The 144,179-nt window shown below is 43.3% G+C and overlaps 2 protein-coding genes across 5 annotated transcripts in view; one reads left to right on the top strand and one right to left on the bottom strand.

Moving 5' to 3' along the window:
• The first annotated feature begins 33,581 nt into the window (after window positions 1-33,581).
• On the top strand, window positions 33,582-115,811 carry CCAR1 (cell division cycle and apoptosis regulator 1). 4 transcript variants are annotated; one of them, XM_077454290.1, is made up of 26 exons: window positions 33,582-33,722; window positions 41,240-41,351; window positions 57,594-57,769; window positions 63,141-63,182; window positions 63,746-63,778; window positions 63,894-64,087; window positions 64,935-65,049; window positions 65,127-65,325; window positions 66,557-66,607; window positions 66,734-66,863; window positions 68,828-68,989; window positions 72,728-72,953; window positions 74,872-74,985; window positions 78,381-78,547; window positions 79,188-79,398; window positions 80,072-80,155; window positions 85,725-85,823; window positions 86,093-86,284; window positions 99,899-100,129; window positions 100,528-100,636; window positions 101,906-102,000; window positions 104,350-104,496; window positions 106,229-106,349; window positions 107,550-107,735; window positions 113,363-113,568; window positions 115,188-115,811. In XM_077454290.1, the coding sequence occupies exons 2-26, from the start codon at window positions 41,276-41,278 to the stop codon at window positions 115,239-115,241; spliced, it is 3,420 nt and encodes a 1,139-aa protein (XP_077310416.1). In that variant the 5' UTR covers window positions 33,582-33,722; window positions 41,240-41,275; the 3' UTR covers window positions 115,242-115,811. The 4 variants fall into 4 exon arrangements, with proteins under 4 accessions (XP_077310416.1, XP_077310415.1, XP_077310413.1 ...); XM_077454289.1 differs by having other exon boundaries at window positions 85,722-85,823; XM_077454287.1 differs by having other exon boundaries at window positions 85,638-85,823.
• Window positions 115,812-143,984: 28,173 nt separating this feature from the next.
• STOX1 (storkhead box 1) overlaps window positions 143,985-144,179 on the bottom strand; it is a 92,548-nt gene continuing 92,353 nt past the window's right edge. The window contains exon 4 of the mRNA XM_077454286.1: window positions 143,985-144,179. This exon is cut by the window's right edge and continues 10 nt beyond it. Coding sequence (XP_077310412.1) covers window positions 144,033-144,179 — 147 coding nt within the window. The 3' untranslated portion in view covers window positions 143,985-144,032.

Genomic DNA, 144,179 nt, shown 5'->3' with positions numbered 1-144,179 from the left:
TTGGTGTTATACTGTACTAATGGATGCCAATCAGTGCCAAACAATAATGCATGCCAATCAGTGATGCCCATTGTGGGCACTGATTGGCATCCATTATGGGCACTGATTGGCATCCATTGTGCTGACAATTGGCATCCCTGGTGGTCTAGGGAGGATTACCTTTTCCCTGGTGGTCTGGTGGCGTCCCTGGTGGTCCAGTGTGGGCATCCTCGGGGGGGCTGTGCTGATAATCGATCAGCACAGACCCCCCCCCCTGTCAGAGGAGCAGCCGATCAGCTCTCCTCTACTCGTGTCTGACAGACGCGAGTGAGGAAAAGCTGATCACCGGCTCTTCCCATTTACACTGTGATCAGCCGTGATTGGACACGGCTGATCACGTGGTAAAGAGTCTCCGTCGGAGACTCTTTACCGAGATCGTAGTTGCCGGGTGTCAGACTGACACCCCGCAACAACGATCGCCGCGGCTCATAATCCTGAGGACGTCATATGACGTCCGGTCAGGATTATCAAACCACTTTGCCGCCGTCTTTTTGTAATAGGGCGGGCGGCAAGTGGTTAAATAAATAGGTAAAACTTCTTTTTTTTTTTTGGATAAACTATAGAGGGATTAGAACACCTGTCCGATGTTATTGCTGTCTGTGCCCCGTTGGGGAGATTGACCCTCTCTATTTGTCCTATTTACGATAATTTTTTTTTTAAAGGTTAACTTTTTTATTGTTTTTATGAACATAACAAATAACACTTATACAGTTGTACAATCATAACGAGTGTTGTTACAATCAAAGTGCAATATATTGGTCAGGTATACAGGTAGGTCTTGAGAAATAGCATATAGGAGGTCTCTTACATCACAATTTACTCTTGTCAGGGGTCAATCCCTGTTAGTTTATAAACCATATTATCTTTAATTTTTCATTGTATTCTAAGGGATAGGTGGTATGGTGCTCTCTGATTCAACCCATGAGTTCCATATTTTGGAAAACTTTTTTGGGCATCCTCTATCCTCGTATGTCAGCTTACATAGTGGTATTGCTTGGTTGATAATGGTAAGCCAGAACTTTATAGTTGGAGTAGACTGAGATTTCCAGTGCATTGTTATTGTTTTTTTAGCATAGAACATCACTATGCGTATGAAGGATTGAACTTTTTTGGATAAAGTTTCATCGTCAGTATGTCCCAATAAACATCTAAGAGGATTACATATGTTTGATATCCGAGCTATAGAACTGATGAAGGCTGTAACTTCCGACCAGAACTTCCTTATTGGAGCACATTGCCATATTAGGTGGAAGAATGTGCCATTGGCCATCGAGTGCATAAAGGAGTAGATAATCTCTTCAATCTATATAGTACATTTGGTGTGAAATATGCTCTATACAACAACTTAGTCTGAATTACCTTGTCCCTTGATGAGATGACTGAGGGTACCTGCAAAGGAAGAATCTCCCCCCAGATCTCCTCCGTCAGCTCTGGTATGTCTAAGCGCCACCTGTGCTCAATGGCGGCAAGCCTTGTAGTCGTGGAGTGGAGTAAATTCTTATAGTAAGTCGACACCAGTGTGGTATGAGAAGGGTCATTCAGTAGGTTTTCAAGAGGGGAGGATCGTAATTCTACGTTTCTCAGCCCGAATTGTGCCGCTGCAGTGTGCCTTATCTGTAAATATTGAAAGTATGCTTGCGTGGGAGTCCATAGTGACTCTGGAATTCCTCGAAAGAGTGGAATGTATTGCCTGAAAATAAGCGTGATATTGTTTTCACCCCTTTCTTGGACCAGTATCCCCCGTCAGTTCTCTGATAAAACTCTGGTAAGCAGGAGTTTCCCCATAGTGGGGCGTTGGGAGAGTATATAGCTTGGGTGTTGTGTGGTATTAGTTTAGAAGTTCTAAAGATCCATAAGGTCATGGCTAGAACATTTACCCCGTCCCTTCCTCTAAGTGACATGCAGTGTACTAGGTCCTGGAGTGATTCATATGAGGTGAGGATGGCCACCTCTAGTGCAGCAGCAGCATTGTTAGTTTCAGGATAAAACCACCAATGGGCATGGGTCCGTTGCGATGCAATGTAGTACGTTTGGAGACAGGGGAGGGCCAGTCCTCCCTCCAAAATTGGTAATTGTAGAGTTTGCTTAGCAATCCTCACCACACCGCCCCTCCAGATGAAATTAGTGGTTATGCAATCTATCTCATAAAATTTTACTTTGGTTATGTATATTGGTGAGTTGCTAAGGATGTATAAAAAACGTGGGAGGTAGATCATTTTGAATATATTTATTCTTCCTAGCAGTGTGAGGGGGAGATTGTTACATACTTTTAGAGCAGTTTTTTAATCTGGTAATAAGTGGGTCTAAGTTCAGCTTGGCATAAGCTGAGACAGGATGTTTTATCAGAACCCCAAGGTATCGGAAAGTGTGAACTACTTGCAGTGGGCACTCTGGGGGTAGTGTGATTGGCGCTCCTTGGTCAATCTGAAACAGAAGGGATTTATCCCAATTGACCTGGAACCCTGAGAAATGGCCAAACCGCTGGATAATCTCCAGCAGGGTTGGGAGTGATTACTGGGGGCCTCTAAATCTGTTTACGATTATCATCACATCAAAAGTGAAAATAAAAAAATATATATAAATTTTGGGCTGACACCAGAACAGTAATAGGAGGAAAATCTGTCAATGGTGACACTAGTTCTAGTGATCCTGGTGACAACCTGTGATTCCCTAACTTTGGAGGGACTTTATCTCACTTCCCGTTTCGGCTATGGGGCAGGAAGTGAATCTACCCAATGGGACAAAAACTGGCAGGAGTTATAACCCTCTCCAACTATATCCAAAATGAAAGAAAAAAAGTTTTGCCTTTAGGTGAAAAAAGTAAAAAATTAAAAGGTACACCCAAACACTTAAAAAACAAACAAAAAAAAACACAAAAAATGTTTAGCCCCATGTGCATAGACATATGTATGTAAATGCACATGTTGAGGTGCATACACGTGAAGACTTTGATATTGCTGCACAAATCGTAATGAGAGCAATAATTATATGATCAATATTCATGAATGACTCTAAGCCAATGACCTATGAAGGCTTTAAAGCATTGCCCATGAAAAAGTTTGGGTACTGAAGTCTCTCACTATTTCACGGGCAGGGGCAAGTTTAAGGCTTTACCTATTGGGTATATTTTTATTCAGAGCAACCTAATCTTTTATATTTTAGTGTATTTTCATTGAAAAGCAATACCATAAACACATATCACCTCTTCACCACCTGTCAAATGCCTCTGAAAAGCAATCTACCGACGAACACTTTTTAGATTGGTGACAAGCAACGCCGTTATTGTAATGCCCTCTACACACAGTCGGAAATTCAGACGGAAAAGGTCTGATCGGATTATATTGTCAGAAAATCCGATCGTGTATGGGCTCTATCTGACTTTTTCCGTCAGAAATTCTGAGGGAAAAAATTTGAGAGGAGGATCTTTTTTTCCGACAAAAAAATCTGATCTGACTTTTTCCGATCGTTTGTAGAAAATTCCGATCGGACAAAGTGCCACGCATGCTCAGATCAAATTACGACACCAAAGCTATTGGCTAGTAGCCTCAACGTAGTCCCGTCATAACGAACGAATGTCATCACGTTCCGAACAATTGGATTTTCCGACAACTTTGTCCGACCGTGTGTATGCAACACCAGTTTAGGACAAAATCCGTCGGAAAAAATCCGCCGGATTTTGTGGTCGGAATGTCCGACTGTGTGTACAAGGCATAAGCCTTTGTTCACACCGATGCCACTTGTCAAGCAATTTGACATATCGCACTCTATTGTCGGCAATGGAACTGTTCAAATCGGTGCGATGCCAACTTTGTGATGCCGCAGCGATTTGAGAAAGAAGTTCCTGCACGATTTTTGGTGATTTCAACTACAAATTGCATAGAAATCTGTGCATGAACTCACACAGATGTCAGCCAAGTGGCACCTGAAGCTGCACTGACATGCGGCTTTGAAATTCGGTGATTTCAAGTGAAGGCATGCGATTTCAAAGTCAGATTTGGTGTGAACGGGGGCTAAACCTCTCTGAGCTTAGCTTCAGATAATCTCCAATACTGCACTTTCGGTGAGCACACATCTAGGTGAGTTGTAAACACCGTCCCAAGTCGTGTACTGTGGTTCCATCTGCTGGCCCTTACTTCACTATTGTGTCCTATAGTGATATAGGGGAGTTGGATAGAACCACAGTGCATGGTGTGGGATCTGGCATCTGGCACTTTCAGAATTGTTGGATGTAGAAGATTCTTCAACCATTGTAACTCTGCAACAGAGCGAAAATCGACAGTGCGGCAGCTGAACAGGTAAGTGTTAGGTGTTTTCTTTACAGGGTTCAATATTTAAACACTTTTTTTAATATTTCACTTTAAACAGGGAGATTAAAGCGGCCAAGTCAAATGAACAGCCCCCTCTAGTGGTTATTCTACAAATCTCTAGTACCATCAATATAAAGAAGTGTTTCTCAACCTTTTTTTTTTCAGTCAAGGCACCCTTTAAAATTCTGCCCCCCATTCTAAAATGTAAAAAAAATTAACTAATAGTTTTACAAAACTCAGCAGCATCTACACATAGGACAGCCTATGTTAGAGGCGATTTATTCTTTCAAAGCAAACACACCCTTACACACTGGTACTGACTAGTATTCCTATTTTCTTTCCCCCCTCCCCCGTAGTTTCTCTCCCTCACTAATGTGACCCCAGAGCTGACAGAGAGGGACACAGGAGAAGCAGCAGAGGATGCTGTGCAGGCTCCCAGCATCCTCCTTATCGGCCATTTACACCATTGGTTATTACGATGCCAGCGGCTAGAAGGTTGTAATGGTGTACAATGAAAACCTGTGGCTTTGTGTATTTAAAAGGCAGGCTTCATCCACCCTCTGGTTTGTATACAATTTTTGGACAACTTTTAGGCATTTTGCCAAGGTACTCCTGAAGAAATCTGAAGGCACCCCAGGGTGACTGGGCACCCTGATTGAAAAAGCTGATATAGAGAAGCAAGTGTTTAAAACATGAAAGTTATATAATAAATACATATAAATACTCTGCCAATATTCCTCAATATGTCCTCATTGAGAAGATACTATACTTTACCTTTAAAGCAGAACTAGAGGTAATTAATTAAAACTATGAGCAGGCAGCTGTTTATTGCAGAAGAGACATGCAATGTCTGCAGCCCACTCACAGTCTTCTAGGGATTGTACACTGAGCTGCGCATGCAACTGCATGCACTGTGCGGGAATAACGGACTCCTGTGCAATGCCATCATACCGCCACTGGTCAATTTAGAGGCTGAAAACCCAGCACCTGGGGAGAAGATGACAGTGTCCATCGAGGGATTTAACTGTCGCATCACGGAATTTAAAAGGTATTTCTTTCAGTTTAGTTCTGCCTTAAGCCTAACCTTACCCCTTATGCCCTGTACAGACGGTCAGACATTCCGACCACAAAATCCGTCAGATTTTTTCTGACGGATTTTGCCCGAAACTTGTGCTGCATACACACACGGTCACATAAAGTTGTCAGAAAATCTGATCGTTCCGAATGAGGTGACGTCAAACACGTATGTCGGGACTATAAACGGGCCAGTATGCCAGTATGCCATTTTGTCCATCAATTCTGATGGACAAAATGCGTGGCATTTTGTCCATCAGAATTGTCTACACATGATCGGAATTTATGCGATCGGATTTTGTTATCGGAAAATTTTAGATCCTGCCCTCAAACTTTGTGCGTCGGAAAATCCGACGGAAAAAGTCCAATGGAATCCACAGACAATCAGATTTTCCAACAATATGATCCGATCGCACATTTTCTGTCGGAAAATCCGAGTGTGTGTACAAGGCATTATACCCCTTCACACTGAGGTGGTGCCTCCCTTTTTATTTCAGTGTGACTTTTCACACTGGGACAGACGTTAGGAAAAGTGCTGCAAGCTGCATCTGGGGGCAATTTGGGAGCACTGCATACGTTTAACCACTTCAATACCGGGCACTTAAACACCTTCCTGCCCAGACCAATTTTGAGCTTTCAGCGCTGTCGCACTTTGAATGACAATTGCGCCGTCATGCTACACTGTACCCAAATGAAATTTTTATCATTTTTTTCCCACAAATAGAGCTTTCTTTTGGTGGTATTTGATCACCTCTACGGTTTTTATTTTTTGCGCTACAAATAAAAAAATACCGAAAATTTTGAAAAAAAAAATGTTTTTTTGGGTTTCAGTTTCAAAACTTTGTAAATAAGTACGTTTTCTCCTTCACTGATGGGCACTGATGGGGCTACACTGATGGGCACTGATAAGGCGGCACTGATGGGCACCAATGTGGCACCAATGAAGTGGCACTGATAGGCGGCACTGATGGGCGACACGGATGGGCGACACGGATGGGCGACACGGACGGACACTGATAGGTGGCACAAATTGGCACTGATAGTTGGCACGGATTGGCATGGATGGGCGGCACAGATGGGCATGGATAGGCGGCACAGATGGGCATGGATAGGCGGCACAGATGGGCATGGGTGGGCACTGATAGGCGGCACAGGTGGGCACTGATAGGCGGCACAGGTGGGCACTGATAGGCGGCACAGATGGGCACTCATAGGCGGCACAGGTGGGTACTCATAGGCGGCATTGGTGTTATACTATAGTAATGGATGCCAATCAGTGCCAAACAATAATGCATGCCAATCAGTGATGCCCATTGTGGGCACTGATTGGCATCCATTATGGGCACTGATTGGCACCCATTGTGCTGACTGGCATCCCTGGTGGTCTAGGGAGGATTACCTTTTCCCTGGTGGTCTGGTGGCGTCCCTGGTGGTCCAGTGTGGGCATCCTCGGGGGGGCTGTGCTGATAATCGATCAGCACAGACCCCCCCTGTCAGAGGAGCAGCCGATCGGCGAGTGACAGACGCGAGTGAGGGAAAGCCGATCACCGGCTCTTCCCATTTACACTGTGATCAGCCGTGATTGGACACGGCTGATCACGTGGTAAAGAGTCTCCGTCGGAGACTCTTTACCGAGATCGTAGTTGCCGGGTGTCAGACTGACACCCCGCAACAACGATCGCCGCGATGCGCGGCCCCGGGGGGCTCATAATCCTCATATGACGTCCGGTCAGGATTATGCAACCACTTTGCAGCCGTCAATTGCCTATAGGGCGGGCGGCAAGTGGTTAAATTAATGGCTAGGGCTTCCAAAGTGCCTGAAAAGGTTTTCAGAAGCACCGCAAGACGGGCACTTTTAACACCTTCTTTGACCACTAGCTGGGGTTAAAGGTGCCCCACTAGTGCCACTTAAACAGCAGTAGTGTACTGCTCATTATAGGGGCTTTACTTCCAATGCACGGTAGCCCCAGTGTGAAAGGGGTCTAAAAGGCTAAGTGTAGCCAAAATATAAAACAAAAACCCCACAAAAATCAATGTCCTTTGTGCTGATGCCTCTTTTGTTGGGTGAAATCTTCTGTCCATGCCCTGCCCCTGTTGCCATAATCTTCAAATGTGACAGGGGTTAATAAAAGTAAGGGGCTGTCACATGCTCTCATCACGAGTGACTGGTTATGCCAGACTTTTCCGACCAGCTCTGCCTATCATAAAAGCCATACTACAGCATCTATGAATGAAAAGGGAGCTATGAATGAAGGACGGGCAGAGGAATTCGCCAACTTTTTCTAAAGGTGGCTGGCACTGCTGGCTAAACAAAAAGTTGATTATTCAAATGACTTTTGTGAAAGGATCTGAGCTGAAAATTGTCCACCGAACAACACCTGCAGCCATTCAGTGCTAGGGAATGCCTGACCATGTGTGGGGATGGAGGAATCTGTCATATTTTTTGTTCAGCCCACAGACAAGGAAACTATTTATTTATGGCCAGATTTACACTATATTTACACCTCTGTGTTTTAGAGGCAGGCAATCCCACTTACTGAACCTTTTATTTTCAGATAAATTCAACTAATGATGCAAAATGCAATGAAATTGTAACATTTGTAAACCAGGTCTGAGACACATTGCACCCCATTAAAAAGAATACAATGCTAGTAAAGCAGAACCCTGCGCATGAGATGTATTGTGGCGTCTGTAGCAATGTACACACCATAATACCAACTGAATGCAATGGATGTTCACCCAACCTAGCCAACTGTCACTGCCCTCTAGAAGCAAAAGGCTCAGTGTTATTGTTATTTGCCTTTCTCTTGCTTCTGACAAACTACAAGTCCCAGCATACCATATTTGCATTGCTTCTGTCTCTGGCAAAAATGCAAATCCTGGCACACACTGTTTTCTTTTGGGACTTATAGAGAAATTACATATGCAAATATAGAATGCTGGAATTTGTATGTTTTCAAAGAGAAGAGAAGTGCAAGTAGATGTATCACTCCCTATACAGTGGTGTGAAAAAGTGTTTGCCCCCTTCCTCATTTCCTGTTCCTTTGCATGTTTGTCACACTTAAGTGTTTCGGAACATCAAACCAATTTAAACAATAGTCAAGGACAACACAAGTAAACACAAAATGCAATTTGTAAATGAAGGTGTTTATTATTAAAGGTGAAAAAAAATCCAAACCTTCATGGCACTGTGTGAAAAAGTGATTGCCCCCCTTGTTAAAACATACTATAACTGTGGTTGTCCACACCTGAGTTCAATTTCTATAGCCACACCCAGGCCTGATTATTGCCACACCTGTTCACAATCAAGGCATCACTTAAATAGGAGCTGCTTGACACAGTAAGGTCCACCAGAAGATCCTTAAAAGCTACACATCATGCCGAGACCCAAAGAAATTCAGGAACAATTGAGAAAGAAAGTAATTGAGATCTATCAGTCTGGAAAGGGTTATAAAGCCATTTCCAAAGCTTTGAGAATCCAGCGAACCACAGTGAGAGCCATTATCCACAAATGGCGAAGACATGGAACAGTGGTGAACCTTCCCAGGAGTGGCCGGCCGCCCAAAATTACCCCAAGAGCGCAGCGACGACTCATCCAAGAGGTCACAAAAGACCCCACAACAACGTCCAAGGAACTGCAGGCCTCACTTGCCTCAGTTAAGGTCAGCGTTCATGCCTCCACCATCAGGAAAAGACTGGGCAAAAATGGCCTGCATGGCAGAGTTCCAAGGAAAAAAACACTGCTGAGCAAAAAGAACATCAAAGTTTGTCTCAATTTCTCCACAACACATCTTGATGATCCCCAAGACTTTTGGGACAACATTCAGTGGACCGATGAGACAAAAGTGGAACTCTTTGGAAGGTGTGTGTCCAAGTATATCTGGCGTAGAAGGAACACTGCATTTCATAAAAAGAACATTATACCAACAGTAAAATATGGTGGTGGTAGTGTGATGGTCTGGGGCTGTTTTGCTGCTTCAGGACCTGGAAGACTTGCCGTGATAAAAGGAACTATGAATTCTGCTGTCTACCAAGAGATCCTGAAGGAGAATGTCCGACCATCTGTTCGTGTACTCAAGCTGAAACGAACTTGGGTTCTGCAGCAGGACAATGATCCTAAACACACCAGCAAGTCCACCACCGAATGGCTGAAGAAAAACAAAATGAAGACTTTGGAGTGGCCTAGCCAAAGTCCTGACCTGAATCCTATTGAGATGTTGTGGTATGACCTTAAAAAGGCCGTTCATGCTCGAAAACCCTCTAATGTAACTGAATTAGGACAATTCTGCAAAGATGAGTGGGCCAAAATTCCTCCAGGACGCTGTAAAAGCCTCATTGCACGTTATCGCAAACGCTTGGTTGCAGTTGTTGCTGCTAAGAGTGGCCCAACCAGTTATTAGGTTTAGGGGGCAATCACTTTTTCACACAGGGCCATGATGGTTTGGATTTTTTTTCACCTTTAATAATAAACACCTTCATTTACAAATTGCATTTTGTGTTTACTTGTGTTGTCCTTGACTATTGTTTAAATTGGTTTGATGTTCCGAAACACTTAAGTGTGACAAACATGCAAAGGAACAGGAAATGAGGAAGGGGGCAAACACTTTTTCACACCACTGTAGTAAATCGATATTCTTGATGTTGGGATTGATGTGAGAAAGTGGTGGGAAGGGTGGGTACATCATTAGGTGGGCACCTTCCTTCTTTAGCATTTTGTTGATAAGCCCACTACATCTGCAGAGGGCTCAACATGCATACCTGTCTCCCCAAATATACCTCCCTCAATTTCATACCAGTGGCGGTTGGTGAAGTTTTAGGATGGGGGCACCCGTCCCCACCCTTCCTTTTTGACACCTTCCACTTCTCATAAGCCCCGCCCCCTATAGAACCCACCCACTCTGTCCCCTGTATTCCACTTGCTTCCACCCATAGTGTCAGTATACAGCTCAGCATCACAGGACAGAGTGTACAGCCCCAAAAATCAGTCATTACAGATGGGGTATATAGATCAGCATTACAGATATGGTATATAGATCAGCATTTCATATAGGGTATATAAATCAGCATTACAGATACGGTATATAGATCAGCATCACAGATAGGGTATAAAGATCAGCAGAATTTGCGACACACAGACTGACATACTGACAGCACCTACTCCCCCCCTGCTCGCGGGTCTCGCAGCACACTTATAGCAAAAAAATCCACCCCCCGGGAGCAGGTGGCCCAGCACTTACCGGGCTGTAGTGTCCTCTCTGCCTGTGTCTCCTGCAGGCAGCAGCGGAGTCCACTCCTCCAGCTTCCTCCGTCCTGTCCCCTCTTCCACCAAAGCGATGGGCATCCAATATGATCGCCTGGCCCTTTGCCAGTCGGAAAACAGGTCTCAATGACCTGCCTCCTGATTGCCGGGGAGACATTATGGAGTGAAAATAGCAAAAATGTATTCGCTGTGGTCACACAATTGGGTGGGAGCAGGGCGCACTCTCTGCACCCCGAGCTCACCCTTTTTTAAAGCCTATTAGAGCCTCTGGCTCTAATCAGGTGCTTAAAAAAAACACCCCCCTCCCACCCCCCGCCACAGGAGTCCATGCGTCCGGAGTCCTGAAAGGGGCCAGGCGCATGGATAAGGAGGCGGCGGCAGGGCTAGGTGGGGAGACGCCCATGTGCCCACAATGCATGGGCCGCCACTGTTCCATACCCTCCTGTCTCATCTTGCAGTCCTTTACTACTATAGAACGAGGGTGTTTCCCTATGCACTGGAAGCCACCGGTATAAAATATAACCTTTACAAAAGACTTTTTACAAAATGTATATTGAAATATTGATTACTGTGTGCATGCTTTTTCATTTTAAGGGGGGGTTGTCCCAGACTTCAGACAAAATTTAATGATATGATATTGGTGGTCCAAAAGAAAAAAGTCTACACTGTACCACAAAGTGCAGCTAATAAATCACTTTATGTAGGTTGGCGAAAAAATTTGGGATGACTCCACATCCATATGGAGGACCCTGTATTTCAAAGCCATCCCATGTGGGAATAACTTGCACTCCCCCCCCCCCCCCCCCCACAAACACACATACTTTTTTTTTTTTTTTCTTCACTTATGTTGGGGGCTCCTTTATGGGGGAGCCAAACATATAGGGTTTTTTTTTTTTGGAATATTATTTTAGGGCTACACATGGTTCCATGGAGGAAAAAGGGTATCTGATAGAAACTGCTAGAAAGGGTGTGCCACATCCCAATGAAATATAGAAAAAGAGGACCCCCCTGTGGGTGGGACTTTAAAAGCAGGTACATTGAGCATCCAAAAAGATTATAATCTAATCTTTTTGGATGCTCAATGTACCTGCTTAGAGATTATGATGTAAATAGTGCCATGCATGTACTATTCTATAATTATGTAGTACTAAATGTTAGAGTTTGTTGGCTGACTACTTTGCATTAAAATTTCATAGACACTGTACTCCCTGTGAAAATCCCTGATGAAGGAGACAACTCATCTCTGAAACGTTGTTGGGTTCAGGAAGCTGTATCGTCTCTTTTTTCTATTTTCAGTACATTATATTGCATCCTTGGTCATGTGTTATATATTTTTTTTTTCACATGTACAATAAATTCTATTTTTCTATAGTTTTGATGTAGTAGTGCCTTTAAAGTCCCACCCATAGGGGGTTCCTCTTTTTCTATGGTTCCATGGAGAGGGGGTTTTGATGACTCCTATATATAAAGTGGACCTTTGAAGTAGTCCAGTTGCTATGGGAGCACAGTGAATAGGGAGGTTAATATTGTGTACCTCTAGCCATTGAGCCCTTTTCATCTGTTACCAGATACCTTCATTGCCAAGTTGTTTTTTGTAGAATTTTTACATTATGCCATACATACATCAGGGCAAATGAAGATTTGTCACCGTTTGAATCAATTAGGTATGAATGCACCTATGGCATGGCTTTGGAGTACAGGGACAGTGATTTTGTGGTACTGTAGTGGGAAAAGATTTCTCTATGATATTGACCACCAATATCCTATCATACAATATCATCACACAGTTATCAATGCACATTTTAGAAAAAGTCCTTAAAATGGAGCCCCACCCAAAAGGGGAAGCTCCACTTGTCTGCCTCCTCCACCCCTCTTCTGTGAAATTTGGCACCTTTTGAGAGGGGGGGGGGGGGGGTGGAGCGGGTACCTGGTTATGACAGTATGCTGTGGGTAACTGAGCTGGAATTTCTGCCCTCTCCTACTTCCCCCTCAACCGGCCCATTCACAAAGTGCAGCGTGCTTTATGCATGCGCAGTAGGTAACCAGCTGTGAAGCCATTTCACTGCCAGTTTCCCTTAGTCGAGAGGGCGACACCAGCACCTGATAGCCAATTGAAAGGGTTTGCTGGATTCCTAGACAGGTAATTGCCCTTACATTAAAAGTCAGCTACAGCTGCTGACTTATTTTTCCTTAAGGAGCCTAGAGCTCCACTTCGTCTACGTACTCGTCGTAGAGTTTGTGCTGTGCAGGGGCTTCGTGTTGGGGTTGTTACTTTGACACAAGCCCGGTCCATGAACAGGGAGGGGAGGCGTTTGTGGACCAAGAATTGGTTGCGCCAGTGTGACCAGCTCTCGCACATGCCTTTGCTCCGTGAGATCCGGGAGAATAATCCTGATGATTTCAGGAATTATCTCCGGATGACGGAGAGCCAGTTTTTCACCGTCTGCTGGCTTTGCTGACCCCTTATATCAGCAGGCAGGATACCTGCATGCGGCAAGCCATCACTCCGGAGCAGAGGCTCATCGCCACGTTGCGCTACTTGGCGACAGGGAGAAGTCTTCAGGACCTCAAGTTCTCCACAGGCATTTCCTTTTTTTTTTTTCGTTCAATATTTTTATTAAGATTTACATAAGAAATACATAACAATCTGTAGGCTTATACATGGGAAACAGTCAAAACCTGAATAATAAATAATGAGCATATAAGTCACTGTATGTTCAACAGGAATTATATCTGAAAATAAGACTTATAATAATATAGATTCACTTAAATAGCCAACATTAGAACCAGAAAAAATTGTGTATTTAATGGAACATGCCTCCAGACCACCCATCCACCCCTGATGGGCACACACTGTGGATGGGTAGGGGCAAAGCGGTATAAATCAGGAATATTTACACCAAAATCATTTTTTTTTTTTTTTTTATTTACATAATCTTTATTTATTTTCATATAAAAAAATTTTTTTTCCATTAACAAATACAATTAAGTACACAATTTTTTTATTTTTATTTTTTTCCCCAAATTAGCAGTTCCCTTCCCCTCCCCCCTCCACCCCCCCCTTCAGATACATACCAGGGAAAGACAAAGGGTCCCTCGTGCACATACTGTGAACGTGATACTCTCATTACCTCTATCTACTTAACACCTATACCAAATGCTCTCTCTCTTCTTCCTCTCTCCTGTCCCCATTCATTCCAAGTCCTTATATTGGGTATCCCAGCCTATCTAGCCATGGTTTCCACATTCTTTTAAATTCCCTGAGATTCCCGCTTCTTACGTATACTACCTTTTCCTTCCATACCGTCTCAGTAATTAGTTGCCTCCAATCTGCTACCGACGGGGGATTTTCTGCCTGCCACCTCTGCGCTATCAGTTTCCTTGCCTGGAACATACATCTCATTACAGCTTTATTTATACAAGCTAGTCCTCTTAACCCCTCGTTCAGGCCCAACACACACGTTCTGGGATTCCCTTGAATCGACACTCCAAATGTTTCATTCAGATCGGCAATAACTTCTGACCAATAGCGAAACAGTTTAGGGCACCTCCAGAACATGTGTGTCATATCCCCCGTCGCCTGACATCTCGGGCATCCATCATCCTCCCTTCGCCCAAACCTATATAGCCTCTTCGGCGTATAATAGGCTCTGTGTAATAGCATCAGATGTGACACCCTCTGGGCTGGTGAAACAGATATCCAATGTCCCCCCTCAAGTATCCTCATCCACTGCTCATCTGAGAATGTTCCTACTTCCTCCTCCCATTTTCTTCTACTTTTAAGTTTCTCTGGATGTTCTATACTCCCTTCGCATATATGTGCATAGATATCTGCTATAAACCCTCTCGCTCTATCTTCAGAGTTTAATCTATTATAAATGGGGGATTTGCTCCACACTGGTGTATCAAATTGTTTCGATAATGCATGTCTAATTTGTAAATATTTATAAAACGACTGTTTTGGTAAATCAAATTCTGTTTTTAATGTATTAAATGTTTTTATTGTATTTCCTTCATACAGCTGGGCCAGCCTATCAATTCCCCTACTTTCCCACTCTTTGTACCTTCCTATCATTCCCATTTCCTGTAAATTCAGGTTGTTCCATAGTGGGGTTTCTTTAGTCATTCCTTCCAGACCCTTTATCGCTTTTACTGCCTTCCATACTTTTAGAGCAAGTTTTATTGTAGATGTTCTATGGGGGAATGAGTTCGCCTCCAGAGCCTCTACTATAGTTTTATGAGGTGTCCCAGTAATCATTAATTCCCTGTTTGTACTTCCGCTACTCTCATTGCTCATCCCCAAATGTTGCAATTGTGCAGCTAAGAAATAACTTCTTGGGTGGGGTACGGCCATTCCTCCTTTCCTTGACGGTAATTGCAGAATTTGTAAGCCTATTCTTGAGGTACCTCCTCTCCATATGAGTTCTCGAAATAATGTTTCCATTTTTTTAAACCACTTTATATCTATCCATATCGGCGAGTTATGCAACAGATACAGTAACTGTGGCATCCATAGCATTTTGATGAGATTACATCTCCCTGCAACTGATAGTGGGAGTTTCTTCCAGATTTCTATTTTATTTTTAAATTTAACTAATAAAGGGGCAACGTTATCACTTGTATACCTTTTTACATCTCTTTGTATGTATATTCCTAAATATTTTATTTTCTCCACCACTTCTAACTGTGGGATTGCCAATATATTTTGACTCTCCAATGTATCTACCGGCATCAGAGCTTATTTTTCCCAGTTTATTATTAATCCCGAGAAACTGCTAAACTCCCCAAGGACTTTTATCCCCTGCCTGGTGGACTTCTCTGAGTCCCCCAGGTAGAGGAGTATATCATCGGCATATAGCGCGATCTTTTCTTCCCTCGACCTTCTTTGGAAGCCTTCTATATCAACGTTAGATCTTATTGCAATGGCTAATGGTTCCATAGCGAGGGCAAAGATCAGGGGTGACACAGGGCACCCCTGTCTTGTCCCTCTTTCTAATAATATCTTATCTGAGTACTCGTTGTTAACCCTAATTCTAGCACTAGGGCCATTATACAGAGTTTTTATCCACTCAATAAATGAAGAGCCAAAGCCAAATTCTTTCAGAACCCGCCAGATGTATCTCCATTCTAGACTGTCAAAGGCTTTGACTACATCCAAAGCCATAATTGCTCTTTTACCCACGTTTACCGTTGGAATCTGTAAGTTAAGATACAGTCTTCTAATATTCATGCTCGTTGATCTACCGGGGATAAATCCTGTTTGGTCAGGGTGTATCAATCTAGAGATAATTTTATTCAGTCTGGCCGCCAGCACCTTGGCTAATATTTTTGCGTCCGTGCACAAAAGTGAGATAGGTCGATAGGATTTAGTTTCCATCGGATCTCTCCCCTCCTTGTGCAGAACAATTATCGTTGTTTCCGTCATCGAGGTGGGCAATCTCCCTTCCTCCTTTGCCCTATTTAATACTCCAAGAAGCTCCGGGAGCAATACTCTCCCATAATATTTGTAGGTTTCCAATGGGAGACCATCTGGACCTGGGGACTTCTGGTTAGCCATTGCTGTCACTGCAGCTTGGATTTCTTCTAATGTTAATGGCGCTTCCATTATCTCTCTCTCCTCTTCGGTAAGGCATGGAACTCTAATGTTTCCAAAAAAAGTATCCATTTCCTCGTCTCCCACCCTCCCCTGGGATCTGTACAGTTTTACATAGTATGATCTAAAAGTATCTAGAATCACTGAACTCTGAGTTGAAATTTCTCCCATCTCTGTCCTGATCGCGGTGACGGTGGATGGCGAGGAATTGGTCTTCACTAAGTGTGCCAGCATCTTCCCGACTCTTTCCCCTTCCCCAAACGCCACTTGTTTCTGGAACAATCTTTTATTCTCGACTTTCCTGATGAGCACTGCTTTGTATTTTTGCTGTGTATCTAACCATATCTTTTGTGTCTCTGGGGTGGGATTTATTATATATTCTCTTTCTGCCCCTGCTAACTCCCTTTTAACTGTGTTTTCCCATTCTCTAGATGATTTCTTAATTTTCGCTACCTGTTGGATAAGGATACCCCTGAGGTAGGCCTTTAGTGCGTCCCATATCACTCCTCTCGCAGCGGTATCCTTATTCGTCTCTATAAACTCTTCTAGCTGGGATAGTACCTTATTTGAATCGCCAATTATCTCAAGCCATGCTGGGTTCAGCTTCCATACTTTCAAAGGTCTTATCCCCCCTAGATGCAGCGACACCGTCACCAATGAGTGATCTGACACCCCTCTGGGTTGGTATGCTATATCTCTTACCACTTGGTTGGCTTCTTCATTCCCCAAGATTAGATCTATTCTTGAGAGTGAGGAGTAGGAGCTTGAGAAACACGAGTATTGTAACAGGTCCGGGTTCCGGACTCTCCATAGATCAAACAGTCCCCCTTCTTGCATAAACCTGGATAACCGACTCTCCCCCTCCCTCTGCAGATAAGTCCCTGGTGGAAATCTATCCTGATTTTTATTAATGACCTCGTTAAAATCTCCCACTACTACCACTGGAATCCCAGGTTTATCTACTATAAATTCCATTAGATTATATAAAACGTCCAGTTTAAACGGGGGTGGAATGTAGATATTTGCAAGGACATACTCCCGATTTTCAATTACACAATACAAAAACACATACCTCCCTTCTTTATCGATGCTGGCCTGCCGACAGTTAAACGCTACTTCTTTTCTTACCAACACAGCCACACCTCTTGAATAAGAGGTGTGAACTGAGTGAAACTGAGCTTGAAATTTCCTACTGTAGTTCTCCAGCTTGGAGTCCACAGTTAGGTGCGTCTCCTGTAGGCAGATCAGCCCGATATCACATTTTTCCAGGGCCTCAAACACTGCTGCTTTTTTAACTGGTGTACCCAACCCTCGTACATTCCAGGAGCCAATATTTATAACTCTAGCCTGCATACCTTCCTAGAAGAAAAAGAACGGGAAAAAGGAGATATCTCAATGTTATGGTTAATCTCCTAGGGACAATCTCTACATCCCATCTAGAAAGCTGGGACATATGAGGGAACAAAAAGAGAGAGAGAAGCTTACTCGAGGTAAAATACCTATCATCTTTTTTTTTTTTTTTTTTTTTGCAAATCTGTTTATTGGAATTTCAGACAGTGAACAAGTAACCAAAAGCAAAACAAGACAGACAAAAACAAAAACAAAAACACATACATTGGTCACGATTAGTGTTACAGGCGTGGCGTGTAGAGAGTTGCAATATAAGACAGTGCATTACATAAAAAAACATGTCGGAGAATTCAAGGCATCTCACCGGCCACAAAGAGCCGACTCCATGTGCAGTAGGATAACTCAGGACTAAACCATGCTACTCAGATATACAACATTTCCACTAGTGCATATTCCTATTCATTTACAAACGAAAATGCGTTAAGTAGGCTATGGGTCTGAGGCCGTGGAGGCATCCGCCAGCCAGCTGGACCAGACCTTGTCATATTTTTGCGGGCAACCTCTATTAACATAGCAGTCCTTGTAGAGAGGCAGGCTGTCGTTCACCAATTTTTTCCACAGGGAGAGAGGGGGAGGAGTGGGCTTACGCCAGCTGAGCGCAATGGCCTTGCGGGCATAGAAGAGAAGTAGCCCAGCTAGGGTGCGCCGCGCCACAGTGGGAATTAGCTGATCTAGCAGGCCCAGTATGCAAGTTTCTATAGAGAGTGGGAGCGATATGGAGGTGACCTGTGTAATGACCCCTAGTATCTCCTTCCAATAGTCAACAATGGCTGGGCAGGTCCAAAAAATATGAATGAAGTCCCCCGGTATTGTCCCACAACGCCAACATCCCGGCGGGGAGGCGGGGTTCATTTTGTGCAGTCTGTAGGGGGTGAAATATGCTCGGTGGGCCATCTTAAACTGTATCAGCCGATCTCTCAGGGAGACCAGGGATCTGAAGGGGAAGTCCCACATGTCATCCCAATCATCGTTATCAAAGGTGGGAATGTCTCGCATCCACTTATCTCTAAGTTTCCCCAAAGTAGGGAGGGAGGTCATTATCAAATGGGAGTAAAGTGTTGAGGTGGGCTTAGTGTCACAACTGGACTTGAGGAGGCCCTCCAATGCGGATTGGACAACCTGGGGGGGAGAGCTGGAGAACTGGCACCTGAAGGCATGGGAGAGTTGTAGATACCTAAAAAAATAACTCTGCGGGACGTTGAATTCAGAAATCAACTTGGGGAGTGGAGCCAGCGATTGGTCAGAAATCACCTGGTCTACTGTTCTAATATTGAATTTAGTCCAAGCATGGGGTTCAGGCAGTTTGTAAAACTGCTCCAGGGTGGGGTTACGCCACAAGGGGGCAGCTGGAGAAAGTGCATTGGTAGGGTATTTTTCGATTTTAAGTCCTACCCCCCATGCACGCAACGTGGTGCGCATGGAGGGGGTCAGCGGGTACGGGGCCTTCGGGCCACGATAGAGTAAAAATTTCAATGCCTCCAGCGACCCCAACACCGCCGCTTCAACCAAGGTGGCAGGGTTTGTCTTATCAGGAGTGAGCCACCAAGCTGCTGTAACCAGCTGGGTGGCTAGAAAATATTTGTACAGGTCAGGGCACGCCAGTCCTCCCTGGGAGGACGGACGCGTAATTGTTGACCATCCATACCTGGGGGACTGGTTTCCCCAGATGAAGGAGGCAAACAGACTATGCAGACGGGAGAAAAAGGATTTGGGAATCCAATGTGGAGATTGGCGAAGTAGGTAGATAAATTTCGGTAGGATTTTCATTTTTATCAGGTTTATCCGCCCTAGCAATGATAGGGGTAGTGACTCCCATGCCTTCAGACGCAGCCGTGTCTCATGAACCACTGGGGATAGATTTAGGGGTACGAAGTCCGAAGCCTGTCTCGAGACCACAACCCCAAGGTACCTGAAGGTCTCCACCCACTGTAGGGGTAAATCAGGGGGGGCAGTGTCGCGAGCCGCTGGGTCTATGGGGAACAGAAGCGACTTCGACCAGTTAACCCTAAGGCCCGTGATCGTGGAGAATGAATCAAGAATTTGTAATGCCCCTCTGAGTGAGGAGTCCGCATCGTTAAGGAAGAGAAGGAGGTCGTCCGCATACAGGGCGACCCTCTCCTCCAGCCAGCCAACACGCAGGCCCCTGACATGCAGGGAGGTACGTAAGGCCTCCGCCAGGGGCTCCATTGCAATGGCGAATAGGGCCGGAGAAAGAGGGCAGCCCTGTCTCGTGCCCCTGGACAAAGGGAAGGACCGCGAAATACTCCCCCCCAACTTAATGGCCGACGTGGGGTGTCTATAGAGCGTCTGAAGCCACTTAATAAATACCAAGGGGAACCCCATTCTGCGGAGGACCTCCCACAGAAAAGGCCACTCTACAGTGTCGAAGGCCTTCTCTATGTCTAGGGAGGCCACCACCCTGGAACCCTCAGTAAGGTGCTGAGCATGGATGTTAGTAAACAGGCGTCGTAAGTTGATGTCAGTGGCTCTATTAGCCATAAAACCAGTCTGGTCCGTCTCTATCACAGACGGCAGTAGGGGCTGTAGTCTCGTAGTGAGCAATTTGGTAAGAATTTTGAAGTCCGCATTTAGGAGGGCGATAGGCCTATATGAGGCACATAACGTGGGGTCCTTAGGGGGCTTGTGGATTAGTATAATGTGTGCATGGCTCATGGAGGTGGGAAGGGTGCCCTCCGCCAGACAGTGAGTATAGAGCTGGGCCAGCTGGGGGGCAAGTAGGTCCCCGTGGGTTTTGTAGAACTCCATAGGGAGGCCATCTGGACCCGGGGATTTCCCTGCGGGAAAGGAGCAAATGGCCCTCCGTACCTCCTCCGGGGTAATGGGCCTTACCAAATTTTCTCTCTCTGTGTCCGAGAGCCAGCCGAGTGCCAGGGGGTCCAGCCAAGGCGCCAGGTCCTGTGGCCTAAGATCCGAGGGCAGTACGGAGGTATAAAGGGAACTATAGTATTGCCTAAAAGTGTCTAATATGTCTGGAAGAGAGGAGACCGATTCACCTGAGGGGGACACCACACTAGGTATCACCGTCAGGGGCAGGTCATGTTGAGCTAACATTGCCAGGAGACGACCGTTCCGGTCCCCCTGTTCAAAAAACCTCTGCTTGTTGCGGTAAAGATCCAGTCTGGCAAGTTCTGTGAGGTGGAGGTGTAGTTCTCGTTTCGTCGCACTAAGGGCCTCGAAACTAGAGTCAGTGGGGTCAGCTGCATAGGCCTCAGCCTGGGTATCTACCTTGCTCTGTAATTCAGTCGTGGTGGTGGCTTGTTCTCTACGGATCCCAGCTATGGAGGAGATATAATGACCTCTACTGAAGGCCTTGAATGCGTCCCAAGTAACCTCTGGGGAGGAGGACCCTGCATTAATTTGCCAGTATTCGGTAAGGTGGGGCGGGATAGTGTTTACCAAATCGGCATGGGAGAGCCAGTGGGTTCCCAGGCGCCAAAGGGCCGAGGTTCGGGAAGTGGGGGAACGGACATTAAGGAGGAGAGGGCAGTGGTCCGACAGCCCGCTGGGCAGGTATGTGGCGTCTAACACGTCCGAAAGCATGGCTGGATTGGCAAAAGCTAAGTCGATGCGTGAGGACGTCTTATAGGTGGTGGAAAAGCATGAGTAGGCCCTAGTCGAGGGGTGTTTCCACCTCCAGGCCTCCGTCACTCCCATGGCTTGTGCCCAAAAATACCTATCATCTTTATGTGACCTATTACATATTATATTTCCAATCCATCTTAAGCTTCCCTTCTGTGAAAAAAAAATAAACTTTTCATGTATTCCAGACATTATTTTCAATTTCTCCTCTATTACTGTGCGGATTTCATCCTTTTCCTGTGCATTATTTCCCCTTTTATTCCTTATTCCTACCCCCCACCCCCCCCCCTATACCCTTCTAGGTTACCCCTAGGGGCTTTTTCTGTGACCAAAACATCCCTACCCATGCCTTCATACTCCCCCCTCCTTCCTTCCCACTCACATACCTTCTCCCCGTTCTCCCTCCCCTCCTCCCTAACCACCCTCCCCTTAAGCCCAATCTGTGTCTCATTTTTAACCCTTCTCACTCTCATTCACATATTCCACTATGCTGTGTGTGTCCCACCGCCCACCGATACATGAATATGTACATTGTGCCCTTATTTCGAGTGCATTGTACCCACTATGTCTCCCTGTCCGAATTTCAGTAAAATAGATCTAGGCTGGCCCCCACGATTCGGGATTCTAGTCGGGACTCTGTGCGCCCGTTCTATTGGCGAACTGTTGGGAGAAAGTCTCTCTTCCAAAGGTCTCCACAAGCCATCTTTCCAGAAATATAATTGGATCAGAGCCTTCACATTTTTCCGGGAGTCCTACCAGTCTCACATTGTCCCTCCGGAGTCTGTTCTCCATTTCGTCCAATTTCCCTGCGAATTTCCCCATCTGTATTTTTAGATCTTTGACCTCTTGATTCAATGGGTATACCTCATCTTCAATCTGAGATATTCTCCCCTCCGCTGCTGTTATTCTATCTGCCGTGTTTTGGAGTTCTTGCCGCATCAAGGCTAACTCCTCCTTAATGCCTCTTGTTTGATCACATAGCTCTACCAGAGATTGTTTACACACGTTGACCGCCCCCAACACCTCCTTTAATGTAGGTTCTCCATCTCCCTCGGTCAAAGTGACCTGCATTAGTACTGTATCGGATCTCCCCAAAGCACCTGTCGTTTGTTTACCTACGTTCTTTCCTCCTGCCAGCACTGATTGCCCTTGGCTCTTTCTGTCTGTTGCAGTTTTTACTTGTGCTCCCTTATTTGGGGTATGATCTGGGGTATGCGCGTATTTTTCTAGTTTTGCTGCTGCTGAAGTCCCTGTTGCCATAACCTGGGAGCCTTTTTCCTTATCTTTATCCTTAGCTGACCTTAAGGATTGTACTCCAACATTCTCTTGAGCTGCGGGCTCCTCTCCTCTCCTCCTTGCTGCCATGATTTAAATCAACGGATAACCCAAGGGGGTACCTCTCTTCTCCTCCAAGAGAGGGGGGAGGGGAGGTAGTTCCCGGGACGTATTTTCCAGTACAATGGGGGGTTTGCTAAAGGTATATAACCTCAAATAGCTCCAGGTGTTTCCACTAACCAGCCAAATTCTTCCTCTCTTAGCGATAATACAGCAGAGGCAAATACGTCAGATTACCAACAATTAATCAGATATTGCCCATTTATTAGCTGGTTAATATAGTTCACACAGTACAAGTTTCACTCCTCTGCACCTTCTGTTTTCCCCTTAGAGCTTAGAGATCTGTAAGCAGTCTTATACCACTAGATGCAGCAAAGCGTCTCTCAGGTATTCTCCACATTGTTAAATGTATAAGATAAAATACATACTTTAAGTTCCGGGCGGTATTGCAGGTGTCCTCTAGGGGTCTCACTTCACTGCTGTTCCACTGTTGACCCAGAGTATTCGTTGCCTGGTCTGGCGTTCTGAGTCTGAGTTCGCTGTGTTTGTCGGCCTCTCTCCTCTCTTCCTGGTCTCTCGCCTGCGTCCTGGACCAAGCTCTCGCGAGACCACGGCGCCCCTCGATCCCAGCTCCCCACGGACCCGCAGGCAATCCTCCCACCTTGTGCTGCTACAGCCTCCGGACCGGCCGCGCACCTCCCCCGCACCAAGACAACGGGGGACCTCCACGGACCGGGCGCACCAGGTGCTTTAGGGGTTGTAATATTTCCTATGGCAGCAATTCGGCTGGGGGAGCGTGTGCTTACATGCGTCCTTCTCCTTCCTCTTTTCCCGCGGGCATCGCTACACAGGATACGGCCATTCGATCAGAAGCTCAGCCGTCGGTGCAGCGGTGAGAGCACACACCTCTCTCACTCCTCACATGCCGCCGCCACCATCACCATCCGGTCACGCCCCCCTTAACTCCACTTTAACATCTAATTAACACCTCTTGTCACTCCTCTCCACAGGCATTTCCCCCAGGCTCTGGGGATCATTATTCCAGAGACCTGTTCTGCCATCATTCAGGTCTTGCAGAAGGACTATATGAAGGTAAGTTTTCTCCTTTAACATCAAATTCTATGTATTTCATGATTGCTAATGTCTTGCATTTCTTTCCTCATTCCCTAATTACCATCATTGCAATATGCTCTAATTCATATGCTCTGCCCCTTTGTACTCAGGCATATTTGCCTCACTAACTTCCCCACCATGCTCTTCTTGGCCCATAAAACTATAGTCTAGTCACTTATCAATGTCTTTTGTCAGCTCCATAGTATTGCTTTCCCCTAAACACCCCCTAAAATGTCTACAAATGTTATGTGTGTGCTTCAATTCATGCAGAGTGACTTTTTTTTATTTTTTTGATTGTGCCAAACTCATTAGGAACCCCCCTCCCCCCATCTGCTAGCTCAGCTGATAGCAATCCTCTATCTGATGACTTGACCAAACCCAATACACACTATACCTACCTTTTTGATGCTCACATTTATGGATGAATTCACCTAAGCATGTAGTGCAAGGACCTGCCTCAATACTTTCAAATGCTATTTTTACTTTGTTTTTTCACTTATTAATTATCTTGATATGTAATAGCAGAATGTCAAAATGTACTTCCATTTTGATTTCTTTTTGGTATTATGACACTTATTACCTGTCCGGTGGGCTGCCAATAGTGTAACTAAGGAGGGGCTTCCCAAAGTATCACACATTATTTAGGCATTCAGCTCTCAATCAAGTGGAGAGTGTTACCTGTCCAAAACATCCCCCCTCATTTTTTAGCAAGGGCCCATCAGATGGGAGGGATGGGGGGGGGGGTGATGACTCTGATAAGGGGACCTTATACTTTAGGCTTTAAATACTCAGTTCCCAAAATGTTAGACTAATTTAGACCAAAAATGTTGGTGTCTAATCTGCTTGCAATGTTGATTTGTCAAATTACAAATTTTTTGTCTAGTTTCACTCCACAGTGTCCTTCAACACCACAGGAATGGCAGACTATGGCCTCCCACTTTGCTAGCTGTTGGGACTTTCCCAATTGTGGAGGAGCAATAGATGGGAAGCACGTCCGCATCGTCCCACCACCCAACTCGGGGTCGTACTATTATAATTATAAGGGGTTTCATAGTATCGTGATGTTGGCGGTGGTGTCTGCAACCTATGAGTTTTTGTATGTGGACGTGGGGCAAAATGGACGGATGTCGGATGGTGGAGTCTTCGCACAGACGGAGTTCTACTGGCGTCTCCAGAGTGGCAGTCTGGGCTTGCCACCCCCAGAGGAGAATCAGGAAGGACTCCCGTTCGTCTTCGTCGTGGATTAGGCATTTGCCCTGGGGAACCATCTGATGCGGCCTTTCCCGATGAGGACCCTCACCCCAGACCAGAGGATTTTTAATTTCCGCCTGTCCAGAGCCCGAAGAGTGGTGAAGAACACTTTTGGTATACTGGCCAGCCGGTTCTGCCTTTTTCTAATGCCTATTCACATGGCGGAATACAAACTCAATCATATAGTGCTGGCGTGCTGTGTTCTGCACATTTTTCTTAAAAAAGTTTCTGTGAACTATGCGGTCTCAGTTGGCCAACAAGAAGCAGACTTGCTGGAAAATGATGCTAACCTCACGGGCCTTGAACCTGCTCATCCTGGCTTGCCCCCCCAAAGCGCCCGTGAGGTTAGAACCCAATACATGGACTACTTTGTGGGTATAGGGGCCATTGATATGCCAGACAATGTCTGAGAGGCATTTTAAAAATAATTTTTTCTTTGAAACTCCTTCATTTACTGCTTGGCTTGCTTTTAGGTGTCTCCTAGGTAAATTTTGTTTTTTTCTTGTTGTGCCTTTTTCACCAACAGTGCAAAGCCAATTTCTGAGCGAGATGAGGGGACAGTCTCTTCTTCAGATAAGCTTATTATGTTGTGTGTCTGCTACACACACCTTGTTTTTGGTAATTAATGTATGTAGTGCATTACTGACCAAAATCGTGCTCATTTTCAGCACCATGGCAGGAAAATGGCATGATTGTCCAAATTGACACATCACTGTGTGTGTTTTTTACTAAAGGCACATCCACTATGCACTACAAGTGCACTGCAAAAGTACACCTGAAACTGCACTTGGAGTGCAAAGTGGAGTTTCCTTTAGTAAATAACACCCATTCTCACCGCAAACTAAAATTTGACTACAAATACATTTTTGGCGCAATGAAAAAGGAAGCCACACATTGTTCATAATTTAACTTTTTAATCCAAGCACATTCACATGTGCTTTTAGAACTGTTTTTTACAACAAACCAAGAAATTGTGTGTATCAAAAACAGACTTTCTGCTAATTTTTGTTTACTTGGTGTTTTGGTGTAAACAGGCATGTATCAAAGCGTAAAATACAGAACATAGGAACTTACGAAGTTCAACTTTGAAAAGTGAAGACAATATCAGACATGAGTATGTACAAACTGGGCTGATATTGCTAACATGTGCTATCTCCCATCATGGGGGATCAATGTACATGCTTTGGGGCTGCAACCCCTTCATCTCAGCCACTTTCCACAAAACGCGTACATTGATCCCCTAAAAGTTAAGTTTTAAAATAGCAAAACTAAAACCCTAGCTAGTTTTTGGGGTTTCACACTCTCCCCAAAACATCAATGATGTTCTTCATTTTATTTTTAACATCATTGATGTTTTGCTGTATATTTTCCAAATCCCGATTGCACCCCATTATCTCCCCAATCAAGATCTGGGCACTTACACTGGTAAAACGAGAATCTTCTTCCACATCACCTACAAAACAAAGCAAAAAAACACACTATGTAATAAAAATATGGTGACATACATTGATGAGCTTACCGGAAGCTGTGTTCTCCGACACTCACCTGTTGTGGTGACAATTTGCCCAACCTCAACGATCTCTCCTTCCTCCTCCTCCTCCTCCACCTGCTCCTCTGTTTCTGGTTTTGGTATTTGGCCTTCTTTGGGAGGGGTGTGGTCCCTGGTGTCCTCATACTTGCCGAGTCTTCTCTCCCCTATGAGAATGTAAAAAAAGAATAATTAGCACACAGAGGGCAGAAATAGGAATATTAAACATTGCTTGGAAGTGTTGTACAATTGTGTTTTTTGGCCGAGTTCCAAGGTGAGAACATTATTGTGGACACTTTGTGAAGCTGGAATACTTACCTGCAGAACGATGTTTCTTACGAACGAATGAAACCATGAACTTGAAAGTGGCCATTTTAAAATGCACAACATGAAATCAAAGCACATGGAGCAGTATGCAAGCAAGAATAATCATATGAACACACGACAAATACTTACTTTTTTTAAGAACACGCTTGATCCTTATGTACTGCTGGTGCTCCCTCAGTTTCAGGTCTGACCAGCGTTTTCTCAGTTGATCCTTGGATCGGCGTACCCCAAAATTCTTATGAAGACTCTTCACAACTTTATTCATGATCTTGGCCTTTCTGATATTTGGGTTTGGGTAAGGTCCATACTTCCCATCATAGTCGGTCCTGTTCAATATGTCCACCATCTCCAACATCTCTCCAAAACACATATTTGAGGCCTTAAATCTTCTCTTCCTGGATCGGGACATTTCAGGCTCCGGGCTTTCCTCACCCTCCTCCTCGTTAGTGGAACTGTGATTGCGCACCTGTGTTCTCTCCGCCATGTGCTCTCCCCACTGCGCCGAAAGCGAAGGGGTGGGGAATAGTCTAGAAAGAACGTCAGGGGCGGGCGGAGTTTCACGCACGCGTACTGTATATAAAACGCAACACGCGTGTGTCGTACGTACGATCTGGGAACAGAGTGAGGCGCGGACACGACCATGGTGCATCACTAGACTAGACTGCTTCTATCTAGGCCGATGTTGGGACAATATTAGGAGGGTTTTTCATGGCATTGTTAGTATTTTAGGGTTTGTCTTGTGTTGTGTCTTGCAGACAAGATGGATCCATTCGGAAACCCCAATTTTATGGGGCTATTCCTCCAACTATACAAGGAGATGCCCTGCCTGTGGCAAATCAACAACCAGTTTTAGCACGACAGAAGAAAGAGGAAGGCAGCGCTGGAGAAACTTCTTTCTTTGGTGCGGATCATGGTCCCCACGGCAGACATGGCCTATATGAATAGAAAAATTGGGGCCATGAAGATTACATATCTCAGGGAGAGAAAGAAGTTTTGCTTCTTCAGGACCTGGAAGACTTGCCGTGATAAAAGGAACTATGAATTCTGCTGTCTACCAAGAGATCCTGAAGGAGAATGTCCGACCATCTGTTCGTGTACTCAAGCTGAAACGAACTTGGGTTCTGCAGCAGGACAATGATCCTAAACACACCAGCAAGTCCACCACCGAATGGCTGAAGAAAAACAAAATGAAGACTTTGGAGTGGCCTAGCCAAAGTCCTGACCTGAATCCTATTGAGATGTTGTGGTATGACCTTAAAAAGGCCGTTCATGCTCGAAAACCCTCTAATGTAACTGAATTAGGACAATTCTGCAAAGATGAGTGGGCCAAAATTCCTCCAGGACGCTGTAAAAGCCTCATTGCATTTAATGGTTAAAAAAGAGTCAGGAAATACGTTCGGGAGAAGTGTGTGTGACTATGAGCATCTAAAGAAGTTCCTTCTTGCAGCATTGTAAAGAACAAGAGAATGCGCTTCATGAAAGAAATTTTAACATTGTAGCATGGGGAATGTGCTATATCGATTACGAGCAGTAGCTTTACCTGAACGAGCGCTTCCGTGACGGAATTTAAATGTGAGCATGTGTGGCACCTTGTCCGTCGGAGTAGGCTACACATGATTGGAGTATGTCCGATCGGAGCAGTTTGTCTGAAAATATTTCCGTCAAGTTGGAAAATTTGGTCCGACGGATATTCCGACAGAAACAGTCCGATACATACCACACACAGTCGGAATATCCGACAAAACGCTCCGATCGGACACATTCCGACGGAATCTCCGACCATGTGTACAAGGGCTTCCACTCCTCCATGATGACATCACAGAGCTGGTGGATGTTAGAGACATTGCGCTCCCCGCCTTCCGCTTGAGGATGCCTCACAGATGCTCAATAGGGTTTAGGTCTGGAGATATGCTTGGCCAGTCCATCACCTTTACTCTCAGTGTCTTTAGCCAGGCAGTGGTCTTGGAGGTGTTTTTGGGGTCGTTATCATGTTGGAATATTGCCCTGCGGCCCAGTCTCTGAAGGGAGGGGATCATGCTCTGATTCAGTAGGTCACAGTACATGTTAACGTTCATGGTTCCCTCAATGAACTGTAGCTCCCCAGTGCCAGCAGCACTCATGCAGCCCCAGACCATGACACTCCCACCACCATGCTTGACTGTAGACAAGACACACTTGTCTTTGTACTCCTCCCCTGGTTGCCGCCACACATGTTTGACACCATCTGAACCAAATATGTTTATCTTGATCTCATCAGACCAGAGGACCTGGTTCTAGTAATCCATGCCCTTAGTCTCTTAGTCTGCTTGTCTTCAACAAACTGTTTTCGGGCCTTCTCATACATCATCTTTAGAAGAGGCTTCCTTTTGGGATGACAGCCATGCAGACCAATTTGATGCAGTGTGCAGCATATGGTCTGAGCACTGACAGGCTGACCCCCCACCCCTTCAACCTCTGCAGTAATGCTGACAGCACTCATATGTCTATTTTCCAAAGACAACCTCTGGATATGATGCTGAGCACGTGCATTCAACTTCTTTGGTCGACTATGGCGCGGCCTGTTCTGAGTGGAACCTGTCCTGTTAAACCGCTGTATGGTCTTGGCCACCTTGCTGCAGCTCCATTTCAGGGCCTTGGCAACCTTCTTATAGCCTAGGCCATTTTTATGTAGAGCAACATTTCTGTTTTTTAGATCCTCAGAGAGTTCTTTGTCACCAAATTTAACACACCTGCTCCCCATTCATACCTGATACCTTGTAAAACTAACGAGTCACATGGGGAGGGAAAATGGCTAATTATAATCTGCAATTATTTCGACACTTCCTGGAGACAGGCCAGACTGGAAGGTAGATGGTTATGATGGCACACTATATGTGCAGGCAAGTCTGGGACAGCAGGGCTGGACAAAAGCATAGTCAAGAACGATCATACACAGAGAGCAAGTATGTGGAAGCAAGCCCGGGATCTGAGCCAGGAGAGAAGCAGAAGACAGGTCCAAGAAGCAAGCCGAGTTGGTAACAGGAAATCCAAAAATACTAAGCACATCTGAAGACCAATCAGCGATATTTTCATGTATCTGCCAACCTTATAAAGGCCATATGGCGCAAGGAACTGTAGTGTATAGCATGCGTCAATGCGTACATGTGTGCCCCAGCAGCATGTGTACAAGCGCATCCTGGAGGCTTTCCAATATGTCTGTGTGCTTTTTTGCACAAGTATGACCATCTTGTACTTTGGAAATTGTGCTAGGTCTTCGTGCAGCCCTCCTCTAGGAAGTACCCTGACAACAGGTGTACAGGGTTGTTATAAGTGTTTGTTATGTCATAAGATGAGACACAGATCTTGAGGAATGTAGAATTCCGCTTTACTTGCATAGGAAAACAGCCTACAAGTGTGAGAACAGCATTACAGGAGAGAGCAGAGAAAAAAAAGCCTTTCTTCCTGTGCTGAATATACAAGCATAAATAAACACACAGATGCTAGTATATAACTACAGCACCATCTATAGTTAGGAGTGCATAGTACATGATGTTGTACTTCCAACAGTAGGTATAACCTGAGGATAGCTCAGGGCTCCCATTTTGGAGACAGCGGGTCTCAGTCAGGGATCAGGCATGCCACAGCACAGGAGTCAGGTGGGCTCCTATCAAGAGATGCGAGTGTGGACCTGTACAGCACGGAGCTTGTGGATCAGAGAACCAAGGAAGCAGTAAGGGAAACGCAGAGCCTGGGTTCTCTGAGACGGGTGTCTCAAGGCAAAAGCCTATACAGCCAAGTTGGCATTTTGTGTTTGCTGGAATATGAAAGGAGTCCACAGAGAGCAGTAGTGCTGCTGACTATTTTTCAGCTATTTGCTTTGTGAAGTTAAAACCCCTGCAAAGGAAACTATTTTGTATGGAACGTGAAAGAGGTTGTCACCCAAAAAAAACGTGCTGCCCCAACGGGGCATAGATTTTATATAGACTGTTTTCCTAACCATTTCCTATGGACGTGTATATTTAGTTCACATGCTGCCATTACCTTTTGTGGTAATGCACTTTTTTCTTATGTTCTTTTCCCCTTATGTTATGACACAATTCCTTTTGTATGTAATGCTCCACCCTTCTTCCTGTGATTGTACTTCCTGTGTCATGGATGCAGCTAACAGGCCACATGTATTCTGCATAGTAAGCTACAGACAATATCATCTTTTGACCGCATAAATACTATAACCTATTCATATGTTTGTATCCTGTCATCTGCTGTAACCTGATGTTCAGAATAAAAGCACCGTGGGGATGGAATCAGTATTTGGTGAGTTCAAACTATCTGATGAGGATTGTCCTCAGTGATTATATCTTATATGGGCCAGGCATAGAGGTCTCACAAGGGTCAAATCGCTTCACAACAATCGGAGTCAGAATAGATAATGTTCCCTTATAGCAGGTTAAACCGCATAGTGCTTGTGCTATCTAATCTGTCCCTTTCTATACTGTAAAAAACTATGCCCGTGACAGGTCAAACATGTCAGTGAAAAATGGCAGTAACGGTTTGGCTCTGCGAGTTCCGGAGCCATCCGAGCCAAGACCATCAGAGTGTGTGTTCTGAGTGGCGCTGGAGCAAGACACCATTCACTGGGATCTGCATCAGGAGGCTCCATTGAAAAAGGAAGGCTGTCCACCTTCTCTCCTCACACTTCACTGATAGACAAGCTCAGACCCATGCACCCAGTCATAGTGCTCAGCAAGTCGGTGGCCTGGCTCAGCGAGCAGATCCAGCTGGCCGAGAGACCCAAGGACGGGGGCTACAAGCCGCACTACCTAGAAAGGTACCTTTCTAGGTAGTACAGTGGTGCAGTGGCAGCACAGTGGTGTAGTGGTCAGCACTTTCACCTAGCAGCAATAGGGTTGCTGGTTCAAATCCCGATCACGACACTATCTGCCTGGAGTTTGAATGTTCTCCCTGTGCCTGCGTGGGTTTCCTCCGGGTACTCCGGTTTCCTCCCACACACCAAAGACATGCTGGTAGCTTAATTAGACCCTGTCCAAAAAAATTGCCCATAATATGTGTATGTGTATGTCAATGTTGTATGTGTTGTAAATGTGTCGGGACCCTACAGGTTAAAGGACCGCATAAAAGCTGTGGCAAGAAAGCGCCCTGAGGCAATTCAGTTTGCATAGGTAGCGCTATACAAGTCATTCATTCATTCACCTACCTACTGGATTGCACTGACCGACAGAGGGACAGGCTGCAGGATTACAGGGACCAAAGACAGGCGGGATGGTCTGCAACATGACAGGGACGCAGGAGGGACAGTCTGCAGTAGTACAGGGATCCCAAACAGGAAGAATAATCTATACTGGAACCCCAAAGAGTAGGGATAGTCTGCACTATGACAGGCACACAGGAGGGATAGTTTGCAATGGGACAGGGACACCAAAGAGGAGGGATAGTTTGCACAGGGACCAAGATACAGGAGGGATATTCTGTATCAGGACTCCAAAGAGGAGGGAAAGTCTGCATGGGGACCAGGATACAGGAGGGTCTGTGTCGGGACTCTAAAGAGGGATAGTCTGCACAGGGACCAGGATATGGTAGGGATAGTCTGTGCCAGGACTCCAAAGACAGGGAACGGTCTGCACAAGTACAGGGACCAAAAAGAGGAGGAATAATCTGCACAGGGACCAGGATATGGGAGGGATAGTCTGTGCCATGATAGGGCCCATGAGGGTCAATGCAACTTGGCAAAGCCAGCAGCATTGGGGGATTTCTATGCATTAAGATAAAAAAACATTCTGCGTTTAGCAGCCCCACTTATACTTAGCTCAGCTCCCTCTTGTTTCAGAGATGTCCATGAGAGCCTTGCCTCTCCGGGGACTCACACTCCTGGCTTTTGGCAGTTGTAATGAAACTGTCAATCAGTTTCATTACAACTGCCAAATCACTGAGCCAATCAGGAGACGGAGGGGGTGAGGCCGAGCCGCGAGTGTGAATGGAAAAACAGATCTGTGAGTCAGGAGCATGTCTGCTTGGGTGCCCCCAGAGCAGGCTGCTGAATGTGGGGGCGCCTGGCAGAAGGAAGCAGCCAGGAGCGCCAGTGGGGGACCCGAGAAGAGGAGGATCCGGGCTGTTCTGTGCAAAACCAACTTCACAGAGCAAGTAAGTATAACATGTTTATTATAAAGACAACAAAACAAGGCTTTAATATCACTTTAAAACTGTAATTTTTGGAAATGCCAGTAAAGATTTGGCTGTGCCAGTAAATTTTGGATGTTGGGTCAGTAAATTTCAATTAGGTTGGTAACACTGACTCTGTGAGCTTCTCCCTGTGTGCTTTGTCACATAGAGCCAGTGTCATTACATGGAGAACACCCAGCATCACCTAGAGATCCAGTGATGTCATCAAGCCGTATAAAGAAAACATGTCATCAGAAAATTTTTATTAACAATATATTAGCGAGGACAGAAAAGGGAACCAGGGAAGGCAAAATAAACAGAGTGCACAGTCCTGGCTCTAGGCTGGGGGGCGGGGCAGGGGTGTGTCACATGACCTCCCCCTTGACCGCTCAAAGGTCGGGAGCCGAGGTGTCATACCCTGTACATGGGGGGTATTACCTCCATCCCTCCTATACCGCACCTATCCTAATACCACGTACGTTCACCAACAATGGCGACAGCCTTTTCATTACAACTTCGCGACCATTTCACCACAACGTCCATACGTCACTCGGCGCGCCGTACGTCTGTCACCACATGCGCTCTTGTGTACGGAAAAGGCTGAGCCAATCACAGAGAAGACAAGACGTCCTCTGCGTTGAGCGGCTGGGATTTCGGCGCATGCGCAGTGGGGTGACCTCGGCAGACCGGCCAGAACATGGATTCGGTGACAGAAAGCGGCGGGGCCGGGTGAGTGGGTGACAGTGCAGGGGCGAGGTCAGTGCTCGGCTCTGGGACCTGCATAATGAGCGGAGCCGGGGCGGTGATTGTGTACATGGGTGACAGTGCAAGAGCCGTGACATTGTGGTTGTGTCAGTATTTGTGTGACATACTATCATCTGATGTGTACTACGCTATACACACACCGATATGTGACAGCTCAGACATGGGGCACAGCTGTGCTGGGAGACCTCTGTATTCTCATCTTATATCCCCTATGTGATCACATCATCCCCTGTGTCGTCCTCCATTATTGATGACATCACGCCCCATCTTCATACATCATTCCCTCTTCTTCTGTTATTGATGACATCACTCCCCATCTTCTTACAACATTCACTCTTCTCTTATTGATGACATCATGCCCCATCTTCATACATCATTCGCTCTTCTTCTCTTATTGATGACATCACGCCCCATCTTCATACATCATTCCCTCTTCTTCTGTTATTGATGACATCACTCCCCATCTTCTTACAACATTCGCTCTTCTCTTATTGATGACATCATGCCCCATCTTCTTACAACATTCGCTCTTCTTCACTTATTGATGACATCACGCCCCATCTTCATACATCATTCGCTCTTCTTCTCTTATTGATGACATCACGCCCCATCTTCATACATCATTCGCTCTTCTTCTCTTATTGATGACATCACGCCCCATCTTCATACATCATTCCCTGTCTTATTTATTACATCGCCCCATCTTCATACATCATTCGCTCTTCTCTTATTGATGATGTCACACCCCTTCTTCATACATCATTCCCCATCTTTTCTTATTTATGACATCACGCCCCATCTTCATACATCATTCCCTCCTCTTCTCCTTTTATTGATGACATCACGCTCCATCTTCATTCATCATTCCCTCGTCTTCTCTTATTGATGACCTTAGGGATGACATCCTTCTCGGTCTTCGTACATCATTCCCTCTGTCTTCTCCCCTTAGGGATGACATCTTGCACACTTACTTTGCAGGACCAGTTCTTCCCTGCATTGTTCTCTCATTCTTGTTGTAACTGTAAACTGATCCATTATTTCTTAAACAAGAGAACTTCCTGCTTGTGGGAACAATGACCATTATGAAAACCATAGCAAACCCAAAGCATGTTCTGTATAGCAGTCCATCAGATTCCAGTTTTGTTTGCATTCGAAGCATAAAGCCTAAGCCTGGTTGTTTGTATGTCGGCTCCAGCGTTTTTGCATTAGGGTTGTCTGTCTACTACATTCCCCTCGTCTCGTAGGGTTGTCTGTCTACTACATTCCCATCATCTCCTTTGGTTGGTGTAATTTGTAGTAGGGAGCCATGTCGGCAGTCAGTTTCTATCAGAGAAGGATACTGAACAGAAACATGATATTGATTTGTAACTTTCACATTAGGTAACTTTGTTTTTCATGTTGCAAAATGTAACTTTTATAAAACACATTGACTGACTTACTTCTTTCAAAAAGCAGCAGTGCTTTTTCCCCTGCTTTGATGATTATCATCACTGGCCCAATCCAAACCTTGTGTTTAGTGTTTACATGTAGCCTGTCTGAATGACCAAGGGCAAGAGAGGCTTAGAACCCTTTTACAGCACTGGGTGAGCATTGCTCAGTATTACATGTGACCACTGTTGGGGTGATTTATTGTTGCAGCACGTTGTACTGTTTACTATTTTTTTCTTCTAATGTCACAAAATGACATTTCATTAGACTCCGTACAATACACAGCACATTAAAATGCAGCCTGTCCACCGAAGTGCATTAATATGAAATAAATCAATTGGGTGGAAAGCAGATTGCTGTGTGTGTGTGTGTGTGTGTGTGTGTGTGTATGTATAATATATAATTATTTTATATTCAACAAAGTGTCATAAAAATAAGGCATGAGAGTAGCTGTAGTGTACAGATCTCTAGAACAGAACTGGAAAGAAGAGAGGCATCAGAGATGATGGGGGAGGGGGGAACCAAAGGTATTAAACCAGATTTAAAAAGGCAGGGTGAACACAAGTTAAAAAATGCATGGAAATCAATGCAGCTTTTTATTCATTATTACTTTGTGAAAGCAGAACTAAACCATCACCCCGAAAGAAAAATTGTGGGGCCCCAGGAGCAGTATACCATAATATGTTAGTAAGCACAGTATATTATAGCACACTTACCTTGCATATGGTCCTCTCTAGAACTGTGATGTCATTGCTTCCTTCTGTTGCTAGGTGCTTCCCTCTTCTCCTGGTGTTCTTCTAGAAATGTTGAGTTCTCCATCTCTTGATTGGCTGGGATGGCATAAATACCATACATGCACATGACAGTTACTTCACTACAGCACAGTGTCGAGACTGTACATTGAGCTGCGCATGCGGGGCTCAGTGTGCACAAATGCTGACAGCCGAGAAGCAGTTATGACAAAAGATGCATACTGAGTCTCTTCTGTCATAAAAACCTTTCCTGTTGGCAGTTTTTAAAAATTGGCTTTGCTATTTTTTTAAATGTATTTTTCATTCTGGACCGAAACCAACAATTCTGGATGCACTTAACCGAAACCAAAATGGACAGTTAAGAAGTTGTGTTTTTTATATACATAGTTGTATTCGTTTTTTTTTTTTCATTAATAGTATTTGAAGCGCGTCTGCATTTTAAAAAAAAGTGCAAGAAAATGCATTCCTTTAAGTTCTTTCTATGTCTTCGCACTGGTTCATTGTGCTTCCATTGCAGTGGAAACGCAGCAAAAAATGCACCCATTTTGCATTTTTGATGCAGTTTTTGAGTCACATGACTTATAAAAAAAAAATTACAACAAAATCACATGCTTTTTTCAGGGGCCATTATTGGCACTTTTTTTTTTATTTATTTACATTTTTTTTCTATTGGCAAAACACCAATAACCCTATTTTCAGCAGCCGGTCAGTATTTTAAATTCAAGTAGTGTACGTGCCTAAATTTTGCAGAGCTTAGGTAGGTAAAGGGAGAAGCAGAAAAATGAGCCAATCATTTGTGCTGCAGTGCTTATGTGCAACATGCTGATAGGAGGACAGAGCAGAGCGGCAGAGAGATCATTGTTGCAGCTTTCTCTTGTTGCTGCCCGGTCACAAGGACAAGATCTGTAAGTGTTAATTGCAGCAGAGAAAAAAAACAGGTCTCTTGTCCTATCAGAGTTGGGTGGATGGAAAGATAAATCCTTCTTTTGGCAGGTAAAATGGCTCCCTTTTTTATATGTATTTTATCTCTGTTTTGATCTGTTTGCTTGGAGTTCAGCTTTAAGGCTCATACACACAGAATGTTGTAAAAACGCCAGCATTACAGCAGCGCTAAAAATGCCTGTTTTCCGTGTTTAACCATGTTTTTACATTCACGTTATTGTGTGTTTTTTTTTGCCATTTACCTTCTTTCATTAAAAACACTCCCTATAATGTAAAAACGTGGCTTGGCACGTTTAGACGTGTTTAGCTGAGTTTTTTTTTTATTTTTTTTTTTTTTATTTTTTTTTTTTTTTTTGATATTTTTCGGTTTTACTACTCCTGGAAGCACAGGCTGTCTTTTTTTTTTTTTTTCTACCGCCCCTAAATGATTATGCCTCCAAACGCCTCTGACAGTTTGTGTGCATTGACGCATAGGCTAACATGGAGGGGCTTTTAGAGGCAGTTTAAAAAAATGACCAACGCCCCTAACAGCAGCTGTAAGAACGTTCTGTGAGCATGAACCCTTAAAGCGGGAGTTGCTGACTTTTAAAATATGGACACTCACCTGTCCAGTGCGCCCGCAATGTCGCCACCCGAAGCCGAACTGTTGCTTGGCTCTCGAGTGCTGCCGCCACCATCTTTGCTATGGGAATCGGAAGTGAAGCCTTGGGGCTTCACGTCCTGGTTCCCTACTGCGTATGCGCGAGTCCCGCTGCACAATACGGATGGTCCCTGCTGTCTCTGGGACCTGTGTGTTTCCCAGCAGACAGCGGAGAAGGGAAAGGAAGTGGTGTAAATACCCGCAGATTCTGCGGCTATCTATGCCCAGAAGTGGTTGCAAATACCTGTATTTTAGAATCTCCTTTTAAGCAGTAGTAGTGAGCTTAAGGATGTTGGTCTCATGGTTCTGTATTTATATTTCTGTAGCAATCTTTACTTCACTCAGATTGGCCCTTTTTTTTTCTTTTGCTTTTTTTTTTTTTCTTTCTTTTCTTTTCTCCCCATAGAGCTTTCATCACACAGGGAAGTAGTTGTGAAGGAGATGCGTTATAAACTTCCTTAAGCAGGTGTTATCCGGTTAAAATTATAACCTATGGTAACTCTGCAGGTCCAAGATAATCATGCAGGTTTTTATTAATGACATCATTTGAAAGTTGGTGCTGTTAAAAGTCACTTAAAGTGGATGTAAACCCAATCTCATCCTTTCCAAACTACTGCCATAGGGGTTATCTAGAAGGATATACAATCCTCCTGCATGTAGCCTTACCTGTCAAATGTCTCCCCTCTGTTATGAGACCCGAAAAACTTCTTCAGCTTCTGTGGGTGGGTCTGTTGTCCAGAGCATGGTGGGTGGAGTCGTGATATAAGTAGACTCCCCGCCCACATCTACACTCCCCTTGTCAACATGCATTTTCTCCTGTGTATTTCTTACGCTGAACTTCTGCTATGATCAGTAACATCCAGTCAAAACCCAAAAAGTCACCACATGACTTCAGCATGCCCAATCATGCTGAGGTGTGGAGCAGCCAATCCTGGGAGAGCTGGAGAAGAAAGGAGGAGGGGATCTGAAGTATACAGAATGTCTTTCAGGCTGCTGCATGTTATATGTAAATCGCCTGTCACTCACAGCAAGGGGAAAGAACTGACTCCTATTTCTCTGTGTGTCAGTTTTTATCTTCCTAAAAAAAAAAAAAAAAAAAAAAAGATAAGAGGATTGCTCAGGGCTGATTTAACTCTACGTGGCAAGACTGGGCACAGATGACATGAAATCCTATACTATACAAGGTGCAAGCCTTAATTAAAACCTTTTTTTTCGGGTTTACATCCACTTTAAGATAACCATCTTGTTTGTGGGTAGTGGACCACTGAAAAGTGCTATATAAAAAAGCTCTAAAATCACTGGGATTGTAGTAGTCATGGCCCATCTCTTGTACCCAAACCGTCCTGAGCTACAGAGCTAGCTGAAAGAAGCATGCAGTGACTGAAGTAAGTCATAGTGAAGTCAGACACACTGATCTGCATTCTTGTTTTGGACTGTAGATTACAGTGGGGGTAAACCCTTACATATACCTAGTGAAGTGACGTCTCGGGTGATACACAAAGATTAAATGAAATCCTCCTACATAAGTTTGTACCTGTTTGTGTGCAGTCTTCTTTTCTCTACATCTATTCAAAGTCAAGAATTTTATGAAGCTTGTCTGAGCTTTCAGAAAATGGGGCAGAGAGCTAAAGTTACACTTAGCAGAGCTCTGAGAGCTGATTGGAGGGAAGGGAACCCCTCCCCCTCTCCACACAGCACCCAGGAACAGACCTGAGGCTGTCAATCTGCTGGAGATCCCTCCCCTGTCACCATTTTTCTCTTGGTGTCAGGAAAAATTTTAAGAAGTGATTTATGCAGATAGCAGAGGAACAAGCAGATAGAAATATTTAGTGCTCCTAATTGAGACAAGTACAAACTATAGAGGCATATGCTTTGTTCATATTTCATGTCTGAGGTTTACAACCACCTTAATAACATTGATGTCAAAGATGAGCAGGACAGCTAAGCAGTGGCAACCCGCATGTTTTCTTCGGACAGGTTAAAAAACAAGCAAACGAAAAAAAAAAAACTTGGTCTGCTTTCTGATCTCTCCTCCTTATGATTAGCCAGAAGGCGTTCTCTCAATTCATAATATGAACACAAATGTACAGATGACCTGTTCATGCTTATGCCTGGAGCTTAATGGTTGGATCCCACTGCATGTCTGGTGGTCTTCTGACATCTTTGTCCATTGTGTCCATTTTAAGCATTGTCAGCCATATGGATCAGTTTTATTGTCCCTTTGGCTTCTTTGATACTTTGTCCCTGACTCAGAACCAGTTTGCAGAAAAGTCAGGAAGCCATATCTGTACCTTGTTCTGGTTTAGCAGCTCCAAGTATTTGTCATAAGGTCAGCCAAGAAACTAACCTTCAGAATGAGACTTTGGCAATGCCACTCTGTGGGTCTCATAGGAAAGGTTTCCTTTGCATTATAGTAACAAGTGAATTATTTCAGAGATTCAGTTGTACTGTGCTGAGTCATAAAGCCTACACTTATCTCAGTATTATTATTAGTTTATTTATTTTTAACATTTTGTAACAAAATGGCTTTGTGATCATACTGTAGCTACTTGGTCCCTGGAACAGGTCAGCAATGACTTTGTAACTTTGGTTGTAGGAGATAATGAACAAACCTATAATCAACCATTTGTGTCATTGGCCACTTTAGCCAACATGTTTGTGGTAACAGAGGACCAAGTGTCACTTGGGCCTCATTTACACAAACGGATGAGGGGTGGTAAAAATAGTCTGGTAAACTGCGGTTTTACTGACCTTCAAGCAGCAAGTTAACATACCCAGCATTATACAAGCTATTCAAGTGGTGCTGCCACCAGACGTGATTCATGTGAATGAGGCCGCGCTGTAACCACAAGCAAATGCTTGGCTCCCGGTTTCGGAATTGTATTCCCATTTGGAAACCTTTCTTTGGCTAAAAAAACAAAAAAAGCAGGAATTCAGGAGGCTGCAGTATTGCCTCCTGAATATCTGGTAGGTGCTACTTCCCACCATGGGTCTCGTTTCACAGGGAGGAGAGTGTCTAATGGGTCTTTATGGAATAGAATAAAACTCTAGACAAACAATAACACTTAATTAACATTTCCCCTAAATGTAAAAAAAGCTTGCAGAAGAGCCAGATTGAGCTCCTTTTGGACAAAATCAGCCTTTCCCTGTTCGAGGGGACCATTGCTATTTATGTGTAAGCAGTGGTCTCTCTGCCACACTGTGATGCACCCGTCAAGTCAGACCAATAACTCAGCATTCGGCAAAGCTCTTGATCCCTTGTGATCAGAGAGCTTTAGCTCTGACTTAGGAGGGATGTCAGACCAGCGCTTACACACTGATAGCACAGGTCCTCACTGCAGCTGAATGTTGTACAATTAACAAAGGGCCATCTGCTGCCCATAGAGGAAAAGGTATCTTATCAGTGTTGGAAGCCTGTGGTCTACCCTATCACAAGAAGTACCGATGATTAATGATCTAATAATCAATGATCTAATAAAAAAAGAAAAAAAATTGTTACAGTTGATTACACCCAACGCAATGCTGCTTCAAATCAAGTACTTGAATGCTTTTTTGTGGACTGCCATATCTTGTGTGATATCTAACAAGATTTCTGGTGCTATAATGTATTGTAGAACAATATCTACCCTTTGTGTAGCCTTTGATATCGATGATTTTTTTTTTTTTTTTTTCTTTTCATCATCTCAAAGTTTTCATGGGGTTCTGTTTGTTTCCTGCAGGCTTCAGTCATAGAATTCTGACGCTTTTCCCCTACAATGGCTCAGTTTGGAGGACAGAAGACGCCCCCTCCATGGGCCACCCAGTTTACAGCGGCTGCTGTGTCACAGCCAGGTAAAGGAATGCTCCGAATTTGGTTTTTCTCCATATGTTCATACTTAAACATGGCTCTCGCTTATATTCTGGATGTGACAAGAGTGTGATTTACCTGCTTTAGGCATATGTCAGTAAGTAGAACATTTCTGCAAAACAACTTTTGATATTGCTGGTGATGAAGGTTTAAAGCAGTAGTAAACCACATTTAAAAAAAAAAAAAAAAATCGGGCCACGGGCAGTTTAATTCATAATGTGCTAGTATGCATTGCATACAGTGATGTCACCGATGAAGGCGCTTCCATCTTCACCTGGTCTTTCCAGGTTCACAGGCTTCGGCTATCTGATTGGCTGAGCCGGTGATGACAATTTTGACGATGACTCTGTTTATGGCACTGCTCTGAAGGAACAGCACGGGCATGCCATTCCTTCAGAGCACATGCGCCGGTGATGTCACCGGCTGCATCTAAAGTAGATTTTTACAGTACCTATAGGTAAGCCTACAATAAGGCTTGCCTATAGGTAAAAATCATACATGGGCGTTTACTTCCACTTTTAGTACATTTTGGTTTATGACGTTTGTGGTTAAAGTTTTAAATATGTCTGAAAGCTGGAGTTGGGCTTTAAAGCTGGATACACACTATACAATTTTGCAAATATGCATTAAGCTGAAAAAACTTCTGACACTGACCAGCCCCCCAGACCCCCCCGTTTTACTCGTCTGAGCCGTTCGTTCCCTCAGAGGAGATGTGCTCTTCCTCTCTGCCTGGGGTTCTCGGCTCTTGTTTGGGTAGCTTGATAGCAGTGCAGCCATTGGCTCCCGCTGCTGTCAATCAAATCCAATGATGCAGGGGGCAGGGCCAAGTCTGGCATTCTGTGTCTTTAGACTCAAATGCTGGACTCGGGAGTGCGCCCGCAAGGTAACCCCCAGGGAGAGCGCTTCTCCCAGGGGGTTTACAGATGCAAGGAGGAGCTGCGAGCGTCACCGTGGGACCCCAGAACACGAGCTTCAGGGCCTCACTTAGCAAAACTAACTGCACAGTGGAGGTGAGTATGATATGTTTGTTATTTAACTACTTGTCGCCCGCCATATAGCAATATGACATCGGCAAAGTGGTTGCGATATCCTGACCGGGCGTCATATGATGTTCTCAGGATATCAAGCCACTGCGCGCTGATCATTGCGCTGTGTCAATCTGACCGCAACTCTGATCTAGGTAAAGAGTCTCTGTCCAATCACAGCTGATCGCGATGTAAACAGGAATAGCTGTTGATCGGCTGCTCTCCTGATGGGGGAGGTCTGTGCTGATTGTTTATCAGTGCAGCCCCCCCTCGGATGCCCACCCAGGACCACCAGGTATGCCACCCTAGACCACCAGGGAAATGCCAATCAGTGCCCAGGCAGCTGACAATCAGTCCAGTGAAAAATGCCTGGCAGTGATGACTATCGGTGAAATCCAGTGCCCGTCAATGCTGCCTGTATGTGCCCAGCAGTGCAGTCTATCAGTGCCACCCATAAGTACCCATCAGTTCCGCATATCAGTGCTCATCATCAGTGCCACCATCAGTGATGCCTTATCAGTGAAGGAGAAAACCTATTTACAAAATTTTATAACAAAAACTTTTTTACTTTTTTGGTGTTTTGTTTATTCGTTTTTAGCAAAAAATAAAAACTGCAGAGGTGATCAAATACAACCAAAAGGAATCTCTATTTGTGGGAACAAAGTGATAAAAATTTAGTTTGGGTACAGTGTCACATGACCGCGCAATTGTCATTTTTAAAAAGTGACTGCGCTGAAAGTTGAAAATTGGCCTGGACAGGAAGGTGCGAAAGTGCTATGTATTGAAGTGGTTAGAAAACAAAAACAAAGTTTTTAGTGTCACTTTTTTTAAGGGTTTCAATTTGTATTCAGACAGGCCCTTGCACTACATGGTTTAGGTAAATCTAAAGGAAATCTGACCACAAACGTTGTATAGCGTGTGTATGGGGTCTAAAGTACAGGTGGGAGTATTCTTATTAAAGTATAACTAAAGGCAAAACTTTTATTTATTTATTTTTTGGACAGAAAGGAGAGGGATTAGAACAACTGTCAGCGTTTATTGCTGTTTTTGCCCCAGTTAGGGAGATTTAGCCTCTCTACCGCTTTCACACTGAGGTGTTTTTCAGGCACTACAGTGAAAGCCGGAGGGCTTTCACACTGGAGCGGTGCGCTAGCAGGATGGTAAAAAAAAGTCCTGCTAGCAGCATCTTTGGAGTGGTGAAGGAGCGGTGTATTCACTGCTCCTAAACATTGAAATCAATGGGGCAGCGCGGCTATGCGGACGGTTTTAACCCTTTTTCGGCTGCTAGAGAAAAGAAATAGAAGGGAAATCTTCCAATGGGAACATTAGTTCTGGTGGTGACCTGGGAGTCCACAAGGGATTACCTTAATTTGTAGGGATTTCATCTCACTTCCTGTTTTTGGCTAAGGGGGGGGAAAAAATTAAAGTGGAACTATATGGAGATTGATTTTTACAGTGGCGTTTTGCCAGCAGTATAGCTGCGCTGCCCCATTGATTTCAATGGGGAGGAGCGGTGAGTTCACCGCTCCTTCGCCGTTCCAAAGAAGCTGCTGGCAGGACATTTTCTGATGCCTTGCCAGCGCACCGCTCCACACTGGAGTGAATGGAGCCGCTTTTTTTAGTGCCTGAAAAACTCCTCCAGTGTGAAAGGGGTCTTATTGTGACATTGCACGTCACATGCTTAGAAGAGAATGTACACGCCCACCAGTTACTCTATTGGGTATCAATGCAGGGAGACTGCAGTCATGTGACAAACAATATTACAAGCTAAAAAAATAAACGGCAATTTTAATTTTTGAGGAGTATTCTAATGGTTAATGATTTGTTAGGATTGCGTGGGCTTTTCAAGGTTGTAAGATTTTACATCCACTGTGTTCCATTGGGCATGTGGGATAGGGTCCTCAGATTGTAAGCTCTTTGAGGGCAGGGAGTGATGTGATTGTATAATATACAGTGGTGTGAAAAAGTGTTTGCCCCCTTCCTCATTTCCTGTTCCTTTGCATGTTTGTCACACTTAAGTGTTTCGGAACATCAAACCAATTTAAACAATAGTCAAGGACAACACAAGTAAACACAAAATGCAATTTGTAAATGAAGGTGTTTATTATTAAAGGTGAAAAAAAATCCAAACCATCATGGCCCTGTGTGAAAATGTGATTGCCCCCTAAACCTAATAACTGGTTGGGCCACCCTTAGCAGCAACAACTGCAACCAAGCGTTTGCGATAACGTGCAATGAGGCTTTTACAGCGTCCTGGAGGAATTTTGGCCCACTCATCTTTGCAGAATTGTCCTAATTCAGTTACATTAGAGGGTTTTCGAGCATGAACGGCCTTTTTAAGGTCATACCACAACATCTCAATAGGATTCAGGTCAGGACACTTGCTGGTGTGTTTAGGATCATTGTCCTGCTGCAGAACCCAAGTTCGTTTCAGCTTGAGTACACGAACAGATGGTCGGACATTCTCCATCAGGATCTCTTGGTAGACAGCAGAATTCATAGTTCCTTTTATCACGGCAAGTCTTCCAGGTCCTGAAGCAGCAAAACAGCCCCAGACCATCACACTACCACCACCATATTTTACTGTTGGTATAATGTTCTTTTTATGAAATGCAGTGTTCCTTCTACGCCAGATATACTTGGACACACACCTTCCAAAGAGTTCCACTTTTGTCTCATCGGTCCACAGAATGTTGTCCCAAAAGTCTTGGGGATCATCAAGATGTGTTGTGGAGAAATTGAGACGAGCTTTGATATCCTTTTTTCTCAGCAGTGATTTTCTCCTTGGAACTCTGCCATGCAGGCCATTTTTGCCCAGTCTTTTCCTGATGGTGGAGGCATGAACGCTGACCTTAACTGAGGCAAGTGAGGCCTGCAGTTCCTTGGACGTTGTTGTGGGGTCTTTTGTGACCTCTTGGATGAGTCGTCGCTGCGCTCTTGGGGTAATTTTGGGCGGCCGGCCACTCCTGGGAAGGTTCACCACTGTTCCATGTCTTTGCCATTTGTGGATAATGGCTCTCACTGTGGTTCGCTGGATTCCCAAAGCTTTGGAAATGGCTTTATAACCCTTTCCAGACTGATAGATCTCAATTACTTTCTTTCTCAATTGTTCCTGAATTTCTTTGGGTCTCGGCATGATGTGTAGCTTTTAACCACTTTCAGACCGGACCATTTTGCTGGTAAATGACCAGAGGTCTTTTTACAATTTGGCACTGCGCTGCTTTAACTGGTAATTGCGCGGTCATGCAATGTTGTACCCAAACAAAATTTGCGTCCTTTTCTTCCCACAAATAGAGCTTTCTTTTGATGGTATTTGATTGCCTCTGCGATTTTTATTTTTTGCGATATAAACGTAAAAAGACCGCAAATTTTGAAAAAAAATGATATTTTCTACTTTTTGTTATTAGAAAAATCCAATAAACTCAATTTTAGTCATACATTTAGGCCAAAATGTATTCAGCCACATGTCTTTGGTAAAAAAAAAAGTCAATAATTGTATATTTATTGGTTTGCGCAAAAGTTGTCACATCTACAAACTAAGGTACGTTTTCTGGAATTTACGCAGCTTTTAGTTTGCGACTGCCTATCTCATTTCTTGAGGTGCTAAAATGGCAGGGCAGTACAAAACCCCCCCAAATGACCCCATTTTGGAAAGTAGACACCCTAAGGAAATTGATAAGTGGCATGTTGAGCCCATTGAATATTTTATTTTTTTGCCTCAAGCGATTGAATAATGACAAAAAATATTTTTTTTTTTTACACAAAGTTGTCACTAAATGATATATTGCTCACACATGCTATGGGCATATGTGAAATGACACCCCAAAATAAATTCTGCTGCTTCTCCTGAGTACGGGGATACCACATATGTGGGACTTTTTGGGAGCCTAGCCGCGTACGGGGCCCCGAAAACCAAGCACCGCCTTCAGGCTTTCTAAGGGCGTAAATTTTTGATTTCACTTCTCACTACCTATTACAGTTTTGAAGGCCATAAAATGCCAAGATGGCACAAAACCCCCACAAATGACCCCATTTTAGAAAGTAGACACCCCAAGCTATTTGCTGAGAGGCATTTTGAGTCCATGGAATATTTTATATTTTGCCACAAGTTGCGGGAAAATTACAAACTTTAATTTTTTTTTATTTTTTTTTCACAAAATTGTCACTAAATGATATATTGCTCACACATGCTATGGGCATATGTGAAATGACACCCCAAAATAAATTCTGCTACTTCTCCTGAGTACGGGGATACCACATATGTGGGACTTTTTGGGAGCCTAGCCGCGTACGGGGCCCCGAAAACCAAGCACTGCCTTCAGGATTTCTAAGGGCGTTACAGTTTTGAAGGCCATAAAATGCCAAGATGGCACAAACCCCCCCCAAATGACCCCATTTTGGAAAGTAGACACCCCTAAATTTAGGGGTACACTAGTGAGACTAGGTAATAAATGGCGGGTGCCCTGAAACTATAAAAAAAATAACTAACCAACCAGCGTCACCTGTAACAGTTATATGGTGATCACTGGTGAAAGGGTTAACTAGGGGGCAATCAGGGGGCTTTATGCGGTAGTATATGGGGGTCCCTGGCGCTATAAAAAGCTGCGGCGAACCTAAATACCTACCTGCCTAACTAGCGTCACCTGTGACACTAATACAGCGATCAGAAAAACGATCGCTTATTAGGCTGGGTTCACACTGGAGCGATGTGGGAACGCCACGAATGCGCGGCGGGTTCCCGCATCACATGCCTCCCGGCGGCAGTTCACACTGCCCTATGCGAACTGCTGGGAGTGTCAGTGAAATGTTAATGACACCCCCAGATCAGTTCGCATATCGCAGTGCGATCTGCAAACTCGGATCGCATGGTGTGAATACCCATGCGATCCGATTCTGCTGCGGACCAAAAAAAGGGTCCCGTGCGAGTTTGCGGCGGGTGCGACACGAATTCAGCCATACTATCTGTATGGCTGAACTCGAATCGCACAGAGATCGGATGTGATTTGCACTGCAGTGCGGTGCGAATCACATCCGTTCTCATAAACCGCTGCAATGTGAACCCAGCCTTAGTGACACTGGCGACGGGGGGTGATCACGGGGTTAAACCTTTATTGGGGGGGTTAGGGGGGTACCTTAGAACTAAAGGGGGCTAACCCTAACTGCCCTAACAGTTATTACAGTCACAAATGACACCCGCCGGGTGATCAGGGGGTTAAACCTTTATTAGGTAATAAATGGCGGGTGCCCTGAAACTATAAAAAAATAACTAACCAACCAGCGTCACCTGTAACAGTTATATGGTGATCACTGGTGAAAGGGTTAACTAGGGGGAAATCAGGGGGCTTTATGCGGTAGTATATGGGGGTCCCTGGCGCTATAAAAAGCTGCGGCGAACCTAAATACCTACCTGCCTAACTAGCGTCACCTGTGACACTAATACAGCGATCAGAAAAATGATCGCTTATTAGGCTGGGTTCACACTGGAGCGATGCGGGAACGCCACAAATCCGTGGCGGGTTCCCGCATCGCATGCCTCCCGGCGGCAGTTCACACTGCCCTATGCGAACTGCTGGGAGTGTCAGTGAAATGTTAATGACACCCCCAGATCAGTTCGCATATCGCAGTGCGATCTGCAAACTCGGATCGCATGGTGTGAACACCCATGCGATCCGATTCTGCTGCGGGCCAAAAAAAGGGTCCCGTGCGAATTTGCGGCGGGTGCGGCGGGTGCGACACTAATTCAGCCATACTATCTGTATGGCTGAACTCGAATCGCACAGAGATCGGATGTGATTTGCACTGCAGTGCGGTGCGAATCACATTCGTTCTCATAAACCGCTGCAATGTGAACCCAGCCTTAGTGACACTGGCGACGGGGGGTGATCACGGGGTTAAACCTTTATTGGGGGGGTTAGGGGGGTACATTAGAACTAAAGGGGGCTAACCCTAACTGCCCTAACAGTTATTACAGTCACAAATGACACCAATGCAAAAAAAAAAAAAAAAAAAAGCAATTGGTGTCACTGTGACTGGGGGGGCAGGGGTAATTGGGGGGTGATCGGGGGGTGTGAGTGTGCCTGGCATGTTCTACTGTGTAGTGTAGTGCTTGTGCAACTCACCGATGCTCTCTCCTCGGTGCCGGAACGAAAAATACCGACACGGAGGAGAGAATGCATCACTTCCTCTCCTGTGTTTACATTACAGGAGAGGAAGTGATGTCACCGGACATTTTCATTCGTCGGGAGCGATCGCGAGGGGGTGGCCATGAATGAATGGCCGTCCCCTCGTCCGGGATCGCTCCCGAACGAATACCGACCGCCGCAGGCACCGGGCGGGGGCCCGATCGGGCCCCCGACCCGCGGGCAGGAAAGGACGTACATGTAAGCCCTTATGCCTGCCCGTGCCATTCTGTCGACGTACATCGTCGTGCGGCGGTCGGCAAGTGGTTAAGGATCTTCTGGTGGACCTTACTGTGTCAAGCAGCTCCTATTTAAGTGATGCCTTGATTGTGAACAGGTGTGGCAATAATCAGGCCTGGGTGTGGCTAGAGAAATTGAACTCAGGTGTGGACAACCACAGTTATAGTATGTTTTAACAAGGGGGGCAATCACTTTTTGACACAGAGCCAAGATGGTTTGGATTTTTTTTCACCTTTAATAATAAACACCTTCATTTACAAATTGCATTTTGTGTTTACTTGTGTTGTCCTTGACTATTGTTTAAATTGGTTTGATGTTCCGAAACACTTAAGTGTGACAAACATGCAAAGGAACAGGAAATGAGGAAGGAGGCAAACACTTTTTCACACCACTGTATGTAAAGTGCTGTGTACATTGATGGTGCTATAAAAGTACTTGTAATCAAATATTTATTTATTTTAAGGCTTTTTTTATATACTTAATGCAAGATTATCATCTGCAATTGTGCCGTGCTTACATTGAGCTGACTCCCTAGGGGATTGGGGGAGGGCAGGGTTAATGTGGAAATGGCCGATTGTGATTAATGGCTGCTCGTCCCTGCTCCTGTATAGACGGCCTTTGATGTAAATACTGCATTGTCTCAGTGTTCTATTCTCTATTTGCCTTTTATAAGGCAAATATGGAGTTTGCATGGCTAAAACTGTACATAAGACGCTGAAGATCGATTCAAAGGGAACAGGCACCACATTGTAGGTGAATGAACACATAGGTGTGAGTCGTTCCTCATGCATTTTACTGCTCCATGCTCGCTCCTTATTTTGTTAGTAAGAGCTATACTTCAGCTTAGGGCAGGCTTTGGATTACTTCTTGTGGTTAGCCAAGCATATTAGAGATCACTGTAATACTTCTATTCATATCATAGAGTGGTCTGTGAAGACCTTTTATTAAAGTGATGAGCGGCGAGAGGTTAATATCGGGGTAATATTCCCTTAGCTGGTATCACAGATGACAAAACTCATTCCTTCCTGACATGGAGATCATGTTTATTAACTGAACAGGCATTGATGTCACTGTTGCTATGGATTGTGTTTTCTGGTGAAGAACCTTTTTAGCTGTATGTGATTTTACCCTGGTTATTTTTATCGGAGCTCCTTATGGTAACTATTTGGCACAATGAAAGAAATAGAACATCTGTGAGCGTGATTTCTAGATGGCAAGCTGAAAGACATGATGTGTCAGACCCCTTTCAGGGTGTGTTACAGGAGATCTAAAGTCACGCTATAAAAACGTTCCTATTATAATGTTAAAATGCTAGCTATATTTTACATAAAAAGAATTCCTTACACCAGGCACTGGTTTCTTCTCAAGCTATGTTTCAATGTTAGTTTAACAGAAATGCTCATTTGGACTTGTTCACAATGGCAGATGGCTCTTTACTGCATCTGAGCACCACAAACCAAAAAATGCTATTTAATTAATTTTTAATATTCAGAGCAAACTTCCCCATCCATCCATCCATCCATCCATGTCTTCATGCTTTTGTTTTGTTGACAAATCACTTTGAAAAACAACCCCCTAGCATCTCTGGTCATGGCTATGTTGAATAAGGGCAAATGATTCATGTAGCATTTACTTCCTGAAATCTATCTACCCTTAGGTCAGGCACGCATGCAGGAGAGTGTACTTAGCTGAGAAAACCCCTCCTCGTCTCCTCCTCCTCCTGAAATGTATTACATCATTTGCCCAGGCAAGAAACCAGGAAGTAACTGAAGAAATTAAAAAAATAAAAAAACAAAAAAATAAATAAAGTTCTATGCATGAAGATAAAAAACTTGGTGTGCAGTGCCCCCCCTCCCCAAAAAAAACCTTACCTGAGCTCCCTCCAATCAGATTTTTCATGACAGCCTTGGCTGTCCCAGGACTCTCCCTCCTCATTGGCTGAGACAGCAGCAGGAGCCCGTTGGCTCCCACTGCTATCAATCACTGCCAGTGAGCCAATGAGGAGAGAGCGGGGGGGGGGGCATCTCTTATGGACGCATAGAACAGCGGCTCGGGAGTGAGCAGGCAGTGGTGCCCCAAGGGCAAGCAGCTTTTTTTCTGGGGGCACTGCTCGAGTGGGCAAAGCCTGATATGCTGGCGGGGGACCTGAAATGAAGAGGATTGGAGCTGCTCTGTGCAAAACTGTGCAGGTACTGTAAATTTAGCATGAAGCTTTAAGACTACCTTTTTAAAAGAAAAGTTATGGATAATTACTCACGTAGGTGGATGTAATATAGAGCCAAAGCCACATCTGTCCCCTGCTGGCTTCAGTGAATACTGAGTGATCAAACACCACTGATCGCTCAGTTCTCCACTTCTGCGCTGAGCAGAAGGTTGTGACTATCAGTCACCAACTTTCTGCGCTGCCCCTCCAGCGCACACTGGAACACTGGGAGATGCAGGGGGGCGGAAGGGGCTGGCTCAGGCTCTTAGCAGATCACTGAGAGACTGAGCCAGGTGCCACTCAGCATTTGGTTGGATCCTGACCATATGGTTGGGATCTTTCCCGAGCCTGGACCAGCTAAGTGATATCAGTCAACAGCGGACTTTAGCCTGCTGTCGGCTGAAAACTGGTTACAAAAGTGTAGCGCAAACTGCACTCCTGTGACCTACAGGAGAAGTACAGCCAAAAGAGTTTGGTTACTACTCCTTTAATATACTAAACCAGGTTGAGTTCTTTTGCATAATGCTACGTAAAGCAAACATCAGCAGCGAAGACCACTAGAATCACAATGGCTACAATGGCACTTTTTTAACCTGGACTCTGGAAAATTTCACATATATTTACAATAAACTGTTGTAGCTACTGACATGATGACCTTGCTGGTTGTATTTGCAGAGATTCTCCTTCTTCTACAAATCTTTGTACTAGATGCATATGGCTGCGAAATGCAGCAATTCCAGAAGACGCTTTTGTCAGAACAAATGAAGCTAGAATGTAAAGCTGGAAGTCGGCACTGCATAATTAAAGGCTGACAGCGCGCTCGCTCGCACAAGGAGCTGACAAGAGACCAGATGGTTGCCATTGCCTGACTAACGAACACGGTCTTGTGTGCTAATTTGGAAATTGTCAATATGACTCACTGTCAACATAGGCATCTTAATGGGCCCTCTGGCAATAAAGATTTCAGGATATCCTCTCGTGGACATAGTTATGGTTGATGCCATCTGTTATTATTGTAGGCATTTCTGTAAATCCTGCGCTGTCATATCTTTGATATCTGGTGGTGTTTTTCTGAGTTTATATGTTTTTTGCTCTTATTATTTACCATTACCATTACATTCTGTTTTATGGCAATCGAGCAATAATGAGCAATGAATGCATTCTGTTTAAAGATGAATGGCCCTTTGGAAGGAAAGAATGGTTTGATAGTTTCCCTGGAGACAATACAGCTTTAAAAACATGTAATATATATTGATCCAAACTATGCACATGATCCAGTGTTATCATTGATATTCATATATAGATTGGGCCTTGGAAGGTCAGCCAAAAAAAAAAAAAGTGCTATTTTAGATAGCAGTAGTGTCAGCTTCTGGCTTCTATACATCCTGGGTACTCAAAACTTGATATCACCCTGCCATAAATTGATTTTTAATGGCCACAGCAGATGTGAAGACCCAGCAACTCCAGAGCTGAGATCTGTTCAATGGGGTTACTGAAAGATATGGGTGTTAGGCTAGGTTCATACTGCCGCGGTGCGAATTTAGTGCAATTTTGATCCGATTGCGTTGCAAATTTGCATTGCTAATTCTTTGTGTTCTTGCGATTCTACTGCAAATTTTGCAGTCGATGGAGCTGAATTCGCATCGCACATGAATAAAACTCGCACAGGACCTTTTTTTTTTTCCCGCAGGTTATATTCGCAACCCATTGATGTGAACAGCACTAATGTTAATCTATGCAATTTTAAATGACTTGCAAATTTGAAAAATCGCAACGGCCCAAATTCGCAATAAAATACGCATCAGTCTGAACCTAGCCTTAGATGGTATATTACAGCTTACCAAGATAATACTATGCAACCCTGCCCTTCTCCTCTCCTCCATAACAGAGGGGTGAGGTTCTGTAGTCCCCAGAAAAAGCTGCTAAAAATATCATTTATAATCATTCTCAGGGACCAGATGACCTGATTCCTGGTAAAATCATTTAAAAAAACAAAAAAAAACATATTAAGCAGATATAGCAAACCACTTTTCATGGTTAATTTTACAGACCAGAAAGGACCAGATAAGAGAAGTGTAATGTTGAGGTTTACATCAGGGTGGATTCGATTTTAAATCGCTAGTAAAAAGGCTTGATTTAAATCATAATTTTTTTTTTAAAGAGCAACTGTCATCTCTGTCCTGCAGCGGCTCCTCCTCTGAATCGCTGTTGACTCACCAGCAGTCCCATTCACTTTAATGGGACGGCTGGTGATTTTACAATCACAACAGTGACACAACAAGGTGAGGGACGTGGCAGCAGGTGAGTGGATGCCCGTTAACAGGCACTGCCATGATGGATCTGAAATGACAGGTGCTCTTTCAATGTAAGGACTCGTTCTTGCTGGTAATTAGAATCTTTAATATTTCCTATTTGGAACAATAAGCTGTCGGGTTAATAAAACAGCAATATCGGAACCGATTCAGTCATACAGTTTGTAGTGTAAATAGATTTGTAAAACAATGGGATAAAGGAATATTCCTGTACTTTGGTTTATCTCATGGCTAGTGTGAAATTATGTGAATGCATCAATGCAGTGCACGTTATCTCAGCTTGCAGAGCTTGGATTCATTGAATGAGTTTACCAAAAATATAAATATTGCAGAATATACAGCCTCATGCTACATAACTAAGCTTCATTTCATGCTGAATAAAGCTAAATTATGAATGTATCTTAAATAGAAAACTATATTTAGATTTTTACTGCAAAAGCATTTCATTAAGAAAAAACAAAAAAAAAGATTTTAAATAAAAAAAAAAAAATCCGATTTTTGTGATTTAAAAAAATAAAATAATTTGAATTTATCCACCCTGGTTTACATCCTCTTTTTAAAGAATATATTTAACAGCTGGGGCAGATTGAAAATGATTTCTGGCCTTTAGGAGTCCCTTTCTTTTGCATTGCATTTCTAATTGCACTACAGAGTAATCGGGTGGTAATTGGAACACCAAAAACTATAAGGCCCTGTCTATATAAGGTCCCACAGTTAACAGTGCATGTCAGAGCACAAACCAAGCCATGAAGTCTAAGGATTTGTCTGTAGACCTCTGAGATAGGATTGTATGGAGGCACAGATCTGGGGAAGGCTACAGAAATATTTCTGCAGCATTGAAGGTCCCAATGAGAACAGTGACCTCCACCATCCATAAATGGAAGAAGTTTGGAACCACCAAGACTCTCCTCCTAGAGCAGACCACCCAGCCAAACTGAGTGTTCAGGGGAGAAGGTCCTTAATCAGGGAGGTGAACAAGAACTCGATGGTCACTCTGACGGAGCTCCAGTGTTTGTGGAGAGAGGAGAACCTTCCAGAAGAACAACTATCTATGCAGCACTCCCCCAATCAAGCTTGAATGGAAAAGTGACCAGACAGAAGACATTTCTCAGTAAAAGGCACATGGCAGCCCACCTGGAGTTTGCCAAAAGGCAACTGAAGGACTCTGACCACGAGAAACAAAATTCTCTGGTCTGATGAAACAAAGATTGAACTCTTTGGCCTGAATGGCAAGTTTCATGTCTGGAGGAAACCAGGCACCGCTCATCACCTGGCCAATACCATCCCTAGAGTGAAGCATGATGGTGGCAGAATCATGCTGTGGGGATGTTTTTCAGCGGCAGGAACTGGAGGACTAGTCAGAATTGAGGGAAAGATGAAAGCAGCAATGTACAGAGACTTCCTTCATGAAAACCTACTCTAGAGCACTCTGGACCTCAGACTGGGGCAAAGGTCCATCTTCCAGCAGGACAACGACCCTAAGCACACAGCCAAAATAACAAAGGAGTGGCTATGGGACAACTCTGTGAATGTCTTTGAGTGGCCCAGTCAGAGCCCAGGCTTGAACCCGATTGAACATCTCTGGAGAGATTTGAAAATGGCTGTGCACCGACGCTCCCCATCCAACCAAATAGAGCTTGAGAGGTCCTGCAAAGAATAACTGACTAAAAATAGGTGTGCCAAGCTTATAGCATCATACTCAAAAAGACTTGAGTCTGCAATTGGTGCCTTTTTTTTTTTTTTTTTTTTGTAGAATTTTGAGGAAAATAAAGAATGTAGTTCATTTTGGAATAAAGGCTGTAACATAACAAATTTTGGAAAGGCTTAAAGCGGAAGTCCACCCTAAAATGGACCTTCCGCTCATCGGATTCCTCCCCCCCTCCGGCGCCACAATTGGCACCTTTCAGGGGGGAGGGGGGTGCAGTTACCTGGATAATCCAGGTAACTGCACCCACTTCCGGGCTAGCTCTCTGCGGAAAGGGGCGTACATTATGCCCCTTTCCGCAAGTGCCCGCCCCCTTCCGCAAGTGCCCCGCTGCCTGCTGGGAAACACACAGATCCCAGAGGCAGCGGGGACCGTCCTCATTGCGCAGCGCGGCTCGCGCATGCGCAGTAGGGAACCGGGAAATGAAGCCGAAAGGCTCCATTTCCTGATTCCCATACCCAAGATGGCGGCGGCAGCACTCGAGTGTCGATCTAGAGATCGGCTTCTGGTGCCGACATCGCGGGCGCGCTGGACAGGTAAGTGTCACTATTTTAAAAGTCAGCAGCTGCAGTATTTGTAGCTGCTGACTTTAAAAAAAAAAAAAAAAACGCGGAGTCCCGGCGGACTCCCGCTTTAAGAGCTGTGAATGAATGCTTTTTGGATGCAATGTATCAATATTAAAAGCTTTTTGACTGACTGTCAGATATGTATGTATTTTTTTTTTTTTTTTTTTTTTTTTTTGCCCTTGTAGAGAGGATGTACCTCTTTCTAATTGTTCTACACATCAATGTCGTCATGAATAAAAGTGAGGGTAATTCCATTTTGAGTTGCCACTAGAACAGGAAGGGGAAATCTTTCAATGGGGACACTTGCTCCTTTGACAAAGGGGATATCCATTCAAGGCATGTTGTAGATGATGACTGTTAGCCCTTGTACACACTGTCGGATTTTCCAATGGACAATGTCCGATAGGACCGTGTTGTCGGATAATCCGACTGTGTGTGGGCTCCATCAGATGGAGTATCCGACGGATCAAGTTTTCCAACTCGTCTATAAAATATTCTGACAACATGCTCCGAGCGGACTTTGTCCGATTGTGTGTACAGAATTCCGATCGGACAAAGTGCCACGCATGCTCAGATCAAATTCCTACACCAAAACTATTGGCTACTAGCCTGAACGTAGTCCCGTCGTAACGAAATAAGGTCATCACGTTAAGTACGATCGGATTTTCTGACAACTTTGTCCGATTGTGTGTATGCAACAGTTTAGGACAAAATCCGTCGGACAAAATCAGACGGATCTGGTTGTCGAAATGTCTGACCGTGTGTACAGGGGCTTACAGTTGCTTGTGTTCCCAACTGGACTGTCAAGCTATCCAACGGTTGGTATCATAACTGATCACGCTTGCAACACTATGACAATCGCACATCAAACCGAGACTAAAATGGCAGCTTCGTTCCTGTAAAGGATTCCGCTTTAACTAGACCTGCAGCTGTGATTAAAACTTTTTGCATGTGTAATATGGCTTGTTTTTCCTTTTGTGTTGGTTCTGTTGTGCAGGTAAAACTGATTATCACTTTTCTCATACTGTATGTTTAACCCCTTCAGATCCGCGCTACAGCCAAATGACGGCTACAGCACAGATCTATTTTGTCGGGAGGCCGTCAATAGACGTCCACCCATTTGCTCCCTGTGCGCCACCTGCAGGGCACACGCTGTGATAACTGAGTCAATGAGACTCGAGTGATCACAGATCAGAGGCCCCTTAAGGTCGGTTTACACTGGGACGACTTGTCAGGCGACTTAGCCGCCTGACAAGTCGCGTCCCATTCTGTACAATGGAACCGCTCTAATCGGAGCGACACAAGTTGCTCCGACTTAGAAAAAGGTTCCTGTACGACTTTGGGGGCGACTTGAGGCGACTTTCATTGATTTCTATACAGAAGTCGTTTTGCAGGTCGCCGCAAGATCACCAGCTTCTGTGCAAAGGACATCGGTCCCAAAGAGGAAAAGGTGAAGCCCACCAGTGCCCACCAGTACCACCTGCCAGTGCCCACAGTGCCACGAATCATTGCCCACCAGTGCATAAGTGCCAGCAATCGGTGCCACCTATCAGTGCCATTTAGCAGTCCTGCCTATCGGTGCCCATCACTGCCAGCTATCGGTGCTCTTCAGTGTCACCCATAAATGCCACCTCTCGGTGCCCATCAATGCAGCCTATCGGTGCCCATCAGTGCAGTCTCATTGGTGTAAATCAACGAAGGAGAAAAATTACCTGTTTGGAAAATTTATAAACAAAATATTAAACCAAAAGAAAGCTCTATTTGTGGGGGGGGAAAAATGCTATAAAATCATGTCATTTGGATACAGTGTTGTATGACCACGCAATTGTGGTTCAAATAGTGACAGCTCTAAAAGCTGAAAATTGGTCTGGGCAGGAGGGGGTTTAGGTGCCCAGTAAGCAAGTGGTTAAGGGATTTATGGTAAACCCGGTATAAGTGTAATTTGCCCTGCTTTTTTGCAGTGTGCATTGTATAACATGGTGTTGTGCTTTATCAGCTCCATTAGGTGTCCAACAACCATCACTACTGGGAGCTTCACCTACCATCTACACGCAGTCAGCATTGGCAGCAGCCGGCCTCAGCACCCCTTCTCAAGCAAACTATCAACTCTCTCAGACTGCAGCACTCCAACAACATGCTGCAGCCGCTGCCGCAGCTGCTGCTCTCCAGCAGGTGAGTCAGTAATTCTTTATTATGGTCTTCTTTTTATTTTATTTAAATGCTATTAAATCGTACAAGGCTCTTGTTGGAAGCAACCCTGTTCACCCTGTCAGTGTAAAATTATGTATAAGGGCTTATTCACACAGCACCAGTTTAGGGGCACTAGGCTGTAGTGTAATGCACGTTTCAGTGTACCTCATTACATTAAATTTATTATTATTTTTTCTTTTATCTTTTTAACTTTTATATGAATCATTATACAGTGCCTTCCAGTGTACTGTAGTAAAAAGCTATATGTCTGCATATTACCACAGCTTACCACCCCTCTTGGCTGCATTGAAGTGTGAACAACCATTTTCTATGTACCCTTTTGATGCCCTGCATTGATCCCATGCAGAAAAAATCTGGTTACCGCCCTATGTGTGAACAAGCCCTAAAATGTACGCATACTTTAGCATTCTCAAATGCATATTATTCTTTTGTGACGTTTATGTCTTTGTTAACTTGACTGAAGTCCCTGACAAGCGAAGCAGGGGGATAGAGCAGACCTGAAGGGCCCCAGGGGCAGGGAGGAGGCTGGAGCAGGTGGCAGATGGCTGGGCTGGAGGGGTTTCGTATCTATGACGGGGCAGTACACACCTGCATGCTGCCAATGGTACAGGATACTTCCTGGGGGTGATACACTGGGGGGCAGGGGCTGTCGGGGGGGACTACAAGTCCCAGCATGTGCTGTACCTTACTATGATTTTACATGTACTAAGTCCTTAGGGATCCTAAGAAGGTTAATTTCCATAATTGTGTGTAAACCTGTGTCGTGCATCTGTAAAGATCCACATCGGCGCTACATAAGAGAAGGTTGTTTCATTGTTGAAAATAAAGCTTTGTTAGTTAAAAAAAAAAAAAAAAAAAAAAAAAAAAGCTCCTATCTTTTTTAGCTGGCTCCTAGATTCAAAGCAAATTTGTCAAGTTCCTACAGTATAATATAGCTAATAAACATTAAACATTATTTTAATTTTTTTTCCTCCGCAGTGTTCACCATTTCTAACTGAAATCTGGTTGTAAACCCTTACAAACCACTTTGACCTACAGGTAAGCCTAGATTAAGACTTCCCTGTAGGTCCAAGAAATATCTCCTAAACCTACACGGTTTAGGAGCTATTTCCTAAAAGACGGGCACGGCTGTCTATGGCGCATGCGCCGTAAACAGCGGTGTGCAGGCGCACTATCGCCGTTGGCAGCATGCCACTGCTAGCGCCGATATGCCATTAGTGCCGGCTCCCGTGCGCATGCGCAGATGAGTGGCTGGAGCAGCGATACCCGGAAGAAGATGGACGCTCCGTACTACAGGGGGCAGCGGTGACATCGCTGGCTCCTGTGTCAGGTAAGTGACACATAATGGGCTACTATGCAATGCATAGCAGCCCATTATGCTTTACCTTTGCAGGGAGACAAGAAGAAGCAAACCCATCAGGGTTTACTTCCTTTTTAATTGCAGTCAATGTCTGTTTGCCATATTGGTTGCGTCTGACAGTTTGTAGTGACTGCCTGTATCCTACTCTGTGAGGTTGTCATCCTGCACACGGCTTTCCAATTTGTCACTGTAGCACATTCCATTATGTAGTTAATTAGTTTTACCCTTAGCCAGCTAGGGAAAATACTCAAAAGTATAGACAAGTTGTTTTTTACTGCTCTGGAACATGCATTCTGAGCAGCTTATTTTTTCTAAAAGTCGATCATTACTAATCTAAAAATTTTGACCCATTACAAGTTCTTCCCATAGAATACGCTTGTCAGGACGCTGTAGAATCCACAGTTTTAGTCTGATATAGTATATCATAGTGTATACTGTAGATCACGGGTGTCCAGCCTGTGGCCTAAGGCGGCTATGAATGCAGCCCAACACAGGATCGTAAACGTATTTATTTATTTTCTAAAAATTCATTTACACTCTACGAACACATGTGACCAAAGAAAAAATTGACTGGCTATCTTTACTGGACCTTTTTATAAGATTTTTCTTTGGGGGGGGAAAAAAAAAACCCACTCTTTACAATCACGTCTTATTCATGTCGCCAGTTTTTGTGAGCAACTATTTTCAAGGATGAAGCACATGAAGGATAAAATTAGCACCAAATATCTGATGAGTATCGAATTTATTGAGAATTGCTACTCCATCCATCCAACCAGATATTGATGGGTTAGTTTATCAAAAACAGTGTCAAGTATCACACTCGTTTTATGTTGATGTCTTTTTATAATAAAAAAAATTACATAAAAATGACGTTTTATTACTCAAGTAGGTACATTATCTATACCAGTGATCAATAACTTGTGATCTGCCCAACCCTTTTCTGCTCATCAGCTATTCTTATTGTTGGTGTATTTTATGTGTGGCCCAAGACCATTTCTCTTCTTCCAATGTGGCCAGGAAGGTCAAATTTTGGGCAGCCCAGTTCTAGACATTCTGAAAGTTTTACAGTGGGGATCGAATGTTTGGGCACCCCAGGTAAAAATGTGTATTAATGTGCATAACGAAGCCAAGGAAAGATGGAAAAATCTCCAAATGGCATCAAATTGCAGATTAGACACTCTTATAATATGTCAAAAACAGTTAGATTTTATTTCCATCATTTACACTTTCAAAATTACAGAAAACCAAAAAATGGCGTCTGCAAAAGTTTGGGCACCCTGCAGAGTTAATATCTTGTACTGCCCCCTTTGGCAAGTATCACAGCTTGTAAATGCTTTTTGTAGCCAGCCAAGAGTCTTTCAATTCTTGTTTGAGGTATCTTTGCCCATTCTTCCTTACAAAAGTGTTCCAGTTCTTTGAGATTTCTGGGCTGTCTGTCACGCATTGCTCTTTTAAGGTCTATCCATAGATTTTCAATAATGTTGAGGTCAGGAGATTGTGAAGGCCATGGCAAAACCTTCAGTTTACGCCTCTTGATGTAATCCCCCGTGGATTTTGAGGTGTGTTTAGGATCATTATCCATTTGTAGAAGCCATCCTCTCTTTAATGTCAGCTTTTTCACAGATTTGCATCAAGTTACCATCCAAAATTTGCTGAAATTTTATTGAATCCACTTTCCTTCTACTCGTGAAATGTTCCCTGTGCCACTGGCTACAATACAACCCCAAAGCATGATTGATCCACCCCCATGCTTAACAGTTGGACAGAGGTTCTTTTCATTAAATTCTGTGCCCTTTCTTCTCCAAACGTACCTTTGCTCATTTCGGCCAAAAAGTTCTATTTTAACCTCATCGGTCCACAGAACTTGTTTCCAAAATGCCTCAGGCTTGTCTATATGTTCATTTGCAAAGTTCAACGCTGATTTTTGTGGCGAGGACGTAGAAGAGGTTTTCTTCTGAGGATTCCATGAAGACCATATTTGTACAAGTATCTCTTTATAGTGAAATAGTGTACCACAACTCCAGTGTCTGCCAGATCTTTCTGGAGGGATCGTGCAGTCAAATGTATGTTTTGAATTGCTTTTCTCACAATCCTGTGAGCTGTTCTGTCTGATATTTTTCTTGGTCTTCTAGATCTTGCTTTAACTTCCACTGTTCCTGATGACTGCCATTTCTTAATTACATTCCGAACAGAGGATATTGACATCTGAAAACACTTTACTATCTTCTTATAGCCTTCTCCAGCTTTGTGAGCGTCAACTATTTTTTTAGTTTCTGTTTTCTAGACAACTGCTTAGAAGAACCCATGGTGCTGATTGTTGGGGCAAGATCAGATGAGTCTGGCCATTTAATACCTTTGAGATTGACATCACTTGGTCTTCCCAGACGATGATTGAGAACAATCCATGACACTGGCAGGTCTCAGCTTTGCAAAGGGGGCAGTGCATGCTATAAATTCTGCAGGGTGGCCAAACTTTTGCAGACGCCATTTTTTTGTTTTCTGTAATTTTGAAAGTGTAAATGATGGAAATAAAATCTAACTTTTTTTGGCATATTATAAGAATGTCTATTCTGTAATTTGATGCCATTTGGAGATTTTTCCATCTTTCCTTGGCTTTGTTATGCATATTAATACACATTTTTACCTGGGGTGCCCAAACTTTCGATCCCCACTGTAGCTAAACCTTTTAAATTTTTACATCTTGTGCTGTAAAACTTTCCAAATGTACAATGCTAGGATATCTGATATGTGAAGTAATTCAGGTAACCAGGGGATGTGTTTTATAATAACCTAGTGAAACTTACTTGACATCATTTTTGAACTGCCTGTTAATTGTCTTATCTGTGTCATTTTAAGTTTAACTGACCAGCTATGAACATATAAAATGTTGACATATTCGCTACAAGCGGTAGGTTTGATTTAAAAGCAAACCATTACTGACCTCTGTTGCCAAAAAGACTGCAGAGAAATTTACCCTCATAATGAAAACTTGCTGTGTTATGGGGAACATTAAGAAATAAAGTGGAGTTCTGCTTTAAAAAAAAAAAAAAAAAAAAAAAGTCGGCAGCTACAAATACTACAGCTGCTGACTTTCAATAATCGGACACTTACCTATCCCTGGCGCTAGCGATGTGGGGGATCGAAGTCCTGCTCATCTCCCCCTCCTCTCTGCGGTGCCAGCATTGTCGCTGTGGGTACCCGGCTGTGGCTTCACAGCCGGGCATGCACTGCGCTGGTCATCTGGGACCTGTGACATGTCCCAGATCTTGCGGTGCCTCGGGAGGAAGTGGGAGCTGGAACCCTCTAAAAAGAGGGTATTATTATTATTGTTTATTTTATTTAGCAAAACTATGTAATAGGAGGGCCGACCACCCAAACGAACTGTTCAGTTTGCACCCATTCACACTCTCTTGCACTGCATAGTTGGTGGACCTAAAGGATGTTTCCATGAGGGGCATTTAACAATTCTGTTGCTAAACAGGATCAGTGCGACAAGGAGGCTGATTTACTAAAGAAGCTTAAAATCTTCACTAAAATGTGTGAACATTCACTATGTTTATCAAATCACGTGAAAAGTATTTGAACTGGAATTTGCTTTTCACGTTTGAACAATTGAAGTGATTTATTCACACCTTTTTTACAAAAATAAATAAAATAAATATTTTTGAGGCAATCGGCCTCAAAATGTAACTACAAGGTTATACTTGATTCATAAATTCCCTCTGCTGCTCTAAAGTTAGTGTAACAAAATGAAAGCTGTTGCATTCTTCTCTGTGTTGACTGCCCAGAATTGCAGGTTCAAAGGTTTGTAAATACACAGAGAAAGTCACATAGCCTTTTCGAGAGATTATTATTATTATTATTATTATTATTATTTTATTACTTTACCCCATTATACCCCTTGTACATTCTTCTGTCTTTTTATGGTGGGGAGAGCATTCCAAGACTGAAAGCATGATTTTTCTCTTTCAGCAATACAGTCAGCCGCAACAAATCTACAGTGTACAGCAGCAGGTATGTCGTGTGTGTTTTTTTTTTTCTTCTTCCTTCCAAAAAGAAATTATTATTAATAAAGGACTTTGTAGAAGAAGCTTTGTAGCTTCTGGTGTTGCCTGTCTGCACTTTATATAGTGAATGAACTTGATAATACTACTCGGCTCACAGTGCAAAAGTCTTAATGGCTTCTACCAGTTTAATAAAAACAAATAGATCATCTATCTAGCTATAAGCAGGCTCCTGCAATAGAAGAGCTTCATCCCAGTTATTAGCTTCTGTAGCATTATTTGGCATGTAGAACTTTAGGACGTATCAGATGCCTATATCCCCTACCACACACTGTGGTTCCTTCCTCCAAGACTCAGCAGTGATATAAGGATTTTGGGAAGGAACCACAATGTGCTGCAGGGGATGCAGGCACCTGACTTTACCAGAAGTGTTAAATGCTAAATATTCTTATGGAGAGTGCAGCACTATGTGTAGTTTGCATTGTCTTATGTACATCATTTTGTTGTGCATTTTTGGTATGACATGAAATTACACTGTGGTAAGTGAGCTAATTGTATCTGTTCTTTATGCAGTTGCAGCAGCCTCAACAGACTTTAATAACTCAGGTGAGTACTTGTCTGTGATACTTAAACTTTCAAATGTATTGTATAAGCATGCAGCAAAGAGTTCAATGAGTATATGTCATTAATGCTGCCAATATTGTATTTCTGTGTTTTGCAGCCTGCTGTTGCACTGCCAACAAGCCTCGCCCTGTCCACTCCCCAACAGGCTGCACAGATAACAGTCTCTTACCCTACTCCCCGCTCCAGCCAGCAACAATCCCAGCCTCAGAAACAGAGGGTCTTCACTGGGGTTGTTACCAAGCTCCATGAAACGTTTGGCTTCGTGGATGAAGATGTGTTCTTTCAACTTACGTATGTATTAATCTCGTCATGAAATAAAAAATGTTAGTAAATCTTAGAAGCATTACCTTATGTATAATTTAGCTCCTTCTGCGTGTTTATTTTTTTAAGCACAATGTTCCCTTAAGACTATCGTTTTTAGTTTGTAATTAGATTTACATACAAAATGCAGCCTAATAAGCTGTTATTGGCTGTTTTTAGCTGAAGACTGACTTAATATGGTGGTTTGTATTGTACATTAATCTTAATGACAGGATTGTAGACGATATAAGGTGTTGGACGTTAAGATACAGTCCAACCTTAAAATGGAATTCATCACCCAGTATAGGGAAAACACTGTTGGCGCCACTTCTATCATGAAGGCTCTGTGTTTAGTTTGACCAGAAAATCCAACACAATAGCCAGACTTTTAGTCTGTGTCTACTTGCTGAGGTCTGTTTGAAGTAAATATGTGTATAGGTAAAGTGGAGCAAGAATCCTCTAATGTCCATGGGCATCTTTCTATCATCCCCATTATCGGTTGTTGTTTATAGTTTCTTTTTGAAAATACTGTTTTTGGCATTTCCATCGCGCTTCTTTTTATGCTTTATGGGCACCATACATTTGTAAGGGGTCTTTAAAGTAGAACTATAGGCAAAACTTTTCATTTTGAATACAGTAGGGGAGAGTTATAACCCCTGTCAGATTTTTTTTTTTTTTTTTTTTTTTCCGCCATCTGTGTCCCATTGCATAGATTTCCCTTCACTTCCTGTCCCATAACCATACAGGAAGTGAGAGTAAATCCATGCAAATTAAAGGAATTTCTTGAAGAATTTATTTTATTTTGCCAAACTCTTTAGGGTTTTTCTTTCTTCTCCAGTGCTGTTAAGGGTAAGTCCCCACAAGTCGGAGATCGGGTTTTGGTGGAAGCTACGTACAATCCTAACATGCCCTTTAAATGGAATGCACAAAGGATTCAGACACTTCCAAATCAGGTATGTGTATACCCTCTGCTCTTCCCATCTAACTTGGTTGGCATGATATTTACACAGATTGCTTTTTCTTGCTGTAGAACCCAGCTCAAGCACAGACTTTAATGAAGAACCCAACAGCAGTTATGCCACCTGTTGCACAACAGCCTGCTTTTGGGGTTCAGTCTCAGCCGCCTCCACAAGCACAAACCTTGCTGCAGGCACAAATTTCTGCTGCTTCACTAAATCCATTACTTCAGGCACAGCCTTCTCAGCTGTTACAGCAACAGCAGCCTAAAGGTACACCGTATTTTCCTGTTTGGCTCAAGAATTATTCTGCCACTATACTACTCTAAGGCCTCCTGCACACAATGAGAATATTGGACAAATAATCGTCCTTTGTTTTGTTTGTATTTTTGTTTTTATTTTTTTGCATGATGGTCTCATATAGAAAGCCATTAGGTTAGTAAAGTTACAAAAAATTTTGTACGGGCGAATACAGCTTCAGAAGGAATGTAATGTAATGTATTCTTTCATTTCCAAGCATGCGTGGTCTTGGTCTTTCGATTTTTATTTTTTTTACAGGCGAATACTGTACTGATTAAACAAAAATTGATATGTTCTGGTATCGTATGAGAGTTTTTCGTGTTTGTCCCTTCGGATAATTTTGCATGAATTATCATGATTGGCTCTGAAAGGCTGTGTACTAACAATCAGATTCTCATACGATCGCTTTAAAAGTGGTATTTTTCATCTGATTTTCTCATCGTGTGTACTAGGCAAAGGCTATTCATGTCTGAAAAGCATGATTTTAACCATGTAGTTTGTCAAATACATGCAAAATTGAAAATTGGTCCCCTTTCCCCTTTATGTGCCAATTGCTTGGCAATGTAATTTTTCTCCAGGCACATAACTCGCCAAGTTAGTGATACTGGTCAAAACCCTTCATTAAATCAATCATCCAAAATACTAGTCATACACTGCTTGATTTTACTGCTGAATCTGCTGAAAATTGTGGCTATATTGGACCCTCCCTACTTGACAAATTTGGGTTGAAACATTTGAAGGAGTCAAGTGGAAAATTGTCGGCTGAACAGTGATTACATTCAATCTGTTGCCAGTTGTCAGAATGCAATAGCTGGCAGGAAAGATTCCTCCATCCATGCTGTTCTTGGTGTGGATGGAGAAATTGAAGCATGTATGGCTGGTCTTTGCCTTATGAAATAACTGTAGAAGGGAATCTCCTTGTTGCCCTTAGTAGTAACCAGTCAGCTTCTCCATCTCATTTTCTGAGCTGCTCTAGAAATCTAATGGTTAACTTGGATTTGTTGCATTTCACAAGACAGACAGTTGAGGCCCTGGGAGGTACTTTGAGAGTCAATGAAAATGTATTTTCTATTGAAATTGGGAGGACCTTTTAAAATCAGGCTTCAAGAAATTTCCTTTTATATATAACATAAATGGTTGTATATCTTTGTACTTTTATCTGTTACATTAACATATACAGTAATAAATCTTTTATTTTTTTAAGTAAGCGCTCATATATCTACTTTTCGGGACCATCTTGGTTTTCCTGATGTTGGTACGTTACTGTACAGCTGCTGTAATAATTACTTGAAGTTTTTTCCTATCTGTGTTAAGGATCCTGCCTTACTGCAGTTGGTAATTCTGTTATACCTTACCATGTTCTTTCTCTTCCCCCTCTTAGCTGGTTTGTTACAAACCCCTGTTCGCATCGTATCTCAGCCACAGCCGGTGCGGAGGATTGAGCCGCCATCCAGATTTTCTGTCAGGAGTGACCGAGGGGATTCTATTTCCAGTAGAAAAGATGACCGGAAGTGAGTTTCACTTAATAGAAAGCAACTCCAGTCTCAAAATTGTTACCCAACTTTTTAGTAATGGATTATGTCCTGACTAATTGTAGAGTTTGGGATTCTGCGACACCCCCAGCCCCCATGTAGTCATGTTATTGTTGAGAGGCTAGTGTGTATTGATTCCACCTACCCCCTGAATGGTCATGTCACTGCAAAATTAAGGGGGTCCAAATTTACTTTCAGGATGATTGGCGGGGGAAGGTATTAAATATCTTGTACCTGGAGTTTTATGTGGGCATGTGTATGGTATGTGTAATAATAATAAAAATGAAAAAAAGAGTTTGACATTGTACATGGCCATATGTTTGTGTTGCTAAACTAAACATAGCTTTTACATGTTGTTTTCCATTGTTTCCATACCATTGCAAAGGCTGCCGCATGTGTAGACTAATGCCTTGTACACGCGGTCGGACATTCCGACCACAAAATCCGTCTGATTTTTTTTTCTGACAAATTTTGTCCTAAACTGGTGTTGCATACACACGGTCGGACAAAGTTGTCAGAAAATCCAATCGTTCGGAATGTGATGACGTTCGTTTGTTACGGCGGGACTACGCTGAGGCTAGTAGCCAATAGTTTTGGTTTCATAATTTGATCTGAGCATGTGTGGCACTTTGTCTGATCTGAATTCTCTATAAGCGATCGGAAAAAGTCCAATCAGATTTTTTTGTCTGAAAATTTGAGATCCTGCTCTCAAATTTTTTCCATCAGAATTTCAGACGGAAAAGGTCCGATAGAGCCCAATGGGTGACCTCCTGAAAAGGCTAGTTCATAACTGCAGTGCTGATTCTGACTTCAGTCATTGACCTGAAAGAAATATGAAAGTGAAACTGAAACATGCTAATATGTTTACCTGTCTCAAAACATGATCAACGTGACATTCCAGCAACTAGCATTTTTAAATCTTTCATGACAGGTTTCCTTTGATTAAAAACTTGGAGATCTGTAAAGAGTGCTCTTGTCTAGTATTGATTGAGTGTTCTGTAAATTTAGAGCTAGACATCCCAATGGACTGTTCATATTACTGCATTCTATTGATATACTTATTGGATGAAATGGATGAGCCTGTTTTGTGCTTGCTGCACTCTTCAGGATCTACTGTTCCTTTAGCCTCATTACAGTATTTATAGAACCAGTATATAAATGGCTAATTCATCAGCCTAATAATTTAACCTAATTTTGATTTGGCATCCTATGTCGATTAAATATTTGCATTGGCTTAGTGCTTTTTGGCAGAGTTAAATAAAGAAGTTACTATTTGAGTGCAATGATAGTGTTTTATTATTGTTTATTATTTACAGTAGATACATAAATATATGGGATCTGTACATTCGTCATATTTATAAAACTTGTGAGGGCAAACTAAGCAATGCCAATACAGTATCTCACAAAAGAGTGCGTACACCCCTCAAATTTTTGTAATTATTTTAGTCTATCTTTTCATGTGACAACACTGAAGTGACCAGTAAGAGAGAGTGAGAGCGATAACCCCTAATTTAACACACCTTCTCCTCATTCACACCTGAGACCTTGTAACACTAACGAGTCACATGACACCGGGGAGGGAAAATTACTAATTGGGCCCAATTTGGACATTTTCATTTAGGGGTGTACTCACTTTTGTTTCCAGCAGTTTAGACGTTAATGGCTGTGTGTTGAGTTATTTTGAGGGGGCAGCAAATTTTACACTTCTATACAAGCTGTACTCTCACTACTTTACATTGTAGCAAAGTGTAATTTCTTCAGTGTTGTCACATGAAAAGATATAATCAAATATTTACAAAAACGTGAGGGGTGTACTCACTTTTGTGAGATACTGTGTGTGTATATATATATATATATATTATTTTTTTAACATGTGGCGTTGTAATGATATTATATAAACCTATGTGATCTCTATGTTCTGAAAGATTGTAATCTTTTCTTAGCCGAGAGAGAGATCGTGACAGACGCAGGTCACGTGATCGTTCTCCTCAGAGAAAGCGGTCAAGAGAGAGATCTCCACGGCGTGAAAGGGAGAGATCACCTCGCAGACCCAGACGGGTTGTTCCTCGCTATACTGTTCAGTTCTCCAAGTTTTCCCTGGACTGGTATGTAGGCTGCACACTACTTCATCAGCTCATTATCCTGCTTTAAAAATCCATTGGTGTTAGTTCAAGGATTATATGCTTGCACATGGCCAGTTATTGATAAACTTCTAAGAAGCTCTGCCGACCCTCGCCTTGTTAGTTTGCATGCTATGTATTGATTGAATGTATGAAAAATTATTCATCTGAATAGTAGATCTTTCTTAATTGTACATCATGACACTTCTTTTTTCATGACTACTTGGGTTATGCTGCCACCTTCAGGTGAATAGAGCATGTGACCACCTGAATAAGCCATGTAGTGTTGCCAACATCCCTAATACTGGACAAAAAAGCAAAAAGTACCCCTGGTACTAGTGGGACTTTCAGGTAACGATGAAGGCATGGAAATATACATATGATCAAATTTTATTACAAAATTATAACTGTAAAACAGGTGTATACATCACCAATAAAAACATAAGTATGTGAACATATGAAGAATGACTGTTGTCAAGTCTTTGAAATGGTCCTAATGAGCTCAATGCTCATAGGGTCATCGGACCATTTCAAAGCCTGATGAAGGCGAGCAGGCATGCTCCGGATGCACGCTCCTCCCCACTCTCTCTCCAACCGGAAGTGACGTACACTGCTGTCTGTGAGCTGTCCTAAGTGTATGCAAGCGCTGGGAACCACCGGCATCCCGGGACCCATCAACTGCCTCTTCACTAGTTAGAAGATTGTCTTCCAATGAGCAGATGAACCACATTATCCCACATGCGCTGACATCTCATACATCTTGTTACCAATTGTCTTTTATGGAATAAAATGTCTTAATAATGCTGCACTTAGCTGGCGCTGCTCTCCTTCTGTCATTTCAAAGGACTTGACAACAGTATAGAACATAGAAGAAATGGGATTCTCAGGCCGTTGACCCAGTTATTTCCGATTTGAATAAGAACCTGACAGTTTGGTGGGCAGAGCTCCACCCAAAAGGGGAAACCCCGGTTGTCTGCCTCCTCTCCCCTCCAATGCCATGTCTGGCACCTTGTGGGGGAACCTAGTTTTGACAGGCACTTGCTCCCACGTCCTGCTGAGTTTGCAGCGACAAACTCAGCCGGAAGTTCGGCCCTTGCTGTAGCCTGCCCAGTGAGAACGTGCAGCGTGATTCCCATATGCACAGTAGGAAACTGGGTGTGTACCCACAAGGCTGGTTTCCCTTACCCAAGATGTCGGCGCTAGCACCTGAAAGCTGATTCAAGAATCGGCTTGGGTGACGACACTGTGGGATCCCTTGACAGGTAAGTGCCCTAATAGTAAAAGTCAGCAGCTACAGTATTTGTAGGTGCTGACTTTAAATTTTTTGGTGTGGGGGGGGGGGGGGGGAGGGGTCTGGAGCTTCCTTTTAAAGACATTTAAGGTTAGAAGTCGGGAGCCCTCTTTAGGTGGCCTTCTTATGGGGGGAGTGGCTCTGCAGCCTGCTGTGGGAATGTACCAAGCCCTTAAATTTTGAGCAAAGTGTATTCTTCATTCGGGCCTTTGGACCCGGGAGATTCTGCTATCTGGCAATTACTGAAAGGCTTTGTAAAAGCATTGGGTTTTTCAATGAAATTTTTGGAAAACTCCATAAGGCAGCTTTCTTGGGTGGGTGTCTTGTCTTTCCACATGTGAAGATGGCTCAAGTGTTAGCTGGCAGAACTGTTCTTCAAAAGCAAATAACTAGACTGCCCTTAAGGAGCAAATGCTTGTTTGGACTACCCTTAGATGTCGTCAGTCAGAAGATGACTGGAATAAAGCTCACTGTTACCCCATAGAAGGTAGCAAAGGTGACAGAAACTGGCGACACTTTCTTCATCCAAAAAGAGCTCCTTTTGTAAGCAGCAAGCCTCTGGCTCGAAGTAGAAGTCTATATCCTAATTCTGTAAGAATAACCAGACCCCCATGTCCTTTGGTTTTAGAAGCAAGTTCTCTTCACAGTGAGGGGTATGTCTATCAGCATTCAAAGTCATTTGGACTCAGGAAGTGGGTCTGCAGAATGGTATCCAGAGGTTACAAGCTGGTGTTTTGCTGCTTTTCCACCTCCAAGCTTCATGAGCCAGTATCTTCAGAGCCACAAAAAAGAGTGGGTTTTCTTTGCAGCTCTGGAAAATCTGCTGTCACAGGGGACATTGCACCCATGCTGAAAGGTCTCACAGCTTCTGTTCCGTACCTTGGTAGGGAATACCTGCCTTTTTTTTTTTTTTTGCCGATGTCTATTCACTATAAGGTGGCAGCATAACCCAAGTAGTCATGAATATGAAGTGCCCTGTGTCCTGTAATGACAATTTAATAAGAAGGATGGAGGACCTCAGCTCTATGAGGTTCGATTACACAGATTACAGCTACTCTCTCTGAAAAGGACACATGGCCACAATTGGAGGTTAGTCATCTGTAGGAAGAGAGGATGTTGGGGCTGCTGGCAGGGACACGACTGGATCGATTAGTGTCAGGAAAGTGTTTTGGGGCGGGGGAGAAATTGCATGGACAGATAAAGGTTTTGTACCTTAATGCAGAGAATGCATTTAGGTAAAAACGCTTTTTGCCTTTGCAACCACTATAAACTTATATTACAGAAAGGGTTCTTTACTGTTAGAGCAGTAAAAATGTAGAACTCCTTCCCCCAAGAAGTGGTACTAGCTAAGAGAGTGGTGACAACTTCAAAAAATCTTTAGAGGTCTTCCTCAGGAAGCAGAATATACAGGGACATGGGAATTGTTAGACTAATAATCACACACGCTTCTTAAACTGGAGTGAACGTGTGTCTTTTTTTCTTTAACCTCAGAAAGCTATGTTTTCAGTTTATTTTTTATAAAATGTCTTGCTTATTTTGTCTTTTTTTATTCTTTTCCTTCATGGTATTCTAACAAATGTTTCCTCATATATAAAATGTGTATCTACGTGTTTTAAGGGGCACCTGTGCATTTTATTCAAATTAAATTTGCATAAGTGGTTTAAGTACACCAACAAAGTATCCAGTGATTCATTTAGTGTCTGCAGTGTCTCATTTGTGAAAGGAAAAGTAAATATGGCTGTGGTCTTTGGCATTCATTTCGGTATTGACAAGTATTCTCTAACCTGTGCTCAAAAGGTGCCATCTCTGTTTTGTTTTTTTCAGTCCACTTGCAGCTTCAGGTTGTGAATGTTGACAGTATTGATTACAATGATGTACTGTGTATACTGGGAAACTTTTGTAAGGGGTCTTACACACGGGATAGGTTCCGTTGGAATACCCCTACTCAGCAGTGTATCTGTCTGCTGCAGGCAGATGGCTGGTCTGTGTCAACCCCACTTATGCAGAGGGGACACGGACGGCCCTCTCTCCTCTATGGGCAGTCGGATGTTAATGGACCACCGGTCCATTTACACCTGACTGCCATCCGGTAACCCATCTGTCTGTTTTTAGCGGATTGGATGTCGGAGGGTGTCAACGGACATAAAGGAGACTGGAGGGTCTGACCAGGTCTGCTTGAAAAACTGGCCAGGCAGACCTGATCAGTCCACTAGTGTGAAAGGGGCCTTAGACACTGACAGGGAACTGCTGAATTTAGAACAGGTAGCATGGAAATTGTGTCTATCTGATGTGTGTAATGAAATGTTGATCCAAAGAAAAAAGACTCAAGTTGGTAACTCTGAAAAGGATTCAGTAATTTTGAGAATACTCTTGCATGTTGAATACTATATTTTTGCAATTTTTGAGTGCTGTACTTTTTGTTTCTGATGCAGTCCTGGATGTGACATGATGGAGCTGAGGAGACGTTATCAGAACTTATACATTCCCAGTGATTTCTTCAATGCCCAGTTCACATGGGTGGATGCTTTTCCTATCTCTCGTCCTTTTCAGCTTGGTAGCTACAGTAACTTCTATGTAATACACAAGGAAGTGGACCCTCTTGATAAAAATCTTGCTGTACTGGACCCGCCTGATGTGGATCACACATACAGTGCAAAGGTGTGGTGTTCATTGGTATACATGGAATAGATTTTATTATTATAAACTTGTTATATGGAATAACTTGGGAAATGCCCCGGTGTGTTTTGTGTATAGTTGCAAATGATGGGGAGGGGAGTAAGTAACTATCCAAACACATCCCTGGAAGTTACATTTCACTTGGCAACTAAGTTTCCCATTCAAAATGATTCCGCCACAGAGAGTATACATTCTACATATTGTGATTTATTTAAAACCAGTACACAATATTGCCTTTAAACATTTAAATGTAAAGAATTACACACTTCAGAGTCCACTTATGTATCTATTACTGACACAGTGGATGTATAATATATTCTTCACGACTGTAACTACACTAGCTTTGAATTTCTAGTAAATGTAGTTTCACAATAGTTATCTGCTCCAGTGTCTGTTCTGCAGGTCTTAAAGTGTGATAGCCACACAATCCTTCATATCTCTGGAAGCAAGTGTTCATTCTGGCTATTCTCCACCCGCAGATCTTTTCTCTTAGACGCCAGCTTCAATTAGGCTGCTGCACAGATTCCCAACAAGACAAGTGTCTGTACAACCCTTGTCTCTCTGGTGTGTCCTTCCACTACAGGCTAATTAAAACCACATTACATAGCAGTCTTGGGTTACAGTATCACATGCCTCATTTGAGAAACTTAAAATTGAAGGGCCAGTCATGGTTTTTGGCACATGCTACCTTCATCTGGGTGCATGTGATGCATTTGGTAATTTAGTCAAGTAAAGCATGCTATACAATAACTTAAAGCCTCCCATGTTTTCCTGAATCCCCAACCACTTCCTAACATATTTTCCACTGGGAGCTGAAGGAAATATCAGTTGTGACTCACTCCATGTGACATCGCTGCCACATAGAGTCCATAGTCTTGTGTAAACTACAACTTCGGTGACTTGTCATGTACAAGGGGTTTCCTTTTGCTCCCAGCAACAAAACAATGTGTCAGGAAAGTGAAAGGAGGGTAAGTATATGGTGCTGAAGTGTTAGGAAGTAGAGGGAACCTGTTGATTTGCCCTGCGTGGGGGTAAAGTAGATTCACTCAAAGGTTGTCATAGCCTATAACTGAAAAGGTATACCTGGAAGACCAGTTTTATCACAATATTGAGATTGCAAGTGGATACTCTTGTCTGGAACCTGTGCAGATCCAGGCTGTAACCAGAGAGAAAAGGGTGCCTCTGGTAGTGTAGCCAGAAGTGGGGTTTGGAGAACCTTCTGGCAGTAAGACTTTGAGCTACAGGTTAAACAGTGGATTTGAAATTAATGTTTTACCGTGTTAAATCTGTTATTTATTGATCATTCAGGAGACACTAACTTGACAGCTTGAGGGATACATTATAACAGTGGTCTCCAAACAGTTGCCCTGGGGCCAAATGCAGCCCTTTTCTTGCCTTTATCCGGCCCTTGGGAAACTATTCCTCCCACTGACGCCAACGATGGGGCGCTCTTCCGCCTCACCCCCAACGATGGGGCGCTCTTCCGCCTCACCCCCAACGATGGGGCGCTCTTCCGCCTCACCCCCAACGATGGGGCGCTCTTCCGCCTCACCCCCAACGATGGGGCGCTCTTCCGCCTCACCCCCAACGATGGGGCGCTCTTCCGCCTCACCCCCAACGATGGGGCGCTCTTCCGCCTCACCCCCAACGATGGGGCGCTCTTCCGCCTCACCCTGACCCCCCAACGATTGACTCCCACTGGCCACAGTCCAACCCCTCTTAAGTCTGAAGGATAGTAAACTAGTCCTTTTTGTTTCTAAAGTTTGGCGACTCCCAGCATTATGCCATTACTGTTTGTTCCAGTGTAGGATCTAGAACAGGATTCTAGAATGTAGAACTGTGAATATTTATTTTTTACTTAAGAATTACTCACCTGGTTTTTCCTTTTTGCTCATATTAGGTCATGATGTTGGCAAGTCCATCTTTGGAGGATTTATATCACAAGTCATGCGCTCTTGCTGAGGACCCAGTGGAAGTTAAAGAAGGCTTCCAGCATCCGGCAAGGCTAATTAAGGTATATAGCAACAGATGCATTTTGTTGATTTGAATTAAACATCTTAAAAAAATTTATTGTTTGAGAAGCCAAACAGGGTCTCTCGCAGAGAACTGGAAATGTTGGAGGCTGGTAAGACCCAGAAGGAGCCTGCACCAGTAAAGTAGTATTTCAGAGCATATTGGAGCTTCAAGGGGGAGTTGCAGACTGAAAGACTTTTGCTTTTAAAAACAAATTTGTAACAAAAGAGAGCGAGATAGAGGTGGTCTTTGCTGACCTCGTCCAAAAAATGCTAGCTGCATGACAATTCATAGGAAGGACACATGAGTACGAGTGATACAATTGTTGCCGTCCCAAATGGGTCACAATATGGAAAGGTCTTTTCCGAAGCAGAATTACAATCATTAAAAATTTGTTTTAGATACATGTCGAAGCGCGTTTGAAATTAGCTTATTTGATTCAATAGCATGTACTGTTGTATGGCTATATCATTGTGGAATTGACTGGTGGTACACTGGGGGGAGTCCTTTCCGTATTGTGCTGCATGACAGCTCATTATTTTATGAGTCACTTACCTGGAACAAGCTTGCAGCTGGTGAAGTCAGAGAAAGTCCGAACTCATGATTTTCCATTTTTGTTCCAGTTCTGCAACTCAAAGTAATGACGCAAAATAATTTGTATTACAGCCAGAAAACTGGTTTCTTCACAACCTCTATACTTCTATTACCACAGGTTTATTTTAAGGCTGATGAGGCACAGGCACACAGCGGCTACCTTTTGTGGCTAAGAAAATCATAACAATTTTTTCGGGATTCCTAACGTTAACTTTTTTAAAGTAATCGCGTTTTATCAATTTTTCAGCATTAAAATCGATAGTGCCAATCGCTTTTTTTTTTTTTTATTGGAAAATCAACTTTATTGAAAAGTGTAATCATGGTACATACATCTGTGCGTGCCAACGTGGCCAGAACAATAATACATACATACACACATTGTAGTGTCAGCGTGACATAAAACCAGAGATCCACCGGGGGTAGGACCAGTACTTAGTCCAGAAGTGCCAATCGCTTTTAATGCTTCTCCATGAAATGTTGCAGCAATCACTATGCTTATCTACAAATTGCTGAAGAAAATGCTGTAGCAAATCACTAGTGAATTCAGTGATTAAATTGCTCACTATAAATCACTGGTATTAGCAATTTGAAGCAGCAAATAATCTCTGCAAATAGAAATCCTAAAGCAGAACACCGGGGAAAACACACATCAACCCTTGTAACGGGCCCCGTTTGCACCGCAAGTCAAGTGAAATATTCCCCAAGCACACTTTCCCAGAAATGACTTGAATTAGGCGAATGCTGTAGTAATTAGCAGCTGGGAGCTGGTATCAACACAAGTCAAAGAATATATCGCCAGCACACCATGGAGCTTCAGGATAGTGTCCAAAACTTTGTGATCACATCATTAAAGTAAAATGTGATGTTTTGGGGCACACAGGACCTATTCATCAGGCATATGAAGTCACGCCCAATGAAGGGACCTTTGTACTGCAAAGGTTAGCTTCTTGTTTAGTCCAGGGATAGAAGAATAAGCAGAAATGCCTTATTGCTCTCTCCTCTGGTAGCCACTGCTTTCCCCTCTCTCTGCCATTCATAAATGTGGATGGACGTTGGAAAAGCAACAGAGAAGCTACTGTGTGATCATGTGCCTGCGAGGGATAAGGTAAGTATTTGTTTAATTTCTCTACTCTGAGACAAAATGAGCATGTGACCCGTTACAGTGCAGATGGGGACTCACTGCAAGGATTGACTTATGTCCTTCTTTTGGAGATTCACCCTCTCTGTCTTGATCATTATTACCAAAAGTGAAGAAAATCCCATATTTTGTATTGTCCCCAGAACAGGCGTTAGAGGGGTAAATCTTCCAGTGGGGACATGAGTTCTTATGACCAAGGTGACAACTAGGGATTCCCTTACTTTGAAGGAATTTCCTCTCACTTCCTGTTTTTTGGCTGTGGGACAGGAAGTGAAGGGAAATCTCCCCAGCTGGACACAGTAGGCAAACGCAAAGCTGACAGGTGGTAAAACCCTCCCTTACACTATTCAAAATGTAAAAAGTTTTTTTTTTTTTTTTTTTAGTTCTACATTAAGAGTGTAAGAAAAAAGAAATAACAATGCAGCAACATAACTGCAACTGACAAATCCAGGATCTGTAAAGCGATTTGTGAATCATGTTGTTTGTCCAGCCTTATGTGATGTAAAAGCATTGATTTATTGGAAATGCTTTTGAATGTCCAGTTGCTGTTAATGTGAAGTCTTTTGCCACCCATCACCCATACAGGTTACACCTCACCTCAGCCAACCTAACCTGGCCTAATAAAATAAATATACCTCATACCTAGATGCATTTTTTCCATATATATATATATATATATATATATATATATATATATATATATTATATTATATCTAGGTATGAGGTATATTTATTTTATTAGTTTTAAATAATATATCTTTTTTTTTTTTTTTTCTCTGAACGCCAGCGGTTTAAGGCCCGGTTCACACCGCTGCAGGGGGAGATCCGGATGTGATTCGCACAGCAAATCACATCCGATCTCCGTAGCGATGCGAGTTCAGCCATACAGATAGTATGGCTGAATTCGCATCGCTCCCGCAGCAAACTCGCACGGGACCCTTTTTTGGGTCCGCAACAGAATCGGATCGCATGGGGGTTCACACCATGCGATCCGATTCCTGTGCGAGTCGGCAGATCGCACTGCGATATGCCGACGGATCTGGGGGTGTCATTAACATAACATTGACACTCCCAGCCGTCCGCATAGGGCAGTGTGAACTGCCGGCGGGAGGTGTGCGATGCGGGTAAACGCCGCGGATTCGCGGCGTTCCCGCATCGCTATAGTGTGAACCCGGCCTAAAGCTCTACTCTACATATTTTTGATTTAGTAGAGTGGGTAAGTGTCAGAACTATCAAGTGTTTTTTTTTTGTTTTTTTTTTTTTGTTCTTTTCGCGTCCTCACTGGGGCAGGAAGAGAGAGAACAAGAAAAATCTATCAGATGTTCTACATTCTCATTCTACTAAATGTGCTTTTATTGCTTTCTATGTCCCCATCAGAGAGAGGGATCCCTTGTACTTGTGAAACCCTGGGACAGGAAGTGGGTGCAAAACTCCTCAAATGGGGACGCACATTGCAAATAAAGCCCCAGTCATGTACGCCTCTGGTCAAAATTTAATTATTTGACTTGGTTTTAACTGAATCTCAGGAATGCTTGTATAATATCATTTGAGTTTATTTAAGAAACCGATTCCTTTCTTCTTCTTCTTTTTTTTTTTTGCATGCTTAGTATTTTGAGTAAGCGGTTCAAGCTTAATTGTTCTTGTTATTTTGTTTCCTTGTACAGTTTTTAGTGGGGATGAAGGGTAAGGATGAGGCAATGGCAATTGGAGGACACTGGTCTCCTTCTTTGGATGGACCGAATCCAGATAAAGACTCTTCAGTGCTCATCAAAACTGCTGTGCGTTGTTGTAAGGCCCTGACTGGCATTGACCTGAGCTTGTGCACACAGTGGTAAGTACATTTCTTACCCCGGGAAATGTCTCCCTTATCATTGGCTTCCCTTCCCCCAAGCTATGCAGGTGCTCTAGTTATTCCAGATTTGGTATGTCTGTCAGATACAGAGGAGGAGCGGGAGAGTTTACATTTTTTATTGCTATTTTACTTAATATTAAATCTATCTGTGCATTTTGAAGACTTTGATTTTTTTATTTTTTTTCATGCTCAGCTGCAGATCGTCCAGAAGATTACGTCTTACACTATCTAAAAACCCAGTTGTGTTGCCGTGTTTTCTAATGGTATTTCGAGCTTTGTTGACACTTTTCTCCGAAAATTTTATTTTTCTGCTGAAATTACATTGCCTGAAGTTTAATATGCTTGATATTATTATGGAGTACTGTCCACATACATTCTCGCAAATTAATGTAAAGTTCAGTATTGACAACCATTCATTCTGTCTTATATACTGTATTCGAAACAATGCTTCGACTTACCTGAAGAAAATCAATGGCCTTTATATAATTGTGTTTTTTTTATTTTCTTTTTGTAGACAACCCAGAGCTAGCTGTTCTTGATGTGGTGCAGGAAAACTAGGTTCTTATGTTCAATGCATTCTAGATTTTGTTTTTCCAACATGCTTCTTCCCTTGCAACAGGTACCGATTTGCAGAGATTCGCTACCATCGCCCTGAGGAGACCCACAAGGGGCGTTCGGTTCCTGCTCATGTGGAGACAGTGGTTTTATTTTTCCCGGATGTTTGGCATTGCCTTCCCACCCGCTCAGAGTGGGAAAACCTGTGCCGAGGATACAAGCAGCAGCTGGCCGACAAGCTTCAGGGTGAACGCAAAGAAGCTGATGGAGAACAGGCACTGAACGCTAATCCCTTTTTCTATTTCCGCTTCTCACAGGCACAGGAACACAGGCACAATGCACCGCACACACTAAACACACTCCCCAAAAAGAACACTCCTTGTGTGACTTTCACCTATACCAGCTTCCTAACATGGAAAAAATGATATTTTACATTATATTTCTATATATCATTTTATTAATTTTATTTTATTTTTTTGCCTATAGTAGAATTAGCTTGTGGGTTCAGATGTATTTAGTGACACGTGGCCCTTTTCACCATCTTCCCATCTCTGTGAAGGTTCACATTAATCATTTTCATCCCTAAATTTGTAAATAATAAAATCTGAACCTTGTGATTGTTTGGCTATAAAGGAATAGTTATCACCTGGAATGAACACAGGGTGGCTTAAGTTGCAGACATGGGACTATGCACACTGTGCAGTCTATGCAGACGAGCAGTGGCTGTACATACTTGTATTGCTTTTCCTGTTCATCCTCCCTTTGTTTCACAGATCTGACTCTGACTGACTTAGTGGTCAGCAAAAGTGCTAGAATGTGTGTATGTGCCTCAACAAAGCTTTAGGAGAAGACAATGAACATTGTGACCTTGCTACTTGCACGGACCTACGACAGAATTCATTGCTCCAATAGTAGTTTACTAACCACGTTCTTGTACATTTGTGTTAGGAAGAAGATGACAAAGATGATGGGGATGCAAAGGAAATCTGTACTCCTACTCACTGGTCCAAACTTGATCCGAAGATCATGAAGGTAAATTCCTGTTATTTTTATAGAAAACAATATCCATTTCTGTTCTTTTTTTCAAGACAGAGGAAAGCATAACTTATTTACTTTCAGATCACAGGCAAGATTTACTAAGACTGGTGCACACAGAATCTGATGCAACTGTGCATAGTAATCTAACTTCAGCTTGTTCAATTAAGCTTTGACAATAAAACCTACAAGCTGATTGGTTACTAAGCACAGCTGCACCAGGTTTATTATTTCCCCCATCTCTGATTTGAAACTTCAGATAGAGCAGTCTGGAAAAAAAACAGAAGCTGGGATGGGGCTTCTCTGACTGTATTTGTGCAGAAAAAACTGAACTGCACGGAACTGCATCTGGTGTGAACTGGCCCTAAAAAATTTGTAAAGTCACTTTTTTTTTTTTTTTTTTTTACTTTTATTCTACTGCATAGAGCGGCCTCCTCTAGTGGCACACCTGTGGGCTTGATTCCAAGCCATGCTACTTGTGTTCATAGACACAGACAGTGAGGTTCAGCCCCACCCATTCTCCTTTGTCACAGAATTTGAGGGCCAATGGCTCCTGCTGCTCTTAAACCCTGTGAGTTAGGAGAAGAGGAGAGAGCCATTAAAGTCTGGCACAGTACTGGATCAAGATCGGGCACAGGTAAGTATAAGGGGGGTGAGGTGCCAATGTTTAGGCTTTACAACCATTTTAAAAGTCACAGAATGGACCTGCTTTGATTTGGATTCCAATAAGTTTTGCTTACTTTTCCTATACAATTTTTAAGAACATAAACATACTGTACATTTTATATTGGAGTACCGAACTCTGAGCCATTGTATCATCAGATAGTGCTTAGAGATCCATTTAATTTGTTTAGGGGTGAAGCTTTAGGACTCTTTCACACGGACAGTCCGCCCAACGGACTCCGCTTTGCTCAGCGTGGGGATTGATCCACTGAACAGGCGGATGACAGGTCCGTCTCGGCTCACTGTGCAGAGACGGACCTGTCAGAGCCCTGCTCTCCTTTATGGGGGATCGAATGAAAATAGACCACCTTTCCCTTTTCGTCCAATCCCATCTGATCCGATCCTGCAGAAGGATGGAAAATGGGGTCACCATCTGTCTGGATTTCATGGACAGGATCAGATCACATATCGGCAGATGTCAGCGGACATGTCACCACTGACATCTGCCGCTACATAGAGGTGAATGAAGTGTCCAATCGGGCAGACCTGATCGGAAAGTCTGTATTAAAGGGTCTTTAAACATTCACCACAGTATTTTGCATATGATAAGTGAGCAGTTGGTTTTTTTAATACAATAAGCTATGCTAATTATGTGCAAAGAACAAGACTATCTATAGCTTATAGCAGCAAATGCCAGTAAATCAAATCAGTCAGTTTGTCACGTAGCTGGTGGTTGTATATTAGAGCACATCTTTGGCCTTAATGCTATAAATATGTATGTCTGAATAAATGTAATACGATGGGTTCAAAACATGTTCTGTAGAACTCTAAATAAACAATTCATTAACAGAGTATTTGCATACAGTATATTTATATTTTGCTTGCATAAGATCATCCTTCTTTGCCTGGCTAAAATTCAGAATATCTTACACTTTTGCTTCAATTTCTTTTAAAGCTAAACTCCAGCTAAATACACCTGTATTTTGTTTTTCTGTCTATTCTCCTTGCACAGCTAGATGAATGATACCACTAATAGTTAAAGTGGAACTTCACCCTAAAGGCGAACCTCCACTTTATGTACTCCTTCCCCCTCCTCCTGCACATTTGGCATATAATTTGTCTTTGGGAGCAGGTACCTAGTTTGCATAAGTATCTGCTATCATTTAAAAATGTCACCCTCCCCTCCCCTCTTTGCTTGTAGCCTTGACATATTCACATTAAACATGCCAGGGCTGAGTTTCTGGGGTGAATAGCCTCTTTCAAGAAGAACTCCAACCAAAATTTTATTTTTTTTCCCATGCAGTGGGGCTGTGCCATTAACTACTCCTTTTTGTATAGGGGATTGCAAAGCAGAGACATACTAGCCTAATCCGCAGATCCTCCGAGCGCAAGACTGATCCCCGCCACTCCTGCCCCCTAGCACACTCTAGCAGTCTTGTGAATGGACTGTTCCTGATGCCATCATGCCCATTGACCAACTCCGGATGTAAGGACAGCAGGAACAGTTCACCACTGAACGTGGGGGAGTGTGGGTTTACGGAGGATCGAAGGATCGGGTAAGTTAAAGCTTTTTGGTGCGCCCCTAGACAAAACAAGCAGTTAAAGTGATTGTAAAGGCAGAAGTTTTTTTTTATCTTCATGCATTCTTTGCATTTAGATAAAAAGCCTTCTGTGTGCAGCAGCCCCCTCTCTGCCCCTGCAAATATTTTCCTTGAATTCCTTTTAGATCCAGCGATGTTGCAGGAATGTCTTAGCTGCCCGGTAGTCGTCCCCCCCTCATTGGCTGAGAAAGCAGCATGGCACCATTAGCTCCTGTTGCTGTAAATCAAAGTCAGTCAGCCAATGAGGAGAGAAAGGGGGTCGGGCCACAGCTCCGTGTCTGAATGGACACAGGGAGCTGTGGCTCAGGTGCCCCCATAACATTCTACTTTCTGTGGGGGCGCAAGCAACAGAAGGAAGGGGCCAGGAGCACCGAAGAGGGAACCGAGAAGAGAAAGATCTTTGCAAAACCACTAGTTCTTTAAGGAATATGATGGTGTCCTCTCTTCCCTGGAGCCTAGTTATTGGACCAGACTGAGGTCATCCCCCTGCTCACAAATTCTATCAGCATCTTCCATGTTAACATGTATACATGTAGCGCATATGATTGGCTCATGGTTCTGCTGCTCCCTTTACCATTCTGAGGGCTGTTTTATAGGAGAATTCAAGAGGCTGCTAGGTCAAATTCAGGTACATACACTAGTTGCATTTTTAGAAAAAAAATATTTTATTAATAAATGAAGAGCTGCCTTAAGTTTTTATTTTACATCTGCCCGGAGATCAGTTTAATAATCTTTCTCTCTATATCTGATGGCAAGATCACCACATGGAGTCCTTGATTCTGCCATTTGTGAAGTTACTATTACACAGCCATGCAAGATCTCTCTTCTACTGTGTTATCAATATAGACTGCAGTGGAAAGCTTGAGAACGGATTGTTATAGCTGGACTGTTAGGTCGAGGAAAGATTCAGATCGCCTGTATACGGGCAGTACATGGATTTCAGTTTTTTTGTGGTTCTGTGTTTTTAAGGTTAAGTACAGGCAATAAATGAATTTCACACTTGCACGGTAGGCACTTTGTGCTGCCTGAAAGCTCTTCTATTAAATCTTAAATCCTTGCATTGCATCTGTGGGCACTGAGTGGGAGCAGAATGTCTTAATGTCAGCCTCTATTCACTGCATAGATTTTGCTACTGTTTAATCCGGTGAGAACTACTTCAGCTTGTATATGCGCTCACACCTGCTTGTTAAATGACCTTGGACTGGGCTTGGCTCCTTATCAGAATGACAGGGTAAGCCCTTGTATAGATTGTGTACTATGACCTGTTCCTAAACATACTGGAAATTAATTAAGTTTTAACAAAGGTACTTACAAATTTACAAGGTGTACTTCTTTTGTTGCATTTAATTCACAGACAGGTTTGAAGTGCAGAACTTTAAAGAAGATCTATTATTATAATTTTTATTTTGCAGCTCTGTCCCCTATGGGACAAAGTACATACAGTACTTTAAGTAAAGTGCTGTGCTACTACAGAAAAATAATGCAAAAACATTTGCTATAAACACAATCGGCAAAAAAAGTTAACACAGTGCAAAGATTCAATAACGCACAATAAAATCAAAAACCAATAAAAATTCCTTTATTGTATGAATCCCATAAAGCCTGTGAGTGTATACAAAAAGCAGTGTTAAAACATTCAGTGAAGAATACATGTGAAATCACTCCAAGCAAGTGAAGAAGGTACATGAAAGTTAAGCCTTGACCACAATGGGTCTCTTGGGTGCACTCTCACCTCCAATATATTGACATTCGCAGCAATGGTCAAAGCACGCTCCGATGTGATGTGACACCACCTCAGCTTGGTCATCTCAAAATCAAATCCTGTTCTACCCTCTGGAACTCTGATCATCACAAGAAACTCAGGTGGTGGATTGATGGGTCAGTCCAATTCACAAGTTCAAAATACAATAAATGCCAACGCTGCTTTTTTTATAATTAAAATCATAAAAATAACACGCCACTCACATGTTAAAAAAAGAAACAAAAGCATAAATATAGCTTTAAATATCACTCATCCATTGTTACCGGGCAGATGATTGTGGATGTTCTAAGAAAATACAGCTCCCACAGCCAATAGCTCTCTCTCACTGAGTTCCGTGTACCAGTGCTCTACGCATTTCGCCAGCCTGTTTCTGATGATATTACAACAAAACGCATAGGGTGTTGTTACCCGGCGTTTGAGCGAGAGAGTGACATTTTATGTTTAATTATATAATAGCAGTGAGCACAATGTTGGCTTTAATGTGTTTTGAACATGTGAATTGCACTGACCCATCCGTTCACCACCTCAGTTACTTGTGGTGATCAGAGTTCCAGAGGATACAACAGGATTTGATTTTGAGATGACCAAGCTGAGAAGATGTAGATCTGAGTGATCAAATAGGAATGTGCTTTGACCTGTTGCGAGGGTCAATATATTGATGTAAGAGCACACCCAAAGGGGCCCATGGTGGTAGAGACTTTCAACTTTCAAGTACCCTCTTCAGTTGCTTGGAGTGTTTTCACATTTCATTTTCTTCACTGGATGTATTACCACAAATTTTTGTATACACTCAGACTTAGATTCATACAATAAGGATTTTCTATTGATTATAGATTTTATTGTGCATTATTGAATTATTGCACTGTGCTGACTTTTTTTGCGTATTGTGTTAATAGCACATTTTCTGTAGTAGCGCAGCACTTTGTTTTAGGATGCTATATTTCATCTTTTTTGCTTGCAGCTCTTTTTTTGGCACTGGTGCACAGGAGATTTATTCACATGCAGTAATTTGCCCATTTTTCTAAGTGCTTTCTAACCCTAGTTATGCGTACCGACCTTCCACCTACCCCTCCCCACCCATTCTGATCCGACAACAGCCATAAAGGAGATATGCTGATATATAGCTGCATCTTGTCTTGGCTGTGCGCACTTTCTCAAGAGAAGAAGCGGCAAGAGGAATGCAGAAGCTGGCATAACTCCTTATGCATTCCTCCATCTCGCTTTTAGCTGCTGATGGATCCGCTACATCATGAAGTGATGGGGGGCAGGTCAGACTCCATAACTAGTGTTAAGTAGCACTTAGAAACATGGGGCACAGTACAATATGTACTTTGTCCCATATTGGGACAGAACTGTAAAATGAAAATTATGATAGATCGTCTTTAAACAATGCAATAATTCTTAGTTATGATGTGCAGTGTGATTTTTCTATGTATAAAAATTTTTTGGACAGGTAAATGATTTGCGAAAAGAGCTAGAAAGTCGAACACTTAGTTCCAAAGGACTAAAATCTCAGTTGATTGCTCGATTAACAAAGCAGCTTCGAGTTGAAGAACAAAAAGAGGAACAGAAGGAGCAAGAAAAGTGTGAAAAAGAAGAGGAGGAGGAGGAAGAGCGGAAATCTGAAGATGATAAAGAGGTTTGTGTCCTGTGTAATCTAAAAGCCCCATACACATCAGATTTTTTGCTGATTTTCTCCTTCAGATTTACCAAAACCATGTAATATGAGGTCAAACCTTAGGAGTTTCAGTTTGTATGTAATCAGGCAGGCCCTTCTACTACATGGTTTTGGTAAATCTGAAGGAAAAAATCAGCAGACAATCTGATAGTGTGTATGAGGCTTTAGTCCTACCTAAACTACTACCTAAATGAAATTGTAACAAGTTAACATGCTGGTTCTGTTGCTAGGATGAAGAGCGAAAACGTCAGGAGGAAGTGGAGCGTCAGCGAAGAGAAAAGAGATACATCTTACCTGAAGAGCCAGCAATTATTGTACATCCAAACTGGTTAGCAAAAAATGGGAAGTTTGACTGCAGCATCATGTCTCTAAGCGTCCTGTTGGACTACAGGATAGAGGACAATAAGGAACACTCATTTGAGGTACTGTATATGCTGTAAAATGTTTATACTTTGTGGCAAGAATATGATCCTAAAAAGATGGCAGTGGCTAAAAAACTTTTTTTTATTTTTTTTTTTTTTTACTGATATCATTGCTCCATGTGTTTTTACTTTTTTTTTAAGGCCTTGCTTGCATAGATAATGAGCCATGTCAGATTAGTCATCCATACACACGGCTGTACCTTCTAATGACTGGTACATTGATGAGTTGCATTTTGTGTGCACAATCTCTCCATGCTTGTACAGCTCAGTAAAGGCTGTTGAATGAGCTCACATGGATCTTTGTATGTAAAAGTGAAGCCTAATGGCCTATAGCAGGGGTAGGTAGCCTTTTGAGCACAGTGTGCCGAATATTTTTTATTTTTTTTTTTAAGAAATTGAGCGTGCTGGTTTTATACCAAAAAAAGGTCAACTTCACACTCTCTAGCATGAGAGAGATTTTTTTTTTATAAAGTAAATTCTGTAAACTACTTTAGTAGTGAGAAAGTAACATCCTGCACTCTCATGCCTCAGATCAGCCCCAATTTCTGAAACTCCACACCTCAGATCACTGTTCCCCCCCCCCCCCCCCCCCCCAGCAAATCTGTTTCACCGCTGTAACCCCCTTCACATCTGCCCCGCCGCTGTAACCCCCTTCACATCTGCCCCGCTGCTGTAACCCCCTTCACATCTGCCCCGCCGCTGTAACCCCTTTCTCAACTGCCCCACCTCTGTAACCCCCTGCTCACGCATTCCACCGATGTGCAGAGGAGAAAGGAGGTACATCTGCCCTGCCACTTTAACCCCCTGCTCATTTGTTCCACCAATATACTTGCTTTCTCCTCTGCTGCAGCACTGAACCCTCTCTGCTCATCTTTCCCACCACTGTAACCCCCCTTCTCATCTCTTACACCACTGTACCTCCCTGCATATCTGCCCCACCACTGTACCCGCCTGCTCTTCTGTTCCACCTCTGAACCCTTCCTGCTCATTTTCCCCACTGCTGTACCCTCCTGCTCATCTGCTCCACTGCTGTACCCTCTTCTCATCTATGCAGAGTGGTGAAAGGAAGCAAAGATGAGACACATCTACCTGTCCTGACACACTCATCCTGCTGATCCAACTCTCGCATCCAGCCCACGTGCTTGTATGTGATGTATGTGATGTATGTGATGTAACATACAAGCATATGGAATGGATGTGCAATGATGAGCTCAGGTCAGGGGCATTTTTTGAAAGCAGTGGGCCTGTGTGCAGGATCATAAGTTGGGCCTATTCAGCAGGACTGTGATTGGCTTTAGCAGTGGCCAATGCCAGTCCTCCTCCTTCTCCTCCTGGTAACCGGGCCTGCCCTCTTCTACATCACAAAAGCGGACAATCGCAGCTACAGCAAAGTTAGAGAACCATATTTTACAATGTGTGGGGGCACAGTGCCTCCCCTTCAGTGTAGGTGCGGCGTGGGGAAATCTGACATTGGAATGCATTAGTGTCTTGGTGTCTCACTGACACTTTCCTGCTCTGCTCTGCTGATGGGGAGGAAGTAGATTGCCGGCAAAAGAGGCTTTGCGTGCCACTTGCGGGACCAGTGCCGGGGGTTGCCTACCCCTGGCCTATAGAAATGCAGGTAATGCTTATTAATTCTTGGAAACCTGCACACTTGTGCTTATATTTTGTGTCATCTACATTGATTGGTAATAACATGTAGCGATCTTCCTTTTTTGTGTGCAATGTATCAAATCAAACCAAAGGAATACTTATCTTATGTGTTTGGGAATGGACAGCAACACAAGTGCCTGTGTCAATGAGCTTTGGGTTTGTACTGATGGCATCACTTTGATATCAGTTTAAGGTGCTTCTGAGATCATTCAGAATACATTGACAGGTGCATTTGACCCACAATTGGCAAACTCCTGATCTGCATTTAATCTTCTTCAGGATTTACATTCGCTTGGATTTGTATGGGAATGCAAAACCTGCTTCAATTGAATAGAATCTCATCAATGGAGACTCTAGTGAGAACCACAAGCTTAATAGAAAATGTCATATTTTGGGCAAATATTATGCCCACATTTCTTAGTTCACCTTTTGTAACAGGTGTTTTTTTTATTTTTCGAATTTTTTTTTTTTTATTGAGCACATGAATATTATTCATACAGTACATGAGACTGGTTACATCCAGATCAATGAAGAAACCAACATCCATTAATAATATTGTACATATCAATACTTTCTTGGCTGAGCCAATCAGGACTCCACCCCTATCATACGCTGAAGTATATGTGCTTTTTTCTTTTTTTTATTACAAATTAAACCAGATCTACAAAAAAAACAGTCAGGTAACCCAACAGAAAAAAAACCTCCCTCCCCAGGGGATGTCCGCTTTCAGTGTTGTGTTCGGTAGGATACAAAAACCCAACTCTGTCCACACTGAAAAAAAAGTATACTCACTAGCTTCCCTCTGTCACCTTTTGTAACATGTTACACCTCTGTTTAGGGTGTAACATATTATTGTTGCTGCAGCCCCCCCCCCCCCCGATTTCCCCCCCTCCCTCCTTGTGACAGCGGGCTGGGGATCCTCTCCCCACACTCGCTGTCACAATAAAATAAAATAAAAAGTTCTGTGAATGAGAGAACTACAAGTACCAACAACATTTGTGGCTGTCAGCTTATAGTTCTTAATGACACTGAGTGTCATTAAGAAAACTGTTGACACAGTGACACTGTTGAGTGCTGTGGTAGTTCATTGATTCTTCCTGTCATTGTGTACTGTAACTGCTTGCTGGTATGAGCAGACAGATACACTGACAGTCTGCAAGAGCATTAGATTGCACCTGTGATTTTTCTGATAATGGGTGCAATGCTTTACAGGCTCCTAATAATAAAAATAAATAAATAAATAAAATAAAATGAATGCACTTTTTTTTTTTCCTGCATAAAGATTTGCATTTTTTTTTTTTTTTTTTTTTTTTACAAAGGTGAACTCATTCTTAATTATTTTATTTATTAAACCTAAAACCACCGTAGATGTAATGGATTCGATGCATTTGTTTCCTTTTTAGGGCTTTTTCCCCTCTGTATTCCCACTGGTGATCTGGCTAGTAACACACCTTTGCTGTATTAGAGTGCTCTGGATGAATGAGCACAGGGGGCACATTTGAACATTGTCAGTCTGAAGGGGGATGGTGTTGGGTCTATTAGCAGATTTAAAGTGGTATTAAACCCAAAAGCAAACCTTTATTATATTGCGGCTTACCAATTCTTAGATGTGATGGCTGTATTAGTTTCCTTTTTTTTTTTATGCTTTCTTTCTTGTAGTTTCATCTGGTGATCCATCCAGCAAGTCTGTTGTTTTTCAGAAGCACCAGCTCTTCCACAGAATATAGTAGTGTACATGGAGGAGAGATAAAACATTTAACACTGATGGGGGTGAATAAAGTTATCACTTTTTTTTTATTCATTTAAAACCTTTATCCCAAAAGGGAAAATCTGTTTGCTGTAACTGATTGTAAAGTGCGAGCTGGAGTTTGGCTTCAGTTAGTGTTTAAATCTAATACATTTAACAGGCCCCTCACCCCCAGACTGACAATGCTGTCTGCTGTGCCCCCTCTGCTCAGAGTTGTGTCTCTAATACAGAAGGTATGTTGTTGGCTTGAACATCAGGTGAACAGAGGGAAAAAAGCTTAAGAAAATAAAACTGATCCAGCCACCATATTTAACCACTTCCCACCCGGCCAATGCATATATACGGCCGGGTGGGAGCCGTCTACTCCTGATAGGCCGTTCAGGAACGTCCTTCAGGAGTAGCGGGATCGCGCGCTCGCGCAGCGGCGCGATCCCGATGTGCTCGTGTCACCCGGACACGGCACATCTCAGATCGGCAGGAGGGCTTTGTGATTGGCCCTCCTGATCACATGACGGCCGTGTCCAATCACGGCCGTCATGTGATGTAAACAAACAGCCAGTTGCTAGGCAATCGGCTCTCCTCTCCTCACACGGAAGTCACCGCTGAGGAGAGCAGAACGCTGCAGCCGGCTGATGATCAGTGAGTATGGGCTGCTTTTTACAGCTTTTTACTCACTGATCATCAGTGTAGTGTAAACACACCACACAGTACAAACACAGTCCCCACATATGTCCCCAAAACACACATGTCCCCAAAACATACATGTCCCCAAATAATAAAAACACATGTCCCTAATAATTAAAACATGTCCCCCACATATGTCCCACTAAAATCACATGTCCCAATGATTATCTGCACACATATGTACGTGATCACCTGCACACATATGTACATGATCATTTGCGTACATATGTCCGTGATCAAACAAACCAATTATTATACACTTAACGGAATTTTTTTTACCAAAAACATGTAGCAGAATACATTTTGGCTTAAATTTATGAGAAAATTTGATTTTATTGGATTTCTTTTCAAATAGAAAAAAGAAAATATTGTTTTTTTTCCAAATTTCCGCTATTTTTGCGCTTATATCGCAAAAAAAAAAAAACGGAGTCGTGAATAAATAACACCAAAATAAAGCTCTATTTGTGCGAACAAAATGATAACAATTTCATTTGGGTACAGTGTAGCATGACCGCGCAATTGTCACTGAAAGCGCTAGAGCGCTGAAAGCTGAAAATTGGGCTGGGAAGGAAGGGGGTGAAAGTGCCCTGTATTGTAGTGGTTAATGATTGGTAATCTGCAATATAATACTACCTTGTTTTTGGGTTTAATACCGTTTTAAATACACTAACAAATTTAAGCTAAACTCCAGCTAACACTTTATAAGCAGTTTTCATTTTGGGATAAAGGATTTACATAAATAAAACGGAGCATAGCTAGCACACCTGCCAGTGTTGAATGGTTTGTCTCATCCCTGTAACTAATACATATGCAAGTGAGCTTGTTCTTTTGAAAAACAGACTTACTGACCAGATCACCAGAAAGCCTAAGAAGGAGAACTACTGCAGCCATCACATATAATAATTGGTAATCTGTGATTATAATGTGTGCTTTTTTGTTTAATACCAAATTTAGGGTGTAACAAGGTGCAAATGGGACTCCCTGCTCCAGACAGTGTTCAGGGGTGGTTCTTCCCTGCAGCAGCTATCACTTTTGAAACCAGTGTGGCAGTCTGACTTGTTCTCAATGAAGCACGAGTGGGGTGATCACTGCATTGGTAGTCCATTGACATGTTTTAAATCTCTCTCATTGAAAGCTCATACCTTGGTACAGACAGGGAGCTGGAGGAAGAGTCTGCAGTAACCAAGCATTGCACTCATAATGCTTTGCAGGCTGCTATAGAAAAAAATAACACTCTTAACCACTTGAAACCCGGAAGGATTTAAGTTTTTCTTTTTTTTTTTTTTTGCGATTCTGTACTGCGCCGCTTTAACTGACAATTGTGCGATGCTGTACCCAAACAAAATTGACATCCTCCCCACCCCCTCCCCCCCACAAATAGAGCTTTCTTTTGGTGGTATTTGATCACCTCCTGCGGTTTAAATTTTTTGCACCATAAACAACAAAAGAGCGACAATTTTGAAAAAAAAAAGCAATGTTTCTTTATCGTACATCATGGGGCTTGGAGCCATAGTTATTAACTTAATGGGTATATAGGCACCTTCAGATGATGGACACTGGTATACCCAGTACAGGAAGTTCACTCCCCCCTATATAACCCCTCCTCCTTCCAGGAGTACCTCAGTTTTTTCACCAGTGTCTAAGGTGTTGGTCACGAGTGAAGATATGCTCTGAAGAGCTCCAAGCTGGAGGGATCCCATGCTGGATTTAAACAGCCTCCATAGACCAGATCCATCCAAAGTGCCACTGCGGCCAAGGTGGATGGTACCCAGGCCTCGTATACAAAGCACAAGGGACCCAGGACTTTTTTTGGTCATGCTACATTATCTAAAGTTTTCCTGAGGGGTGCTATGCAGGTCCAAGGCAGTGGACCCCCTATAATAGGGACCTGATGTTTGAAGGTTTGCTAATGCAGCCCGCCGTGATGGGTGAAGTTTGGATCTGTCTGTTACAGCAGTATCCTGCAGCGGGGAAAAGGTAAGGGAAAAAGCCTAGGAACTGTAAAAAGTCCACCTGTTTTTTGTTTTTTTTCTTACATAAGTAAAAATGTTGTCATGCCTAAAGTCTGCACTAGAGGGAGTAAATGCATACCTTTTTTAGTACGTCGCTTCTCAGTCAGCTCAGAGGTCCCAGCTAAACAGCACGTGTGTGTGTGGTCTCAAAAGCCAGGGGGGATCCTCCTCCTGAACATTTCCCCACTGGGTAAGGGAGGTACAACTGAAGCTTGTATTTTTTTCCCCCCTCCGGGGGGGTGCGGTGGCAGCGGCTGTTATAATTTAGAATTTATTTCTGTTTCCCCACAGAAGGTTTTTTTAAAACTTCCCGTCATCCAGGCCTCCTTTTTCCCAATCATTCAAAGAGTGTGTCAACCGTCTGAGCGTGCTAAGTTAAAAACAGAGGGGGCATGGCTAAGGCGCAGCTCCATGTGCAGGACGTAAGTACACGAGGAGCACACTGCACAGGCGCTGGGGACAGAGACAGACGCTCACAGCTATCGCCAACACACAGGACACAAGTGCACTGGGGGCACGTAAGGGATGCAGGCATTTCCAGTACAGGAAATAACATTTTTAACCAACTAAAAGCTGAACTTAATTAGCATTTTCTTTTGCTAAACTGTTTTTGCTCAGTGAGTTGTGAATTTACTTAGTGCCAATGTTTTTTTGTGCTCAGCACATCAAAAATTCCACCCCCAGGTGCTGGGAACACCAGTCGTGTGTCCACACTGTCATCCTCGCCTGAGATACCAGATATGGCAAGCCAGGGTGAGTCATTGGGTCCAATTGGTGGTGCAACTGCTTCTCACACTTCAGGCCCTGTATCCGTGACTGAAGTTGCATTTTCCTCCACCCTGCAGGGCCTAGAAGGAAGATTAGCGACTTTAATTGCATCCGCTATCCAAAAAGATAGGAAGCGTGTTAGATCCCCCTCCTTCACCTCAGACCCCCTGCCAAGGCAACAGAGTAGAGGATGAGGGGATCAGGAAGAAGGGCAAACCGATTACTTCTCTGTGTAGGAAACAACGGTAGATGAACCTTTTTCAGCCTTGCAATCCGAGAAATTGCTGATACAATCTCTTACAGAGATGGTTTGTGCCTCTTTCAAGCTACCTCTAGCAGAGTCAGCTGATAGTTCTGTTTCTTCTTTAGGTTCCTTTAAAACCTTCACAGCCTTTTCATGCGTTTCCTGTACACGCATTATTAGAAAAGCTTATTTATACTGAATGGGATCAGCCAGATAAGCATTTTCTCCCTCCAAAGAGATTCACAGAACTCTATGCCATGGAGGAGAAATTCACCAAAATATGGAAGGTACCAGCAGTTGATGCTGCGATTTCCAGTGTGAATAATAGCCTAACTTGTCCAGTAGTCAATGCACAAATGCTTAATGATCCAACAGATAAAAGATTGTAATTTCTGTTAAAGTCTTTTTTTTTTTTCTTTGGCAGGTGCAGTTACTCAGCCTGCAGTTGGGGCAATAGGCATCTGTCAGTCTCTAAGGGACCTATTTAGACAGGCCCTTAAAGTAGTCCCTGCACAACAGGCCTGCGATTTGGCCGAACTACCAAAGGCGCTGTGTTTTTCCATAGACGCCATGAAAGTCTTCTGCAATACTCAGAAGTCTGGCAAGAGGAAATTCAGGACAGATGGGTCATCTCCACGGTGTCTCTAGGATACAAACTAGAATTTTGGGAGTTTCCACCGTCTCGTTTTCTGAGATCAAACATTCCCAAAGATTCAGGGAAAAGACCATCTTTTTTTCAGGCATTAGACCAATTACTAGCTCAGGAGGTGGTCATACAGATCCCCACAAAAGAGCAAGGTTTGGGGTTTTATTCAAACCTCTTTAGGGTACCAAAACCGAATGGACCTGTCAGACCCATTCTAGAGCTAAAGAATCTAAATCGGTTCCTGAAGATCCGCTCCTTTCGCATGGAGTCTATCAGGTCAGTAGTTTCTATCCTACAAGGAGGAGAACTTCTGGCGTCTATCGACATCAGGGATGCATATCTGCATGTCCCTATATTTCCCGCTCACCAAAGGTTTCTGAGGTTCAAAGTAGAGCAGCAGCACTTTCAGTTTGTAGCCTTGCCCTTCGGGCTAGCCACAGCACCCCGGGTGTTCACAAAAGTACTGGCCCCACCTTCTAGCCAGGTTAAGGGCACAGGGCATAACAGTCTTGGTGTACCTAGGCGATCTATTGCTAATAGACCAGTTGGTGGCTCATTTGGAGCAAAATGTATGCATTACAACTAATTACCTGAAAAGTCTGGGTTGGATTCTCAACCTAGAGAAGTCTTCCTTAAAAATGCTAAGATAGCTAGAGTATTTGGGTCTGATCATAGATACAGCCCATAAAAAAGTGTTCTTGCCTCGGGCAAAAATCAACTCCATAAGAGAATTAGTGGGGCCGGGCGGGTCGATCCCTCCATTCGCCTTTGCTTGAGGTTGTTAGGAAAGATGGTGGCTTCATTCAAAGCAGTTCCCTATGCCCAGTTCCATTCGAGACTGTTGCAAAACAGTATTCTATCTGCTTGTTACAAAACAATCCAAGCTTTGGACTTGCCAATGCGGCTGTCCCCAAGGGTGTCCCAAAGCCTCAATTGGTGGTTACTAACCCAGAATCTGCTGAAAGGAAAATCCTTCAGACCAGTTATCTGGTAACGACAGACGCCAGCCTTTCAGGCTGGGGAGCAGTACTAGATAGGACAACTGTCCAGGGACAGTGGTCAAGAACCGAAAGAGCCTTGCCCATCAATATCCTAGAGATTCGGGCAGTGCGTCTGGCTCTGAAGGCCTGGACTTCCAGGTTACGGGATTGTCCTGTCAGGAGCCAATCCGACAATGCCACAGCGGTGGCCTATTTTAATCACCAAGGATTAAAGAGTCTTTCAGCGCAGACAGAGGTGACCCATATTCTAACTTGGGCAGAAATGAATGTTCCGTGCCTGTCGGCAGTCTTCATTCCGGGAGTAGAGAATTGGGCGACGGACTACCTGAGTCACCAGCAGTTATTCCCGGGGGAATTGTCTCTTCACCCTGACATTTTTTGGGCTGTTTGCCAAAGATGGGGGCCTCTAGACATTGTCTAGCGTCCAGATTCAACATGAAGTTAGTCAACTGTGTCCAGGAAAAGGTATCCACTCGCATGCTGCAGATGCTTTGGTGACCCCGTGGGATCAGTTCTCACTGATCTATGCATTTCCCTCTATTCAGTTGCTGCCTTGACTTCTTCGCAGGATCAAGCTGAAAATAAACCCGGTAATTCTGGTAGCACCAGCATGGCCCAGAAGGTCATGGTATGCAGAAGTCATAAAGATGGCGGTGGGGGATCCATGGTCCCTTCCACTATGGCCAGACCTACTCTCACAGGGCCTGATATTCCATCCTACCTTACGAACACTAAATTTAATGGCTTGGCTATTGAAACCCACATTCTGGAGAAACGTTGGCACCCTTGGAGATATGTCATAGGCAGAATTCTTGCCTTTCTACAATTAGGGGTAGAGATGAAGTTGGCCTTGAGTACTATTAAAGGCCAAGTCTCAGCTTTATCGGTCTTATTTCAAAGACCACTTGCTACACATTCATTAGTCCAGGATTTTATGCAAGGTGGGATGCGGATTAATCCGCCAGTTAGATCACCTTTGAACCCTTGGAACTTGAACTTAGTTTTGTCAGTGTTACAAAAACAGCCATTTGAACCAATTACAGCATATTCCCTTAGTCCTTCTGACAAGAAAACTGGTGTTCTTGGTTGCTATATCCTCAGCAAGGATGGTTTCGGAATTGGCTGCTCTTTCTTGTAAAGAGACATACTTGATTATTCATGAGGACACTCCAACCCAGATGGCAAGAATAACTTGCCACACATTGTGGCAGTATTGAATTGTAAGTCTTGTGAACTTGCTGCACATCTTTCCTTCCCTACCTATGCTGATGATTCACTGTTACTTAAGTGGTAGCAATCTTATTTAATCCCTTGATCTTTCATTAATCTCCTTGGCACTAGTTTTTCTTGTTTTGTCCAAGTGTCCGTTTTTTTTATCGGGTCTATCCTCTTATTTATGAAGAGAGATGAATTGCCAGAAAAATTGCAAAATCTAAGCCAAAGTGGCTGAAGTAGGGAAAAAAAAAAAAAAAAAAAAAGTCTCATTGAAATATTTTCCTAAAAAAAATGTACCTCAGTTCACTGAATAGTGCATTAAGACAAAAGTGATCTTTATGAAAACATTATTAACCACTTCAATACAGGGCACTTAAACACCTTCCTGCCCAGACCAATTTTGAGCTTTCAGCGCTGTCGCACTTTGAATGACAATTGCGCGGTCATGCTACACTGTACCCAAATGAAATTTTTATCATTTTTTCCCCACAAATAGAGCTTTCTTTTGGTGGTATTTGATCACCTCTACGGTTTTTATTTTTTGCGCTACAAATAAAAAAATACCGAAAATTTTGAAAAAAAAAATGTTTTTTTTGTTTCAGTTTCAAAACTTTGTAAATTAAGTACGTTTTCTCCTTCACTGATGGGCACTGATGGGGCTACACTGATGGGCACCAATGAAGCGGCACTGATGGGGCGGCACTGATGGGCGGCATTGATGGGCGGCACGGACGGACACTGATAGGTGGCACAAATTGGCACTGATAGCTGGCACGGATGGGCACGGATAGGCGGCACAGATGGGCACAGATGGGCACGGATAGGCGGCACAGGTGGGCACTGATAGGCGGCACAGGTGGGCACTCATAGGCGGCATTGGTGTTATACTATAGTAATGGATGCCAATCAGTGCCAAACAATAATGCATGCCAATCAGTGATGCCCATTGTGGGCACTGATTGGCATCCATTATGGGCACTGATTGGCATCCAGTGTGCTGACTGGCATCCCTGGTGGTCTAGGGAGGATTACCTTTTCCCTGGTGGTCTGGTGGCGTCCCTGGTGGTCCAGTGTGGGCATCCTCGGGGGGGCTGTGCTGATAATCGATCAGCACAGACCCCCCCCCTGTCAGAGGAGCAGCCGATCGGCTCTCCTCTACTCGCGTCTGACAGAGGCGAGTGAGGGAAAGCCGATCACCGGCTCTTCCCATTTACACTGTGATCAGCCGTGATTGGACACGGCTGATCACGTGGTAAAGAGTCTCCGTCGGAGACTCTTTACCGAGATCGTAGTTGCCTGGTGTCAGACTGACACCCCGCAACAACGATCACCGCGATGCGCGTCCCCGATCGCCGCGATGCGCGCCCCCGATCGCCGCGATGCGCGCCGTAAATTGCCTATAGGGCGGGCGGCAAGTGGTTAAAATATTTGAATAAAATCAACCCAACACTGGATTACATTTTAGTTCTTTTTTTTTTTTATTAGGGTGAACATTTTAACAAAACTTAAAGAACATTTATAATATGAAAAAGAACATTCTCAAAAAAAAAATTGCAGTAATATGTGATACTATGTGAAACAGTGATAAAGTGCACTAATTCAAGAAGCTAAACAGCAAAGAGACAAATATGCATAAATGATTATCCCCAATTTAAAAAACAAAACAAAAAAATACAATAATATGTGAAACAGTGATCAAAGTGCTTGAATCAAAAGGAGGCATTTATCTGATTTTACATATAAAACAATAAAATAAGTCCCCAATAATAAAGTGCATGTGCATCAAAAAGTGATTAGATATGAAGATCACGTGCTCAAAAAACAGTTCTTGAAAGTTGTGAACACAATTCTTCCCACCATCCAGGCATCCACCAGGAGTGTTCCCTAGCAGCTCACCTTAAACAAAGACCGCAACAGGTCTAGTGGCGCTTTGGTATACAAATCCTTAATGGCAGTTCATATTCCACTCTCCTCGTCTGCATCGAAATCCACAGCTGGTCTGACAAGGCTTTCATATATGGATCCTTTATGGAAAATCGCATTCCACTCCACTCTCCTCTCCTAAAAGTGCCACTAGACCTGTTGTGGTCTGGCATATAAACAAGGAAAAACAAAACATTCCAAATTGTGCTCCACCAATGGGATATTGGAGTTGGTTACTCCTTGATTTCTACCTTGCTGAACTGCATCTCAGATCTCATTGATACCACTCACCTTTCTGCACACCACGCCCTAACAGCACCAAATAAAAATAAAAAACCTTACACACAGCAGAGAGCAATGATGAAAATTCAGCAGAAGCCTAAAGGTTTTGTGCTAATATTGACTGGTATTTGGAACTGTTCATAATTCCTTGTACCTTGACTAACCTCAGGGTTGTCTTCTGCCCAGGGCCATCCATTCTCACCACAGTGGTTTCAGCATTCCACCTCAATGAAGACATTGTCCTCCCATCCATATACCCTGCTCCTAAACATCCAAAGGAGTTTCTCTACATTGCCTGGATGTAGTCAGAGCCACCGTATACATTGAGGCTACTGTTCTAATCGGACTGATGGATTCCCTGTTTGTTCTGTTCTTGGAACCTCACAAAGGGCCACCTGCTTCAAAGTTCACTATTGCATGATGGATGCGAAATCTGATTGCAGTCTTTTCCTGGGCTTCCGTGTGCACATTCCACCAGATCTGTGGGAATTTCATGGGCACCATTTTGGCAGCCTCTGTACCTCAGCTATGTAAGGCCGCCATCTAGGCATTCCGTTCATGCTTTCCAACTTTTATTAGGTAGACATCTAATCTTGTGTGGATGCAGCTTTTGGTTACAAGATTATCTCAGCAGTTCTATGAGTTAAGGTCTTCTGACAATTGTTGTTTGGCTTTTTTGGACAGCTCTGTTTGTCTCATTGTTGCTCACTGTTCCTATTTATTGCCCGGGGCTGTCCCATGGTGTATGAGTACTCTGCCTTAGCCCTGTCCTGTACTGTACGATTAGGATGGGAGGAATTTTGACTTGCCTGTAAATTCATATCTTGGAGTACAGGACACCCTCCCTTCCATTCTTTGGTTTATGCTCCATTGCTTGCTACATAATTTAGGGTACTGGGATAAGGTTATAGTAGTAGGTATGCACTCTGAGGGTGTGTCCCCTAAAACTCAGTCAGTGCTTCATCACCTGAAGGTGCATGTCTATGACCCATGCTTTATGAAAACTCTACTTGTCTCCTGTACTGTACTCCAGGATATGCAATTTATTGGCTTAATTTGCCTTGTTACTCCTGGCCACATCATTTTTATGTAAGTGTTTGAAAGTAATTTGTTTCATTGAATGTTGTACTGTATCTGAGCAGAGTCTAATTGCTTTTTTACCCCTCAACATTTATTCAGTGAAAATACTATTCTTGCTTTCAGAATTAGATGGAAATGGAATTTCATACACGTTCCCTAAAGCTGGCCATACATTTATATAATTTTCTTCAATAACCTTTAGGTTTACCTTCAACTATATAGTGCAAGGGCCTGCTTGATTGCAGACAAATTGAGTGTTTAGATTGGACCTTATCATATATGGGTTTGGTAAATCTAAAGGAAAATTGTATAATGTTTCTCTAGCCTAAATTGTCCTGTTTGTTTTGTCTTCCCCTCAGGTGTCTCTTTTTGCAGAGTTGTTCAATGAAATGCTCCAGAGAGACTTTGGGGTGCGGATCTATAAAGAACTTTTAACCCTCCCTGAAAAAGAAGATAAGCGAGACAAAAAAATCAAGAAGGAAGACCGGAGAGACAAGAAAGATGACAAGGATGATGATGAAGAACCAAAACTCAAACGCAGAAAATCTTCAGATGAAAAACTAAGATCAGAAGAAAAAGATGACCGAAAGGTTTGTGTGTTTACAGTTTGGAAAGGAAAGATGACAGCATTACAGCAACATTTTCAACCTGCTCATCATTTTCATGTAAAGTGAATTGTGAACTGACTGCTATCACCACATGCACTGCAGATTGTGAAACAATTTACTGTACATACTTCTTCATCACTGACATTGATCCACGATTACTAGTACTTTTTAGGTTCTAGTCTACATATTCTGTAGAAGTGTAGCAACCAGACTGTGTTTAAATGTCCCAATATGTATTGCTACTTTTGCATTTTGCATAAATAGTATACCCAAACTGTAGAAATATTGATGACAAGTATAGCACCGGGTTACCAGTTTGCTAGTTGTGGCTTTTTTTTTGGTTCTATTTTTATGCAGACTTAAAGTTTCTATTATTGCAGAGGGATGACAGAAAGCGAGACGATTACAGAGATGATGAAGAAATAGATGATGACATCCAAGAGGATTATGAGCCTATTGGAGCAGAAGAAGATGACGGTGACTATGAAGGTGTGTATGACTGAGGAACGTAAATGCTGGTGCTATACAGATTACTTACATGTGCTCTTCGCATGTTCAGGTCTTGTAAGCAGTAGAAGCTTATGCTAACAGTTTTTGCTTTAATAGCCAACAGGCCAGTAATTGGAATTGGCATTCTCTTGCCCAATCCCAGACTTAAAGTTTCAGGTTTTAAAGTGGTAGTAAACTCCACTTTTGAACTTGTACCTACAGGCAAGCCTATAATAGGGCTTAACTGTAGGTTCAGTGGATCTCTCCTAAACGTGTTTTTGAGATATTCACACTGGATGCAACCGGTGACGTCACCAGCTCATGCGCACTGAAGGGACGGCATACCCATGCCATCCCTTAAAAGGCTGCCAGTGGCGAACTCTCCTTTTAAAAATCAAACTGCCCTACTCATGTATGTACTGATCCAGTAGCTTCCATCCTTTAGTTTTTGAGTCAGAGTAAGTATGCAGATCAGAAGCTTGATGCCAGTTAATTCTAGGCCAGTGCATCAGAATTTATACCCTTGCATCAGCATTGCCTTCATTTCCTTAAATTTCCTTAAATTTGTTTTAGCTTTAGTTGGAACAGAACCTACAGTATAGTATAATTTAGCACCTGCTCAGATGCCATTTTCACTGATGATCATGTGTTGTGAGGCTTCTTGAATAAATATCTTCATTTTATCTAGTGTCTCTGCCATATGACTGTACCATTGTGTATGCATCACGGATATCGTTTTGCAGATGTTCTTCTATGGGGCTAATTTCAGAGAAGTGGAGCAATGAAAGTGTAAGCAAAACAAATCTGCCTCTTCCTGCTATGGACACAGCAGCTCCACATATTCTCCAGGTTTCACTGCTCTACTTAACGCTGATCAGCCTCTTTGCGCTAAGAAAGAGCTTAAAGCACAGCCCCACCCAAAAGAGCAAGCTCCACTTATCTGCCGCCTCCGCTGCCACATTTTGGCTCCTTTGGGGGCTGGGAGGGGGTTACCTGGTTTTCACGGGCATCCTCTCCCACTTCCTGCTGAGTTCGCCTCGGCGAACTCAGCTGAATGTTCACCCCCTTCTTTTCCCCGCAGCCAGCCCATTCACAGAGCACATGCGCAGTAGGCGGTTCCCTTAGTGAAGATGGTGGCGGCCATTTTGAGATTTTTGTTGTACTGTGCTCAACTCACTTAGAAGCATAGTTAGTAAAAAGTCCTTCGGTCCTCAATAACGTGTTTTTTATTTTAAATAAAAAACATAAACCAGCACACCTTTATCACAGACAGGGAAGACGATGATGATGACTCGAGCACGAAGGATAAACGTGAAGACAAGAGAGAAAACAGATACAGCAAGGAATCCCTATCCAAAGACAAGGTATATTACTTATAATCTGTATTTATTTATGTAGCACTTTATAACATTAGATGCTTGTTTATACCACCTGATGTATTTAACATACTCCCCAAAAATCTGTATATTGCAAATAACCATTTCATTTATATACTTATTTCCAGTGTGCTGTCTAAAAATACACTCGTGTCAAAAGTGAAAGTGAATCATTCCAGCACACAAGGAGGCACGGCCTTCCAGTTCAGTACTTCCTTTATTTATCCAGGCATTGCTAGGTTGTTCCAGTGCACCCCACTGTCTCTAACCTGGGAGCCCCTCCTTGTGCAGGAAAGCTGTGGCCAAACACATCCACTGCAGACTACTGAAAATCTTTATCTCATGCAGAAAAAAGTCAGTAGTTTAAGGTTTGCCAATGCTCCTAAATTAGATTCAGACCTGAAATAAAAGTTTAAATGTGAATAATTTTACAGGAAGCAGAGAGTCTAAAAGTTACATAGATATAGTTGGTTAATCCTAGCAATGAATATCCTTACTGACCAATATGGGGGCAGGATGTCAGAATTCCTTATTCACATACTAACCCCAGGTAACTTAAGTGGAACTAAAGCCTGCTTTACTTCAACTCTGGCGCCCCCCCAATGCCGCTGACGACTTCAACCAGTCTTTTTTGGGTTTGGAGCCTTCAGCCATCCTAATTGACCACCCCCAAGTGATTTGAATCCAACGCACTCTCAGGGCGGTTAAAGGATACCCAAACCTAAGGACAAAAATGTAATACATTGCAGCTTACTAAGCCTTAGATGTGAGAGTTTTTCAAGATTCTCTTTTGTGAACTCCAAAACTCCTCAATTTGTGTGGTGTTTGTAATCCAAATCAGGAGGGCAGTCTAGAGTGACAATTCATAGATACAGTAAATTGAGTGAGCTTTGTCCTCTTCGGACAGCCACTACTGGTGAGTTGCACTATAGAATACAATGTTTTTTTGGGTCTACAAACATGTTGAAGGCTAACTTTTAAACTTTTCTTAAAAATGAGAAGGTGAGCAAGCTCTCAGCAGCCGCCTCCTTATTGCAGTCTCTTCTGCAATAAAACTGTCCTGCTAGAATTTTGTTCAACAATTAATGTTCAACAGAGCAAAAGGTTTAGCAGGACAGCCAGGACACTAGCATTTTCAAGAAAGATCAGCAAAAGCAACCTTTATGATTCTTGTATGAAAGTATGCATTTAATCTTTGCTTAATGTATCATCCCTCCAGGAAGTCACTGCCTTTCTACTTCTGAGTAAGCATCCCCCAGGACTTTAGTCTCTATAATTTAGTGCAACATCCATATCCTTTAAAAATGAGATGTCCTCCTGATAAAGCTGGCCATAGATGAATCAGTCAGGGGGCTGAAAGAAAAATACACTGATCACGGTCAACTTCTGTCAAACAGGAATGGCTCATATGGATTAAACAGAAAAATTCCAATCCATCTATGGCCAGTCAGTTAAGTGCAAACTCTAAGCCCTATGACAAAGCTGATGTGGTCACATAAAACACTGGTCAATTAAAGCAAAACTTCACCCAAAAGGGCAGATTTTGCTTTAAGTCCTCCTCCCCTGCCACATTTTTTAGGGGTGGAAAGGGGTACCTAGTTTTTGACAGGTACCCCCTTCCGCTTGGATCACCTCTCTCGTTCCCTCCCTGCAGCCTTCTGGGACACATTCACAAAGCACAGCACGGCGGGCATCCGGCTATGAAGACGCATAGCCGGCTACACAGTTAGGATGCCAGTGCCAGTAACCCGAGGGCTAGTGATGAACTAACCTGGGTGAGGATGGCACTGGATCCCTGGACAGGTAAGTGTCCTTTTATTAAAAGTCAGAAGCTACGGGATATATTTTTTACAGAGTGAACCTCCTCTTTAAAGAAGATCTAATAGCCCTAGATGGGCTTCTGTTTTTTGACTGAAATGTAATGTGTGATCCTCTTATCTAGCCCTTGATGTCTTTTATTTATCATATCAACAGTGAGCTAGCAAGGTGCTTATATCTTTATTGATCACTATAATGCCTCGTTATTCCAAACGCCTGGCAGATATAGTTGTTTGCTTTGTTTTCCAACTTCCAATATTTCATGCACATGTTGGCTTACTGCTGGGGGATTTCTACCTCTCCGTGTCTGTAACTTGCTATAAACTGGTTTCATTTAATTTGAAATAAAAATATATATTTTTTGAAAACCGTATAGAGCCAATTCTGGCTCAGAATGTCTTGTATAGTTTCAAAGTTTCAAGATCAAAAAGTGTTTTTTTTTTTTTTTTTTTTTTTTTTTTTTTTTTTTTTTGGCATTTCTAGATTAATTACAATTTTAAATATGTGACTTTTTTCCAGGAGAAAGAAAAGAAACTGATGGTTACAGTAAACAAGGATCTTCTAATGGCGTTTGTATATTTTGATCAAAGTCATTGTGGCTACTTATTGGAGAAGGACTTAGAAGAAATTATTTATACCCTCGGATTACATCTGTCAAGAGCACAGGTACTAAACCCTTCTGTTAGGTGTGTTCCCAATTTCTGCTTCTGGAAAGTGTTTGCTCACCTGTTGGAGATTTCTCCTTTTTGGGAAGTGAGGGCATTAAGGCTCCTGCTGGGTCTTTACTACTACCCCACACTGCAGAGGACAGATTGTCCCCCACTTCTGACACAGCTTTGAGCTTTATTTTTCCAAACCATATACAGGCAGGTAAACGATGAACCATTTTATGTCCCTTTCTTTTGATTGCTTTTATTTAGTCCTCTGCTTGATGCTTATCACTGATCTCCTCAGCACAACTGTGACAGGGGAATTCTGCTTTATAGATGAGTTTAAGCGGGGCCTCGCCCAGAGGGGGATGCTCCTCCTTAAAGCTTCCACCTGGTTTTCGCCTAAGCGATCCAAATGGAAGTTCTTCTACCCCCCCCCCAGTCTTCTGGGACACATCACAGGTCCCAGGAGACCATAAACAATGTGCAGCGAGGCTCGCATATGTGCACTGGGCATCCGGCTGTGAAGCCACAAGCTATCACGGCCAGGTGCCCACAGTTGAGATGCCGGACACAGAAGACAGATTTAAAAAAAACAGCTTGGGTGAGCATATCGCTCGATCCTGGGACAGGTGAGTGTCTGTTTTTAAAAGTCTTTTTAGTAGACTTTTTTGTAGCTGCTGACTTTTAAAAAAAACCACATGTGACTGGAGTTCCTCTTTAAGCTGTCCATAGATGGATCGAAATTCAGCTGGTTCAGCAAAGGCCGGCTGACTTTCGATCCATCCATGGGAAGTCTGGTTATACAGGAGCCAATCTCTCAATCGACTTCTGCACAACCACCCTGTAGGTTTTTTCTTTGCCTGATTACTGCCACCTGCTGTAGCTGACAACATTCATCATTGTATTCTGCAGGGGGGAATGCTCCCCTCTGCAGATTACACTAGCACAGCGGGAGGATTCCCCCATCCACATTAAATGGGTGGATGGGGGAATTTGCACTGTTTTTCATTCAACCTGCTGATAAAAAATGTATAATGCATACTGTATGCCTTACTGTTGTCACCAGCATACGTTTGTGTGCCCATTCAGAATTCTGTGTAATGTAAATGCTTACCAGATGCAGATTGAATTGTTTTTTTACGTAGATCCTCACACTACATAGTGGTTCGATAATCTGAAGGACATTGAACAATTTGATTTTAATGTTTGTGGCCACACTTGGGAATGAGGCTGTTTTGGCCTGGATGCAGCTTCATTCATTTGCAGATAGATTCTGCATTAGTAATTACACGTGATCAGCTTTGAAGAGCTGTGGGCCTGCAAATACTTGCAATAGCGCTTCCTGTATGCAATTTATAGCAGGGAACCCCCCACAGAGTCTCCTACGGCTAATCGCAAATGGCTCCATTGGCAAGTGCAAATAGGGCTCACACCCTTTGTTTGAAAACTCAAAGGAAGTTGCACAGGTGTTCTGTAAGTATATTGTATGGTGTGTTGGCAGCTTTTCAGAATCAATGTGCACTGTATTGTGTGTAATAGTTGTCAAAACATCAGGCCATACTTGTGTATTGGTAGGCAGCTACATGTTATTGTCTGTGGCCCAGCCTGGGATCAAGGGGTTCTACAGGAATTGAGTTAAAGTCCTGCACAAGTACTTGTCTGCCCTTTGGCACTGGTACCAGGTTAATTTTTACCGTCTTTGATTTATTTAACCAATTCATGATCTCAATATAATTTTGTTGCAGGTGAAAAAACTGTTAAGCAAAGTTTTGCTAAAGGAATCCTTATGTTACCGGAAGTTTACAGACACTTGCACAGATGATGGGAGTCATGAAGAGACTGATATTTGTAATGAAGATATTCTAGGTATTCTCTGAACTGTTGTACCTTGGTGTTTGCCGGCCATTGCAGGTTAAAAAGCATGCCCTGCAGATTTCTTAGATTAAGGTATGATTAGATTTGCATAAAGGCAATGTTTAGTTTTGGAGTGGAGAGGGATTAGAACACTTGTCAGGTTTTTATTCCTGCCCCCGTTCGGGAGGTTAACCCTCTCTATTTGTCATGTTTATCACTGAAAGTAAAAGAAAATCCCAGATCAGTCATCTGGCAATCTTCCGATGGGGACAACCAGGGATTCATTCACTTTGGAGGGATTTCCTCTCACTTCCTGTGATGAAGATAAAGCAGAACTTTACCCTTCTTGATGCGTTACCTCCTCCCTATCTGCCTCCTCCACTCCACAGCTATCTGTTTTTTTTTTTTTGTTTTTTTTTGTTCTTCCTACTTTTGTTTATTCTTTCCTGGAGACTGATTTTCTTCCCAACCCCCTTCAGTCATTCGCCTAGACGGGGATTGCAGTAGGACAACGCTGGATCCACTGGGTGGGTGATTATCCTTCTTGTGCAGAATACCGCATCAGGTAGGCAGGGGAAGAAAAACATTTTTTTAGGAGGGTTGGGTAAAGTTCCACTTTAAAGTGGTTGTAAGGGCTCAAGGTTTTTTATTTACATATATGAAGGTAAAAGAAAACCTCCTGTGTGCAGAATCCCCCCAAATACTTACCCGAGCCTGATCCATGAAAGCCTCAGCTCTCCTGGGTCTCTTCCTCCTCATTGGTTGAGAAAGCAATGGTAGCCATTGGCTCCTGCTACTGTTAGTCACAGTCAGTGAGGAGAGGAGAGAGCATGGGCGAGGCCAAGCCACACTTCATATGTGAATGGACACATGGAGCAGCGGCTCAGGAACCACCAAAGAAATATGCTTGCTATGGGGGCACTAGGCAGGAGGGAGGGGTCTGGAGCGTCGGCGTGGGACCCGAGAAGAGGAGGATCTGGGCTGCTGTGCAAAACCACTGCACAGAGTAGGTAAGTAGAAACATGTTTGTTATTTTTTACAAAAATTAACCTTTTAATGTCACTTTAATGTTAATCTTCCCAATGGGACACAGATGTCAAATCTGACAGGGTTTAGAATCTTCCCTTATTCTACCAAAATTGCAAAAAAAAAGTTTTGCCTTTTTAGTTTTACTTTAAATTGATTGACTTTCTCCAATTATTTCTTTACCAGGAAACAGATTGCTTTTGCCGTCCAAAATTACACGATCCGGAGTGTCCTCTGTGGAAGAAAATGGCGGACTGATTGTGTACAATGGTGCAATGGTTGATGTGGGAAGTCTTCTGCAGAAGCTAGAAAAGAGTGAGAAGGCAAGAACAGAGCTGGAGCAGAGGCTTCAGGCTCTCCAGTCTAAAACAGGTATTCTAATAGAAAAAAAAAAATAGACTGGAAAAGGGAAAGTGTAGTTTTAAACAATCTTATTTCAGGGTGTGCGGAATCCATGGCGATCTGTCACAAAAAGTGATCAGGCTGTGGTGGTAGCAGTATTTTAATGACTCACTTTCCACAAAATAATTGTCACCAAAGCTAAAGTTTTCACCGTGCTTGTGTGTGTGTGTGTATATGTGTGTATGTATGTATGTATATGTGTGTGTGTGTAATATAAATAAATAAAAAAATATATAAATATATATATATATATATATATATATATATATATATATACACACACAAACACTATGTACCACATACAACAGCATAAGCATATGTTTAGTATTTAATGAATTTACTTCCTAATTGGCCTAAAAAATATATACTCTTGCGATATATATAATGTAATGGTAATATTGCCTTTATTTTGGTCACTGTGTGAAGTGGTTTTAAAGTAGCTTTAATAACCAAAGTAAATGGGTTACATGATGGTTTTGTTTTTTTGTAAAAACGACCCTTTGCTAGTTGTAATTTAGTGATTCTCCATGGGTCAGTGTGGTGTACAGATTTTTTATTTTTATTTTCTCTGTGATGAACCAGACAGGCCAGGTTAAAATGTATATGCAATCAGTAGTTGTTCTGGCACCTTCCTACTACAGCTCGTTTTAGAGAATCTCAGCCCCATAAGCCGCATCAGTACAAAAATAGTGTTAACCATCAAGTCTGTTGGTGATGGTGTACACAAAATTGCCACCTGTAGCTATTTGGATAGAGCTTTTTTGGGGTTTGTTTTTTTTCCCGGTCCGTGCCAGTGGTTAGTTTTTTTTTTTTTTTTTTTTCAGGCAAGGGGCCCTTGAAAAATATTTTCAGTCTCAAGGCATCCTAGTCTAGTGCCTAGTACACACGAGAAAATTGGACAAAAACTACCACTTTCTAAGCAATTGTACAATATTCTGCATATGCACAGCTTTGGAGAGCAGATCACGACCTTTAATGCAAAATTGTCAGAAGCAACAAACAAAAAAATTCTGATATAACAGAACAAATGATTTTCGTTTTTTTTTTACAGACTAATACTGTAACAATTAAACAAATGAACAAGACCACACATGCTCAGAAACTAAAGTTGTATTCTGTCCTACAAGATTTTTCATAACTCTAGAAATCTATTAGTTTTGGATATGAGACCAGCATGCAAAACAAAAAAAAAACCTGACAATTATTAGTCTAATATATTCATCATGTGTAAAAGGCTTAAATGGAAGTAAACCCTCCTATCGTTTTCAGCCAAGGAAATGGCAATCTTGGCCTGTGTTTAAACTTCAACTGCCTTGATGCTGCACATGTGATCAGTTATGATGCCAGCCATTGGATGGTCTGACAGTTTGGTTGAGAGCACATCCAATATGACAGTTACATTCCTGGTACGTGCGGGAAATGTAACTGATTTTTTAAACTGTTAAATTGATGGATTTAGCTCCGCTTTAAGGTTTGGTTCACATTACTCCCCCTTCCATTGCTTTCACTTTCCTAAGTGCATTCAAAGTCTGAGCTCCCCCAGTGCTGATGTACAGTTTGGCTGAGGAGCTGGATCTCGGACTCATCTGAATGTTTTAAGCTGGCCATACATACATGGATAGAACATTGTTCAAAAAAGAGCTCGCTAAGCCTGATCATTGGACTTTAGAAACGTTAGTGGGCGCATTTCGATTCTCAAAATGCAAAGTTTTATGCCAAAAGAAATGTCCTTTTTGTTGGAATTTTTGTGCGTAATCAAATGATTTTCTAAACAGTAGGGAAATCTATCATAAATAGTTTGAAAAACCTACAGCACATGTGCATTGATCAACAAAAAATGGACCATTTATGTTCTTAACGATTGATAACATGTGGAAAACGTTTTGATACAATGATGGCATTAAAACACAGTTGAAAGAATAGTGCAGTGCTAAATATCACAAATAATGCATCTCCTCATTCAATAAATCAATACATCAAAGATATAATTATTGGAAAAGAAAAATCATAAAAGGTTCATATAGAAATCAGGATTCTCAAAAGTGACAATGTGCATCAATGAAGACTGAAAATCTGTGCCAGAAGTGTGACCTCCACCATAAGACAGAGACTCTTTGCCGCTCACCTCAATGATAGGACCCCCGAGTCAACAAAGGGTCAAAAAGGCAAAATCCTGGAGAGTAGCGATAAACCTCTTCAGAGTGCAAAGCACATGGATCACAACATGAGCTCATATACAGAGGATCGCAGCATAACATCATCAATGTCCCAATATATGCAAATAAAACAGGAAATATCTAGCGCTCGCTACTGGCCTGTTATTAACTACCTCGCGTCTGCGCTATAGCCAAAAGACGGCTGCATCGAGGACCTAATTTGTCGGGATGCCATCCATGAACGTGCTCGAGCGGCCTGCACGCCCCCTGCACACAGATCGGAGTAAGGGGTCGATGGAGCCCCCTTACCACGTGATCAGCTGTCAGCCAATGACCGCTGATCGTGTGACGTAAACAGAGCCGGTAACCGGCCGTTTTCTCTCCTCGCGCTGGTAGCGTGAGGAGAAAAAAAAAGCCGATCACCGGCGGCTGTGAGAGGGACATCAGTCCCGATCATGGAGAACCTCTGCAGAAGCTTCTGTGCCCACCAGCACCACCTACCAGTGCCCACAGTCGCCTAACAGTGCCCACAGTACCACACATCAGTGCCCACAGCGTCACCCATCAGTGAATATCAATGAAGGAGAAAAATTACCCATTTGCAAAATTTTATAACAAACTATGAAACACTTTTTTTTTTTTTTTTTCAAACATTTCTGTCTTTTTTTTGTTTAGCAAAAAATAAAAACCCAAGTAGTGATTAAATACCACCAAAAGAAAGCTCCATTTGTGTGAAAAAAATTATTAAAATTTGAGTACAGTGTTGCATGGCCATGCAATTGTCATTCAAATTGTGACAGCACTGAAAGCTAAAAATGGATCTGGGCAGGAGGGGGGTTTAAGTGTTAAGCAAGTCGTTAATATGATAAAAACCACTTCCCGACCGACGCACAACGATGTACGTCGGCAGAATGGCATGGGCAGGCAAACTGGCGTATAGGTACGTCCATTTGAAATTTCCGCCATGCCATCGCGTGCGTGCGGACCCCCTGAGTCTGGTTGCGGGTCCCGCAGACTTGATCGCCGCGGGAATACCCGCAATCGTCTCACGGGAGGGGCTGAACGGGGAGATGCGGAAGTAAACAGCATCTCCCCGTTCTGCCTAGCAACAAGTGACACTGATCTCTGCTCCCTGTGATTGGAGCAGAGATCAGTGTTCATGCACACAGCCACGCCCCTCACAGTTAGTAACACGCCCCTAGGACACACTTAACTCCTTCACTGCCAGTGTCATTTACACAGGAATCAGTGCATTTGTATAGCACTGATTGCTGTATAAATGACAATGGTCCCAAAAATATCCGATGTGTGCGCCATAATGTCGAAGTCACAATAAAAATCACTGATCGGTGTCATTACTATAAATAATAAAAAAAAGTATTAATAAAAATGCCATAAAACTATTTCCTATTTTGTAAATGCTATAAATTTTGCGCAAAACAATCAAACACTTATTGAGATTTTTATTTTTTTTATTTTTACCAAAAATATGTAGAAGAATATGTATCGGCCTAAACTGAGGAAAAAAAAGTTTTGTTTTTGTTTTTTATATATTTTTGGGGGATATTTATTATAGCAAAAAGTAAAAAATAATGCTTTTTGTTTTCAAAATTGTCGCTTTTTTTTGTTTATAGCGCAAAAAATAAAAACCGCAGGGGAGATCAAATACCACCAAAAGAAAGCTCTATTTGTGGGGAAAAAAGGGACATCAATTTTGTTTGGGAGCCACGTCGCACGACTGCGCAATTATCAGTTAAAGTGACGCAGTGCCGAATCACAAAAATTGGTCTGGTCTTAAGCCAGCAAAATGGTCCGGTCTGAAAGTGGTTAAATGCCAAAAGTGTTCTGACTCAAAAAAACACGAGTCAGCAGGAGGAGACGGCCACGGGAGATGTAATTTCCTCTTGTATGTGTATCGTCCCAAGGAGCAGGACTTCATCAGCGTATATTAAAGTGGTTGTAAACCCACGGGGGGGGGGGGGGGGACCTTCAAGACAAAGGCACAATGAGCTAGTATGCATAGCATATCAGCCCATTATGATATACTTCCCTTAGATCGAAGCCCCCGCAGTGGTTCCGGAATACTGATTTGGCCTGCTGCATGTCTCCGGAGTTACTTTCAGGTATTGCGGGCTGGTAACGGCACATCAGCTGAAGCAACGGCAGAAACGAGCCGTTGCTTCAGTGCACATGTGCTGATATCATCGGCACATGCTGATGCAGGGGATATCGCCTAAACCGTGCAGGTTTAGGGAATATCCAGGGTAGCTACATGTCAGCCTTGTTATTGGCTTACCTGTAGCAAAAAGTGCTTGTAAAGGGTTTACAACTACTTTAACACACAGTCGTTCGACAGATCTTTATCAAAAGCAAACTTTCTTTCGAACAATTTTCTATACAGTATGGCCAGCTTTACTCTGCCAGGAAGCCAAGCACCCCTGATGACCTCAGGTGGCACCCTAGTTGTGGTCAAAGACCACACAAAAAGTTTGGTGGGGTTTTAACCTATTTTCTTTTTCTTTAATGGGGACAATAAGACCCCTTTCACACTGGGATGTTTTTCAGGCGCTCTAGCGTTAAAAAAAGACCCGTAAAGCGCCTGAAAGAAGCCTCATCTGTAATCCCAATGTGAAAGCCTGAGTGCTTTCACACTGGGGTGTTTTTCAGGCACTTTAGCGTTAAAAAAAAGAGCGCCTGAAAGAAGCCTCATCTGCAATCCCAATGTGAAAATCCGAGTGCTTTCACACTGAGGTGCTGCGCTGGCAGGGCGTCAAAAAAGTCCTGCAAGCAGCTTCTATACACCGCTCCTAAAGCGCCCCTTCCCATTGAATTCAATGGGAAGCGCCTGAAAAGCGTTTTTGGCAGTGGCGCTTTTAACCCTTTATTTGGCCACTAGCGGGGGTTAAAAGCGCCCCAATAGCGCTTGAAAAACGCTGGTAAAACACCGCTAGTTTAAGCGGCGCTTTACCAGCATTTTTTGGGCACTGGCAGCGTGAAAGGGCTCTTAAAGCACCAAGTTTCACATTGGGATTGCAGCTGAGGCTTCTTTCAAACATTTTACAGCCGCTTTTTTTAACGCTAAAGTGCCTGAAAAACGCCCCAGTGTGAAAGGGGTTTAAATGAGTGATATGGAGAACTGAGGGACAGTCTCCAAAAGGTACAGAAAGAACCTAAGTGAATTTCAAGCAACAATTGTTTTTTTTGTTTTTTTTTTATGTAGTGGAGGAGGCAGTACGTTAAGGTATGCTATGTAGCTCTATCTCTCACCATTTCGGTTCAGATCTGGACAACCAAAAACGTCACATCTGTTTCCAAGGTGTTGTGTTTGTGCAAAGCTTTCTTTTACCCTCAGACACTTGGTTTTATAGGCCTCTCAATGCATTTTATGGATGATTCATTTGTTAGTCTGTGTGGCTCACTGCTGTATTTTGCTTGCCGCAGAGGTAGATGAAAAGACCATCTCTCAGCTAGAAGCTTCTAATAAAAGTTTATCTGGGGAGCTGAAAGAAACCAAGAGTGACCTCAGCCATTTACGGGAAAGCCTGAAATCCCTGGAAGACACAAACTGCCAATATGAGGACCAGCTGACTAAAACCATTCGAGAGCTTTCTGCCACCATGGAGGGGATCCAAACTGTTCTCAGCAGGGTAAGTGTGTGGTTTGTGGATACAGTGCACAGAATCTTCCCTCCAGTGGGATTTTGCTAAATAAAGTGAACTTTACTGTATAGTTAGTCCGGTCACTTGTATCAAATTGCAGATACAAAGTATATTAATGCTCAGAGCCAATACTGATGTACAATAGGTGTTTGATTTTTGTACAGCACAACGTAGATCCTTGTCATACAGCTTCTTAGTGTTAGAATTGTATTGGTCAGTGGCAGTTGAATGGTGGGGCTTCACTCCCAGGTCTGAAAAAATTGAACATCAAGAAATCAGATACACGGGAATAGATTGAATTGAATGGTTTTTGCCCTTTATAATAGTTTAGTCAGTTAAGTGATGGTGTAGTGGGCTTACGTAAGACTTACCTGCCACACTTTGTGCTTTTATTATGGGAGTATGGAATGTGTTTTGGCCTGCTTCCTGTTGAAACACCAGCCCATTGCTTACTGGCATACTTACCTAAGTATTTCCATATCTCTAAGCGTGCACAGTGTGATACCAGCATGGGCCGCTATTAGAGGAAGTGTATCCTATAATACAGGAGCTACCATCACCAACCTGTCCTTTTTTGTTACCTGTTATGGTGAGCCAAATGCTTTGTGTGTATCTGACCCAGAACAAGTATGCATATCATGGACTTTTCTGACTCTACTAGCTGCATGATCGGTCCAGACCAATGATTCAAAGTATGGAGCACAGAGACCGTTGAGTAACTGGTATTTTCAGAAGGAAGTTGGCAATGGCAACTTCTTAATTTCTCACTGCCTGCATTGGCAGTTCATTTTATTTTAAGTGGAAATCTGTACAGAGGGAGATATTGGCTGCCAATTCTGACTTCATCTTTTGAAAATGATCAGTGTCTTAATACTTTGAGTCAGAGAGTGTCTCCTTCCATTATGCCCTCTGTTGTATTTAAATCACATCTAAGGTTAAAATGTTTTGTTTTCCCCCCTATGCAGTGGGGTTGTGCCCGCACTGCATGGGGTGACTGCTTATTTTGTCTAGGAGTGAACACAAAGCCTATACTCATCCAATCATCCAGAAATTGGCGCTCCTCCGCGTCCAGCGGTGGTCCGTTCCTGGCGTCTTCACGTCTGGAGTCAGTCTATAGGCATGACGACGTCGGGAACATTCCACCGTACTAGACCCATGGTGCTGGAAGGATCAGAGGATTAGGTCAGTTTTTCTCAGCTCTCCAATCTCCTAGACCAGTGATGGCGAACCTTGGCACCCCAGATGTTTTAGAACTACATTTCCCATGATGCTCATGCACTCTGCAGTGTAGCTGAGCATCATGGGAAATGTAGTTCCAAAACATCTGGAGTGCCAAGGTTTGCCATCACTGTCCTAGACAAAATGAGGACAGCTCTACTACGAGAGAAAAAAAATTTGTGTGGAGTTCAGCTTTAAACTTAACCCACTTCACTAGACAAGCATCTCCTCCCACTGTTGTACATGAACCGAATATTAACTTTACTAGATGACAAGTTTCCTTCTACTATGTCCCTGCCGTACCAACAACAAATACCCCCTTCAGTTGCTGAGCATCTTCTCCAGCTTTACATTATCTTGTACACCAACCAACTTTAATTTGTTCACAGAATCCCCTGGCATCTGAAGATCAGAAGTCAAAAGAGAATGGATCCAGTTTTTGATGCAACTTTCACTTTGTTGTGGAAAAAAAAATACAAAGTAATTTAATGCAATTCATGATTTTCCAGTGTGAAGAGAGATGGGATGTAGTTTTGCTTAATATTTAATGGAAGAGAACTGTAAATAGTTTTATGAATGAGATGCGTTGTGGTGATTTGCCTGTAATTAACAGCAGAATATACATTTTTGAAATAAGTTTAGGATAACATAAATGTTAGCAATTGAACTAGATTATATAATAAATACAATCTATATATATTTTCTTTTGCTATCCCTCTTTTTTATGTATATATATTAAATAACTGAAAGGTCTTAATTATTTTTATCTGGTCTTTTAGTATGTATTTCCATTTGTTGTGAGGAAATAATAGCTACACAACCTAGATTGACAGTACTCAGCAATAAAACTCTAGCCAAATCATGTGAGCTAACGCATTGGAATTACTTGTATTAATGCATTGCATTGTCTGTTTAATTTCTTCCCCCGTGTATAAATAAATGCAAGCAGTATTCAACTATTATTGTACAATAAAAGGCCAGTCTAAATTAATAAAATGCCTCATGACAAATTATCTTTCTGCTTTTTTTGTGCCAGTTGTGTGTGTTTGCCCCAAATTTAGAGAGTAATTGTATTCTGGGTCAAACCTAACTGTATCTGAGCACCACATACTGAAACACGATTTAATTTATTTTAATATTCAAAGAAAACCAATCTATCCATGTCTTCATTTTGACACCCCCCCCCCTAAGCATTTCTTGCCGTAATGAACTTGAGTAAGGACAGATGATTCATGCAGCATTTACTTCCTGCCATCCATCTGTCCTTAGCTCAGGCAGGAGAGTGAAGCCATGAAAACTTTCAAGAAAAACAAAGTTTCAAGTAAGTATATAATATACCTTCTTATCTATTTAATAAGACCAGCAGCATGCGAATTAAAATAGTTGAATGAATGTCTGTGTTTAGTTCAACTTTAAATTGGTTATCCCATGAAAAATACACAATTTAAACTTGTGTGTGAGCATGATATACAAATGTCATGATAACTTCTTTAAAGTGGGCCTTCACAGTAAACTAATTCTCATATTGATGTATATTAATAGTTTTGCACTGCCCGACTAAATATTTATAGCATTTTAGGGTCTATGGGGCTTTTTGTCGACTCTCATAGTACGTCTTTGTGTGATGTGAGAGCCTACTGCTGGGCTAAAGGCTGGCCACTGGCAGAACTTTAAAAAGCTACACTATAATGCCAAAAGTATCGGGACATCTGCCTTTATACGCACATGAACTTTAGTCTGTAGGGCTCAATATTGAGCTGGCTCACCTTAAGACCCCTTTCACACTGAGGCATTTTTCAGGAGCTACAGTGCTAAAAATTGCACCTAAAAAAAAAAAAGTCTCAGCTGCAAACCCAGTGTGAAAGCCTGAGTGCTTTCACACAGTGCCCTAGTGCTTTCACACTGGGGAGCTGCGCTGGCAGGGAGTCGCAAAAAGTCCTGCCAGTAGCTTCTTTGCAGCGCTGGAGGAGCGGTGAATACACTGCTCCTGCCCATTGAAATCAATGGGCCAGTGCCGTGATACCTGCAGCAATGCGCTGCTGCAGCTTTTTTTTTGCGGGTGGATTTAACCCCCTTTCAGCCACTAGCGGGGGTTTAAAACCAACGCCCAGGTGTTAGGAGCGATCAAAGGGTTAAATGTGTCCCTAGGGGGTGCTTGTTAACTGTGTGGGGGTTGCTCTGACTGGGTGAAGACAGAGATCGGTGTTCCTGCTTAGCAGGAGCACAAGATCTCCATCTTCTCCACTGTCAGATCGCCATTCTGCCTCTCACCGGAACTATCGCGGGTAACCGGCGGTCATTGAGTCCACCGGACCCACTTATTGGCACCCCCTGTGTCCAATTGGCACGCGCCTTCCAGTGGCTATTGCACAAAATGACGTACATGTTTGTTTCATGCAAAAGAGTCAACCTACCGCAGTACATCTGCGATAGGCGGTCGGCAAGTGGTTCAGCAATCACATTCAAACTCATGTTAAATAGACATCAGTATACACCTGCCATCATTTAAAGTGGCTCCGATTAACCCCAGATAAAGTTCAGCTGTTCTAGTAGGTCTTTCCTGACATTTTCTTAGTCGCATCCTACAGCAAAATCCATGGTCTGCAGACAGCTTCCAAAGCATCAGAGGGGATCTCGTGGTTAAGGCATCAGTCAGGAGAAGGGTACAAAAGAATTTCCAAGGCATTCGATATACCATGGAGTGAAGACAGTAATCAAGCGGAGAAAATAGGGCACAACAGTGACATTACCAAGAACTGGACTTCCCTCCAAAATTCATGAGAAGAAAACTGGTCAATGAGGATGAGCTCAGGCGTGTTCGCATGGTCCACGTGCAGAGCCCGCCAGGAAGTCAGCGCTGCGCTAATCACAGGCAGTGAGACATTGCCCCGATGAGCGGCTGCAGAGATCGGGCAATGTCTCACTGCCTGTGATTAGCGCAGTGCTGCGCCGAATTCCTGGCGGGCTCTGCACGTGGTCCATGAGAACACGTCTGAGCTCATCCCTACTGGTCGAGGAGGCTGCTAAGAGGCTTACAGCAACATTTACCACTTCAGCCCTGGAAGGAATTACCCACTTCCAAATAGAGCTTTCTTTTGCTGGGATTTGATCACCTCCTGCAGTTTTCATTTGTTGCGCTATAAATCAAAATAAATCGGCAATTTTTGAAAGAAAAAAAAAGTTTGTACTTTGTGCTATAAATCATTTCCCAAAAAATAAAAATGTATTCATCAGTTTATGCCAATATGTATTCTGCTACAGTGCCTTGCGAAAGTATTCGGCCCCCTTGAACTTTTCAACCTTTTGCCACATTTCAGGCTTCAAACATAAAGATATAAAATTTTAATTTTTTTGTGAAGAATCACCAACAAGTGGGACACAATTGTGAAGTGGAACGAAATCTATTGGATAATTTAAACTTTTTTAGCAAATAAAAAACTGAAAAGTGGTGCGTGCAAAATTATTCGGCCCCTCTACTTTCAGTGCAGCAAACTCACTCCAGAAGTTCAGCGAGGATCTCTGAATGATCCAATGTTGTCCTAAATGACTGATGGTGATAAATAGAATCCACCTGTGTGTAATCAAGTCTCTGTATAAATGCACCTGCTCTGTGATAGTCTCAGGGTTCTGTTGAAAGCGCAGAGAGCATCATGAAGACCAAGGAACACACCAGGCAGGTCCGTAATACTGTTGTGGAGAAGTTTAAAGCCGGATTTGGATACAAAAAGATTTCCCAAGCTTTAAACATCCCAAGGAGCACTGTGCAAGCGATCATTTTGAAATGGAAGGAGTATCAGACCACTGCAAATCTACCAAGACCTGGCCGTCCCTCTAAACTTTCAGCTCAGACAAGGAGAAGAGTGATCAGAGATGCAGCCAAGAGGCCCATGATCACTCTGGATGAACTGCAGAGAACTACAGCTGAGGTGGGAGAGTCTGTCCATAGGACAACAATCAGTCGTACACTGCACAAATCTGGCCTTTATGGAAGAGTGGCAAGAAGAAAGCCATTTCTCAAAGATATCCATAAAAAGTCTCGTCTAAAGTTTGCCACAAGCCACCTGGGAGACACACCAAACATGTGGAAGAAGGTGCCCTGGTCAGATGAAACCAAAATCGAACTTTTTGCCCACAATGCAAAACGATATGTTTGGCATAAAAGCAACACAGCTCATTACCCTCAACACACCATCCCCACTGTCAAACATGGTGGTGGCAGCATCATGGTTTGGGCCTGCTTTTCTTCAGCAGGGACAGGGAAGATGGTTAAAATTGAGGGGAAGATGGATGCAGCCAAATACAGGACCATTCTGGATGAAAACCTGTTGGAGTCTGCAAAAGACCTGAAACTGGGACGGAGATTTATCTTCCAACAAGACAATGATCCCAAACATACAGCAAAATCTACAAAGGAATGGTTCACAAATAAACGTATCTAGGTGTTAGAATGGCCAAGTCAAAGTCCAGACCTGAATCCAATCGAGAATCTGTGGAAAGAGCTGAAAACTGCTGTTCACAAACGCTCTCCATCCAACCTCACTGAGCTCAAGCTATTTTGCAAGGAAGAATGGGCAAGAATTTCAGTCTCTCGATGTGCAAAACTGATAGAGACATACCCCAAGCGACTTGCAGCTGTAATCGCAGCAAAAGGTGGCTCTACAAAGTATTAACGCAAGGGGGCCGAATAATTTTGCACGCCCCACTTTTAATTTTTTTTATTAGTTAAAGTTTCAAAAATCCAATAGATTTCGTTCCACTTCACAATTGTGTCCCACTTGTTGGTGATTCTTCACAAAAAAATAAAATTTTTATATCTTTATGTTTGAAGCCTGAAAAGTTCAAGGGGGCGAATACTTTCGCAAGGCACTGTACATGTTTTTTATAAAAAAAAATCACAATAAGCATATATTGATTGGTTTGCAGAAAAGGTTATCACGTCTACAAAATGGGGGATAGCTTTATGGAATTTTTAAATTATCTATTTTTTTTTTTTATTACTACTAGTAGTGGCGGCAAACAGTGATTTTTAGCAGGACTGACACTGCGGCGCACAGATTGGAAATTTTTGACACTTTTTTTTTTTTTGAGAACCGGTGACATTATTACAGTAATCCATGCTAAAAATATGCACTGTTATTGTACTAATGACACTGGCAAGGAAGGGGTTAACATTGGCGATCAAGGGGTTAAATTTGTTCCCCGCAGGTGTTTTCTAACTGTACTGGGGGACTGTGTGACTGGGGAAACACACAGATCCATCTTCCTGCTTAGCATAAAGACAGGATCTGTGTAATCTCAACTGTCGGAATGGCGATTTGTCTTGTTTACACAGACAGGTCCCTGTTCTGGCACTGCGGGGATCGTGGGTGGCCAGCGGAACATAGAGTCCGCTGGACCATGGGAGCATGCACATGCCCACAAAAGCGAGTTCCCAAGCCAACATACAGCTATGGCGATTTTCGAGATTGTGCTACCTTGCCGCAGTATAATGACAGCGGCTGGTCGGCAGGCGGTTAAAAGGAGCTGCAGGAATATCTATCTGGCAAATACTGGCTGTGTGGTACAATGACAACAATCTCCTGTAGTCTTCATATGTCTGGACTATGGGGTAGACTGGCAGATGGAAGTCTTTTCTTATGAAGAAAAACATCCAAGCCTGGCTAAATTTTGCAAAAACACATCAGAAGTCTCCCAAAAGCATGTGGGGAAAATGTGTTATATAGTCTGATGAAACCAAGATTGAACTTTTTGGCCATAATTCCAAAAAATACAGTATCTCACAAAAGTGAGTACACCGCTCACATTTTTGCAAATATTTCATTATATCTTTTCATGTTTCAACACTTAAGAAATGACACTTTCCTACAATGTAAAGTAGTGAATGTACAACTTGTATAACAGTCAAAATAACTCAACACGCAGCCATTAATGTCTAAGCTGCTGGCAAAAAAAAGTGAGTACACTCCTACGTGAAAATGTCCAAATAGGGCCCAAAGTTGTCAGTATTTTGTATGGCTACCATTATATTCCAGCACTGCATTCACCCGCTTGGGCATGGAGTTCACCAGAGCTTCACAGGTTGCCACTGTAGTCCTCTTCCACTCCTCCATTACGACATCACGGAGCTGGCGGATGTTGGAGACCTTGCGCTCCTCCACCTTCCGTTTGAGGATGCCCCACAGATGCTTAATAGGGTTTAGGTCTGGAGACATGCTTGGCCAGTCCATCACCTTTACCTTCAGATTCTTTAGCAAGGCAGTGGTTGTCCTGGAGGTGTGTTTGGGGGTCATCATACTGCCCTGCACCCCAGTCTCTGAAGGGAGGGGATCATGCTCTGCTTCAGTATATCACAGTACATTTTGGCATTCATGGTTCCCTGTAGCTCGCCAGTGCTGCCCCAGACCATGACACTCTCACCACCATGCTTAACTGTAGGCAAGACACACTTATCTTTGTACTCTTCACCTGGTTTCCGCCACACACGCTTGAAACAAGCCTGAACCAAATAAGTTTATCTTGGTCTCATCAGATGACATGGTTCCAGTAATCCATGTCCTTAGTCTGCTTGTCTTCAGGAAACAATTTGTGGGCTTTCTTGTGCATCATCTTTAGAAGAGGCTTCCTCGTGGGAAGACAGCCATGCAGACCAATTTAATGCAGTGTGTGGCGTATGGTCTAAACACTTACAGGCTGATGACCTCCTCCCCTCTGCACCAATGCTGGCAACGCTCATAGGTCCGTTTCCCAAAGACAACCTCTGGATATGACCCTGAACGCATGCACTCAACTTCTTTGGTCAACCATGACAAGGCCTGTTCTGAATGGAACCTGTCCTGTTAAACTGCTGTATGGTTTTGGCCGCTGTGCTGAAGTTCAGTTTCAATCTTATAGCCTAGGCCAGTGATGGCGAACCTTGGCACCCCAGATGTTTTGGAACTACATTTCCCATGATGCTCCACTACACCGCAGAGTGCCAGAGCATCATGGGAAATGTAGTTCCAAAACATCTGGGGTGCCAAGGTTCGCCATCACTGGCCTAGGCCATCTTTATGTAGAGCACCAACTTTTTTTTTCTGATCCTCAGTGTTCTTTGCCATAAGGTGCCATGTTGAACTTTCAGTGACCAGTATGAAACAGTGAGAGTGATAACACCAAATTTAACACACCTGCTTTCCATTCACTTTCTGAGACCTTGTAACACTAGCGATTCACCTGACACCAGGGAGGGATATGGCTAATTGGGCCCAATTTGGACATTTTCACTTAGGGGTGTACTCACTTTTGTTGACAGCGGTTTAGACATTAATGGCTGTGTTGTTATTTTAAAGGGATAGCAAACTTACAGTTATACTAGCTGTACACTCACAACTTTACAGTGTAGCAAAGTGTAATTTCTTCAGTGTTGTCATATGCAAAGATAATATTTACAAAAATGTGAGCGGTGTACTGACTTTTGTGAGATACTTTGTTTGGGGCAAAAACAACACTGCACATCACCAAGAGAACACCATACCCACTGTGAAGCATGGTGGTGGCATCATGCTTTGGGGCTATTTTTCTTCAGCTGGAACAGAGGCCTTAGTCAAAGTAGGAGGTAATTATGAACAGTTCCAAATACCAGTCAATATTGGCACAAAACCTTCCAGTATCTGCTAGAAAGCTGAACATGAAGAGGAACTTCATCTTTCAGCATGTCAATGACCCAAAGCATACATCCAAATCAACAAAGGAATTGGCTTCACCAGAAGGCGATTTCAAGTTTTGGAATGGCCCAGACCTGAATCTGATCGAAAATCTGTGGGGTGATCTGAAGAGGGCTGTGGACAGGGGATGCCATCGCAATCTGACAGATTTGGAGTGTTTTTTGCAAAGAAGAGTGGGCAAATATTGCCACGTCAAGATGTGCTGTGCTGATAGACTCCTACCCCAGACAGTGCTGTAATAAAATCAAAAGGTGCTTCAAAGTATTAGTTTAAGGGTGTGCACACTTATGCAACCATATTATTTTAGTTATTTATTTTTAATTCCTTTCACCTAACAGATTTCAGTTTGTTGTTCAACTGAGTTGTACAGTTTATAGGTCACATTAAAAAAGTGGAAAACTGTTTTGAAAATTATTTATCTTTGTCTCTTTTTTTTTTTTTTAAAGGTGATTGTATGGTGAGCTTTATAGACTGTTCTCAATACTAGAGCCTGCATACGAGTACAGGGGTGGGAGGGAACTATTGCCTGGAGGAGAACAGGTGCAGGCTGTGTGCTAGTGAGGTGAATTACTTCCTGAAATGTAACATTTTTCACATCCCAGGAAGTCATGAAGTTTTGCTGGACAGGTAAGGTTGTTCTAAAATGCTTAATCATTCCCCCCCTTTTGTTTTTTATTCCTCTCCTCCTCCCCCCCCCCTTTTTTTTTTTTCCTCCCCTCCCACTGGTGCCCAGTTTAATACTTCCCCTCAGTCTTCCACCACGAGAGCTGAGCTGGATGGTCTTACCACCTTTGGGATGGGACCTGGGGAGTTCGGGCTATAGTGGGTGAGGTTTATTGGCCTAGACAACACTGATCTGTATATTTAGCACTGTTTATTTCCATGTTGTTCCTCGGGGGGGGGGTGCCTGCTCTGCTTATGTCACTGCAGACCATTCATAAAAGATCACTAGCTGCCCACTGACGCATCTTACAAATCAGCTGCGTTCCCTGGCTTTAGTAATGGCTAAAGGCCATGATTGCCAAAATGCAAACAAACATTCTATGACCACATAAATAAATGCGGCAAGCTTTTTGTGAGGGCCATGAGAACACAACAAGCCCGAGCATTTATCCCTGAACTTCTTAGTGAGAGTAACACTAAAGGTGCATGCCACGGAAGAGATCAGTTCCGTAAGTATTGCACCTCTTTACAATCTTCTGTACCTGTTCCCCGACAGTGAGAAATCTTCAGAACACAGAGCCATACAGGACTACTTACAAAATGCAGCTGTGGCAGCACTAGAGGCCCTTCTGTCCAGTGGGGAGGTGGACCTGGCGATGGTTTGGATGCAACCCGGTAAGGCCCTGCCCTCTTGTACTACAAGACCTTTGGGGAACTCTTGATGCCACATTTCCTTGCTGCATAAGATGCGGCTGGAAAGGGGGGTTATTCCCCCGGAAGACATGCTGTGGGCATACATCACAGTGATCCCGAAGGAGGGTAGAGATCCTCTCCTTTGGTGAAAATTTTAAGATCCATGTTAAGAAGTGATATCGGCCGATAATTTTGGCAAAGCCCTATCGATGCATCTAATGGACTTAATCCCTCAACTAGTCCACTCCGACCAAGTGGAGTTCGTCGCCACAAGGGAGGCGCGAGGCAGCATTACAAAGGCAATTAACCTGATTCATGCTGCTCGATTGAGGGGGGACCCCTATGTTGCTTCTGTCAACTGACACCAAAAAGGCGCTAGACAGGGTGAACTTCCCTTTTGAGACCCTTTGATGCGTGGGGCTAGGACACCGAATGATGAACTGGGTTCAAGCCATCTACTCCCACCCATCGGCCCAAGTGAAGGTGAATGTTCACCTCTCCTCATCCTTTGGGAAAGTTAATGGGACAAGACAGGGTTGCTCCATCCCCCTTAATATTTATCTTGACCCTCAAGCCCTTTTCTGCGATTAGTTAGAGATAATTCCAACATCACAGGCCTCCGCTACGTTTACCCCGAAAATTGCATTGCTGCATTCGCCGACAATCTCCTATTCTTTGTGACTAACCCCCTGGTGTCTATCCCTAACCTGCTGCAGGAATTGAAGACATATGGGGCATTATCCTTCTTCAGAATAAATTTCCAGAAATCAGAGCCGCTGAACATCTCTAAGATGACCCCTTGCCCTTTCAAATAGGCAATGTCACACATCAATTATCTGGGCATCCTTTTACCCAGGACAGAAGACCTATTCCCCCTCAATTTTCATCCCCTGCTGACAGCACAGACCGGATGCCTGGTTCAGTCGGTGTGGAATTGTAAAAATGGTCATTATGCCCCAATCTAATAAAGACTCCCACGCATGGGTCAGGACACACCCTGGACCTCATTTTCAAACAGAACATCGACGTCAACATACTCGACAACATAACTCTGCCATGGACGGATCACCACGCCATCTAATTCAAAATCGCTACCAACATCACCAACGCCAAACGGAAACCTGTAACAACGCACTGGACCAGATCGCATAAAAAACTGTACTCCGAAGCCTTCAAAACCACTCTGTCCAAAAAGATATCTACAATAACCTTAAACCACTCTACGGAGGAAACACTCAACTCCCTGAACAAGGCATTACTGCAATCAGCAGACTCGGTAGCACCAAAATGCAGGGCACTCATCAGGAAGAAAAATGCTGGATGGTTTAATAGCTCCCTCTCCGTACTAAAGCAAGAACGCAGAAGAGCGGAAAGAACATGGAGAAGAAATCCCACCGAGGAAAACCTATTTAACTACAAAGGTCTCACAGAGAATTATCGGAAAGCAATCTTCAAAGCCAAAAAGGACCACTTCTCATATACAATCTCAACGGCCGCAAACCAACCACGGGAACTGTTTAAACTGGTTAATCAATCAATGAATCCGGTGTGCCTAGAACCCCCAGAAAGCGAATCCCAGGATTACTGTGACAAACTGTCGGATTTTTTCATCGATAAAGTCAAAACCATCAGGGAAACAATTTGTCAGAAGAAAACATCCAACCTCAGCCAGCAAATATATAAAGCGGATGTCTGCACCAACATACCGCAACCGCCAAAATTTTCACTATCCCCCAATTACCGTAGACACCGCAAAAAACATCATTAATAAACTGCGTGACAGTACCTCACCTATTGACATCATCCCCACAAAACTACTGAAAGAATGCTCCGACATCGTGGCTCCAACCATAACCCACCTCATAAACCGATCATTCCACGAAGGGATTGTTCCCAGCATCCTCAAACAAGGCATCGTCAAACCTCTACTCAAGAAACCAAACCTGGACCCTCAGGATCCAAACAACTGTAGGCCAATTACAAGCCTCAACACCATTTCTAAGATCATGGAGAAAGCTGTAGTACATCAGCTACAACTTCACCTGGATACTCACAAACTCCTGGACCCGCTGCAATCAGGCTTCCGCCCGGGTCATGGAACAGAAACAGCTCTCCTCAAGATTTGGGATGACGCCCTTGAAGCAGCAGATGACGGAGAGCCGTGTCTCCTCGTACTGCTAGACCTAAGTGCAGCGTTTGATACAGTAGATCACAATACTCTACTCGTCCGCCTCACAGAAGTAGCCGGAGTCCAAGACATAGATCTCCAATGGTTCGCGTCCTTCCTAGGAAAATCGGTCACAGACAGTGAAACCAGGAAAATTCCTCTCCGAAACTCGGGCAGTCACCTGCGGAGTCCCTCAAGGCTCTCCGTTGTCACCCGTTCTCTTCAACATTTACATTCGCCCACTCCTTCAAATCATCAGATGCTCAGATCTCTGCTTCCACTCTTACGCTGATGACACGCAACTTTATTTCTGGATCAATGGAAAAAAAGATCACCAACAACAACTTGAAAACTGCCTCAAATCAATAGAGGACTGGATGACCACCAACTCCCTCCAGCTGAACCAATCAAAGACAGAGCTTCTTATCTTACACCCAAATCATAAGCCCGCAACCAAAACCTCCTGGTCTCCACCAACCGTCTTTGGGCAGACTATCTCCCCAAAGACCAAAGCGAAGAGTCTCGGGGTTATTTTAGACGCACAAATGCCAATGGATGCGCAAATAGGATCTGTAGTCAGTCGATCTCACCATCTGCTGCGCATGCTTCGCAGACTCATCCCTTTTATCCCAAAGAATGACAAAGCAGTGGTAGTTGGAACAATCATTAATTCACGACTGGACTACGCAAACTCGCTTTACATAGGATTACCACAATATCAACTTGCGCGATTACAACTGATCCAAAACACAGCGGCAAGGCTGATAACAGGAAAAAAACCCTGGGAATCCATTGATCCTTCACTGAGGAGCTTACATTGGCTAACCGTAAAAAATCGGATCACGTTCAAGACCCTTTGCCTCACCCACAAATGCGTGCATAGAGAAGCTCCGCAATACCTAATGGAGAAAATAAATCATTACACACCAAACCGCAGTCTTCGATCAGCCAACAAAAACCTCCTCGTGCCCAAAGCCCGGTATAAATCCAAGGGTGATCGGAGATTCGCTGTCCAAGGGCCTCGGCTATGGAATGCTCTACCAATCAACATCCGCCTGGAAGAAAATCACCTGGCTTTTAGGAAAAAAACTCAAGACCTTCCTTTTTTAGCAGATGATCAAAGCTCGCAACAGCGCCTAGAGGCGATTCAGTTCGCATTGTGCGCTATACAAGTATTTCATTTATTATTTATTCATTTAGTTGTTATACCATCTTCAGGCCCACTCCATCCAGATCCCGAGTTCTTTTCTCAGGGCAGTGAAGCACACTATTGCATCCTTCCTATGGAACCAGAAACCCCCTGCAGCTGGCCCAGTCTAATTTGCGACTGCCAAAAGTGTTGGGCAGCATGGCTTTACCAGATGTCTACCTTTATCATATGGCCTGTCATCTGACACAAATCCTGGACTGGTGCCACCATGGTCCTTTGAAGCAGTGGATCCAGGTGGACGTGGTGCCTTGGTGCCAGTCAAATCTACCACTCCGGATATTGTACCACATCACTGTAGGTGATATGGGGCAGATTGATCAAAAAGCCTTTTGCGACTTTTCCATCGCACTCACTCCTTCGCCACGGGAAACCCTGCCTTCAGTCTGGGACTCAGCAACCCTAAATTTCAAGACTTGAAGACTGAACGATCCCAGGTCTGGCACTTTCTCACAAACGGACAATGAAGGACCAGGCAACAAATCATGGATGCCCTATCTTTGGTAGGCCTCTCCTGGCAAAAACTACAGTTGGCCCATTTCATTGGCACATTACCTTCCCCAGAACCCTACAGAAGCCGCCTTACTTCCTTTGACTTATTGCGTCTAGAACAGTCCCCTGCGCGCCACGTAGAATCCCAGACTTACCAGTTGCTCCTAACGCCACCCCTGAATTTCAGGCCTTCCTATATATCCAAGTGGGAGCAGGACTTGGGTCTTCAGTTCACGGAAAGACAAGGAGAGAGACGACTTCTCTTGTAAGATCTCAGTTTGTGTTAACCATCAGGAAGCAGGATACAAGGTGGTACTATACACCAGTAAGGCACAAGATGTTCCTGCAGAGCATAAATCTATGCTGGAGGTGTAGGGAGGAACCCAGTTCTCTCCTACACATCTTCTGGTCCTGTCGCCTTTTGCTGCCTTACTGGACTGAGATTCACCACAATGTTCATACATTTACAGATCACAAGCTGCCCAGGACTCCCACGTTCTTCCTCCTTCACCACCTCGAGATTCCAAGCAAGAGCTATAGGAAATCTTTCCTCTCCTGCTCACAGCAGCAAAGAGCTGCATCCCACTGTGCTGGAAGCAGACACAGCCACCGGCAGTTTGCCGTCTGTTTGAAAAAAAAAAGAAGCCAAGATCAACGCAATGGAGCACCTGGTGGCCACAGATAGTGGCCTCCGCGAGAAATACCTCAAGAAGTGGTTTTATTAGCACAAATTAGTCTATTCTGAGGAGCATGCAGAGTTGGCGACTTAACTCCCCTGGGAGATGGGACTAATGGAAAGGCTGCCTAGAGGTGGTTGACCTCCCCTCCCATCCCATCCCTCTTTTTCATTACTTTCACTATTGCTCTCCTTGCTGCTTGGCCCTCTGGGTCTTATCTGCTCTCAGTCCTTTTTTAACAAAATAAATAAAAAACTGTGTTAACCATTAAAAACTGTGCAGGATACGGAGACTTCCTACTGCTTGAAGCCCACTGTCTGAAACACACGTTATATGTTTACACACTGATGACTGGGCAGGTGGAGATGATGCACTGTATGTTCAATATTGTTGATGTTTCTGTATAACCGTACACCCTATTGAAATAAAGAATTGAAAAAAATGCTTAATCTTTTTGTAAACCGGAAATACATTAATAGCATATTGTTACATAGGGGAGCTGGAATTTATTTATATACACATTTGTGAGCGCTGATCAGCGGTTACCTGGCATGCTGGTGCTATCCCCTTCAGAATGACATCAGCGGGGGGGGGGGGAATCTCGGCCCCTCCCGATGCATCTGTTGGGAGAGGAGAGATGTGGCGCATCACTACACCGCTGATCAGCGTTCACAAATAAGATATGTACATAAAAATAGGATTTTTAAAACAGCTTACCTGTAAAATCCTTTTCTTTGATGTACATCAGGGGACGCAGAGCCATAGTAGTTACTATGTGGGTTATATCGGACTGACAGGTGATAGACACTGGCACGCCCCTAAGGAGTGTACTCCCCTATATAACCCCTCCCATTACTGGGAGTCCAAGAAGGGAGGGACCTCTGTGGCCCCTGATGTACATCAAAGAAAAGGATTTTACAGGCAAGCCTGTAAAAATCCTATTTTCTTTTCTACATCAGGGGACACAGAGGCATAGTAGTTACTATGTGGGATGTCCCATAGCAATGGCAACGGAAAGGGGGGGAGACAACAAAAAGAAAGGAAGCCAGCCAGAGGACTCATACTGCAGCACACTGCGCCCGATGGCAATATCCTCATGACCTTTAACATCGATTTAATAAAATCTGGTAAACGTATGAACTGAAGACCAAGTCGTGGCCTTACAGATCTAAGCCATAGAAGCCTGATAATGCACCACCCAAGAGGCACTAATTGCCCTGGTTGAGTGTGCTTTAACATGAAAAGGAGGAATTTTCTTCTTTAAACCATAAGCCTGAATAATGACTTGACGAATCCACTTGGAAATAGTGGATTTTGACGCTACCTGTCCTTTGGACCATCTGGCAGTACGAATAAAACCTCTGTTTTAGGAACCTGAGCAGTCGCCTTTAAATACACTATGACCGCTCTCTCTACATCAAGGGAATGTAGTGCCTTTTCTTACCTAGATCGAGGATCTGGGAAGAAAGAAGGAAGAATAATATCTTGGTTTAAGTGAAAACCTGTCACCACCTTTGGTAGGAATTCAGGATGAGGACGCAACACCACCTTATCCTTATGCATGATCAGATATGGTGCTTTACAAGACAGAGCCGCTAGTTCTGATACTCTTCTAGCAGAAGAAATGGCAACCAGAAAGACTCTCTAGTCAAAAGAACCAAGAGAATTTCACGTAAAAGGTTCAAAAGGCTGTTTCTGAAAAGCCGATAAGACCACGTTCAAATCCCAAGGATTTAAAGGTGCCCTGATAGGGGGATTGATCCGTGTTACCCCCTTGAACAAAGCTACGCACAAAAAAAAAAAAAAAAAAAGTGAGAAGCCAGAGGCCGTTGAAAACAATATTGACAAGGCCAAGATCTGGCCCTTGATAGTATTCAAGGCCAGCTTCATTTCTAATCCCATTTGCAGGAAATCAAGAATCCTACCTATGATATATTTCCTGGGGTGCCAACCCTTGGATCCACACCAGGAAACATTTGCCTTCCAGACTCTATAGTAAATGACCCAGGAAGCCGGCTTCCTGGCATTAATCAAGGTAGATACTACCGAAGGGGACAACCCACGATCCTTTAGAATGCGGGTCTCAATAGCCAAACCGTTAAATTTAGAGTCTAAGGTAGGATGGAATACTGGACCTTGCGCAAGAAGGTCTGGCCATAATGGCAGAGTTCAAGGGACTCCTGCCCCCATCTTTATGATCTCGGCAAACCAAGATCGTCTGGGCCACACTGGGGCCACCAGAATCACCTCCTTTTGTTCCTGCGAAGAAGACGCGGAAGTAGCAGAACTGGAGGAAATGCATAGATCAGAGAAACCTGATCCCATGGGAAGACTAATGTGTCTGTTCCGCAAGCTAGCGGATCCTTTGTTCTACACAAAGTTGTCGACCTTGTTGTTGAATCTGGTCCACGCCCGGAGTACCCCATCTCTGACATATCGCTAGGAAGATGTCGGGGTGAAGAGACCATTCTCCCGGGAAACAATTGTTGGTGACTCAAGTAGTCTGCCTGCCAATTCTCTATCCCTGGAATGAAAACTGCCGATAGGCAAGGGACATGGTGTAGTGCCCAAGACAGAACATGATTCACCTCTTTTTGGGCTGCACAACTTGTGCCCCCCGGTGACTGATGTAAGCCACAGCCGTGGCATTGGACTGAATCCTGACACGACAGTCCCTCAGTCTGACCGTCCAAGACTTTAGAGCCAAACTGCCTGAATCTCCAAAATATTGATAGGCAAGGTCCTTTCCAACTTGGACCACTACCCCTGGATAGAATCCTCTTCCAGGACTGCTCCCCAGCCTAGAAGAATTCGTAGTCACCACTTTCCAAGAGACTGGTAGAAACGATTTTCCCTTTAGAAGGTTGCTGGATATCAACCATCAATTTATGCTCTGATCAGGAGCCAGGCGAATTGGAAAAAATCTAAGGCCTGAACCTTCTTGTTCCAGGCCGACAGGATTGTGTTTTGTCGCAATCTTTAAACTGCGTGTAAGGGACGGCCTCAAATTTTTCCAATAGTCTCATGCACAACTTAATGGAAGGCTTTTTCTTTGCCTTGATGAGTTGAAATAGCTCTACAATGGAACCGATTCTTTTCTGGGGTAGAAATACCTTTTTCTGTATGGTATCTATGACCAGACCTAGGTACTGTAGTCTCCTTGATGGTTTTAAGGAGGACTTTTCTAGGTTGAGAATCCAGCCTAGAGAGTCCAGGTAGTTTACCGTTGTGACCAGACTGTGGTTTAGCCTTGAAACCGAATGATCTATTAAAAGCAGATTGTCTAAGTAGGCTCGGACCGTTATGCCCTGAGCCCTTAATCTGGCTAAAGGAGGTGCCAGAATTTTTGAGAAAACCCATGGTGCTGTGGCTAAACCAAATGGCAGGGCCACAAACGGAAAATTATGATTTTCGATTTTGAAGTGCAGAAATTTCTGGGGAGCGGGAAATATTGGCACATGGAGATATGCATTTTTGATATCGATAGAAGCCAAAAATTCCCCTCCTTGGAGGATGGCAACAACCGACCGGATTGACTCCATGCGAAAGGATCGGATGTTCAAGTGCCAATTCAGATCTTTGAGATCTAGAATAGGTCTTACTTCTCCATTTGGTTTTGGAACCATAAAGAGGTTTGAATAAAAACCTGTGCCTTGTTCCTCTAATGGAAATTCTGATATCACTGACTTGGATAATAGATGATCCAGTGCTAGAAGGAGAGCCGCCTCCTGCTCTGGGTCCTTGGGAACATTTGACCTTTGGTTCCGAGTTTTTCCGTCTCCTCAGTTTCTGTTTGTAACCTAGAGAAAACGGCAGAAGCCACCCATCTGTCTCAACATTGTTCCTGCCAGATCCTTGAGAATTGCAGGAGCCTTCCCACCACCCGAGCGAGTGGGGCACCCCTTCATAAGGAGGCTTTAGCACTTTGTGGGCATTCTGCCCCAAGATCTCTGACATTGGTGCTGCCCTTGGGGTTTTCCCCTTGGAACCCGATGGTTGAAGCCGTCGAGACTGCCTAGAGGCTGATGCCACTGGTACAGGAGAAGAAGCCTGCTTAAAGGAGAAATTTCTGAATTTCTTTTTTACTGGTAAAAGAGCTTTTGCCATTGGAGATCTTTTGTAGGCATTTATCCAAATCATCTCCAAATAGCCGTTCACCATGAAAAGGGAAACTGGCTAAGCTTTTTACACCAACTTTTTAGCCAAAGAATTCTGCGAGAATGCACTAGTCCAAGCATAAGCCGTGAGATTTGAATGACAGCATCTCTCAGAGTCTGTGAAACAGTGCGTCTGATAAATCAGCACAATGTTGGGCCTGTACATCAAGCAGAACTTTAAGCATCTCCTCAAACTGTTCCTTAATGGACTGAGATACGCCAATTGCAGCAAGAACTGGCTGCACTACTGAACATGCTAAAGCCATTTTTAGAAAGAAGCTCCAACTTTTTATCTGCTGGATCCTTTAACATGAGCGCATTATCAACCGGACATGTGAGATTCTTATTCACTGAGGCAATCACAGCATCAACCGCTGGAACCCCCCATTTCTTATAGAAATCTTCTTCCATAGGATAAAGTGTTCCATAGGATAAAGTATTGTTTATCCGGATGTTCCCATTCAGCATACATAAGCTTCCTTAGCCATGCATGAATAGGAAAGGCATCCCCAGATGGAGGTTTTAATGATCCCAAATTAGAGATGGGATCATCAAGAGCCTGCGCTGCAGGCAGCAAAAAAGTTGAACGAACTAACTTTGTAAGAGAGTGCACAAGCAACCTGTCTTGTGATGTTACTCCTATATTGGGATCCTCAGAAGAGAGAGGATAAACCAGTATCTTCCAAATCTTTGGGACGATCTACCTGATCCCCAGCGTCGTGAACCTCCAAAGGAGGGGGGGTCTTGAGCATTAGAAGGGGATCTGCTACATTTAACCCCACTATGGAGGGATAAAATAGCATTAATCTTCTTTTCCAAATTAGCAATGGTAGAAGACAAAACCTCTCGTGTGACATACTCAGGGGCTGAAGAGTCTTGTGCGACTGCAAGCATAGTTTCCCCTGATGGCGCAATCTGACCGGCCGCAACACTCTCAGAGGAGGATGACATTCTTTTGGAAATGATTTTAGTTTGTTGTGTAACCATTGACCCCTTAGAGGAGTTCCTGGTCCCTTTGCCACTCATAGCTTAAAAACACAAAGCAGAGGCACTACCAGCAAAAGAATGTAAACTGCTGGGCTATAGTACAGCGCAATAGCTGCTATTAATCCAACTTCTTTACAGTACAATGTGTCAAAGGGAAATGCCTGTGTCACCAAACCTGATCCAGCCAACCTCTTTGCTCTGTCCCTCTACCGCTAGGCAGCAGCTTCACAGTGTTTAAATCTCTTCCTGAACATGTGGCCGGTGTCTGGCACCATTAGCCACGACCCCCATGCGGAATACGGAAAAGGAAAGCACTTTCCTGTATGAGCGGCGTCTGCAGCATGGCGGGGGGGGGGGGGGCTAAATCCTCTGCGGCGGTCTGCCCTTTATTTTATTTTTTCCTTAAAGGCAACTTGGTATCCTGTCCCCCGAAGGGGAATGAAGCCAATCTGGGGGCACTGGAGACCAGCCCCCCCCCCCTTTTTACTGGAGGGTAAAGTGCTCAATACAGCCCCCAGTGGTGACACATAGGCATGACAACATACATAGAGAAATTCCTGAGAAAATCTCCCTTACCTTATTCTCACAGCAGGGTTTTACTAGAGATAAAGACCCAATCTTCACCCTTCATGGTGGGCTCAGAGACCTTTTAAGAAACCTTCAGGAACCAGGGAACCTTGGGTTACCCACAATCCTGGACCTGTGACAGCATCCTGCCAGTAAAAAAACTTTATGGCCTTACTACCAAAAAGTACTGAATCCCAGGGCCCAGCTCGCACAGAGAAGCGTTCACAAGCAAAACATTGTTTCTGCGGACATGAAGGCCGGGGACCATTCATTTAACCCATGAAAAGACATCAGAATGGATCCAGTCAGCATAGCTATCCCCAGCAAGGATTTCTTCCAGTGGAGCTCAGCACATCTTTACTCGTAACAAATGCCTTAGACACTGGCAAAAAAAAAAACTGACTCCCCCCAGTAATGGGAGGGGTTATATAGGGGAGTACACGCTTTAGGGACGTGCTAGTGTCCATCACCTGTCGGTCCGATATAACCCACATAGTAACTACTATGGCTGTGTCCCCTGATATATTATAATATACAATTATATTTTCTTACATGTACACATGCACACATATATATATATATATATATATATATATATATATATATATATATATATATATATATAATCAGGCTGCTGAATTTTTGAAATTTTCACTCAGACACTAGAGTTGTAGGGAGACAATTGGGTCAAATTGTAATAACCTGTGTGGCTAGATGTAAACAATAATGAAAGTCCCTGATTCAGTTTCCCAGCAGTGAGTCAGTGTTCTGCCTATCACGGATGAGGACGAGGAGAAGGCAGGGCTTTGTTACACTGGATGGCCAGCGACTAGACTGCATGTCACAGCGCCGGGAGATCAGACGCATGAGGCTGCAGATGGGCACAGTGACTCGAGTATAAGCCGAGGGGTCTTTTTCAGCACACAAAAAATGTGCTGAAAATCTCGGCTAATACTAGAGTATATACAATATGCAAAGTGGTGGGAGGGCATCTTCAGAATGGCAAAGATGTTTTTATTACAAATTAAGTGAGCAGAACTGCAGTTGCTCTTCAAAATGTTTTTTTTGTTGTATAAGCTATATACCAGACCATTAAACATTCACTTAAAATGCAGAGAGAAGACAAAGCCTTCCTATATAATGCCTCCACTTTTTATCCAGGAATAGCTGTAACGAATTAGGCCATCCTGCCCTTGAAAAACGCTTTTCAGCTTAGTTATCCCATGTGCTGAAAGCAACAGGCAAGCCAAGTAAACAGCCCCCCACAACCATTGTAGGATCTTTGTTGATCCATGTGACAAAATGCTGCAGTTCTGTTCAGTGTATAATAAAAAGGACAGATTTCACTTGTTGCCCTTAACCACCCATTGTCAGCAACCACTTCTTGGAATGACAATTCTAAGTCATCTAGACCAGTGGTCAGCAACCCTGTCCTCAGGGCCCACTAACAGGCCAGGTTTTATGTATTACCTTGGGGAGATGCAGACTAGAATGCTGCAATCACTGAGCAGCAAATGATATCACCTGTGATGGATTTCAGTTATCTCGCAAAAGTGGCCTGTTAGTGGGCCCTGAGGACAGGGTTGCTGACCACTGATCTAGAATAATTTACACGTAGGAAAATATTGCACAACTACATCCAGGACATACAATTATTTTTCACTTATTTTATTGCTCATCATAACAGCTGTAACTTGAATCATTTTCTTCAAAACATGTCTAAATATAAAAAAACAAAAATTACAAGTTTGATATTGTACAAAATTTTACAAAATTTACAGAATAAAAAAAAAAAAAAAAAAAAAAAAAACAACACTTGACAATAGACAGAAAAACAGGTCATGTAAAATATATCTCCAACCTCCTCCTGATTTTACATCATGTTTAATACAAAATAAAGCACTTTCTGTCCAATGTGGAGGATTGATTGGATACCTTGTTTCCATTCAAATAAATGCTTGTTTTCCAGTATACATAACCAAAAAGGAATATATTGTCCTAATTGCCACAACATGGCAGTATGAAAAAGGTTAAGGCACATTAAAATATTTGGTTTGCCATTAAACATTTAGGTTGGCATCAATTATAGTGTAATTTTCCTAATTGTGTTTAAAGGAAAGTGGGCAAAGTGATGCAGTTTATCACTTAGAAATTAAGTTATGCTGGCAGCTGAAACTATTCACAATTAGTGTGTGTAGTATATAACTAACATTTAAAAAAAAAAAAAAAAAAAAAAAGAAGGAGAAGTCCAGCCTGAGCTTGTTTGGCTGGGTTTCTCCTATGGGTCACAGGCGTGCAATTAGGTTTTGCACTTCTGTGACCCGTATTCAGCAGAGTGGTTTTAAGTCTGCTCTCTGCTGACGTCAGACAGATCAGTCCAGGCACCGCATCATCCAGACTCTGGATCCGCCAGGTGCCTGGACCGATGGCCGCCTCAGCCTCTCAGCGAGCCGCTGGGACAGCCGCTCCCCACAGCTCAGTGTTCCAGTGAGCATGGAGGAGCAGAGCAGGAGAGCCCATACTTCTCTTAACACTCCAGAAATGCATGCTGAATTTCAGTGAAGATGGAACCTTGGCTGCAGTCGATCAATGTTTGCAGATGCCCCATATGGGTATGAGGAGAATTTAGACCCAAGCTAAAGGTTTATTCACACCAGCTGTGTTGTCATGCATCCTTTGCCTCCTCTTCCAATACATGTAACAGCTATAGGCCCTTTTCACACAGACGGACCAAAATCGGGTCTGCCTGAGTTTTTCAGGCAGATCTGATCAGACCATCAATTGTTCTCTATGGAGCAGCAGGTGTCAGACAGACACATGTCCGTTAACACTTCCCGACATCCCATCTGATCACGTTTGCTAAAACAGACAAATAGGAATCTATTTTGCATGTGTCTGGCAGGTCGGATGGCCATTGGGTGTAAACGGACAGGTCCGTTTGCATCAGACAGCCCATAGAGGACAGTGGGCTGTGTCAGTGTTCGCTCTGCACCAGAGGAGTGGGCACAGACCTGTCATCCGCCTGCTCAGCGGAGAGATCCCCTGCCGAGCAGGCGCATCCGTTGGCGGACTCAAACAGTGTGAAAGGGTCCATAGTCATGAAAATATGCAGATTTTAGTAGAGCCTGTTCCAAAACAACCATTAAAAAAAAAAAGTCCTGCATGCTGGCTTTTGGTTGTGTGTTGATATGCATTCTACCAGTTGAAGTAAATTGAATGTTCTGATGCATCAGAAGACGCATCGCAATGTGAATGCATCTTTGCCTTAAAACTTAAGGCCAGTACACACGATACGAAAATCGGATGGAAAAAATTTGTACGACAAGCTATCTGATATTTGGATCGTTCGTATGGTGCTTTCAACAGCTGATTCAGCTTTTTCCTCATACAAAAGCTGGATGTGCAGACTAGAAATTTGTCGGATGTGAACACGTCTGATTTTCATTTCATTAGTACGCAAATAAAAAAAAAACAAAAAAATTACCGTAAGAGCAAGACTACGCATGCTCAGAAACTAAAGAATACATACAAAACTACTCAACACATTACGTCACTTCTGACATATTCTGTCATAAGAAAATTGTCATATTGTGAGTAACCTCTTCACTTTCAACATGAGACTATCATGCCACAAAAAACTGACTTTCGGTCGTCCGAAAAAATATAGGCATGTGTACGAGGCTTTAGTCTCACCAGCTGTCAAATCATCACTCAGATTGACTGCATATGCTGGACAAAAATAAAAACAAAAAAAAAAGTCAGGTAAATCTGCTAGTAAATTCATTTTAAAAGCTGAACACAATTACACAAAAATTAAGGCTCAAGTATAACTGTGCTAGTTAGGTAATTAATAAACAGGACTCAACCTCCCCCCCCCCCCCCCCCCCCCCCACTCCCATTTGAGTTGAATGGGGAAGAAGTAGAATCCAGCCAGATTTATATTCAGGTTCTTATTGGAGAGATAGTTCCTGGTTCAGGGACAACGAAAGAAAGGAGATCTACTCAGTGGCAACATATGCAGCAAAAACCCAATGGAGATTCTATGCCTAAAGTGCTTTAATTGCCATCTAAATGCTGTGGACTTCATTGCCTGGTGTAAAAAGCAAAAAAAGATGAGGAAATCTGCCCAACTGGGACAAAGACCAGAAAAAAAAAATCTAAGAGGGAAGGCTGTAATCCTTTCCCACAATTAAAATGAAGATATGAAAACTTTCTAGATTAAGGTAATCCCCCCCCCCCCCCCCCCCCAAACACCAGAGTCCTGTATCGAACCAGCTCTGTACTGTCTGCAGCAGCTTTTCTCCCCTCTTACTGAACTCACAGACTTTGCTGATAGCAGCAGGAGCCGTTGGCCTGCTGCGATAAATCAATTCCTGTGAGGAAGGAGTGGGGCCAAGCCTGTCTATAGACGCACACAGCCTGGCTCAGGAACAAGCTGGTATGAGTGCCCCCATAGCACATGGCTTGCTTTGAGAGCACTCGGAGAAGAGAAGGAGCAGAGAGCGCTGGTGGGGGGCCCCAAAAGAGGTGGTTTGGTGCCGCTCTGCAAAACCATTACACAAAACCCTCCCGGCAATGTTCTGGGACATGTGACAAGTCCCAGAACATTGCCTGGCCATTAACTGAGTGCAATGTGGTGTGCGCCCAACATTGTCAGTGTGGGTGCCCGGCTGTGACAGTTTACAGCTTCAGCGCCCTGCACCCACACTGACAATGTTGGTGCCACAAACAGGAGGGGGAGAGCAGAGGCTTCGGACACCCATATCGCTAGACCGTGGGACAGGTGAGTAGCCGTTTATTAAGTCAGCAGCTATACTTTTTGTAGCTGCTGACTTTTAATAAACTCAAAAACCAGTGGAACTCCACTTTAAGCTTTGCGTTGAGCTGAACATGTACATTACGAAAAAAGGAGACTGTAGGGCTTTTGCAGTCTCTAACTGAAGTAACAGAGCTATCACAGCCAGAACAATTTTACTACTAAATGGGTTCTTTAGAAGCAGTGGCGTAACTAGAACCTTCAGGGCCCCGATGCAAGAAACCATGAAGGGCCCCCTGAACCCCAGCCAGGGCCCTTCCCTCCGAGTCTGGCGGTGGAACTCCAGGGCATGGTCACAGGTATGACCTTTGTGAGCCCTGTAGTTCCACCACTGGCATCAGTAGTTTTTTTTATTATTTTATTTTTAGGTGCCCCATTGGGGGACTGTCCCTAGGCAGAATGGGGTCCCTGTCCCCAGAAGAGATGAGGTCCTTTTCTCCAGGGCAGATGAAGTTACTGCCCCCAGGTAAGAAGGGGTCCCTGTCCCCAGGGAAGATGGGGGTCCCTGTCCCCACTGGAGAAGGGACCCCTGTCCCCAGGGGAGATGGAGGGGGTAAGTAATGGTGTGTGGGGGATGGGGTCCTCTCACTCACCATGACCAAGCTGCAGGCCGCGCACTCATACATGTTGGCCTGGGCTCCATCCAGTGTGCTGGACGGGCGATCAGCATATCTCCCAGAAAGACCTTTCATCATCTGTGTATGACGGGAAAGGAGGGGGGCTGGCAGACAAGCCTGCAGTGTCCTCCGGGGAGATCTCATAGGGCTGCACTGCATCTGTGTGCTTAAAGTTTGTTTACCCGGGAGAAGTGTGCAGTGTGGGCCGGACTGGGGGGTGGGACTCTGGCTGGGGAGAACAGACATCGGACTGAGCGGCAATGCATGGAGCAGGAGAGGGGTACTCTGAGGAGTCAGCCGAGGACACAGGTCATGTGGGGAATGCACAACTAAAGAGCAGCCAGTGCGATAGTCGAGCATGGAGCTCTGCTAGTCACCCTCCACCTCCAGCCACTCGTGTGCATGGTGCACTGGTACCCCTAGCTGCCTATGCTGCTGTCAGCCATATGTAGAGGGGGCTGCATGGGCCCCCTGCAGCACAGGGTCCAGTTGCGGTCGTGACTGCTGCACCCCCTATAGTTACGCCCCTGTTTAGAAGCCAACAGCTGGTTCACAGTGGAAAAAGCAGATTAAAGTTACATTTATATAAAATGTAATGCCCCTTGAGCTCCCCTTTACACACAGGGCTTGGCTAAACCAGCACTATTCCACCAAGTGATCAAATATAGATGACAAGCTATACGCCAAGTTACATGGGAGATCCTAACCACAGTCGCTTGCCATGAAGGGAGGGTTACAGTTCCTGAATAGCTAGGGATAACAATTGTATTGCAATCAGCAACAGACTGTGAACACTTTTTGCTGACAAAAGCATAACAGACTGCTGAGAATAAAGGGCATCACATTGTGTTCAGGGGATGTCCCTATAAGACAAGACTGGTAATGGGGCCTGCACTTAAAGCTGAACCCCAGACAAAAATAAAGCTAAAAATGAATAGTCTATTATAAAAGATAAAACCAGCTTTTCCTGCAATATTCATGAATGCCCTCCGTCACCCACTTCTAATTCTAGGTCATCCTCGACTCACCACACCCTGTGCCTGCAAAGTGAATTAGAAGCAAAAAAGTGATGAGCTCATTTCTGTCAATCTGCTTTCTCTTCCAGTCAGCACGCTTCTTGTCAGCACATGAACAAATTGGCTCCTTGCACTACCTTTTCCTCTCACTTTTTTCACTCTACTATGTAGGGACTGCAAAAAAAGGTTTTACCCAGTCAAATTCAGGCATTTAAACTTCTTGCATTTAAAAAAAAAAATGCATTAATAAATGACTCCATGATATATTGAAAACAACCAATCATATTTGATATTACAAAAATAAAATTTGAGTAACAAAAATTGATTGGTTACTGTGGGTTTCTGCACTTTTCCTTTTTGAATAAAGATTGGCACTCTTCACATTGAAGCATTTACCTCATGTCGGACACAACTTTTACTGTGTTTGGCTACATTAACCGCTTCCCAACCGCCACATGCTGATGTACGTCGCAGAATGGCACAGGTGCGCAAAAGGCGTACCCGTACGTCCAGTCGTAATCCTGGGATAATGTCTGCCGGTGGCCCACGGCGAGGAGAGGCAGAACTTCTACCTAGTGACTTGACAGGGATCTTCTGTCTCCTGTCATCGGGAACAGTGATCTGTCATGTCAGTGGTAGCCCACCCCCCCCCTACAGTTAGAACACACTGAGGGAACACATTTAACCCCTTGATCGCCCCCTAGTGTTTAACCCCTTCCCTGACAGTGACATTTATACAGTAATCAGTGGCTATTTTTTTAGCACTGATCGCTGTATAAATGTCAATGGTCCTAAAATAGTGTCAAACGTGTCCGTTCTGTTCGCCACAATGTCGCATTACAAACAAATAAATAAAAATTAACAAATTAATGTTACCAGTCTTGTGGAAGATTACAAGTAAAATATTTTTTCCTCTTATGAAAGAGTATTTGGTACGGTTATGTACACAGCTTACTGAATACAGAAGACTGTCCAGTGCAGTGTAATTTGGGAAGCAATGTATCTGTATTAGGACCACTCATGGCAGTCCAAGCAATAGACAATAAATTGTGTCCTGACCACTAGGTGTATTGAGCAATTTAGAAGATTACACGCATGTGGCAGGTGTCAAAACAGCCTGGCATGCACAGGATAAAAAAAGCCTGTTTGGGTCTGATTGATTGCTTTGGGGCCAAACTATCATGTCTGAGTTGTAAAAGGTTTACAACAAGCTACTGCAGCCATGAACTTGTATTTGTTTTCGTCAGCCAGCTCCTGCCTGTAATGTAAAAACACTAGGGGGCAATCAAGGGGTTAAATGTGTTCCCTCAGTGTGTTCTGTGGGGGGGGGGGGGGGGGCTACCACTTACATGACAGATCATTGTTTCCGATGACAGGAAACAGAAGATCCCTGTCAGTTCACTAGGTAGAACGGGGAAATGCCTTTTTAGTGCGGATGGTGTGGCACCCCCCATTCCCCTGATGTCTCCATAAACAGGACCTGTCACCTGCCCAATGCTATCACACAGGGGTGTCCGTTTATGAAGCAGTGAACTCTAGTCTCTAGTCTAGTCTCTCTTCACAGAGGAGATCTTTCCTCTCTGTGTGCCTGTTTATAAAGCAGTGTAGATCGCTTCATCTTTGGAGGAGTGAAGCGATCTACAAAACGCTTCCAACAGTGGAGAACGGCCCCTGATACTGGAATCTCATGAAACACTACTAGATTACAGTACCAGAAATTCACAGAAACGCAGAGATGTCAGTTCATTAAGCAGTGATAAATTATCACCACTCAATACACTGACAGATGGCGTGGTTAATGTTAATAAAATAAAGAGTCCCCCTACATACATACATACATACATATACACACATATACACACATACATACATACACATACAGGACAGGGGGACATGGTTACAGTGTTGGGGGTGGGGGTCTGAACGAGGTAGAAGGAAGTTAAAAGTCTTCTTCCTTTCCCCTCAGATTCCCTCTTCACTTCTGAGCTGGTGAATCGGGGAGTGTGAATTCTGGCACAGATCACCAGTGAAGCGCAGAGATCGCAGCTTCATAAACTGGCAGTTTCTGTGTCAGTCAATGAGCATTCTCCATGTGTGTAGATAGATCGGTGGGAGAAACATGTTCAAACACACACACTTCTCCCCCCGATTATCTCTGGTTCATAAACCGTTTATGGGCTGTGATCAGCAGCAATCCTGGGGGTCACCGCTCTTCACTTCTTCATATACGGACACCAGGGTGCTTGTTAGCCGTTCCATCAGAAGAAGTTTATTCAGATATCACAGTAATGCAGAGCAATAATAGGAGCTAGCACCTTGGTGAAGACCAGATGTGTAGTGGACAGGCCAAAGAGAAAGGGCAACAAATTGGCAATGTTGCATGTCCACAGCAAACTGCAGATAGTGTTGATGGGCTGGAAAGGTTATGAACATGCAAGTAGGCATCCTTGAGGTCCACAGAGGCTAAAAGCTCTTCAAAATAGAGGGAAGCAACAACTGGCCCGGTGGATCTCATGCTAAATTTTTCCACAAGGAGGAAATTGCTAGATGAAAAAAAAAAAAAAAAAAAAAAAAAAAAGAAGAATCTTGATCAATTAAAACAAAAGCCTTTTCTTTTGCCCATACGGGAAAAGACATCTATTCCCCCGGGCAGCAAACAAAAAGGCAACCTTGAAGTGGGAGAGGTCAACCCTTTCAGCTCTGCGTGCCACTGTCCACTCTATTGAAAGCAGCAGCATGCCCAGGGTATCTGAATACTCCATCCTGTGTCCCTTGTACAATTAAGAAACAATTGTTTCAATTCTTTGTTTCCTGTATGAAGCCAGGCTTCTGAGGAAAGTAATATAAAGTGCAGTTGTCACCGAGACAGGAAGGCATCAATAAAAAAAAAAAATATTCCAAGTTCTAACCTTTTCCCACTTTACTAAACAGGTTTTTGCTGCCGTCTGTCTCTGTTAAAGACATTTCCGATCACTCATGTAAAATCTTCACAGATGGAGCTATAATCTGGCAGGGGCTCCAACCCTTTACCGCTATCCAAAACAAAAAGAAATATTTGGTCTAGAGTTGGGCTTCTTACCAACAAGCAGCAGTTAAGACCTGTAGCTTTGGTCACAGAAATCTTCCTAAATAATTTAGTGTCAGCAATTGTTACACAATAGATCGTTGCAACTAAAGATCTGTGGTTGGCCAGCTTAAATGAAAAATAAATATATAAAAATGATAAGTTGTTTAGGTAGTTTTCCATGCATGCAAATTTAGGTCCTTGAAATTATATAAAAAAGATCCTCCTAAGGCATACCAGAAAGGTTTGTAAAATGCATAAATATATCAAGGCCATCTTGGTATTTATGGAAAAAAAGCACCTTACCTACCAGAAAACCAAGGAGTAAAAATATAAATAATTTATTTTCTCATTAAAAAAAAAAAAAAAAAAAAAACATGCAAAAGCCAAAAACGTGTTGGTTGTACACTATACATTCATAGCTGGGGTCAGTTTCATCAATGAGCTGGCAGTAAGCAGTCCATCATTTTTGTTACTGACGTTTATTTCCAGATTCTGTAAAAATGTCCTTTTCTTCAAAGTTTCCAAAATCACAGTGTTACTTGATGCAAGACT

Source organism: Lithobates pipiens, unplaced genomic scaffold, assembly GCF_037356315.1.
Source record: "Lithobates pipiens isolate NorthernLeopardFrog02 unplaced genomic scaffold, aLitPip1_a1.2 Scaffold_25, whole genome shotgun sequence".
NCBI lineage: Eukaryota > Metazoa > Chordata > Amphibia > Anura > Ranidae > Lithobates > Lithobates pipiens.
Note: the sequence above shows the minus strand (reverse complement) of the source record. Positions and strands in the feature narration are given on the sequence as shown.

Bases quoted from the DNA above. Each gene is read 5' to 3' on its own strand.
- CCAR1 (XM_077454287.1), top strand. From the start codon at position 41,276: ATGGCTCAGTTTGGAGGACAGAAGACGCCCCCTCCATGGGCCACCCAG. The intron at 65,326-66,556 runs GTACACCGTATT...TATTTTTTTAAG, and splicing joins ACAGCAACAGCAGCCTAAAG to TAAGCGCTCATATATCTACT. The intron at 66,608-66,733 runs GTACGTTACTGT...TCCCCCTCTTAG, and splicing joins TCTTGGTTTTCCTGATGTTG to CTGGTTTGTTACAAACCCCT.